General features: G+C 40.6%; 2 pseudogenes; one reads left to right on the forward strand and one right to left on the reverse strand.

The window, feature by feature from the left end:
- The first annotated feature begins 23,404 nt into the window (after positions 1–23,404).
- Positions 23,405–107,817, forward strand: LOC149261591 (uncharacterized; annotated as a pseudogene).
- Positions 107,818–138,690: 30,873 nt separating this feature from the next.
- Positions 138,691–139,536, reverse strand: LOC149261592 (BTB/POZ and MATH domain-containing protein 5 pseudogene; annotated as a pseudogene).
- Between the last annotated feature and the right edge of the window lie 4,643 nt (positions 139,537–144,179).

Raw genomic sequence — 144,179 nt, forward strand, 5'->3', positions numbered from 1 at the left:
GATCAGAGGAAGCTGGAACTGAAAGACAAGCTTCGGAAAATCAAGTGTGAAAAGGGCAACACGATCTCTACATATATGAACAATCTCACCACCTGCAGGGATGAGCTTGGAAGTGTAGGGATCACGACGCTGATGATGACATGGTGAGTCTTGCACTCCTCGGTCTTCCTAAGAGCCGGCCTAGCTACCAGGACTCGGTTAATGGGAGAGAAAAACTGCCAGATTGTGAACGCCTTTGGTCGGATCTGATGCAGGAGGAAATAAGAAGAAGCACCAGAGATGGATCCTCATCGAAGCAAGATGATGAGGAAAATCTAGCCTTAGCGAGTAAGGCGAGGAAAGGGAAAGGGAAGGCATCCCATCCCAAATCTGGTTCTTCCCATGGTGGGAAGAAGTTTGACAAATCGAAAGTGCGATGCTTTCATTGTCATGAAGTGGGCCATTATGCTACAAATTGTCCACAGAAGAAATCCAAGAAGGGTTCCTCGAAGGGATTTGATGGTGAGGCACTGGCCTCACAGTTTGAGCTGGATTTCTCGCTTATTGCATGCATGGTTTCATCCATGGTGGGATGTGTGTGGTACCTGGACAGTGGAGCTTCATTCCACATGTTAGGTGACAAGAATCTTTTCAGTACCTTGGAGGAGAAGGATCTCCAGATGCGGATCAAGATGGGCGATGATGGAAAGTACCGTGTTTTAGGTGAAGGTACATATGTGTTTTAGAGGGAACATGGAGCTCCCCTCATCCTGACTGATTTTAAGTATGTACCAGGTCTGAAGAAGAACCTTGTGTCTATTTCTATGCTAGAAGATAAAGGCTATGATGTAGTCTTTAGTAAAGGAAAGGTATTCCTGAGGCATATCAGTACTGGACAGACAAAGCGAATTGGGATTCAAGTAAAGAATCTCTACAAGCTGGAGGTAGACGACTATGCTGCATTGAGTTCCAAAGCTGAGATGGTGCATAGCCAAGATGTTGGCAAGCTATGGCATAGAAGTTTGGGCCACTTGCACCATGGAGCCCTGAAGATCATGCAATAGATTTCTACGGAATTACCAAAGGGAAAACTTGAGGAGATGAATACATGCAAAGGTTGTACCTTGGTTAAGTATGCGAAATATTCCTTTCTGGATTGAGACAGTAGAGCTGGAGCAATCCTGGAGTGAGTTTTCTCATATGTTTGTGGACCTTTCTCTACAGCCTCCACTGCTAAACAAAGGTACTATGTTATTTTTATTGATGATTTTTCTCGTAGATGCTAGATATACTTTATGCAAAAGAAGGATCAGACCTTCTTGAGGTTTTGTGAGTTTAAAGCCTTGGCAGAGAAAGAATCTGGAAAGAAAATAAAAGCCTTGCATAGAAACAATGGTGGAGAGTATGTCTCCCAACAGTTTAAGGACTTCTGCGCTGCAGAAGGAATTAAATGGGAGTTGACGGCACCCCATAACCCACAACAGAATGGGGTGGCCCAAAGGAAGAACATATAGATTGTGGGAGTAGCTCGAGCGATGTTGCATGACCAAAGCCTACCACTGCATTTGTGAGCTGAGGCACACAATACAACATTATACTTGCAGAACAAAAGCCCATATATTGGGGATGAAGACACCTATGGAGGCCTTTTCTGGGAAGCGACCTGATGTAAGTCACTTCCGAATCTTTGGATCATCAGTTTACTGTCATGTGACCAAAGATGCCAGGAAGAAGCTAGACCCAACAGCTGAGTTGGGAATACTTGTGGGGTACACAGATACACCCCACAACTATCGGGTGTACCTACCTACCACTCAGAGGATAGTGGTACATAGGGATTTGAAGTTCAACGAGCAGAAGGCCATGCGCTTATCACTTGAGAGGGAGATCAAGTTGCATGCAGAGGAGGAACTTTCAGTTCCTAAGGAGGAGGAGCCTTAGATTGATGCGGAGCAGACGCATGCAGAGGATCCGGGAGTGGATACATCCACTCATGCTGAGACTTCCAGAGATGGGTGAAAACACTCAAGGGAAGCTGACAGGTTGATGCTAGATGTGCGAGAGAATGTGGGACAGCCATCTTCTTAGCGTAGACAGAGGAGGTCACTCTAGCGGTACACTGGGTACATGGCCCTGGTTGGGGAGTGTGTAGATATTGAACCTTCTTCATTCGAGGAGGCATTGCAGCAACTAGTCGGGGTTGATGCAATGGTAGAAGAGTACAACTCTACCATTCAAAACAGTGTGTGGGATGTTGTCCCAAGACTTTAGGGTAAGTCAGTGGTGAGTTCCAGATGGCTTTACAAAGTAAAGTAGACAGTTGATGGCAGTGTTGAGAAACACAATGTAAGGTTTATTGTCTGAGGTTTCTCACAGGTTGAGGGGATCGACTACGATGAGAATTTTTCTCTCGTAGCAAGGTACTCATTGATTAGATCGATGTTGGAACTATCAGCTTAGATGGGGTGGAAGATCCACCAGATGGACATGAAGACAACATTCCTCAATGGGAAGATTGAGGAGGAGGTGTACATTGAGCAGCCAGAGGGTTTCGAGACCTTCGATCATGAGTTGCATGAGTGCAGACTCAAGAGGGATTTTTATGGGCTGAAGCAAGCACCCCATGCTTGGTACACCAGGATCGACAACTATTTCACCGTATTGGGCTTCACTAAACCATGGTATAAGGTAAACCATTGATCATTGTTTTTTATGTTAATGATCTGATTTTGATAGGTGATGATCAGCTGATACAGTCTTGCAAGGAGGAATGTTTGGTCTCTACTTACCAAGGTAAGTTAAGCTCTTAATTCTTTTATCAACCCGGGAAAGTACACTTAGAGGTGCTTACCTAAAGTATATATATCTAGAAGGATCTAAGATTCTAATGGCTACCTAGTGAACTAATTTAATAGTGCTTTCTACAAAAGATCTTTAATTGCCTTTTTAATCACTCAAACATTAATTTAAATGAAACAAATCCTATGAAATTCTAGTTTCATGAATAACAAAAACAGAGTGCTGATGATTGTTTAAAATCCTATATTCCCTTACAAGAATATTGCTTCAATAGAATTTTTTTTACAACCACAACAATCTATAATATTTTCAATTTAAATCACACAGTGAATAAGAAGAGTAGTTTTGTAAACCAATGTCAGATATCTTACAAGAATCATTTAACAAACTGAAAATTGAATTTCAAAACTAGAATCTTAAATCACTTTGGAAATAAAAATATAAATATCTTTCAAAACTGAAACTAACAAACAAATCTGGAAATTGTCTCACAACAACATATAAATATCAATTTCAAGATCAAGATTAGTTGATTCCTCTTACAAGGCTTCCTTCACAACGAATTCAATTTCTCTTAACTGATAACTCTGCTTAACATAATATTTAATTCTGAACATGAAATGACTAATTGCTAAATTCGAATTTGCAGCTAGTAAGAAAAACAGAGTAAAGATAAAGTGTACCGGCAAAGTGATGAGGGCCCTTTAGCACTCCACACACACACTATGAAATGATTCAGAAGAGTGTAGCTACTAAATCTTGAGACATAAAATTGTTGATGAAGTCTATATTAAGTCTGGAATAAAAAATACACAAACTGTCTTCTTTTTTCACAAAACCATTCTAAAACATAGTTTTCCCATATGGGTTATTTATCGTGAATTCTTTAACAAAAAGCAACTACTATTCCTCCATATTATCCTAACAATATTCTATTAATTACATCCCATGGAGGTCAAATTTAGGTTTGTTCCTCCATTTATGAAAAAATTCTAAAACTAGAAATTATCTTCTTCACAAAATTTGGAAAACTGGTTGAAGTGGCTGGGTTTGACCAGCGTTGACCGGACACTTGGTTTCTTTAAAACTGAAAATAGATAGGTGTTCCACCATCCTTGGACATTTTACTTTCTACCCATCGTCTCCAAATTCGGTCACCTGTTGTGCAACCTGTCAAACAATGGAGCATTCACAAGTTGTTACAACGTCCTGTGATTTTTCTGAAAAATGTCATTTTAATATAAAGATTTCAAATATTAATCCCAAGCTAAAAATAACAATGTATGATTTAGTTTCTAAGCATTATTGTTGGATAATAAAGGTTAAATGGCCAAGAATGATAGTTAAAAGATGAATTTGAAGTGGAATGGACAGTCAAATTTAGATACTAGCATTCCCCCAGACCTAAGATTTTGCATGCCCTCATGCAAATAAGTCCTAACCTGTCAAGTCTTGCCTTCTGTTGCTGCCTCTACCTTTGCTGCTTCAAGTAAAGCATTTATCTTCATTTGTGCTTCATATTCTGCTTTCAAGATTTGATACTTGGTCTTAATTGCTTTCTTTGGTTTGTAAAATTTGTAGGGCTTCCTACAAATTTGCATTTTATAGGTTGTGAGTTTCTTAACTTTCTTCTTCAATTTTTCATTCTCAGCTTGAAGCTTTTTGCCTTGTATTTTAAGTGTCTCATTTTCTGCTTTTATTACTCTTTCTAACATCTCTGATTCCTTAAGCTCTTGTTGTAGCTTCTCAACTTTTCTCTCCAATCTTCTTCTCTTTTTACCTAAGACCTTTTGTTCCTGTTGCTCCTTTTCCTTGTCTTTATCTTCCAGTCCCTGTATGTAGTCATATTGTGCTTGTTGTAGAACATCATCTTCCTCCAATATTTTCCTTTTCTGGCCAAACTTTGTTTTTTTGGATTTTCTTGTGTAAGTAGTAAAAATTTTGTCTTGTTTAGCTCTTTCAGCCTCTTCCCTTACCATCCTTCTTGTTCTAACACTACTGCTAGATGGAATAGAGTTGCTTTGTCTGAACTCTAAAAAATTTTCCTCTATGGCATCTACATCAATCACTGGTTCTGGACGTTGTTGCTCCTATAAATTCTGTTGTTCCTCCTGTGTATTGTGTGGCTCTATCTGCTCCTCATCTGTGACAAACTCATTAGCTATCAGGAACCTTTTACATGTTATACCTATCTTCTGTAGTTCAAATTCAATTAGAATATTTATCAAGCCAAAATGGTGTAAACTTGTATCCTTGTTCTTCCTCTTCTTTTGCATGGTCTTAGACATTTTAGTCAGACTTTGTAAAGAAAATAGGGCAGACTTATAGTACAATCCCCTCTTAGATGCATCAAAAACTTGATATGATAAAGGAATACAACACAGAATCTACCTTCACAAGTTATAAATTTTTGAATTATATATACCATCTCATCCCATGGATGGATTAACCAGCTCCTAGGAATCCCTGATTTCCAGTCAATTGATGTTGCTCTTGTCCTAGATATGAAAAGTGTCCATGATTTTTCTTTAAATTGCTTGGTCTTAAAGTATTTTTCTCCTTCTAGGCTTATACCAATTGCTTGAGCAATGGTGTCTTCTGAGACCCTAAAAGACAGGTTTCCTACAATGGCTCTTTCCCCATTAAATGAAGAAGCAAATTCTCTTGCTATTTGCTTATTATGCCCACTGTGTTTTTCTAAAAATGGCAGCTAGTGTTTTTCCCTAAAAATGTCTACACAGTCCTTATGATATCTGGAAGGGTCAAACTGTCGTGGTTCTGCTCGATTTTCCATGAGAGGAAAGGGAAAAATCTATGTTGTGCTACCCTGCGTGTAAGAAGAATTTACAGTTTGTAAAGAATTCTACCATAGTCTGTAAAAAAAATATTACTGCAGTCCTTTTTTTTGTGAAAGCAAAAAAACTTTTTTTTACCAGAGTTTATGGTAAGTCAACTACCTGGCCTTGATTTTTATGTGTAACTCTTGGAGGATGCTGCCAATAAAGTTGAAATCTCCCTCAATTTGATTCTGGTGGGTCTCTCCTGTGTCGTGCCCTCTTACTCGTATGTTGACAGTGTTATTGTCAACATATGCATAAAACACTATTTTCTTATAAAAACCAACTTATAACCTTCAGGACAAGCATTTTCTACAGGGAATGCACTTACTTCCTTCATTCATGATCTGTTTATGCACTAAACCTCAATTTTCTCCACGCAGCTTATATTTCACTGATACTCCTTTTTGATGCATTTCTCAAGGGTTTTTAATTATGCCTTCAAAATCTTGGCAGCAGTGAAATGACTTACACACAGGTGTTTATGATGTCTTCTTAGTCCTGGCTATGATGGCTATGGAGTCTTAGCAGCGTAAATGGATATGATGGCTCACACTCAAATGTTAATGATAGCCTTCAGTGTCCTGATATGCGGCCCATTATATAGCTTTTAGGTTATAAGAGTATTAGTTATGATGACTTGCTGATTGGACCGTTAACCTTTTCCTCATGATCACATATCCTTTGATTTTTTACTATGTTTTGTTTTCTCGATTTAGAACAAAATTTGTAGGTTGAAAACCATACAAATTTTTGTAAAATTCCGGCTTTCGTGACTTGAAGCAGCTTATAAATCCTCTGTTTTATGACCCAATTGCTACTTTAAAAAATCCTTTGTTTTCATAACTTAATCTCTTTGAAAATCCTTAAGTATGCAATTCAGTCTTAGTTTGGATAGGTTTGTTGGTATCCATGACTATAGGTCGATTAGAATTGTATATACAGGATTAAGGAATATATACAAGGTAAAAATAGGGATATATACAAGGTAGAATTGTATGTTCAGAAATAGGAAATGGTTATAGTTACAGGATATAGGTAGAAGGGTAGGACTATAGGATAAAAGAATGAATGATATAGGATAGGCTAGGTATTTAGAAACTAAAATCAATAATTATCATAATTCATCATCTAAAATTTGAAATTAATAAAAGAAATTGAAATACTTAAAATGACAATTCTTACAGCCCTTCAATATCTCTTTGTGTTGGAGCTGGCTGCTGTTGCTTGATATGTTTAGGCAGAATGTAATGGTGTCCATTTCTAAATGTAATGTCTGTCTTCTTAAGTTCCAGTCTTCAATCTTCTTCTTCTTTGCAATCTTCTTCTTCTTGAATGTAATCTTTCTTGTTGCTGATGTAGTTTTCCTTTGAACAGATCCCATTGTAAAAATGTGCTTAAAACAGATCCCTTACCTAAAAATGATAACAGGTCCCTTCTGAGAAGTTATGCTGAACAATGATAACAGGTCCCTTCTGAGAAGTAAAATGATAACAGGTCCCTTGCTGAGATATGTTCTGAGTAAACAAATCTTTTTGAATAATCATTTCTTAAGACCTATTAGAAAATGTGAAGACAAATATTTTCCTCTGTTGGAGATAGATAAAATTTTTAGGGAAATAGGAAAGCATGAACAAGTTCAGACTTTCTTCTCCCCAACTGATGATTTGACTTGTCCTCAAGTCATTATTGCTTCAGGTACCTTTGTGTTTTTCTTTATTTGCACACCAAACTTAAACAAAATGGGAATTCTTGCAAGCCAATTTCTTGGTTTTCTCACAAGAATTCGTGTTTAGATTATGCCATGTTTGGTTTTCATATCTAAACATTATTTTTGTATTTTTGTATTTTTTATGATTTTTTTTTTTTTTTAATTTCTATTTTTGTATTCTGAAATCAAAAACTAATTAAGGTTTGGATATTACAGCTGACTGTTGTAGTATCTGTACCTCCTTTTGCTGTGAGACAGTCCTCATAAAATCATCTCTGCTGACAAGCTTATGGTAGATTTTGAGCCTGTGTCCATTGACCAGATATGTCTGTCCTTCTTGGTCTATTGAAGTTATTTTGACTAATCCATTCTCGAAGATTTCAAGGAGTTCATAAGGGCCCATCCAGTGAGTAGTGAATTTAGCTTTATGATCCTTGAATTTGGAGTTGAAGAGTAATGCCCAGTTGCCAATTTGAAATTCTTTCTTCTTAATCATCTTGTCATGCCACTGTCTTCTTTGTTGTTGAATCAGTGTTGTCCTTTGCACGACCTCTTGTCTCATTTCATCTAGCTGGTTTAATTGCATGATCCTTTCTTGCTCAGCTTCTGAGAGGTCCATTCGTAGATATGCTGCCAATTGATAGGTATGTATTTGGAATTCTATTGGTAGCATGACCTTTTTACCATGCACTAGCTGGTAGGGTGTGAACCATGTTGTATTTTTCCAAGTAATTCTATATGCCCAGAGAGCTTCATTGAGCTTGTTTTCACAATCCTTCCTATTTGTGGCCACTATTTTTGTCATGATTCCTTCTAATGTTTTGTTTGTAGACTCTACTTGGCCATTGGCCTGTGGATGGTAGGGTGTGCTTCTTCTATGCTTGATTTGATACTTCTCTGTAACTTCTTGAACCAGTCTTGATGTGAATTGAGTCCCTTGGTCTGTTACTATCTCTCTAGGCACTCTGTATCTAACAAAAAATTATTCAAAAGGAAATTGACTACTGTTTGTTCAGTTGCCCTTACAAGTGCCTTTGCTTTACCCCATTTAGTTACATAGTCGGTACATACAAGAATGTACTTCTTACCTTTGGATGGTGGATTGATGGGTCCGATAAAATCAGAGCCCATTTTTCAAATGGATCTAGATGCACTTGCGACTGGAGTGGCATTTCATCAGAGGTAGTTGGTCGTCCCATGCGTTGGCAGCTGTCACAACTTCTTACATACTTCTTTGAGTATTTAAAAATTGATGGCCAATAATAGCCAAGGCTAAGAATTTTGTGCACTGTCCTTTTTGCTGCAAAATGGCCACCACAAGGCTAATCATGGCAAGATGTTAGTATGTCAATAACTTCATCTTCTCTGATGCATCTTCTAATAAGCATATCATAACCAGTGTAAAACAAATCGCCATTAATCCATGAGTATCTTGCGCTTTGTTTGATCAACCTTTTCTTCTCCTTTGAAGTAAATGATGGTGGTACCTTTCTTGTAGACAAGTAGTTAGCTAAATTAGCGTACCATGGAGTTAAAACTGAAATTGCAAACAAGTGTTCATCAGGAAATGAGTCTTCAACTTGGACAAATTCACCTGAATTTTGAAGTCTAGAAAAGTAGTCTGCTACCTGATTTTCTTTCCCGGATCTATCCAGTATGGTGATATTAAATTCTTGCATTAAGAGTAACCACCTGGTGATCCTGCCATTAGTAATAGGTTTGTTAATCAAGTATCTAATGGTGGAGTGATCCGTGTGAACAAGGACTTCATATCCAATTATGTAGTGGCGAAATTTGTTCACTGCATGTATAATTGCAAGCATTTCCTTTTCTGTTATTGTATAGTTGAGTTCAACATGAGTCAAGTTTTCACTAATAAAGTAAATGGCATAGGTTATAGTGTCTTATTTTTGTCCTAATGAAGCTCCTACTGTTGTGTCCCAAACATCAGTTGAAATGTGGAAAGGTAAAGTCCAATTGGGTCCTCTTAAAACTGGGGCAATACTTAATTTTTCCTTGAGTTTTTAGAATGCTTTTTGACAGACCTCATTCCAACTGAATGTTATATCTTTTGCAAGAAGTTTAAACAATGACAATGCTAGTCTACTAAAGTTTTCAATAAACCTCCTGTAATAACTTGCATAACCAAGAAAGCTTCTTACATCTTTTTGATTTTTTGGAATTGGCAATTCGATAATAATTTGTATTTTGTTTCGGCCTTCTTTGATTCCCTCAGGTGAAATATGATGTCCTAAGACTATTCCCTCATTCATCACCATATAACATTTTTAATTGCTTAATGACAAATTGGTTTCTATACATCGTCGTAAATTTTTTTCAAGATTTTGCAAAGAATTGTCAAAGGAATCACCATATACAGAAAAATCATCCATATATACTTCAACACATTCGTGGACCAGATCAGCAAAGATTGCTAATACTGCTCTTTGGAATTGGAGCATTGCACAAGCCAAATGGTAGTACGTTGTAAGCATAAATTCCCCAAGGACAGGTAAATGTTGTTTTATCTTGGTCTCCTGAGGCAATGCTTATCTGATTATAACTAATAAAGCCATCAAAAAATGAAAACGACATTTTTCCAGCTAATGTATCCAAAACTTGGTCTACAAATGGTAGTGGAAAATAGGCTTTGAGGGTGGCCTTATTTAATTCTCGATAGTCAACACAAACTCGCCATTTACCGTTTTTCTTTGGAACTATAACTAATGGAGATACTCATTGGTTATCAGAGATGGGATAAATGAATTTTACTTTTAGTAACTTTTGCAATTCATCTTTTACAACTTCTTTGAGCATAGGGTTCATTCGTCTCTGTGGTTGCCTCACTGGTTGAATGCTAGTGTCTGTATAGATATGGTGAGTACAAGTATCTGGGTGAATTCCCTGCATGTCAGTGTAGTCCCAAGAAAAAGCTTTTTGGTATTTGGTGAGTAGATCAAGTAGTTTCTTTTCTTGAGATGTTTCTAGAAAAGCCACTATGTTCAATGTTTTTCTTGGGCTGATTTCTATTGTTTTGCTTTGTGTGCTTGTAATAGTGTTGATTGGAAAGATTTCATCAAATATTGCTTTCAAAGAATACATTGTACATGTTTCTTGAAAGCGTTGTGCTAACATGTAATCTGCAGTATTGTATTGTTCATTTCTCAACTCTTCTAAAACCTCATGTTGGGAAATAAACATTTCCACTAAATATGCATTATTGTTTTCCTCAATATCATACATCTGGTTTATGCTTAGCACAGAGCATATTTCTTCCTGATCATTGCACTTGTCATCTAGCCATAAGTTTTGTGTTACAGTTGGGGCTTGTGCTGATGGGTACAAGGTAAGTTGTTTTCTTTCTGTGCCTCTAGAAATGATCATATTACCAGATCTACATCCAATAAATGCATCAGCAGTTGCCAACCATGGCCTGCCAAGTATAATTGGATGTCATCCTAAGTTTGATTTTGGTTGGAGTACCAAGAAATCAACTGGATACTCCTAAGAGTCTAGTGAGACAATTATATCTTCTAGTACCCCTTCAGGTATGACTTTAGAGCGATCAGCTAATTCCAAAACAATTGGGGTTGATTGTAAATTTGTCAGCTGCAAAATTTTCATTGTATCTAATGTCATAACATTTATTGCAGCTCCTAAATCAACAAAAGTGTTTGGAATTGAAATTTTGTTGATAATTGTTGTGACTCTAGGTATGCTTGGGTCGACATATTTTTCCATTGAAATGATATTATACATCAAGCTAGCTAAATTACCAATGACATGTATTGTTTTTGGATCAAATTTTCTCTTTGCGGGCTTCTTGAGACACAACTCTTTAATGGCTTTGACATAAATCGGAATATCCTTGATTGCTTGGAGTAATGGCATTTTGACATACACATTCCTCAATTCATCAAGAACATCAAATTGTGGCAATGGTGTGGGTGATCTTGCTTGAAGTGATCGTTCTGGAAATGGAGGTGGTTGTAGTGTTTTGATTTGTTGATTCTGTTCCAAAGTGTTTTGTGTTGGTTCACTTTGTTTGCTATGTTGTTGATTTTATTCTTCATCATTTTGTTTTTCTTGTTGTAACCGTATTTGAACAGGGGAAGGTTCTTTATGCAAAGTCCGACCTGACCTTAGTTCAATGTTTTGCAGTGGCAGAGTTGGGTATGATGGTCCCTCATCTACGCTATAAGTTGGTCTATCTATTCGGTTGTTTGGGTTAGCTATGGGTTGAGCTGGTAACTGTGTGGGTCGAGGTGGTTGGTTGGATGGTAGTTGTAGCTGAGGTGGATTTATTTGTGGAGCAGATAATGCTTGTTGAGGATTCTGTTGTTGATAAGGTACTGGTTGCGGAGGGTATTGTTGTGGGTATGGCTGAGAGTATTGTGACTGATAGTGTTGGGAATATGGTTGAGCAAATGGTTGTTGATATTGCTGAGGTTGTTGTTGAGAAAATTGTTGAGGAAAAGAATATCCTCTCCATCCTTGTTGTGGGTATGTTTATTGTTGTTGGTTAAACCAATTTTGCCAAGGCATAGGAACATTCCAAGAATTTTGAACAAGCATGTTATAATTTGTTGGATTTGGATTTTGATACATACCTGGAGGTCTTGGTTGCCATGGTCTTCTAGCTCCCATGAAATACATGTTCTCCATTTCTACATTAGCTTCCAAATTGTAATTCTGCAAAATTTTCATCTTTGTACAATCTTTAGTGTCATGGTTGTCTGTACAAAACCCACAAATTTGCATGTTATCTAAGGGACATTCTTTCAAAGCATGTTTCTTTCTGCATTTGGGACAATATATAGATAATTCTAACTCTTGTTCATCTTGTCTTTTCTTTGTTTTCAAGGCATCTATTTGGTTTCCCAAAGTACTCATAAGGTCTGTTTTGAAATCCTCAAATAAGTTGCCTAGTTCAGCTCTAGTTATATTTCCTATAGCAGATTTTGTGATCTTTGATGTCATGGCTCTTTTCCCATTTCTTGTCCTACTCCTAGAGTACTTTTGGCATAATTTGTCAATCTCCTCAAAAGGTAAGTTGGAAATGTCCCCTTTACCCATGAGATTAATATCATCTAAATACTCATCCTGGATGCCTTTAAGAAAGATTGTTCGAATAAGCTCAATTGACATAGTCCTATGTTTTGATTTTTGTAGATTATATGAGAATCTTTCTAAGTATTCCTCTAGGGTCTCGTCTTCTTGTTGAGTCATTGTAAAGATGTCATCTTTAGAATCTTTTGATCGACAATAAGGTTGATACTTTTTCAAAAAGAATTTTCTCATATCATCCCAATTAGTGACTGAATGTTCACCTAATCCCATGAACCACCTAAGTGCTGCTGCTTTTAAGGTAGCAGGAAAAAGTTGAAGTCTATGAGCATCATCGGTATATCCATAGGTTCGGCATACTATGTCAAATTCGAATAAAAATGAATCTGGATCTTCGGATGCCATCCCATAGAAGTTTGGCAATATAGATGGCGGTATGTTTTTCATTTTAATTTCCTCATCCATTTGCTCTCCTCTATCTTGAATTGGGAATTTAAATGTGGATTCCTCTGTTTCGGGTGGATTTTGATGTCCTCCAAACAGAGTATCATTTTGTTTTTTTTCTTCATTCTCCCTTTTTCTTCTCCTTTCTTCCATTTGTCTCTCATACTCTCTTAGTTGTTCAGGTGTAGGTCCTCTGGATCCTCCATCTTCAGCCATTGTAATTTGTGATTTATCTAAGGTTTCTGCCTCTTCTTCTTGTTTTAATTCTCGAGGAAAAATTTGTTCATAGATAGGCTATTGGGTTTTTGTGCTACTCCCTTTAGATTTCTCTACTGTAGAAGTTTCAGGTAGATTTCTTCTCTTTGCTTCGTGAGCTACTAGAATTTGTCTTTCAATGAGAGTGAGTCTTTGGCATGTTCTATTTTTCCTCATGTTTTTCTGCAGTAACCTTTCCTGTTGGAGTTGTGTATTCAATATTTTTTAATGGCTCTGCTCCTAATGATGGATTATTTGTTGGTTGGGGGGTTTTTATAAATCTGCCTTTCTCATCCCTAAACCTAGACATAAATAAACATGACTGAAATTTAAATTTAATTCTATGTTTTTGTTGTTTCGTTGATTTTAAATTTTTTAGTTTTTTTTTTTTTTAATCTTTCTAATTGCACCTCCCCGGCAACGGTGCCAAAATGTTTGGTCTCTACTTACCAAGGTAAGTTAATCTCTTAATTCTTTTATCAACCCAGGAAAATACACTTAGAGGTGCTTACCTAAAGTATATAGATCTAGATGGATTTAAGATTCTAATGGCTACCTAGTGAACTAATTTAACAGTGCTTTCTACAAAAGATCTTTAATTGGCTTTTTAATCACTCAAACATTAATTTAAATGAAACAAATCCTATGAAATTCTAGTTGCATGAATAACAAAAATAGAGTGCTGATGATTGTTTAAAATCCTATATTCCCTTACAAGAATATTGCTTCAATAGAATTTTTTTTACAACCAAAACAATCTAAAATCTTTTCAATTTAAATCACACAGTGAATAAGAAGAGCAGTGTTGCAAACCAATGTAAGTTAGATCTCTTACAAGAATCATTTACCAAACTGAAAATTGAATTTCAAAACTACAATCTTAAATCACTTTGGAAATAAAACTAGAACTATCTTTGAAAACTGAAGCTAACAAACAAATTTGGAAATTGTCTAACAACAACATATAAATATCAATTTCAAGATCAAGATTAGTTGATTCCTCTTACAAGGCTTCCTTCACAACGAATTCAAGTTCTCTTAACTGATAACTCTGCTAACATAATATTTAATTCTGAACATGAAATGACTAATTGCTAAATTCGAATTTGCAGCTAGTAAGAAAAATAGAGTAAAGACAAAGTGTACCAGCAAAGTGATGAGGGCCCTTCAGCACTCCACAAGCACACTATGAAATGATTCAGAAGAGTGTAGCTACTAAATATTGAGACATAAAATTGTTGATGAAGTCTGTATTAAGTCTGGAATAAAAAATACACAAACTCTCTTCTCATATGTTCACAAAACCATTCTAAAACATAGTTTTCCCATATGGGTTATTTATCATGAATTCTTTAACAAAAAGCAGCTACTGTTCCTCCATATTATCCTAAAAATATTATATTAATTACATCCCATGGAGGTCGAATTTAGGCCTGTTCCTCCATTTATGCAAAATTCTAAAACTAGAAATTATCTTCTTCACAAAATCTAGAAAACTGGTTGAAGTGGCTGGGTTTGACTAGCGTTGACCGGACACTTGGTTTCTTCAAAACTGAAAATAGATAGGTGTTCCACCATTCTTGGAAATTTTACTTTTTTCCCATAGTCTCCAAATTCACTCACCTGCTGTGCAACATGTCAAACAATGGAGCATTCACAAGTTGTTACAACTTGTGATTTCTCTGAAAAATGTCATTTTAATATAAAAATTTCAAATATTAATCCCAAGCTAAAAATAACGAAAATGAAAACATATGATTTATTTTCTAAGGATTATTGTTGGATAATAAAGGTTAAATGGCGAAGAATGATAGTTAAAAGATAAATTTGAAGTGGAATGGACAGTCAAATTTAGATACCAACAAGGACCTTGCAAGAGAGTTTGAAATGAAAGACATGGGTCTTATGCACTACTTTCTAAGCATGGAGGTGTGGAAGAAATATGGTGAAGTATTTGTGTCTCAAGGCAAGTATGCCAATGAGATACTAAGGAACTTTCACATGGAGAAGTGCAAGCTCATGCAGACTCCTCTAGCTGGGAACTGGAGGAAGGAGGATGCTACTTTAGGTGAGGTAGTAGCTGCTACTATTTATCGACAGCTGGTGGGTTCACTTATGTATCTGGTGAACACACGACTCGACTTATGTTTTGTGGTGAACCAGCTGAGTCAAGCTATGGGTCAGCCTACCAAACTGTTTTGGAAGGTAGCGAAGCATGTGCTGAGATACCTCAAAGGCACATCTCAGTTCGGATTGTGGTACAAACGGACAGAGGGAGTGAAGCTTCAGGGATTCATAGATGCGAATTGGGTAGGGAGTCCATCAGACTGAAAGAGCACTTCTGGAGGAATCTTCAACCTTGGTTCAGCTACAGTTTCCTGGTACAACAGGAAACAGAGGTCAGTTGTACTTAGCTCTGCAGAGGTTGAATACATGGTTGCTAGTCAGGCTGCATGTGAGGCCATTTGGATGCGGAAGATTCTAGTGGGATTATTTGTTCAGAGGATGGATCCGACCATGATCTACTGCAATAATTAGAGTTGTATCAAAATCTCTGAGAATCCAGTTTTTTATGACAGGTCCAAGCACATTGATATCCGGTATCACCATCTTCGAGACTGTGTGGTCAAGAGGATCATGTTGTTGTTGTATGTTTCGACCGAGGAACAAGATGCAGATATTTTGACTAAGGAATTGTCAAAATGCAAGTTCGAGTTCCACAGAGACAGGATTGGGGTTATTGATAATCCCTTTCTTGTTGAGAGGGAGTGTTGAAAATAGCAACAATAAATGCTAAATATAGAAGTGCTAAATTTAGTACTGCTATAAATAGCATTTCGGGATACCTTCCTATTTTAGTTAGTCCCTGAACTAAAATAGAGAAGTAAAATTTGAATTTGATATTAGCAGTTGTTTGTAAAATAATTAATTAATTCACCATGAGTTAATTAGTTGTATAAAATCAAACATAAAGTCTATGTGGGGACATGCAACAGTTTCTCCATTAATTGAGGAATTTATCCATTAGTTAAAGAGATAAGTATGAGTTGTAATTAGTTGGCCCAGTTAACTGAGTCAAGTCCAATTAGATTAATTCAAACAGTTTGTTGAATTAATTGTGAGTTCAGTTAGTTAATGTATGCATGCATGTAATTGCTGCACTTCAGATAACTGGATATTCTCTCATAAATAACTCATGCATGTCAGTTCATACAGAGACCCAGTTGAGATCAGATGGAGGGGAAGTGTACTATCAGTTTCTAGAATATTCCATTGTGAATATCTCTTGCATGCAAAAAGAATTCTTTCCTTGAGGATTGTGCAGTTACTTCTTCAATTTTTGTGAGTGTGATGAGGCCAATTCACACATGTGGCATCAGTGGACCCCAAGAAAAACTATGCAAGGAAATAGGAGGCTTTGAGGTCTCGAGGAGGACATATATTGTGTCTATTCAGTTTGTGAGCTGTATTGTTTGATTGCAGAGAGAGCAGGATAGCTTGAGAGCTGATTCTTTTTGTAACTTAAACATATTTCCACTTGTATGATAATACAGAGATTGGGGTTTTAGGCTGAGGCTTTCCCTGGGTTATTTCTTCTGTGTTATGTGTGATTGATTTCTCATTCTCAGTTATATGTGTTCTCATTGATCTAGCTCAATTTGATTAAGCTTCCACAAAGTCTGTTGTAGAAGTAGATCTTGTATTTTGCTTTAGTATATTGCATAATCTGTTGATCTACAGTGAGAATTTGTACAAAAGGTTCCAGCTCAGGGTATGGCCACCTAGGTGGCTGTTCAGCCTCTGAGTGACCTGCAGCCCTTGTAGGATGTTAGTATGTGGTGTGTTTTTAGCTCCACTTCCTTAATTGAATCTAGGAGGTCGAGTCATGTAATTGTAACTCTCCTCTCATGTTTACCCTGGAAGATCAGTAAAACTGGGTAAACGTGGGAGGGGTTGTTACATATTTCTATCAGAGCTCCTAGGTTCAAACACTTGGAATGGTTGGGCATAATGTGTTTTCCATGCATGCATGTTAGTTGTGTATGTGTTTTTTATGCATGCATTGTGATAGTCATTGTTGTAGTCTTGTTTCATCATGATGGTGTTGGTGTGTTGTGACATTGGTATGATGTTGATGTTGAAATGATTGATATGTCAATTTCATTATATATACATAAGTTGTGCTAATCTAGATTGATTTGTGCAGATGAGATAGCCTCCCGTGAACTTCACTAAGGTATGTTGATTATGTTTATATTTGGTTATCTGAAATGTTATGTTTGGAGGAAGTAGAAGATCAGAGATCACTAGAAAAATGGTGGACTATAGTTCACGTGATTCTCCCTACAGTTCAAATGAAAAACATGGTGATGAGTACTCCCCTAGCATAATAGATACATTAAGAAGTTTGAAAGTAGAGATCAAAAGTTGAAAGGCAGATAATGGTAGGATCATTTAGTCATAGGAAAGACGTGCTAGGGCACAAGAAAAGAAAGCAAAGATAATGCAGTCATCCTTCAGAGTCTATCATATTTGCAGAGATAGGGACCACTTAGGATCAATCATGGACAGGAGGAAAATACCAATGGGGTGTATGGAAACAAGTCTCATTCAAGATACATGTTTGACAGGGATGACAAAGTTAGAGATTGTAGGTTCTTGGATACACCTAATAGGAGGGATAATGACCGTGGGTTTTATTCTATTTTGGTTCAGAGAGACAACATTGTCATCACCATCAACATATGTATAGGAAGAGTGAGAAACAATACTTTCTAGAGGAATTAAAGAAAGAAAAGCCTCCTACATTTTATAGAGAAATGAAGAACTTGTCACAAGATGCACAAGCTTGGTTGCTTGGGATGAATAAGTTTTTCAGATTGCATGATTACTTAGAGAATTTGAAAGCCAAGATAACTACTTTTGGTCTTAAAAGAAAAGCAGACATTTGGTGGGAAGATGTGAAGAATTTAAGAAGCATTTGAGAAGAGGAGCTGACTTGGAGTGAGTTTGAGATACTTTTCCGGAAAAAGGATCTATCTAAAAGATACTATGATGACAAGGCAAAGGAGTTTTATGAGTTGAAGATGGGATCTATGATCGAGGAGAAGTATAATAATTGATTCTTGGAGTTTTTGAGATATGTGCCTTATCTTAAGGAGGATAAAGAAAAGATTTAGATATTCATTAGTGGGTTGTCAGTGTCATTCAAAGACAAGATTGAATTTGATGAGCCTAGATCACTAGACGAAGCCATCAGAAAGTTGATCACTATTATGAGCAATTGAAGTGCAAGACTGAGTCTAAGCAGGATTGGAAAGGGTAATGAGAAGAATAAAGGAAATTGGGCTAAGAAGAGAGGAAAGCCCGAGGATATAGATAACAAGGAGAATTAAATGTCGTACAAGAAGTTCAATGGAGCTGACAAAGGATAGAGATTTCAGTCCAAGGAGCAGAACAAGGGTGATGGCAGGAAGCCTTTGCAGTGTTGGAAATGTGGCAAGGATCATCACAGGAGAGATTTTCCACAACATCAAGGTGATAGATCGTAGATATACAATACTCAAGAGGCAAAAAAATTGGGCATGCTAGACAGAGTATTCCTTAGATTTATGCATCATTGAATAATAGGTCAGCTGATCATCAAGAACCTACTATCGATATGGAAGGTAAGATTTGTGATCAAGTTGTTTATATTTTTATTGACCCTGGATCTAACTATAGTTATGTTGTCGATGCGACAAACACCATCCAAATTTTTTCCTAAACTCAAATTTTGGAGCCTCCTTTGGATCTCGTGATTGGTTGTTCCATATTCACTTCTCAAGCAGTTGATGCTTTTGATCTCCCTTCTTGGATTGGAAGTGTTGAAGTCACTTGCTCACATATGCTCAATCGTAGCAAGTGCATGAGCACATTATTTTACACAATCTTGAACAAACATAGCATGGTTCATCAAGAATGTGCTTGTGTGATTTCAAATACATGTCGATAGTTAGTGTGCACTAAGATCGACAATTTCTTACTTCTAGTTGTGTTTGTACTTATATTTCGGTGAGTTTTGCAAACTATTGCTTCACACACCTTTATTTTCGCAAGTGTTGTTTTCATGTTTTCGACTATCACTTTCGCTTGATTTCCCTTTAATTAGCATAATTTTCATTTTATTTTCACCTCAACATGAGTCATTTTCACAATCGTTTGCATATTTCAAGTTTCATTCACACTTTCATTTTCATATAGCAAGTGTCATATTTTGGCATGGGAATTTCCGCTTATCGTGTAAAGTGGAGTTTTGGTTTGTTTCAAGGGGAATTCTTTGTGATAATGATTTTTTATTATCATGTAGACATGTTCCACACCCATTTCCAAAGTTTCACACAAGTGTCGTCATTGTCGTCGCAAAAATATATCTTTAGTGTCGCACTTGGAATGGGTTGTCGCAATGTTGTTGCAGTGAGGAAAGTATGTTGTTCATGTGTTCTGAGTTTTTCGTGTTATGTCGTCAAGAGAACTAAGTGTGTGATTATGTTCAAGTCTTCATTTTATTCAACTTCCTCTCACTGATCCAACACTTAGTCAAAATTGGAAAGATTCCTGATCGGGCCACTCAGCTTCATCCATTCCTCCTGAACTATGCATTGCGCAGTCTTAGTCCTCAAGCATCCAACCTTTTCTCTTGGTATTTCATAATGTGCAATATTTTCCTCCTAGAAATGCGCATTTCACAACCTCAGTGATCAATCCATGGGGACTTCACTTGGGGAGAAATACCATATCACATGGGTTCATATTAGGGGATATATATTGAAGAAAAAATGACATAATATATTGGGGGATATATAGGGGGTAAAGGGTTTTTATATTGACAGGTACAAAAAATTGAAGCGCAAAGTTAATGGAAAAATATAAAGGGGTATAAAAAATGTTAATGAAAAATGGATACCTACAATATCTAGTGAAATTAGGGGTTTTTTTAAAATGGGAAGGTGTATTGGGTTTGTATTGGTAGGGGGTTAAATAATGTGATTTTTAGAGGTATTTTACAATATGTAGTAAAATTAATGGTATTTTTTAATATGCCATGAATGCACGTGATATGTCAGAGGTTAATTGAGTGAAACCCTCGTGGATCAATCCCAACCCTTGAGTCCTAGAACTACACAATCTTTCTTTGCGGCCAAGCCAACACTGTGCATTACATAGTCTCAATCCTCAAGCCTTAGTATTGAGCTCCTGAAATGCACAATTTCAGAATCACTTGGCCTCATGTCCTTCCAGTACTACACATTTCACAATTTTAATGCTCAAGCCTGGGCCTTGGCCTCCAAAAATTTGCAATCATGCCCTCTAGCTAGGCCTGAACTGCGCATTGCGTAGTCTTAGACCTCAAGCCCATCCCTTGACCTCTTGAGCTATGCAAACGCATAGTCACCTGGCCTCATTTTCCTTCCAAAACTATGTAGTTGGCTGAAAAAGTCGAAAACCCCTTAGCTTGGCTCATTGTCTCCCAAAATTGCACAAACTACTTCCCCAACCTAGCCTGAACTGTGCTTTTCATAGTCTCAAGGCTCAAGATTTACCCCTAAATTCCTGAGTTGTGAAAATACGTTGTCACTGAGCCTCTCCCTTAGCCTGTCACTTGGTTCCAGCTTAGTCAGTGGATCACCATACAACATTTGAGACTAGGGGTTTATCAGACTAATTTCTTAAGTTCTGTGAATATTATGAAATTGATTGTGAAGATATGGCTTGTATTGTTTTCTACCTCACCCTTGAAGGTTGAGTTAGTTGATGGTGTCACACTCTACTACTTACATTCATTCTCTTAACCATCTCGTCGAGGAGCTTCATTTAGCATTTGATAAGTATGATTACCAAGATGTTTATAAAAGAATCAATAAACTTAGAATGGAGCCTGATGAATCAGTTGAGGATCTCTCTAATCGATTCCTTCACCTTTGTTATGAAGTTCCAAAAGATGGTATAGATTGGGGTTTCTTTAAGGTCAACTTTGAACACTTGGTTCATGTTTCTTTGCGCGGTGAACCTGAACCCCCTGATGTTTCTACCTCCCCAACTCTTGTGAATTATGAGACACCTCTAATTTTAGAGTAGTAAATTACTGCTCCTTTTGTTCCTTTTCCTCCTCCGCGCGATGATAACAAAGTAGGGAAATCTTTAGATCAAATTCCTAATCCATCTCTTCATTCTCCTTTTGCTTTTCATGATTCATTTCTAGTGGAAGAAACCTCGTAATGGCTCATGAAACCCATGGTGAATACTAACTCCTCAATTATGCAAGATGATGTTACTATTCATAACTATAGTCTCGAATCTGATCTGCGTTTGTGTTATCCTCTATCATCTACATGCCATGACTCTTTGTACCATGATCAAACCGATCAATCGACTCCACTAGCTAGTTTTCCACACTCTCTTTATTTTTGAGTTGCTGGTTCAAATTGCGATCAGATACAAGGTAGTCACATTACACAAATAGAGGAGCAGGAAGGTGAAGATGCTTTCAATCTTTCTTCTCATTTTCAAAATCCTCCATGTGAATATGATGCACTCCCATTCTTGGATGATTTTCAATCTGCTAATCTTAGTAGTGAATCAAATGAAATCATTTCTTTCAATCAATCTATATCCTTGGGCAACAATCATTCTCATGATGATGACTTCATTGATGTATGCAATAACAAATTCCCAGGTACATCATTTTATCTTTCAACTTCTCATGAAGACTTTATTTTAGATCTAGAATCTGGTTCAGTCAAAGAATACGTCCTTATCAAAACTTCCTCTTCATCTCAATATCCATTGTTCTCTACCATTTGTGATGCATCTACTTACAACATAGATACTCCATGCTCTTCAAGTTCTTCATCCAATGAGTTAACTTCTCAATTGACACAAGGTGGTGATATTATCCATGATGAAAATGAAAAAAATAAAATCATTGAGTACTTTTTCCATCCCTTACATGAAGGAAACTCTCCAAACCATCTTTCTCATGAAATTTCTTCGATTCATACATCTTCATATTTGCAGTCAGATGAATCTTTCAACTTGAGTAATTTGGTTGTTGAAGTTTAAAAATTCGTTCAAGTCAGTGACAAAGATGGTTGCCATCCGGTGAGAAATGGTATTATTAATTCTAGTGGTAGTACTTATATTTGGTTCAATCTTCACGATGCTATTTTAAAATCCTTGAAAATTTTGAGATTTATCAGGAAGTTGAGGCACTTCAAATTCTATTGATGGTTATGGCAGGATCTCGCAACTTTGGTAAGTGTTGGAAATTGTAATTAGGTTTGGTCTTCATTTGATATATTTAAGTCTCATGAAATGTATTTTTCAAAAGAATAAAGAAAATATTTTTTATTATTGTAACAATGACTTATTAAACCATGGGTTTCATGCTTGGGTCATCATTATATTAGTCAAATTCCCCATTGTGGACTCCTAGGATTAATATTGAGTTTATAGAGTCATTGTACATTCAAAGAGACCCTTCTTGGGCTTTTGAATCACATATAAAGGTTTATTATTGAGTCAAATACAATTTATTTATCCTCCACACTAAGTCAACTTAGAAGAGATCAAGTAATCCTAAGGTCACTTATTCGACCTCACATGGAGTCTATAAATACAAGCTAGTCAAAGTCATTTGGAGCATCACATCACACGCTAGTTAGATATCTCAAGAGTAGCTAGGGAAGTGTGAAGTCTATTGCTGGAATCCAAAGGAAGTGCGAATTTGGGGAATTCTAAGGAGAAGAAGAAAATCAAACTTTTGGTGCCTCTCTCTCTCTGTTTCATGCCCTATATTGGGAGATTGAAGTCTTCCAAGTTTCACTGTTGCAAAAAGTTTCCTGATGCTGGAAGTTGTTTCCTAGTCAACGTTGTTGGAAAGGGGTTGAAGATATGGGATGCTGACTTGGTGTGGAGGGAAGGTATGGTCTTTGTCTAGGGTGAAGAGTCTCAAAGAATACTATTTAAAGGAAGAATTCCCCTCAAGGGGGTTTTTCCCCCTCAAGGGGTTTTTTCCTAGGCATAGTGCCTACATCTCTTGTCTCTTGTTTTGTGATCTTCATACACACATAATATGGTAATTTTTTTATGAAAGAAAATATGATAAAGAAGTAAAATATGACAACAAACTCACAAGTAATTATCAAGAAATGAGAATCAAACCCTAATATAACTACTTTGATTTTCCAACATGTTATTAGAGCTAAGGTTAGGAAGAGTCGAAGATCACTTTGTTGGCATGGATTCTCCCTCTTTGATGAACTGCATAAGAATGGGTATCAACACTGATGGAATCTGGGTCAAGAAGGTTATTTATTACTTATTCAAGAAGGTCAAAAGTCAAGGATTATTGGCTGCTCTTACAAGTTATCTTAATGATGACAACGCATGGATAATTGGTAGTGGAGTATCGAGACACATGACACGAGAAAGTAAACAACGTCTTACATTATCAAAGGAGCCATCTTCTCATGCAGTGGAATTGGGTTACAACAAAAGATATTCTATTAGAGGCTTGGGATCAACATCGTTGAAGCTGGATAATGGATTGAAGTTGCACCTCAACAATATTTTATATGTTCCAGGTTTAAAAAATAATTTACTTTGTATTTCTTGTTTAGAAGATAAAGGGGAAAGAATTGTTGGAAAAATATTGGTTTGGGGAAAATACTCTAGCATTGATAAAGCTAGGGTTATTGGAGTTCGTGAAGGAAGTCTTTATAGGGTCATTACACCACCTCCTCCAAATTTGATTCAAATGGAAATAAGTCCCATTGAGTTATAGGAGGTATGGTCATCTACATTATAAGGTCATTCCTACTCTTAGTCAACTGGTTCATGGTATTCCTAATATGAAGTTGGCTCATGAAGGTGTGTGAAAGGGATGCTCTTTGGGAAAACATACAAGAAATCCATTTCATAATAGTGAAACTAGGTCTAAATAAATATTAGACCTCATCGATTCCGATGTGTGTGGGCCCATGTTTGACAAATCACTTGGAGTTCATATCTAATATGTGGCATTTGTTGATGACCATTCTAGAAATACATGGCTCTACCTTCTAAAAACAAAAGATGAAGTATTTGATAAGTTCAAGGAGTTTAGGGATGAAGTGGAGACCCTGACCGAAAGAAAGATAAAAACTTTGAGGTCTAACAATGGTGGGGAATCCACTTCTAAGGAATTGATTGCATATTGCAAGGAAGAAGGTATTAACAGGGAGCCCATTGTTCCCTATTATTCCAAAAAAATGGATTGGACGAAAGGAAGAATAGGTCAATTGAAGAGGGAATTCAAACTAAGCTCCTTGATCAAGATCTACAAAAGTTCTTATGGGGAGAAGTAGCGATGACAACGATATACATTCAAAATTGAAGTCCTCATAAGAGTATTGATAATACAACACTTGAAGAAGTATTCACAAGAAAGAAGCCGAGTGTGGATCACCTCCGAATCTTTGGAAGTACAACATATATCCATGTTTCGAAAGACGAGTAAAAAAAGTTGGACTCTACAAGTATCAAGGGAATATTTGTTGGATATAGTCTCTCTTCAAAATAATATAGAATCTACATCAAGGAAGGAATATATATTGAAGCAGGGATGTCATATTTGATGAGAATCAAGCATACAATAAATAAAGGGACATTCCTATTGATTTTGACAACGAAGAAGTTCCCATATTTGAAGAAGAAGAAGTTCATCATGAAAACTCTACTACAAATCTCGAAGAAGAAGGAACAAGTGAGCCTATTCAGTTAGTGGTCATCTCAGCCATAAGGAAGAGGCCAAATTGGTTGAAAGCTACATTTGAAGATTTTGAAGGAAATGAACTTGCGAAATGAACCTTCAGGGAAAGAAATAGGTTAAAGAGATATTCTGGATATGCTGCATATATGAAAAAATTGATTGAAGACGAACCATCTACATTCAAAGAAGTTGTGCATCAAGAGGTTTGGAAGAAAGAAATGCAGGAAGAATATCAATATTTCATGAAGAATGGGGTTTGGATAATCATTCCTAGACCTAGTGACAAATTGGTTGTCACGTCTAAATGGATCTATAAGATAAAACACATAGTTGATGGAAGTATAGACAAGTATAAAGAAATATTCGTTGCAAGGGGTTTCTATCAAAAGGAAGGCATTAATTATGAAGATAACTTTGCACCTACAACTAGGTATACTACCATTAGATCATTGGTTTCATTAACGATTACAATGGGGTGGAATATCCATCAAATGGATATGAAGACCACATTTCTGGATGGGACCATTGATGAGTAAGTGTACATCGAACAACCTAAAGGATTTGAAGTTAATAACAAGGACTCTCATGTTTACAAGACTTATATGGTTTGAAGCAAGAACCTAGGGTATGGTATGCAAGGATGGATGCATATCTACTTAGAATAGGGTTCATGAAGAGTTATGCTGATCCAAATCTCTACATCAAGGTTGTGAATGATAAGCTCGTCATTATTCTAATATATGTGGATGATCTATTCATAAGAAGTGTGGAGCGAAGAATTCAAGAATGCAAGAAGATGTTTACAACTGAATTTGAAATGAAGGATCTAGCACTGATGCACTATTACCTAGGTCTCGAAGTATGGCAAAGACCCGGGGAGATATATTTGGAGCTAGGAAAGTACATAATCAAGTTGTTGCAAAAATTTGGGATGATGGATTCCAAGCCTATGACTACTCCTATCATCACCTGTTATAGATCTAACCCAAGAATATTATAGATCTGATATGATAATATAAGAGAATACAAATAAATCCAGAAATAATATGAAATGATTCTTTATTGATATCAAAACCCTTAAGGTAGGGCAACACCATACATTCACTCCTTAAGGAAGGAGAACACTCCACAAGCCATATGCTTGTTCATACAATAATCCTTGACTCCCTCCATGTGGAGTCTCTAGCCTCTATATAGGCCTCATACATACAATACCATGGGTCATTACCATGGTTCCCTCATACCATCAACTAATACCATGGGCCCATTACATTATTATTAACTACTTGTGGTCCCTTACATGATATGGGTTAACCACCTTATTTATTAATATGGCCCATCCGATTATTACATTATTACCTTGAGTACCTCCCTTGGTACCTCATATTATCCCCCCTAGGTATATAACACTCCACCCCTCTTAGCATGTTTCGTCCCCGAAACATGGGAAGAACAAAAATAATAAGATCTACTCAAAAGAGTAGTCCATTGGTACAATGCACATGCATCTAGCCATCCAAGAGAAAGGTGAACCCTCGATCTCGCTGGTGCCTCGCTCGCTTGAGATGGAAGTTGACCATGGCAGCTCTTCTGTGTTGATGTGTAGTAGGTGGATCTTCGCTCCTCACTATCCGTCATACGGGGGTTGTTTTCCTTGTGGCTAATTGGTTTCCATCTTGTTGGTTGTTTTCTTGCGGGGTGATGTGGGTGATAATATGTTGAAGTTTTAACCCACGGTGTCTTTTTCTTTAATTCACCCTGCTGTGGTGCCTGTTGTGGTGTCTTCTTTTCCACTATTACTTCAACCACTGAGTCCTCATCTGATGTATCAGTACCTGTAACCTTTTCTGCTTCAGCCTCTGTTTGTGTTTGATTGTCAACCATCAAAGGCTCATCATCTGATGTGTAAGTGTCATTAGAGCTTTGTGCTACTGCCTCTGTATTCTCTGTTTGGGTCTTAATGGAAATATCCTGCAATGTAATTTTCTTCTTTTTATACCAAAGCTTCAGGAATTTCTTTTGCACATTAATATTGACAGTACCCACAGATTCCATCCAAGGATATCCCAAAACAACATCCATGTTATCCATATCTGTAGTATAAAAGTCACAATGCAACACATACTTATCCATAGAAAGCTTCAAATCTTTATAAACTTGAACATCCTCATTATCAACCTGTATGTTTTCAATGTGTTTTGTTGGAACTTGCAATTTTTTTGCCACATTAACATTGATGAAATTATGCTTGCAACTAGGATTTATAGAAACAATGATCTTCTCTTTCTGAATCAATCCATGAACCTGCAATAAGGAGATACCAGCAGAAAATAACCCTTTAGGTTCCTTGGTTTCCTTCTTTCCTGTAAAAATAAAATCTTTGCTAGGTTGTGTGTCTGTCTGTGTGAACTTATCCATAAGATTAGCTTTACGGTCAAAGTGGTCCATAAGAGCTTTTGTGAATTTGTCCCAAGTCAAGGGCCTTCGATAGCAACGTTGATGCCCTTTCCACCATTGCAATATTTCATAGTCCAAGTACATTGTTCCCACACTCAGCTAAGTCTCATCATCCATGATGTAATTCAGTCTAAAACATTTCTCCATTTTTGCTAGCCATTTGGCTGGATGAGAGCCATCAAATGGATACAAGTCCCTCAAATTCAGATCTAGGCGCGCCATCAAAAAAAATAAAATTGGCGAAAATTTAATATGGTCACAATTCCGTCAATATTGCTTAAAATCCCTATTATGACCTGTTTTTGGAAATGGAACAATCATTCTGCATCTACCCATGTGATAGAAATTTTGATCCAGGCACTTGGAATTTCAGATCTGTGCTGCAACTCTCCCGTCGTCACCAAAATTTCTGCAAAAAAGAGCTGATTTTAAATCAGCTATATCTCCCTCATCCGGACTTCGATTTGACCGATTTTTTTTTTTTGAAATCGGCTATAGAATCGAGATCTACAATTATATTTTACATATCTTGCACCAAGACGTCCAGATCATTGCCGCAAACTCGCTGCCCTGAAAAATTGTCTGCAACCCCACTGATTTTTAGATCAGCGATATTTCCTTCATCCAGACTCTGATTCAACCGATTTGTTTTTGAAATCGGTTATTTTTTCACGAAGAATATAGATCTGCAATTAGATTTTGCAGAGCTTGCACCAAAACATACAGATCTGATCTGCAAACTCGTCGCCCCCGAAATCCTACAAAAAATTAAAAGAAAAAAATTCTCCACTTTTGTACCCAAGAAAGTTCTCTAATACCACTTGTTATAGGTCTAACCCGGAAATATTTGAAAATATAAATAAACCCAAGAATAACAAGATCTGAATATAGATATGCATCACTTTATTGTTTCTGGGTTTATTTCTATCTTATTGTTTCTGGGTTTATTTCCATTATCATATATTTCTGGGTTAGATCTATAACAAGTGGTATCAAAGCTACAACAAGTGGTATCGGAGCTACAACAAGTGGTATCGGAGCACTTTCTTGGGCAAACAGTGGAGAATTTTTTTTTTTTTACAGGATTTCGGGGGCGGCGAGTTTGCAGATTAGATATTTATGTTTTGGTGAAATATCTACAAAATCTAATTGTAGATCTGTATTCTTTGTGAAAAAATAGCCGATTTAAAAAAAAAATCGGTTGAATCAAAGTCCGGATGAAGGAGATATCGCTGATCTAAAAATCAGTGGTGTTGTAGACAATTTTTCGGGGCAGTGAGTTTGTGGCGCAGATCTAGATGCCTAGTGAAAGATCTACAAAATTTAATTGTAGATCTGAATTGTTTGAGAAAAATTACCCAATTTAAAAAAAAAATAAGTCGAATGGGAGTCCGGATGAGGGAGATATCGCTGATTTAAAATCAGCTCTTTTTTGCAGAAATTTTGGTGACGGCGGGAGAGTTGCAACGCAAATTTGAAATTTCATTGCATGGATCAAAATTTTATCACATGGGCAGATGCAGAATGGTTGTTCCATTTCCAAAAACAGGTCATAATAGTGATTATGAGCAATATTGACTAAACTGTGACAATCTCAAATTTTCGCCAAGTAAGTGTTTTTTTCAAAACTCTCTTCATGGCTTCTAGCAAGGTTCTTTATTTTACAGGAAAAGATAGTGGTCCTACTATTGAAGAATACATAAAAAAACAAAAGTGGTTATGGAAAAATAATTGGAAATTGTGGGCAGTAGAGGATTTTAGAGATGAGGCGGTCACATGGTGGGGATTACTTAACCAAACGAAGTGTTACAACCTGCCTCCTAAAGAATTTGAAAAATTCCTTTTAGACCGATGGTCTCATACTAGAAAACAAGATAAGGAGAAACATATGGGGTTATTTCCTACTGATATATCTTTATTGCAGGTTCATGTATTGATTCAGAAGGAGAAAATCGTTGTGTCTATAAATCCTAGTTGCAAGCAAAATCTTATAAGTGTTAATTTGGCAAATAGATTGCAAGTTCCAGCAAAACACATTGAAACTGCACAGATTGATAATGAGGATGTTCAAGTGTATAAGGATTTGAAGATTTCTATGGATAAGTATGTGTTGCATGGTGATTTTTATGCTTCAGAGGCAGATAATATGGATGTTGTTTTGGGATACCCGTGGATGGAATCAATGGGTGCTATAAATATTAATGTGCAGAAGAAATTCTTGAAGCTCTGGTATAAAAAGAAGAAAATTATATTACACGATATTTCCATCAATAAACAGGTAGAGTCCACGGAGGTTGACGCAAAAGATGTTCCAAGGACTGACATATCAGATGATGAGCAGTTGATCGTTGACAATCAAACACAAACAGAGGCTGAGGCTGAAAAGGTAACAGGTGTTGACACATCTGATGAGGGTTCAGTGGTTGAAGTCATATTGGAAAAGAATACACCACAACAGGCACCACAGCAGGGTGAATTAAAGAAAAATACACCGTGGGTTAAAACTTCAACATATCATCACCCACATCACCCCGCAAGAAAACAACCAACAAGATGGCAACCAATTAGCCACAAGGACAACAACCCTCGTATGACGGATAGCGAGGAGCGACGATCCACCTACTACACACAGAAGAGCTGCCACGGTCAACTTCCACCTCAAGTGAGCGAGGCACCAGCTAGATCGAGGGTTCGCCTTTCTCTTGGATGGCTAGATGCACGTTCATGGTACCAGTTGACTACTTTTTTGAGTAGATCTTATTATTTGTGTTCTTCCCATGTTTCGAGGACGAAACATGCTAAGGGGGGTGGAATGTTATATAACTAGGGGGGATAATATGGGGTACCAAGGGAGGTACCCAAGGTAATAATGTAATAATGGGATGGGCCATAGTAATAAATAAGGTGGTTAATCCATATCATGTAAGGGACCACAAGTAGTTAGTAATAAGGTAATGGGCCCATGGTATTAGTTGATGGTATGAGGAAACCATGGTAATGACCCATGGTATTGTATGTATGAGGCCTATATAGAGGCTAGAGACTCCATGTCAAGATAGTGAAGGATTATTGTATGAACAGGCATATGGCTTGTGGAGTGTTCTCCTTCCTTAAGGAGTGAATGTATGGTGTTGCCCTACCTTAAGGGTTTTATCTATAAAGAATCATTTCATATTATTTTTGGGTTTATTTGCATTATTTTATATTTTCGTATCTGATCTATGATATTCTTGGGTTAGATCTACAACAAGTTATATATCTGATCCAAAATATAAGATAATGCAAATATACCCAGAAACAATAAGAGAGAAATAGATAGAAATGATTCACTTTATTGATCAAACCCTTAAGGTAGGACAACACCATAAATTCACTCCTTAAGGAAGGAGAACACTCCACAATCCATATGCATGTTCATACAATAATCCTTCACTCCCTCCATGTGGAGTCTCTAGCCTCTATATAGGCCTCATACATACAATACCATGGGTCATTACCATGGTTTCCTCATACCATCAACTAATACCATGGGCCCATTACATTATTATTAACTACTTGTGGTCCCTTACATGATATGGGTTAACCACCTTATTTATTAATATGGCCCATCCCATTATTACATTATTACCTTGGGTACCTCCCTTGGTACCCCATATTATCCCCCCTAGGTATATAACATCACCAATCTCAAGAAGTTGAGGGATTTTGACTCTAGTTTTATAGATCCTACATCCTATCGACAGTTGGTGGGTTCCGTAATGTATCTAGTAAATACTAGGCCATATATAGGTTGCTAAAAATACGAAACTGTGGTCAAATTCTTCTTTGGACTACTCATTTGATGGAGATTATGATGGAATCAGATTCCTCTTTTCAAGATGACCAAAATCAACCTAAATATCACCTCATTTGGACAAGTGGAAGTTGAGTTTGAATTATTTTATTCATACATATATTATGGGTCAGGTCGGCCCTATGCACATGTGCCAATGGACAGGTCAAGTGGTGTTATGAAACTAGCTCAAGAAAAGATAGGAAAGATAGATCAACGCCTTAGAATTCAGCCTCTTCGAGGGGGCAACCTCCTTTACATTACATAAATGAACAATTCTTTGATGATGCAAATGAAAAGACCTTTCTATATATAGGAGTCTAAGGGGTCATAACATAATCGGAGTCGACATAACGATAATAAAGTAAGGGCACAATAATAACCATAGTGGGCTTCTATCGGGCACAATAGTAACAATATGGGTACATCAATATAATAAGTGGGTTGTACTAATAACAATAAGGGGTTACACTAGTAGTATAGGGGCCTAACATGCCCCTCTCCTTCAAAAAGCGTTGTCCTCAATGCTTGAGTAGTTCTTGATGCTTCTGTATAAAATTCTTGTCCTCGCCATGTGGAATCTTCAGCGGGTAAGTTCTTCCTCTTGATGAGATACTCTGAAATTGATTGATTTCGTAGCTGTCGAGTTCTTGTTTCTGTGACTTCTCCAGGTTCCAATATGATTTTTCCTTCCTCTTCAATTTCTGGCAATATTGTTTGAATCGGGATCTTTTGCAACTTTTGAATAAGTGGCCATACTTCTTCGTCCTTCTTCCATTCATCCCTTGCTTTGTTTATCCAATCCGATTGGATAATAGAAATAGCACAAAACAATGCTTCCACATCCTCATCCTTGAAGAGTCTTCCCATTCGGTAAGGTCACCATTTTTTAAGTGCATGTAGTATTTCCAACATTTCCTTCTCATAAATAGCTTGCTTGAGATGTAGCAGTAAAAATACCCAATCACCTACATCAAAACATTTTTCACTACAATGTTGATCTACCTGTTGTTTCGTTTGATTTTGCACCGAAGTGGTGTTATTTTTTTAAAAGTTGGAGAACTTGTTGTTGATGCTCGATGTGATCTTTCATTGCTTGAACCTTTTTCTTCTTGATATGTCCTTCTATCTCTAGAGTTTGAGGAGTGGTAATTTCTTCCAATCCTTTACAAGATATGGTCAAATTCATTTCTTGATGCTCGATGTGATCTTTCACTTCTTGAACATTTTTCTTCTTGATATGTCCTTCTATCTTGATAGTTTGAGGAGTGGTAATTTCAACCAATGAATTACAAGATATGGTTGGATTCATTTCTTCTTTCTCGATGTGATGTTTCACTTCTTGCACCTTTTTCTTCTTGATATGTCCTTCTATCTTGAGAGTTTGAGGAGTGGTAATTCCTGCCAATGCTTTACAAGATATCATCTGATTCATTTCTTCTTTCTCTGGGGTGGGGTCCTGGCGTATATCTTCTTCCTTTGATGTTTCATGATCCTTTTCTTCCTCCTCTTCATATTCTATGTAAAATAATTTCTTTTCAGCACACTTATGACCTTTAGTGCATTTTCTATCACAATTGTAACAAAGCCCTTTTTCTCTTTTTTCTTCCAATTGTTGTGGTGTAACCCTTGTAGGCTGTGGAAGGCTAGGAGAAACAACACTTTCATATTTATAGTTGTGAGGGGTATGCTTCCTGGTTTCCATAATTTTGCTTTCCAATATGTCACAAAGTTCTTTTACTCTTTCCAATTGTTGTGGTGTTGCTCTAAAGAAGGTGTTGCTCTTTGTATCCTCATAATGTGCTATCATTTCCTTCGTGAAAATTGACCACGTAACAAGTTGTTTACGAGAAAAAAGCCCTTCATACCATAAAAATTGATCTGGTTCTAAATATGAAGATGCTATACATACCTTTTGTAATAGTTGTACACCATATAGATCAAAGTATTGCTCCATCTGAAGTATCCAATTTACCGGATCCTTGCCATCAAACTTCCTCATCTTGCTTTTTTTTGATTTTAGGAGTTTGATCTTGAAACAACTGTAACTCTGTACTTTCAGATCTTTAAGTTCTGAAATTGCGACTTATAGTAGCCCTCTATGTCATCTTTCCAATGCCACCAGTCTGATCCAATTTGGATTCTCCAAGGAAGAGTTATGCACAATCTCCCAAGATGACCTGATTATAGGCTAGTTCAGTAGAGCGAACTTGTATGACGTGCCCCGAGTCACTGTTTCAACCTTTGGATCTGAAAAAGATATACAAGAAACTAAAGTCCGTTCTCATTCTTTACCTTCTTACGAAATTTCAATCCAATTCTCAGAGAAAAAGTTATGATGATTTTACCCAGGTCACCTGTTTTGAATGTAATTCAGGAGTCTGAAAAAAGACCAACTTCCTCAGATCATATCTCCGCAAATATCGTGCAAAAAGCTCTAAAATTCAAACCCAAGGTTCAGCGTGATTTCTTCTCAAATGAGCTTTTTTTGCGACTTCTGAAACGTCATAGAAAAAAATTTATAGCGAAAATTCCACGATGACCTGTTTGGAGCAGAGAAACCCTAGAATCCAAAGCTCTGATACCAAATGTTATGAAACCAGCTCAAGAAAAGATAGATCAACACCTTAGAATTCAGCCTCTTAGAGGGGGCAACCTCCTTTACATTACATAAATGAACAATTATTTGATGATACAAATGAAAAAACCTTCTTTCTATATATAGGAGTCTAAGGGGTCATAACATAATCAGAGCCGACATAACAATAATAAAGTAAGGGCACAATAATAACCATAGTGGGCTTCTATCGGGCACAATAGTAACAATATGGGCACTACATGGGTACATCAATATAATAAGTGGGTTTTACTAATAACAATAAGGGGTTACACTAGTAGTATAGGGGCCTAACAAGTGGACCCTCATGGAAGCCTATAAATAGAAGAGACCTCAAGATCATTTGGACACATTGATCAAGATCTATTCTCTTCTTCTATTTTTTCTTGGCTCACACAGGTCTGATGGAGGAAGCTCGCACAAGGGTCCGAAGCTACATGGTGAAGCTCGTACTGAACTAGGGTTTTCTGATTCCTGGTCGCTAGCACAAAACTGAGTATTTTAGTCCCTGGATGATGGTACATAGGGTTATGAGAACGATCAGGGACCCTTGGATGATGGCATAGAGTTTTCATGAGAGAGACTATAAGTCTGGGTCAATTTGATCTCCGGTGTTTGCACAAAATGGTATGGGAGCGACCAAGCTGCCATAGTCGTTGTCACACAGTTCACAGAGAGAGACCATGCCTATCATAGTTGCTTGTATAACTCCTTATCCATGTGACGACACTTCAAGATGATATTTTAGTGTTCCAAAGATTTCACTTAGTGACATAAGTGTTAGATAGCAGGGTATAGGTAGTGATAGTACATTACAATTATTTGAATTAGAGTTTTGATGTTTAGATGCATTTCATGGATATTCTAGTTGTTGTGAAGATATGGATCATTGCACTCTCTTTTTCTAAATCATTTGATGAAAATCTATTAGAAGAAGATTTGCAAGGGTTTTCCCCATAGTGGGTTTTTCCCTAGTCTCCGACCAATCCTAGTGTCTCTATGTGTGCATGATTTTCTTCTATTGTTCCTTTATGTTCCACTGCATTGATGATGATATTATTGTTCTTTCTACATAGTTATATATGATGATGAATAATGACGTAAATACGAATAATGTTATGATGCTTGTTGGCCGGATAAATCGATCTTGCGAACAAGGCCGATCTCCCTAGTATCAAAATATATCTAGCAACAAGCAGACAAGCAAATCTATCTTTCTCTAAACATATTGCAATTCATTAATAAAAACTATAGAGGTGTTTAGACCCTACCTTAAGTCCAATGCTAGTTTGTAGCAGCCATCCTTCAACCGTCCGAAAGAGTTTCATTTTGAGAACCTGCAAACATAAACAAGCAAACATCAAATAACACCTGCATAGCTAATATCATAAATCATGTTCATTGTGGTGATCAAGGAATCCACAAAATAAACCATAAAACACAGCTTATTGAGAAAAACAAACTTATTTGTATTAACTTTGAAGTAGAAGAAACTTACAACCTTTTCAGCCTTGATGTTGAACAAGCTCTTCCCAGGGTCCGAAATAGGAATCTCCTTTACTTTGACAAGCCTTACACTCTTCCAAATGAGATCAAAGAGGTATGTAATCTCTCCTCATAAAAGCTCAATTAGGAAGACTAAGTTCTAGCAGCATTTCACCTCAAAAATATTCAGCTTTCAACCTCTCCAGTAACTAGCCCAATGCTTCATTTTATAGTGCAGAGGAAGGAGGTTACAGGTCCACCTATGAAGGGATAGAGTCCTCCTTCAAAGGGATAAGCTCCTCACATCAAGGGGTTAGCTCCTTAAGGTATGGGATGCATGAACCTTAAGGGAGTGAACTTGCCACCTCAAGATTCCTTCCAGAAGCTTCTAGAAATGACTCAAAGTGAGTTTTTAAGAATATACTTGCGCCTTTTTGACTTTTACAGGGGTCCGCACCCATAACATAGAGATAGAGCGGTCAGGTGCACAGGGGACATGACCTTTAGATGCGGGACCATAGGTAATGCTAAGAGAAAGTGTGGAACCAGAGTTTTAGAGACTTTTAAGGGCTTTCTCTTATTTTCAAGGCTTGATATGAGGAACTGAGGCATAAGACTTGCAAAGGAGGAAAGTATGAGTGGTAATGGACTCACACAGATTGCAGAATGTCAAGGTGACAATTTTTTGTGTAACATATTTCCACCTAAAGTGCGAAGTCTATAATGGATGAAGATAGAGTTTGTCATCTAAGAAGAGTGAAGTACTTTATCAGGATCATCCTGTGGACACCCCAGTCGGAACCTGTAAAAACATTCAATGCAATATATATATGTGAACATATCATCGTTGAGGTAGGCATTCCCATACTCAGATCAAAACTGACTAGAAAATTGACTAAACTGTTCTGATACAGGAATGATTTTGTAGTACATCACAAGTATAGACATATGTAGACATAGTATGGGCGCAACCATCTGTTTATGAATAGTCCACTATATAATGAATAAAAAAATTCCTCACAGCTTGGATGGTAGAAACTAGATCCAGGGTCTTAATTTATGCTTCCCGAACTAGTACGATTCTATCCATGTGAATGAATGTGTCGAAGTCGAACATGGTAGAAACCACTTGATTACTAGTCAATGATGTGAACTGTTAACAAGTGTGAGAGAAACCACCAGTAATGTCAATGGCTCTCAAAGTAATCAGTACAATCCATGAAATGTGAATAAATGAGCTGATGTCAAACATGTCACAGAATCTTTTGATCGAAGGTCAATGATGCAACCTATCATCGAAGGCTAGAAACCTGCCATTAGGGCATGTAGATTCCAAGGTATTGATGATTTCTAGATCATCTTTCTAGATAATGAGCTGAAGTCAATAGAAAGCGATCTGTTGTAGGCAAGCCCACAACACGAAATCATAGATCAAGTTTTGAAGAAATATATTTGGCAAGGACTAACTCAAGGATGGTCACAATGGATGACAAATATTTTGCAGATGAATGGTTTATTTGAACTGACCTCTTGAACACATAACGACACTGCAGATGGTTTGGTGACAATTGACCCAAAGATAATACCCAAAAACCGGCTGAAAACTTTCAATATGGTTTGATTAATTGTTAGGAAAAGGATTTCCCAACCCAGGTGAACAAAAAGTGTTGTGTTCAAGAGTGGTTAACTGCTTTTCTAAAATACAAAGTGTAACAAAAAAGTTCATTTTTCTCTCTTTTCCCCCACTATTTCTGGCAAGTACCTCTTTATTTTTGACAAGCTTGAGGAGGATAACATTTGCTTCTTTATAAGTTCATCCTTCGGATGAGTCCAACTTAGTTTAAAATCGAACCCTAAGAAGGAGTGGTTCGTTCCTGTTTAAAATTGAACAGGTCCTTTACTATTAAATTTTAACGAGTCCAGTATAGGAAAAACTCAGTGTTTTTCAAATTTAGGGAGTCATAAGAAAAACTTAAGAAAACTCCATGGGTGTCATTTTTTGTAAATTTGTCTCCCTCAAGCCCGAAAATGTATAAAATAATACTTGAGAGAACCACTTATTACGATCAAGGAGTAATTTTCATAATTAGTGGCCCTGATCTGAAAAAGTAAAAAAGTGATCAAAGACACGTCGTTTCATAACTAGTATCGAACTCGAAACGACAAAAGTCCGGTGATCTTTTCATGTTTATATGGTCAGAAAAGAGATGAAAGTGGACTGCCTTTTTAATTTGTTTAACGAGTCAAAAAGGGAAAACATCGGCAATATTTTCATATTTTACGAGTCAGAAAAGAGCTTAAAGAAGACTCGTCCTAGAGGAACGAGTGGTATAAATGGTAGCAACTAGTTCCGACAATGGTGGAACTGCTCAAAACATGTAATGGTTAAGAGGCTGGCTAACAAAACCACTCATAGTTGCGGTCCCTCAGGAAAGGAAAAACAACCAAGTGAAAGCATGTGGTCAGCCAAAGAGATGGTAACGATGAAATGAGAACAACCAAGGCTCATCTAATAGAATTTAGCGGATAAAAACGACAATCACGAGATGTAAATCGGGTATGGGTTCATTTTTACACAAGCTTAAACCATAGAGAACTCTACTTGGATTCGGTTTCATGTTTACACAAGCTTGAAATGAAAAACTATGCTTGTTATAAGTTCGCATTCCCCCAGCATAATGACTCAATTTGTTGGCCGGATAAATCGATCTTGCGGACAAGGCCGATCTCCCTAGTATCAAAATATATCTAGCAACAAGCAGAAAAGCAAATCTATCTTCCTCTAAACATATTGCAATTCATTAATAAAAACTATAGAGGTGTTTAGACCCTACCTTAATTCCAACGCTAGTTTGTAGCAACCACCCTTCAACCATCCGAAAGAGTTTCCATTTGAGAACCTGCAAACACAAACAAGAAAACATCAAATAACACCTGCATAGCTAATATCATAAATCATGTCCATTATGGTGATCAAGGAATCCGTAAAATAAACCATAAAGCACAACTTATTGAGAAAAACAAACTTATTTGTATTAACTTTGAAGTAGAAGAACCTTACAACCTTTGGTGGCTTGATGTTGAACAAGCTCTTCCCAGGGTCCGAAACACGAATCTCCTTTACTTTGACAAGCCTTACACTCTTCCAAATGAGATCAAAGAGGTATGTAATCTCTCATCATAAAAGCTCAATTAGGAAAACTAAGTTCCAGAAGCATTTCACCTCAAAAATATTCAGCTTTCAACCTCCCCAATAACCAGCCCAATGCTTCATTTTATAGTGCAGAGGGAGGAAGTTACAGGTCCACTTATGAAGGTATAGAGTCCTCCTTCAAAGGGATAAGGTCCTCACATCAAGGGGTTAGCTCCTTAAGGTAGGGATGCATGAACCTTAAAGAAGCAAACTTGCCACCTCAAGATTCCTTCCAGAAGCTTCTAGAAATTACTGAAGGTGAGTTTTTAAGAATATACTTACGCCCTTTTAACTTTTACAGGGGTCCGCACCCAGAACACAGAGACGGAGCGGTCAGGTGTGCAGGAGACATGACCTTCAGGTGCGGGACCGCAGGTAATGCTAAGAGAAAGTGCGGAACCATAGTTTTAGAGACTTTTGAGGACTTTCTCTTATTTTCAAGGCTTGATATGAAGAACTGAGGCTTAAGACTTGCAAAGGAGGAAAGTATGAGTGGTAATGGACTCACACAGATTGTAGAATGTCAAGGTGACGATTTTTAGTGCAACAGATTGCCCCCTAAAGTGCAAAGTCTGTAATAGATGAAGATGAAGTCTTTCATGTATGAAGAGTGAAGTACTTTATCATTTCAATGATCATCCTGCGGACACCCCAGTCGGAACCTGTAAAAACATTCAAACCAAAATATATATATGTGAACATATCATTGCTGAGGTAGGAATTCCCATACTCAGATCAAAACTGACTAGAAAACTGACTAAACTGTTCTGATAAAGGAATGATTTTGTAATACATCACGAGTATAGACATATGTAGACACAGGATGGGCGCAACCATCTGTTTATGAATAGTCCACTGTATAATGAATAACAAAATTCCTCACAGCCTGGATGGTAGAAACTAGATCCAAGGTCTTGATTTCAGCTTCCCGAACTAGTATTATTCTATCCATGTGAATGAATGTGTCAAAGTTGAACATGGTAGAAACCACTTGATCACCAGTCAATGATGTGAACTGTTAATAAGTGCGAGAGAAACCACCAGTAATGTCAATGGCTCTCAAAGTACTTAGTACAATCCATGAAATGTGAATAAATGAGCTGATGTCGAACATGTCACAAAATCCTTTGATCAAAGGTCAATGATGCAACCTATCGTCGAAGGCGAGAAACCTGCCATTAGGGCATGCAGATTCTAAGGTACTGATGATTTCTAGATCATCTTTCTAGATAATGAGCTGAAGTCGATAGAAAGCGATCTGTTGTAGGCAAACCCACAACACGAAATCATAGATCAAGTTTTGAAGAAATATATTTGGAAAGGACTAACTCAGGGATGGTCAAAATGGATGAAAAATATTTTGCAAATGAATGGTTTGTTTGAACTGACCTCTTGAACACATAATGACACTACAGATGGTTTGGTGACAATTGACCCAAAGCTAATAACCAAAAACTAGCTGAAGACTTTCAATATGGTTTGATTAACTATTAGGAAAAGGATTTCCCAACCTAGGTGAATAAAAAGTGTCGTGTTCAAGAGTGGTTAACTGCTTTTCTAAAACACAAAGTGTAACAAACAAGTTCATTTTCTCTCTTTCCCCCACCATTTCTGGCAGGTACCTCTTTATTTTTGACAAGCTTGAGGAGGATAACATTTGCTTGTTTATAATCTCATCCTTCGGATGAGTCCAACTTAGTTTAAAATTCGAACCCTAAGAAGGAGTGGTTCGTTCCTGTTTAAAATTGAACAAGTCCTTTACTGTTAAATTTTAACGAGTCCAGTATAGGAAAAACTCGGTGTTTTTCAATTTTAGGGAGTCAGAAGAAAAACTTAAGAAAACTCCATGGGTGTCCTTTTTCGTAAATTTGTGTCCCCCAAGCTCGAAAAAGTATAAAATAATACTTGAGAGAACCAACCATTATGATCAAGGATTGCTTTTCATAATTAGTGGCCCTGATCTGAAAAAGTAAAAAAGTGATCAAAGACACGTCGTTTCATAACCATTATCGAACTCGAAACGACAAAAGTTCGGCGATCTTTTCATCGTTATACGGTCAGAAAAGAGTTGAAAGTGGACCGCCTTTTTAATTTTTTTTAACGAGTCAAAAAGGGAAAAACTCATAAATCTTTTCATATTTTACGAGTCAGAAAAGAGCTTAAAGAAGACTCGTCCTAGAGGAACGAGTGGTATAAAGGGTAGCAACTAGTTCCGACAATGGTGGAACTGCTCAAAACATGTAATGGTTAAGAGGTTGGCTAACAAAACCACTCATTGCTGCGGTCCCTCAGGAAAGGAAAAACAACCAAGTGAAAGCATATGGTTAGCCAAAGAGATGGTGGCGATGGAATGAAAACAAGCAAGGCTCATCTAACAGAATTTAGCGGATAAAAACGACAATCACGAGATGTAAATCGAGTATGGGTTCATTTTTACACAAGCTTGAACCATAGAGAACTTTGCTTGGATTTGGTTTCATGTTTACACAATCTTGAAATGAAAAACTATGCTTGTTATAAGTTCGCATTCCCCCAGCATAATGACTCAAATCGAGGTACATGCCCCCCAAGCTTCATTGCATTCAACGAGGTGGATGGAATGAAGGTTCACTTTCGATATTTTGGAAAGACTCGACTTGGATTTTACGAGATCTTACTCAAAGACTCGATTTGGAAAGGGAGATGTTTCATTTTTTTATAAGGTTGAAACAGTAACAGAACTATCCTCATGACCCTTGTTTCATTTTTTTAACGAGCTTGACACAAGACAAGGAACTATGCTCACGACTCCTTGTTTCATTTTTTAATGAACTTGACACAAGGCAAAGAACTATGCTCCAGACATCCAGTTTCATTTTTTAATGGGGTTGACACGGGAAAAAACTATCCTCGCAACATCTAGTTTCATTTTTTAACGAGGTTGATACAGGAAGAAACTATCCTCGCGATTGGTCAGGAATCAGAAAACGACTGTACAGCCTGATATGCAATTTCAAAGGGACTCAAAGGCATCATGCCATGAAATGAATCCACCTCAGAATCGGAAGGTACAATCCAAGGATCATCAAAAGCAATAGTGTTCAATGAAATCATATGAATAGTTGCAATAGAAGGCGATACATTAGGAGGAGGGAAGGAAAAAGTTCCTAGTAAACTAGAGTATTTAATCAAACCTACCCCAACATCCTTGTAAGGTATAGTTGTTTTACGACATGCTGAATCTATCTGAAGAGGCTGGGTCGGATGAGAAATAAGTCAGCTAGTCTATCGTAATGATCTTTCCATTATGAGGAAACTTAATAAGTTGAAAGACCGATGAAACAATAGCAGTCATAGCATAAGACCAACTATGACCCAAGAGAAGGTTGTAATCTAGAGGGGCATCAACCACTTTCACATCTAGATTTACGGTTTTTCCTTCAACCCCTATAGGTAAGTCTTCCAAAATACCAAAAGGATGGAACCCTCGGCCATCAAAAGCCTTTAGAATTGTTGGAGACTGTTTGAGTGTGGGAGAACCAAGCGATTTCCAACACTGGATCGATATAATACACGTAGAAGCCCCTTTATCAATCACAGTCCGAAAGCAAGGTCTGTTTTTTACTAACACTATAATCTGGAAAGCCATTTGATGAGGGAGGCGGGGTGTACTATTCTATAAATCAAAGATTATTAGGTTCAGATCCTGAATATCGAAAGCTCCTATAGCAGACAATAGTAATTTACGTTGTGCTGGGCATGATTGCAGCACTTCCAAAGCTAACATTGTTGAAGGGGCAATGGCCAGGTCTTCAACAATGTTATAATTCTGATAAGCTCCCGCATGTGGATTGAAAAATGATTTCCGAAATATACCTTAAGCAGGTGGTCTGATTACTAAGTCAGGGTTGGGTTTCTCGATCTGTAGTAGATTGGAACCAGGGGGAGGTGAAGTTGATGTGTTTGAATTAGAAGATTCTGCTTCTTTACCATCAACAAGATTTTTACTACCGTAATTTGGTGATTGCGTCGCAATCCTGACATGAGACATCATCATAATGGGTTCTTCCAAGGTATTCGAGGAAGAAGCAACCACCTTACTATCTTGAATAGGAGAAGGATCCTTCAAGACAGTAGGCGTTTGAGAACCTTTAACAAATTTCGAAAACTCTCCTCGATATGGGCATTCTTTATTAAATGATCCTCGTTGCAAATGAAACAAGGATAGTGAGGTTTTCGTTTTTCGTCAATAGATTCATTTTTATTTTTTTTTATCTTTTGAATTTGGATTGTTTTTGTTCTTCCCCTTCTCTTTACTACCTGATTTGGTTGTAGATGAATCTACGACATGGACGTCGGCATAAACTTCAGCGGAAGAATCTCCTTTCGGCGAATCAGGTAAAGTTATGGTAGGAGAAGAATTCTTTGAAAATTTCTTCTTGCTTTTAATACTAACTGAAACAATCATACCATCAGTGGCATGAGACCCTGAAGGAGTTGTAGTTTTTGGAAGATTAGGGATTTTTTCATGTAAAGTACCTGAGTGCATATAAACAAGGTCAAGGTACTGAGCCTGAGAAATGACTTGCTCTTCAGTGACAACTCTTGCCTTAGCTACATCTTCAGTGATTTTAGGTAACAATGATTTAACGAACCATTCTGCTAAAATTTGATCCGGAATGAAAACTTTCACTAAACGCCTTCTATGTTGCCATTCATGAATATGATCAGAAATATATGTGGATGTGGATTGTTTTAGTGAAGTTAATAGTTCCGTGCCATTGTCGTATCTGACAGGCAACTAAAAATGAGTTAGGAAAGAAGTGGCTAACTGACTGAAATTATAAAAAGAGCCTCGTGGTAACTCAATGTACCATTTGGCGGCAAGAACAATAAGAGTTATTTGAAAAAGACATAAGTGAATTGAATCATCAATAATGGAATTAAATGCACACCAGAGGTGATAAGTCATCACATGATTTGACGGATCCTCCCCTGACTTACCCTCGAATTTCGGGATATCACTGGGCAACTTATTAGGCATTGGCGACCAATATGGAAGATAGTAAATTGGATCATTCATAAGGCACAACAAATCAGGTAAATCCAAAGTTGCAATAAATGGTAATTGACAGTTAGGTTCGCGAAAACCTTGTGTAATGAGACCAGCTCCAGGAGGAGGATATCTAGGATAACCTGGAATCAGATTTGCATTAGGAATGTTATAACCTCCTGGAAAACCAGGATTAACCGGACCAAACTGGGGTTGTTGAGGCTGTTGATAAGTATAGCCAGGGTACGGTTGATTCTGATAAACTAGGTTTTGTACAGTAGGACCGAATTGATACTGTCCCTGGTACGGTTGACTCGTGGCAATTATACTTGGACCAGCTTGTCTTGCAGGCACTTGGACCGAAGTCTGAATTGACTGGGGCACAGAGACTTGAGAAGTTTGCACTGATACAGGGATAGTAGAAACCAGAGCTACAGATACTCTAGAAACAGGTGTGGTAGGTTGAACAGAAGTTGCAGCAGTTCAAGGCAGAGTTTGAGGCGAGCTAGGCCCAGGCTGCTGAACTAAACTAGGTGGAAATGTTTGAACTGTAGGTTGGACAGGTTCTTGGGTTGGACCAGAAGCCAAAGGTTGACCACGTTGATTAGATAACTGCACATTAGGTTGCATAGTCTGTTGAGTTTGAGACGGATCCCACACCATATTCATTCCGGGACCCATAAAAGGTTGTACGTATGGAGGACCATAACCTGGTTGAACGTAGGGCTAATAATTAGGAGGTACATTTCCAGCTTCTTGTAAAAATGACTGACCAGAATGCGGTTGGAAACCTTGAGTTGGGTATTGACCTTGAGGTTGATAACCTTGAGGCACGTACTGAATCTGGGGTTGATAAGCATCCTGAGGAATATGGGGTTGACCTTGGGGTATGTACTGTCCTGAAGGTTGATAAGCATCCTGAGGAATATGGGGTTGACCTTGGGGTATGTATTGTCTTGAAGATTGAAAACCTTGAGGTAGCCCTCCGAGTGGAAACTGACTACCTTGGGGTTGCCCCCCAGGTGATAACTGACTACCTTGAGGTTGCCCCCAAGGTGGTAACTGACTACCTTGCCCCCCAGGTGGTAACTGACTACCTTGAGGTTGAGGCTTTGGAAAACTACCAGACATCATAAATATCTGCTCTGCATTCAACGTTTTAGTTCCATTACTACCAGGTGATAACTGATGTTCAGTCGGTTGAGGAGTTTCTCCTGAAAAAGTACCAGAAAGTGACTGGTACCCCAAAGGAATAGTAGGACCGCCATATAAAAATGTTTCCGGTGATTGGGAAAACATAGATGACTGTGTTGACATGATTGATCAAGGATAATAATCTCTGGGTGTAGGATGAAAATAATCACACGCAAACAAAGAAAATTTCAATAAAAGCACCTAAAGTCTCTAAAGAAACAAACAATTGAATCACACGCCTAAGAAATCTAAGAGTTCAAACCACACACAAACAGTAACTTCCTGTACTAAAAACACTAGTTGGTGATGAAATCCAACGTCGTAGAATTTTAATACAAAAAGAGTGGTTGGAACAGTTACCTCGACAACCTGCTTAATGAAACAGACTGGCACAAGTTTCTTCACAAAACCATCTCGAGTGAAGAGAACCCCTTAGAGGTTCCAAGTGAGTCTAGTCGACATTTTCTCCAGGTACAGTGAGACCTGTCTTTCACCGTCACCTTAGGAAATAATCTTAAGTTTATGGACACTAAGGTTACCAATAGCAACAAATACAACTGGGGGAAGAGTCTACAATCCGATCTAAGCACAAGGGCAGAGTAACAAAGCTCAATCCCCTTGAAGGCTCATTGACATGATCAATCTGAGGTTTACCAACAAGTGACCCCAGGCTCCTCAACAATGGTTAATACGAGGTTTACCGTTTTTAATACGTGCAAATCTTCTATCTTTCCCAATGAAACAAACTTGATTGTCCCAAAGGTTCAGACATGATCTCGTGATTGACTCCTTTAAGAGAAGCTTCCCAGATTATATCAATTACAATTGGATTTATTTTCTACCACAAGATATAGCTACTTGTTTGTTTTAACTATCTTGAAGAGTTAATTACTTCCTACTCCAAGATACTAGCCTAAGCTATATTGGTGATAAGAGCCCTAGAAAAAATAAAAAAGATTGTTAGATCAATTTTAATTAAGCGTTATTTTTATGGGTTTTTCTTTAAGTCAATAGGTATGGAAATGAAACTTTGATGGTGTGAAGACTCGACTCCAAAAACACTAGAAATATGCACCTAAAATGATAAACAATTCGTTTTTTCTTCAATGAATTTCTAGCTAAAAGAAAGAGTTCGAGAATGCAATTATTTAAGAAACAAATCCTTCTTTTAACATGGAAATGGAAAGAAAATCTTTTTGTATTTTTCAATAAGAACTCAAAACGAGACTACTACTTATGCTCACAATAAATCCCTTTCCTTTTTCAAAACTCAAAACTACAAAAAACAATTTCTTTCAAAAGAGATTCTACAATTTCTAGAAAACACTCAAAACTATAAAAACTAATCTTGAGATCTAAAAACTTTTAAAAATCTAATTGAATAAAAGCTTCAATTCTTTTTGAGGACGTTTTACTTAGTTGTTCAACAAACTAAGGATTCATTTGTTCAGAATAAAAAATCAATAAAAAAACAATCAAATATGTTTTCTTTTATAAAAATGAAATTCAAAACTTATAACCAAGTTCGTTCAAAGATTTGCAAGGAGAAAAGTAAATCTATTTCTCACAAAGGACATATTTCACAATTCAGTCAGACTCATCAAGAAGACAAAAATACACCAGGGTAATCTAAGGTTTCTCAAGCTTCTAATCTTTGAGTCACTACAAAGACCAAGTGAAAACCACTCGAGGCATGCAAAACTTCTAGAAAATCATCTAAAACAAAAATACCAATGGAACTTACTCACAAGAGATTTTTGACAGAAAGAATGCAAATCTGGGTAGACACTAAAAACCGTAAATAGAACCTAAACTTAACTGGAAGAAACCATTTTAGGTTTTTCAAAAATTTGACAAGGTTCGCAGGCTTCCAGAAGAACCAGATGCAGTACCACTCTGTGTACTAAAGGAAAATGTGGAGATGCCCGCACTGTCTGTGAAAATAAAGTGCGGTCCCCTGAAAACTTCGGAAAAAACAAAAAATAATCCAAATCCTAAAAACTACCCAATCCCACACACATGAAGCAAAAACTAGAAATGAGAACAAGTTTCTCAAGTCAAAGACAAAGGAAAACCAAAAACCAAATTCAGATCCCCAGTGGAGTTGCCAATTTGTTGGCTGGATAAATTGATCTTGCGGACAAGACCGATCTCCCTAGTATCAAAAGATATCTAGCAACAAATAGACAAGCAAATATATCTTTCTCTAAATATATTGCGATTTATTAATAAAAACTATAGAGATGTTTAGACCCTACCTTAAGTCCAATGCTAGTTTGTAGCAGCCATCCTTCAACTGTCCGAAAGAGTTTCCTTTTGAGAACCTGCAAACACAAACAAGCAAACATCAAATAACACCTGCATAGCTAATATCATAAATCATGTTCATTATGGTGATCAAGGAATCCATAAAATAAACCATAAAACACAGCTTATTGAGAAAAACAAACTTATTTGTATTAACTTTGAAGTAGAAGAACCTTACAACCTTTGGTGCCTTGATGTTGAACAAGCTCTTCCCAGGGTCCGAAACAGGAATCTCCTTTACTTTGACAAGCCTTACACTCTTCCAAATGAGATCAAAGAGGTATGTAATATCTCCTAATAAAAGCTCAATTAGGAAGACTATGTTCCAGCAACATTTCACCTCAAAAATATTCAGCTTTCAACCTCCCCAATAACCAGCCCAATGCTTCATTTTATAGTGCAGAGGGAGGAGGTTACATGTCCACCTATGAAGGAATAGAGTCCTCCTTCAAAGGGATAAGCTCCTCACATCAAGGGGTTAGCTCCTTAAGGTATGGGATGCATGAACCTTAAGGGAGCGAACTTGCCACCTCAAGATTCCTTCCAAAAGCTTCTAGAAATGACTCAAAGTGAGTTTTTAAGAATATACTTGCGCCTTTTTAACTTTAACAGGGGTCCACACCCAAAACACAGAGACGGAGCGGTTAGGTGCATAGGAGACATGACCTTCAGGTGTGGGGCCACAGGTAATGCTAAGAGAAAGTGCGGAACCAGAGTTTTAGAGACTTTTGAGGACTTTCTCTTATTTTCAAGGCTTGATATGAAGAACTGAGGCTTAAGACTTGCAAAAGAGGAATGTATGAGTGGTAATGGACTCACACAGATTGTAGAATGTCAAGGTGACGATTTTTAGTGCAACAATGCTATGGGGTGAACTTAATAAAGATATGTGATTATTAGAGCAAAGAACAATGTAGCCCTATGGAAAAATTAACATGTTATCCAAGTTGGGCTGAAGAAAAACCATGGGGATCACCCCCATGGGGACACTTTGAATGGAAGCAAGAAGAGGATGATGGAGACCTAAAAGAATCCTAGGGTATGAAGGAAACCCTTGGTAGTTAGTGCGTAAGGACTTGATGGTTAGGGTTATAGAGAAACCCTGGTTTATGGCAAAGACTTTAGATTTGATGTATGAAATTGTTGGGCATGGAATCCCCCCCAAGGCATGTTTTGGGGCTCAAAGCCCAAGTTTTGACCCAATATTGTTGTAAAGCTCCGTGAATTGAGGGCGCGGAGCGCGAAAGTATGGTAGAGTCACAGGGTTGTCCGCCCTAGTTTTGTAATGTAATGTCGGATGGCGAGGCTCTAAGTAGATAAAAGAAAGAAAAACAAAGAGTCTAAGTAACTAAGTGAAGTGTGTCTTGGGGTCATAGAGTAGGAGAAGGCTCTGCAGCTGAGTGCGCAAAGGCCTAGTAGTCCGCAGCTGAGTGCGTGGACCCCTGCAGCTGAGTGCACAGGGTGAAGTCGAGTCTATAACCGAGGAAGGAATTAATAAAGAGAAGTTTGTTATCATTTGTGTATCTGTTCTTGGGTTAATGAATGATTAATATAATTTGCAAATATACTGTTTATTTATTGTGCGCACCTGTATGAATGGTTTATGTTGTTAAATATAACTTAAAGCACACAAATAGGCTAAAATAATCGACTAACAATGGAATACCAGTAAGATCTTAGGGAATAACATAGAGCATGATGCTTAGCCCCTGGGAAGGGCTGCACAAAGGCAGTATATCAGGTTGCGAGGTACGGGAAAGTGCACGAAGCAACCTACGCACAGGGTTAAATCGTGGACCACTTGAACTCATCAGACATCTCTAGGGTATGAAAACCTAGTTCTAGCACCCTCCCATACTACTTCGGGTGAGACCTCAGTTCACGCTCCGCGGACTATTATCGAAAGGGCCAGTAGTATCGGGATTTGTTTGGCTAACTTAACTCTGAACCTCAATCAGACCCCTATAAGCCAACAAATGGTTTTGTTGCCGGGACCAGGATCTGCATAAGAGATGTTTGATGTCGTATCACTGGAATCTGACAAAGAAAGGAATTGAAGAGTGGTTGGACAGAAATATTGACAAGTTCGCGACGCAGGAGAACATGAATCCATGGTTATCAAAGGAAGAGTGGTTAGATTGTTACTTATATATGGAAATCCACGATTTGTTTTTTGGCATCCTTCCCCTCTGAGTTGTACGAGTGGATCGCGAAGCTAGCAAAGAGTTAAGGAAGGTGTAGGTTCGACAAACCTATTGTGTGGACTCCAAAGTTGGTGCGCAGATTGGAAGCATCAGAAGATAAGATCGCGTGCACTGTGGATCACTGGCTTGATCAAATTATAGGAGGGTTTATCACCAAGTTTGCTGTAGATACTTCTAGTATCTATAGCGAGGCAGAACGACGCTTCCTCAAAGAACCACGAGGTAAGTACGTTAAATATTTGAACACTTGGATTAAGATGCTACTGTGTGAAAAGTGGGTTATGCGAATAAATTGGTGTCTTGGGTTACACGGAGTGGGAGGATCTACAGAAATGAAGGTAGCGCAGAACTAGAGTATAGCCCCTGGATTTCACCTCTGTGGGAAAGCAAGGAAGAGCTCACAAAAGTGTCACCAAGAAATGCGATCAGTCTGATAAAGCAACAAATTCCACACATACCACCCCCACCTACACCACCACTAGTTTCACCATCTTCACCCCCGTCTTCGCCCACACCACCTCCGCCACCACCAGAGTTCAATATGGTGAGCGCGATAAAGTTGCTAGTGTTCAAAGGAGTATTGAACGAAGATCTGGACCAGTTTTGGTTCATGGTAAAGGCTGTATGGGAAGCACAGGGAGTCATGGATGACAATATAGAGAAAGAAATGCTGGTCAATGCCTTGCAGGATCACGCACTGACATGTTACATTAAGAATTCCAATGAAAATCCAAACGGAGGGATCACGGATATCCAAGTTGTGCTAAATAGGGAATTTAGTAGGCCAAAATCATAGACACAGTCGATTATTGAATTTACGGAAATCGCGATGCTTCCAGGTGAGACCCCCTAGGAGCTAGATCAGAAACTGAAGTGTATGATTCGTGAAGCCAATATGACCTTGACAGATGGGCAACACTACGCATGGTTTTTAGCATCGCTAACGCCGCATCTAAGAAACACACTGTCACAGCGGAAGCTATCCACTCAGGCCGAGGCCTTGAAGATTGCAATGAGACTGCATGAGACCTCGATACAAGATCCTAACCTGGGAGTCCAACCGATCCACGCACAGTTGAAAAACTTGTGCCTTGAGATGTAGAGTTTGAAAAAGATAGGACGACTCGCTTAGAAGTGCACGAGGAGGTATGGTGCGTAAAGTGCAAAGGCCAGGGACATGACAAGGACCATTGTCCAGTATTCATGAACTACTTGGCGGCAGGAGGACCAATGCCATTGAGACCAGAGGCACAAGTAGGACCGAGCACGGTGCCTGCATTATGGTGCATGATTTGTCAGATAGGAGGGAAGCATGCTACAGATAACTGCCATCTATTACAGAAGTATACGCAAAACTCTTAGCAGTTGTTCTGTAATTTCTGCAGGTCAGTAGGCCACGATGAGCATACCCGTAGAAGTTATGAACTGATGATGGATCGAACTCCTACCTACAGAGTTTAGACCAAAACACGGACCCTCAATCAAAATGTAGGGATGGCACGCATTAGATTTCAGGGGCGCGGATGAGGTCGAGGTGGAATGGGACCAGGAAGAGGGCAGACAACTGATCTGTTATGATTGCGGAGGCCCAAGGCATTATGCCTGTGATTGTACAAATTTGACGAAACCATCGTGATTATATTGTGCCCAGTTTGATCATGAGAAAGAGGATTGTCCCATGCTGATAGTGAGGCTGCGCGATAAAGGAACACTCCAACCTCCCCCGTCTCAAAACCTGCAAATGTGAGGTCTGAGCCACGTGAGGAAGACTTGAGTGTAAATATTGTGCTCCGAAGTGGTATTACGACAGGAGATGACAAAAGCAAGCAACCCAAAAAGAGTGTCTGGGTTCGCAAGGCTCTAACAAGGGAACCAGAATTTGATTTGGAGCGTGCTAAGGAGACATTCATGGAAGCTAATAAGAGCTTCGCGGAGGCCTCCACTTCATGTAGTAAAGATAAGCTGGAACCAGAAATGGACCCATCAATGCTCACCACCTTTTTGGAGACATGCATGAAACTACTACGCGACAGCAAGGTTGTGAAGGGGCTGCAAGAACTCATAACTAGATGTGCTGGGACCGTGCCAGGAGAACCGCGCGTAGTCCGGAAGCTCGAGAAGCACACAACACGAACAGGAAGAGAGATGAGATTGACCGCGCAAATTAGGGAATATGAAATGGATTAAGTGATTTTGGATCTAGGATTGGACGCGAACGTCCTACGAAATTAGACATGGGAATGCATGGGTAGGCCTACGCTGCAATGGTCTCCTATTCAATTACGAATGACGAACCAACAAAAGATCCTACCTATGGGAAGATTGTAGGGAATAACAGTAGGTATCGAAGGTGCGAGCGCACTTTGAGATTTCGAAGTGATAGAGATTGTTGACGACAACAATCCCTATCCCACTCTACTGGGAATAAATTGGGCCACTGACATGAATGGAGTGATAAATCTAAAGAAGCGCAAGATGATTTTTGAGAAAAAAATCATTGCGCGTAGTGGTACCTTTAGACCCTATGGAAGGATTGTGCTACACAGAGCCGGTGCATGACTACGAGAGCAATGATAATATAGATAGTATCTACAAGATAACTGCGCGGGAGCAGGACTGGGTGAATCCAATAGCGGATGGCAGGATTTCGTGGGAGCACGAAAGCTCTTGCACCTCAGATTCAGATGAGGAGATAGAACGATGGCAGAACTAGTTACATGAGGTAACCACACTCAACTGTAACATGATGACAAGGTCGCTACATTGCGTGGCAACAAAGGTAAGAGATCTGCCTATGTATGATGGGTTGTGCGAGGTGGATGATTTCATTAACAAATTTGAAAAAGAAGTGCTAGAACAACAGCGGTTCGATGCTCTAAAGTGGGCACTACGCACTACACCTGCAAGATGTGGGGTACACATCAAAGAATTTTTGAGGACTAGCATGAATGCAGAAGGATGATGCTCATGTGGTTTAGAAAGCCTCAGATGCGGATGAAAGCCGGGTATGACGGACGAAACAACTTGCACGCCCACCTCTCAAAATGGGTACAGACGTATGGTGCACAACCTACATGAACACACATCGTCCTCGTGATAGGAAACATGACCAACAAGTAGGAGCCAACAAGACGATGGCACGAATGACGACCAGAAAGTATGATGAGACCAAGCGCGCCGAAGATTATCCACGTGGAAGCCTTTGACAAAGTATGCGAAGCACTGAACGCGGTCCACCATGTGAAGCGAACTGACTAGGACCTGCACATACTAGTGGTTCTATGGGCTTATAGGACCATGCACAAAACCCTGACTGCGTGGGAACTCCCGAAGTTGAAGTATGAAGCAGATGCTGTAATCCCTATGGAGCATACAAAGCCTAGTCTGTGCAGAGTAGCACCCATAGATATGATGGTTCACGAAGCCTGGAAAGGAGGGATCACACAACCGCAAGAAACAGAACACATGGGACTTGAGGAAAAAATCCAACAGGGAAACCTTAGACTCCAAGAACTTGAAGAAGATAGGGTATGGTTAAGAAAGAAAAGCACATTGGTGGATGTGGAAGTCAAGAAGCTAGAGGATGAGATAAAGAAATATTTTCTCAGCAAAAAGACCAGAATGGTAAGATAGGAGGCGTGCGATCCCGATAACAGAGTTAAGGCCTATTGCCATGAATTGATCAGTCTGATGCCTTGGCTTGGACCACATATTGCTAAGCATAGTGACCAGGGTAGCATATTGCAAATGGTGAAGTGCGCGATGCCGACCGTAACAATACAAGGTGGGGATTCTCTAGGAGCCATGACAGAGGACCAGATGAAACTCTACACGGGTGGTGTGACCACCTGACTAGCCAAGGGAAGGACATTCTTAGCACTCCAAGTAATTGGAAGGGAGTGTGGGACTATAAAATATTCTGCTCGGGCGCTGCATGATGTTGGAGATGCCTGCAGAAGAAGAGAGTCACAAGGTCCGCGACCATGCACGGGGGGCTGTGCTGCCACACAAGTTGGCTAGGAAGTGACCGTTGAAGTCACTATTCATGATGGGATGCTCGACTTGAGGCCAAATGGAGTGGGAGGCAAGCATTTAAGACATGATTTATGGGCAAGATTTGGGAAAATCTGCCGCCAAGGGAGCATTAATGAACCAGATTTGGGGGGAACGGTCAAATTCGAATTCAAAAAGTGCTATAAAATACAAAGGGCTGCCCAGCAAACAACACTTGGTCATTTAAGAAATTAGGGATTGATCAGAGCCCTGAGTATTGTGAGCCAAGCATTGATTAAGCCCCTGAATTCGCGAGTGATAGATCGCTGCACAACTACAATGACAACAACTAAGGATGGTATGGGGCTAGAAGAGGTGACCGTTGGCGAGGCCGCGCAGGCCTTAACTGTGGGGGATGTTCCAGAAGATGTCGGGATTGTGGCAGAAATCCTGAAATCACCACGCACACCAAGACCCAAGAAGGATAAACAAGCAATGGCTCTCGTATGCATGTCCCCGCGGAGCTCGCTACACAGCAAACTGTCGATGGAGGAGAAAGGGAAAGCTGTCACTATAAAAACAGAAGAAGACGAAGAAGATCTGTAGGTCCTTATCATTGCAGAGGAGGAAGATGAAGGCATGGAGGTGAATATTCAACCTACGCACTCTGTGACAAAATTGCCCGCCTATATCCCCCCATGAAAAGGGAAGGCCAAAATGCCCAAGGACCTGGATGAGACCAAAAGTTTGCTCTAGACCCTGCTCCTCCCAGATGGCATTATGTTTGAAGGCATGCACTTGGGCCGTGTGCCGACCATGAAATTTGAAGATTGGGACCTTGTTGACCATGAGAAGTTCCCTCACCTTGAGACCAAAAATCTCATGAAGCAGAAAACTGAGGGGGTGGTGACAACATTAGAGCCATGAAAGTGGTTGCACGGTGTGGAAAAGGCCTGGCTATTGAACCTACTATGGGTTCCACATTTCCACTGTGCCCCAATAACCATTTTCATCATCAGACAACTACTTTGCCTGGTGCATGATGGGTATCTATGGCTGGAGGAGTCCATCCCCATCACGACAGACTTGATTCATCACGTCTCTCGGCTTCCATTCAAAGGAAAGGACCCCACGACCATATCAGATGGAAAGGGCAGTGATTTTGCCATCGCGGAGGCCATGAAGACGATGTACAAGTTGGAAAATAAGGAGAGGGGCTATGCCATCTCCAACATCAAGGACAAAGAAGTACGCGTAGCAACCCAAATCCTCACAGGCAAAGTTATGCGCAAGTGCCGCGCCGATGAGGTACCTGGGCTGGTGGTAGCACTGGACGAGCAGTGCGCGGAGGGGGTCCAGTTTAACTAGTCTGAGAGAATTGCCGTGAAGCCCAGGAGCAGGGTAAAACCTTCCACTATGCATGGCTATTTCTATCCATAGTGCTCGTAGCAGGGGAATTGCCGGAGGACAATCAGTTCCTCATAATTGGCAGATATTTACTGAAGGCCACAAAGTATGCTTCACTCTAGGCCATGAAGGATGCTACAAAGATACACGACAACAAAATATTCTGGGTGCTCATGGAGATGAACATCCAAATGTGGATCAAACGTAAGCCATGGTTGTCGCCCATAGTTTACAACAGTCTCCAGAGTTTTGCAGAAATTAAGGCAGACATGCACAACATATATATCAAGGTGCGAAATGATCCGATGAAGCAATGGACACTGACGATGCCATTTTCAATGTCTTGGAGGCATGGCCTCTGGAATGGTGCGCCCTAGACATTGTAGAACTTGAGAGGTCAGAAATGCAAAAGAAGAAAGACGATGCCAAGATATGCATCGCACAGTTGGCCAAGAAGAGGTGGAAGGAAATAACAGCAATTGAAGTGCGGGCAGCGCAGGAAGTGGCATAGAAAGCAACCGAGAAGGAAAAGGCCGCAGCAACAAAAGAAGCAACCGCGAAGGTGGCCGAGGGCCAAACAACGCCTTCGCAAGGGTAGACATTAGAGGAAGAAAAAGAAGAAGAAGGAGTTGCAGACCCATGAACTACATCCACACAGCTGAATCGGAAACACCCAGCAGAACGAGCAGGATCACAGAAGAAGGTCAAGGCTTCGAAAATGTCCATTAACCCGATCACCCTAACCGAGGTTGATCTACATGACATCGGCAAGATGGTGCGTGATGTCACAAATGAGGCTCTCTAGGATTTCATGCAGGAGCACCAAACTATGTTGGGGGCCCTTAGAGTGCAGTTGTAGGATTTACAGGTGTGCTCCCCTCAGGTTGGTACCCTTTCAACCTATTAGAGTCAGGTCTGGTTAGCCCTCTGTCAGAGATCAAAACTCTTTGTGCATTTCAATTTTAGGTTTCCCGCTCCATTCACTCAGCTACATTTCGCTAGGGACATGCCATGATCTGACGGAGAAAGTCATGCTAGTCATTTTCCCTCATGTCTGGCCCTTGCTGGGTCAGGTCTTGGTCCATAATCACTGAAATTCATGATAGTTAAGGTCAGGTCATATTACAGGACAAAGTCATCTTTTATATTTGGGTCTAGGAGATCATCAATGTGGTCTTTGAAAAACATGTCCAGAACAAGTCATGCAGGCCAGAGGGAGACCTTATACAGCTATGGTTCCAAAAGCTTCATCATCACCTGAAGAGACATCGACTCTTCTTCAAAACTCTGTTTTGAAGAAAAGTCAAACAAGGTCAACTATGAATTTTTTTTTTCCAAAAAACTCGCCAGTTAACTTTTTCAGATGTAGTCATGGTTTCCATGGCCAAATGTCTAGTCACATAGTCCCCGCAAAGAAATGCCAAAAATCCCATCATGAGAGCCAAAATTTCAAAGAAAAAATGAAAATCAGGGTGTTTTAAAGTCAATGAAAAAAGTGCAAAACACAAACATTAGAAAGTGGGTTTTCAAAGAAGAAAAAATCAAACCCATCTCTCCCAAGCCTATATATACTTGTTGTGGGCCAAAAAAAAGCCATTTGTGCTCTTGCAAACTTGGGAGAGACATTGCTAAGGTAAGAGAGCGAAGTGTGAGGAAGTTGAGTGAGTGAGAGCCGGTTCCAAGGAGCACGACGCATACACCAAGGAGCGTGGCGCATACACTAGGGAGCACAATGCACACAGAGGGCGCGGCGCACAAGCAGCCTACCCGCCATTCATCTTTTGCAAGGGTGCGACGTACACCCAGTGCGTGGCGCACTGGGCTTGGCGCGCGACGCACACGGCCAGGGGCATAAAAACCGTGCTAATCATTCCAAATCTCGGTGAAGGATAGAAAATAAAGAGGTAGGCCCTGTTGATACCTCTCCTCTCTCAAATTTTTCAATGATTTGCTGTGCATAAGAAATTTAAATGGTACCCCAAAAGCACAAGATCGACCATGAAAAAATAAACAAGAAAAACGAGAAATGGGGTTACAAAATGTGATGATAAGCACCAAGGTTCAGCTCCCCTCCCCTGGTCCCCTCACTCCTCATTGTTCCCGCCTCTATTCCACCATTTTTCCTAAAGAAACCACCCTAAAACCCTCTCCCCTATTTTTCAAGCAAGCTGGGCGACTTTTACAGTGCGCGGCGCACACACGAGGTGGCGCGACGCACTTAGGGCGCGCGGTGCACTGGGAGCTCGACCATAATGCAAAATCGCCACTAGTGCGGCGCATACCCGGCGCGCGGCGCACTGGGCAGAGCGCACGGCGCATAGACTTATAAGCCCAAAAATGCACTAAATTGCCCAAAATTTTTGTGAATAATCCTCAAGGTTGGAGAGGTAGCCCAACTACCTTCACCATTGGCATTTAAAACTTGAAGAGGAATATGATTTTGATGACCATGAATCAAATGTAAAATTTTTTAAAAAGTAAAGCAAATATGACACAAAGAAGGTCAAGAAGCTAGGGTTTTTGCTACAATGACAGTATTGCTAAAGTATGCTCCTACCCTACCTCTATCAGCTAATTCCCCTGTAGAAGTTTCCCCTAATAATCACCCTAGCTCCATTGTAATCATATCCATTCGTTCCCTTTATTCCTATGGCTCAAAATACCAAAACCCTACCCCATCAAACACCATACCCAAAATGCTCCCAAATCCCTAATAAACTTCTCCTTTTAAACCCCTATTCCCCTTTTCATCATCCCCCTCCGAACACTCCCTATTTTATTGTCCCCTTGGTGACAGATTTTCAGAGCATCTATCAGTTTCATTGGATTTAGAGGGAAACATAAAACTCAGGGTACAAACAGCAGTAATGGCATCAGAAAATTCATCATATTATGAGGAGGGGACCCACAGTGACACATCTTCAGGAGAGAGAGCCCATAGAAGACATCACCAGAGCGGCAGACATCTTAGAGATGAGCCAAGCACCCTCACTGAGCTGCAGGCATGCCCACTTGCCATGTCTTGTTTCCAGCACTTGGCATGTTATGAATTTTGTCAAAGGGTGGCAAATGTCAGAGTCCATCATGAGTTGGCCCGCCTTTTTGCACTTCATCTACAGGGAGGACAATCTGTCCTAGCTAGGGTCACTTTCACATTGACAACGGAAACCATATCAGTGGCAATAGGAATACCGAACATTGAGGAACAGTGGCATAATAAAAAGAAGGTGGAGAGGCATCATTATGAGCCTTACATCAAGAACAACTGCTTGAGCCAGCTCACCAGTTTTTCCATTCAGATTTTTGAGAGATGAGTATGCCCCACTCATGAGATTGATCATGAAGTATTTCAGTTGTGAGGGGAGGTTTTCACGCCTTTATGCATATCACATCAGGTTGCTCATGCACTTCACTCGGGTGCAGATGATGAGCCTCCCATTTTTCATTTGCAACAACATTGAGAAGATGAAAAACTTCATGCAGCGCAAGACCCCTCGACAGCAGCTAAACAGTGTCTATCATTTTGCTCTCATCTAGATTTTGGTGGACCATCAGTTGGGATTGCAGGGTATTGCTTGGGAGGACTTCATCTCCCGTGATTTCTTCAGCGCTCCACCGGTGGTATCAGAGGCAGAGCATGAGGTGGGGGGTCCTTCACATCAGTTTGAGTGCCATGAGACTGCCACCATGCCAGTATACATCACATACCAGAAGGGCAGTAGACCATTGTTCGCAGCAGCAAAGCGAGTGTTATCTCCACCCGGGGTGGAAGGGGCCTCACTTCCGACATCAGCACCACAGGAGCAGGGTAAGGGCAAGGAGCCAGTGCAGGAGGAAGGGCCATCAGGTGAGCAAGAGACCAAGTTTGTTCTCCTCCAGGATGATGAGACAGATGCAGAACCTACGAATGCTGAGCTGGGAGAGATCATTCAGGAGCAACAATCAGTGATTGAGAACCTATCCCTGGACTTGGAGAGGGCCAAGTGGAATGTGCAGTATCTGGAGCAGAGGAACAAGAAACTTGAGGATCGGCTAGCTGAGATAGAGTTGCAAATGATCAAGGAAAACCGGCGACACATCCTGGCAGCACAAGGCAGACCTATGGAGCAAAGAGACGAGGACCGGGAGTATGTGTTAGAAAAAGTGAACGTTCACTTGGAGCAGTGGTTGGATAAAGCTAACAGGGAGAAAGATATGCTGAGGTGCATGACTCACCACTACCAGGCCCAAAACATGAGCTCCAAAGCAAGAATCAGGAGCCTAAAGGCAAAATTGAGCAAAGCGACAAAAGAGGCGAAGGAGGCCAAGGAGGAAAAGGAGCAATATCGACTTTGAATCTTGGCGAGGCTTCCTTGGCACAACATAGCACTTCATAGGGAACCTCCAGCCCAAATTTTAAAAAAACTAGGCAAATTTTAGTCACAGGAAAATTTTTTGGACACAAAACAGGAAATTCCTCCTTGTGCGCCGTGCCACTGGTGCGACGCTAAAAATATAGGACTCTAATCGAGGAATGGCTTGCATATTTGGATTCAACATCGAAAAATACTACTACTATTTTCCGGGCAAGAAATTTTGACAAGATCTGGGTCTTCTAAAGGTCAAAAAACACCCAAAAATGGCCTCTCTGCCACTTTTTGGACACACAGAAAGTAGTCTTGGGAAAATGAAGATTTGGAGGGGCAAATGAGCATCAAATTGGGAAATTATAGTGGGGTTAGAAAGTAGAAAGGACAAGCTTTCCAACAAGACTGCCAATTTGCTCCTGTTTCATGAAATTTCGGGTTGTGACTTCTCCAAGTGGGCCCGGTCATCTACACTTCGATTTTTTGGCACCAAAGGCTGCATTTAAATAGTTTTCTCTCCAGATGGGCATCTATCCAAGTGGCAAAAGAATGCAAAGGGTCACCCCAGCCAAATGTCATGCTTGAGAGCGCTGCACCTATAGCTGATGGTTGGCTCTCCATCTCCTTTTCGTAATGATTTGAGTAACTTACCAACCCCTGTGCATTCTATCTCTTCCTCACACATTCTATATATTGTATGCAAGTTATATGCAAAGGGTTGGCTGGCTTGTAACTTCTGGGAGACTGTGGGAAAGAAACTTTGTTTCTGCATTGTGTATTTTTGACAGAGAATTAATGAAAGGCAGCGGCTCTGTTTCATGAGATTCTTGTGGTTGTGAGTGTAGCAAATGTGTTCTTATGTTCCATATGTATCTTGTTATGTTTCATAATTCATTTCACGTTTCATTTCAGTGAAATTTTCCAAGTGAGATTAGGTAGAATTCAATTTATATTGCTCTGCCTGTGGGAAAATTTCATGTGCAGTGTTATTCTTTTGTTGAAAAGGATTCATGTGACTATGCCCTTTTCACTTTCTTCAGAAATCTTTCCATTCCGCGTCACCTTAAACCGAAATTGCTGCTCTTTCCGCCTACCTTGCCTCACAGAATAATCTGTGCCTTCATATTCAATTCTCTATTTTTTGCTGAGCGCTAGTCCCATATACATCCCAGAAGCTCGGTCATTTTCAAAATTGTCTTCAAAATCCCTCTTCACTTACTAGCCTAAGGTAAATAGTGCATTGTAAGTCATCTCAATCCATTTTTGCTTATCCATTCACCGAGCATGACTCGGAGAGAGCCCTCTCTTGCTCTGGTAGGGCTAGCTACCAGACTGAGCGTGGTTTGTGGTTACCCTAATTTTTGCCTTCCTTCAGCCTAAGGCAGATTTAGGTGCTAACACAACCAACCTCGCAGTTGGATCCACGATAGTAGAGAAGATGTTGAGTGCGTGGATGATGAACACAATAGTGTTTCCGAAAGGGGCTCTATTGGCATCAAATGAGGCCGACAGATTTTCGGTTAGCACGATGAAAGGTCTCGGTGTTAATCTAGCTGCCCTTTCACACGAGACATTATATCTATTGGAGGATGGGATATCAGCAGAGTTGCACACTAGGGAGAGCCACGCGCTCCAAGTCTTCATCGAGCAGAAGATAAATATGGAACAACTCAGCTTGCAATGCGACGAATTGGTGTCACAAAATCAACAACTGGTGCAGGTGATAGGCGACGTTTGCCGAAGCGTCCTGGAGCTAGACATCCCAGCAGATCTATCAGTCTAGGGATGGATCCATAGGCTAGCAGTAGGAGTCTGCGAGGCCAGGGAAGAAATGACCAAGGTGGAGCTGAATCTTCAGATCGCTAAGATGCGATTAAAGGCGCAACCATCCACTCCCCCAGAAGTCAGAGAACGGCACGCTAGCGCTATCACAATGGGATTAGAGGAAATCGAAGGTGCAGTGTGAGACTGCACCAACATGTTGGAAGAATCACTTAAGGTACTCACAAATCTGCAGGAGGACCCCAACATCCAGCGCTTAGAGATAGAGGCATGATAACTCCAACAACAGTATGAAAGTGTCCGAGGAACTGCACAGACAGTGGTTCTCGCTTAGCGACTTGCGAGGATGCAAAAGGCTAAAGCACTGAAGGAGCAGGTGGATGTGGCACAGCATAAGAAAGCAGTTCTAAAAGTGCGTGTCCAGCCTTGGATCAATGATGCCTTCACCATCACGGTAGACATCAAATACAAGCTTGAGCACATATAGGGGATGCACACATTAATGTAGAGAAGCACTCTAGACACAGAGGTCTCAGAACAACGCATGTAAAAGATCCAACAAGCAGCAACTCAGTGTGCTGTTGACCTCTGCGCAGTTCGAGAATAGTTAGAGGGACTCTGCGCAAAGATCACTGCGTTGATAGAGTGACTCGAGGGCGAGTCATGATGTTTGTGTTGGGGACCTATTGGGCATGGAATCCTCCCCAAGGCATGTTTTGGGGCTCAAAGCCCAAATTTTGACCCAATTTTGTTGTAAAGCTCAGCGAATTGCGGGCGCGGAGCGTGAAAGTATGATAGAGTCACAGGGTTGTCCGCCCTAGTTTTGTAATGTAATGTGGGATGGCGAGACTCTAAGTAGATAAAAGAAAGAAAAATAAGAGTCTAAGTAACTAAGTGAAGTGTGTCTTGGGGTCATAGAGTAGGAGAAGGCTCTGCAGCTGAGTGCGTGGACCCCTGCAGCTAAGTGCACAGGGCAGAGTCGAGTTTGTAATCGAGGAAGGAATTAATAAAGAGAAGTTTGTTATCATTTTGTGTATCTGTTCTTGGGTTAATGAATTATTAATATAATTTGCAAATATATTGTTTATTTACTGCGTGCACCTGTATGAATGGTTTATGTTGTTAAATATAACTTAAAGCATGCAAGTAGGCTAAACTAATAGACTAATAGTGGAATACCAGTAAGATATTGGGGAATAATGTAGAGCAAAATGCTCAGCCCCTGGGTAGGGTTGTGTGAAGGCAGTATATTAGGATACAAGGTACAAGAAAGTGCGCGAAGCAACCTACGTGTAGGGTTAAACCGCAGACCACTTGAACTCATCAGATATCTCTAGGGTGTAGAAACCTGGTTCTAGCACCCTCCCATACTACTTTGGGTGAGACCTCAGTCCACGCTCCACGGAATATTGCCGAAAGGGCCAATAGTACCGGGATTTGTTTGGCTAAATTAACTCTGAACCTAGGTCAGGCCCCTATAAGCCAACAAAAACTCTAGCATGGTCTATGTGAAGATGCTCAGGGACTTGGGAAAGATTTGATGGAGCCCTAATGACCTGGATGTTGATAAAGTTGATTGGAGGAAACATTCTTATGTGGACTATGGATAGTGATGACTCTTGAAGGTTGGTTCAAGAGGGAGAGGATCAGCTCTCATTGAAGATAAGTACCTCTTGACTTATGATGTTTCTTTGTGTTTTTACTCTTGTTTAGACTTATGGATCTGATTATTGTGATTATTGTTTTGATCATTTCTTATGCTTCCTGCATGTATATTTGAGTATATGGATGTATCTATCCTCCTTGATGAGATGTGATAAGTAGATCCCTCTTGAAGATCATTTGAGATGCGGGAAAGAAAAGCTAGATCTGGAAAGAGGTAAAAAGGAACTTGATGAAAAGGTGACGAGCACTACAAGCTGCCTATAAGAAGGTGCACAGATATTTGAACACTACAAGGTATTAAAGGTATATTGTTTCAATGCTATGTTTCAGATATAACATTGGATGACTAGGTAAGCCTCATGGTATGTTTAGAATGTCTCCTTCGCACATGGCTCATGGTTGCATATGAAAATAATTTTGATTTATGTTTCCTATGATGAAATGATGCACTTGGTATTGAATATTTTGATCATGTTGATCTTCTTGATTCTATGATGTTACTTATTGTGGATCTTGGATATAGTGTCATAACTTGATGTTTGGCTAACATCTATTGTTCTTGGAGATCCTAATTCTATGAATAAGGCTAGTACCTTGACTCTAGTAAATGATACTCTTGACACTTGACATGCATAAGACATGATGGATCTCTTATAGAAGGTTACCTCCTTGATACTGTTAATGCTTGTGATAAAATTATGTTGACACTCTTGTTGTTTTGGTAAAGTTTTATCGAATGACCTAACTTGGTCCTATTGTAACCTTGATGATAGAACTATGAGTTTCATATTCTAGATCTCTTATTAACCGTGGTCATGTCTTTGATAGTAATTATGGCATATGGTAAAAATGAATGCCCTAACTTGATGGATTGACTTGATATTGTGTTCATGATCTTTGAAGTATGTTGTCCAAATGTCTACTGTCTCTATCATGTGAATCTAACCTTTGATTAAATATTGATTTAATGATGTAATGATGTAGTAGCTGACGTGAGGATGTTATGACCATGATGCGTATATGTTTGATTTTATGATCTAACAGATCTGTTGTTGCACGATTCTAGTAAACATAGGTTTATGAAATGAAATAAGATGAATGAAGTAGATTCCCAGTCCAAGGGACAATATCTTCTTAAGATTCTTACTCTTATTACTATTTGCATTATGTACAGTTGAAATATGATTTATGTGCATTTGACATTATTGATCTGCAACAAGGTCTCAGATCTGAAGCCTGTATAGAAATTAGGGTTTCTTCTCTAGACGCAGACATAGAACTGGGAGATCTTATCCCTGGATGCACGCATGCTAAGGCCCAGGTAGCATCCAGACAACTAAAGTCACTCCCATGCTAACGTGAAGGGAGCGTCCAGAGGTTTGACTACTTTTGACCATCATCTAAAGATTTATGAATTTGTCTAAACTTTGAATCAAGATGTTCACCTAGAGGATGTCAATTCCACAGACAAGTAGCAGATATCTGAAAGATTTGAAAATAGGGAAGTTTGAATGTTTGCAGGTGACCATGACATACATATAGATATGTCATTATGTTTGAAGTTTGTGCTATAAGAGTTTGACATGATTTGGCTAATTGATATATATGAGTTGTATGATGTTTGATGATGACCTATATCTCTAACTCAATGATTGAGATATGTTTTATGATAGAAAATTTGGATATTGATATGATGTCTAATGTTTTGACTTGACGACTGATGATTTGTCTTGATGACAATGATATATGAGAATAAGGACTTCCAATGACTTGTATTATGGGAATGACTTGATTGACATTGTGTAGTTGATGACAACCTATTGGCATGATAATAGATGATGTCATGACTTGATGAAATCCCTACTTGTTCAAAGTATTGACATTGATATATTGATGACTTTTGATATTAGTATTGATCTAGTTTCTAAAATTTATAGAGCTGATTTAGTTGATTTCATTGCATAATAAGGATTTATGAAGGGTTGATAGTTTGGTAAAGTGTTATGGTTGCAGTGAGCATTGCATGAAGCAAGCTACCCCGATCCAGATATGTCTGCATTGACAATTATCTGATGAAGTTGGATGATATGTTGATTCAAGCCTTTACCTTAGAAGTGTTCCAAGGTATGAATTTGATTTTGATTTCGGTTTTTATATAATGATGATCTACTATTGTTAGGTAAAGAGCCTTTGATGATATAAATGGGGATGGCTTATGAAGATCGTAATAATGTATCATGGCATCATGAATTAATTTTTGAAGTTGGGAAAAGGTAATCTATATTTTGAAGCTATTGAAGAAGCATTGAAAATTGGAAATGCAAATCCTTGGACACTCTGATTTGAAGTTAAAGATGTTGTTGAACTTGACATGGCATCTTATAGTTGATTGAAGCATTGATGTTTCGTTTAGAACACCCATCCATATATCTATATATATATATATATATATATATATATATACATATTGTGCATAGAACCTGAATAAGTTCATGATTGTGCTGCTTCATACACATTTCCGCGAAGAACCCTTCGAGATGTTTGTGCATTATGATTTATTCTTGGTTTGAGATATTCTTCCTATGATATATGACTGTATGGAGATGATGATGTTGATTATTGATGAGCACATATGACTGTTGCCTTAGTATGATATCTGCCATGATGAGAGGTCTGTGACACAACCGAGGTTGAGTACATTGTTGCCAGCATAACTAGGTATGAGCAGGTTGAAGAATATCCTTAGAGAGTTGTATGAACATGATATGGATATGACATGGATACATTGTGATAATAACGAGTGGGATCTGATTGAGAGAGAATCCCATATATATATTTGGGATTGAAATACTCTCATATATTGAGACAGTGCAGTTGTACGAGACAATCTTAGGCTTGTGGTTGACACCTCCTTGAGAGGGAGGATGATTATGGTATCCGTTTGTGATTTATATGATTATTTATTATCTAAAATGATATTTGATTTGATTCCTTGTATAAACAGGAGAAAATTGCTACTGATATATGATGATTACTTGATACAAGTACGATGATATGAGTATGATGAGAGTAGCGTTGATTGAGGACACTGAGCTATACTCTTCCCCCTTGTCTGAGCTCCCAGGGTGACAAATTAAGATAGAGGGCTCCTCGGGTTGAGGGAACTCTGGAAAATAGGGTGTTAAACCTATCTATTACCCATAGGGTTGGATTAGTAGCTCGCCTTATCTTGGTCATTGCAGAGTATACACTAGTTGGCATCATACCCACAAGCTGGGCTTGTTGGGATTATCCCTCTCCATCTGGCCAATGGTTGAGGAGGATTGGGGATGTGAGATCCTTACCTTTGGTAAGTCGAGTATCTTGCCCAAGATAGGATCATGATGAAGGTGTTCTACCATTTGAATATTTAGGGTCATTGATGGGAAGATTAGTAGGAAATAGGATGGGCTGAGTAGTATCTCCCCTATGTCACCTATTACTCGATATGGGGTCGTAGTAGAAGCTCCCCCATGAGATTATGGGTTGAGTAGAAGCTCCCCGAGGTGGTTCCAGGTTGAAATGTGATCCCTGATGATATTATATCACATGTTGATGTGGGTCATAGATTTGACTCCCCGCCGACATTTCCAGGTAGTAGCCCGATCGTATTTCTGGGTAGTAGCCCAATGGAATTTCCAGGTAGTTGCCTAATGACATATTTCCATGTAGTAGCTCGTTGACATATTTAGAGGTAGTAGCCCGTTGGAAGATATTCTGGGTAGTAGCCCGTTGGAAGATATTCTAGGTAGTAGCCTGTTGACAGATATTCCGAGTAGTAGCCCGCTGATAGAGATTCTAGGTTGTAGCCCAATGAATAGAGGGTGATAGCTTAAGCTCCCCTCAAGTAGAAAATTCTTCTTCTTCTAAATTTAAGAATATTCAACATATGAGCAAGAACATATAAGCAGGAATAATCTAGAGATTTACATTGATGATCTGAGATGATGAGATTCTTGAGAGGGGACGCATGTCATGTTGATTGATGGTTTGATATTGGTAGGTGGAATTCTCCCTAGTTGAGAGGGATTGTTAAAAATATGAAACTACGATCAAATTCCACTTTTGAATACTCATTTGATGTAGATTATTATGGCGTCAAATTTCTCTTTTAGAGAGGACCAAAATAGACCTAAAGATAACCTCATTTGGACAAGTGGAATTTGAGTTATGAATTATTTTATCCATACATATATTATGGATTAGGTCGGCCCTATGCACATGTACCAATGGGCAGGTCAAGTGGACCCTCATGGAAGCCTATAAATAGAAGATACCTCAAGCTCATTTGGACATATTTATCAAGCTCTCTTCTCCTCTTCTATTTTGTCTTGGCTCGCACAGGTCTGATGGAGGAAGCTCACACAAGAGTCTGAAGCTACAGGATGAAACTCACACTGAACTAGGGTGTTCTGATTCCTGGTCGTTGGCACAAAACTAAATATTTTAGTCCTTGGACTCTAGAACACATAATTATGAGAGTGAACATGGATCCTTGGACGCTAGCATAGAGTCTTCATGAGAGCGAATAGGAGTCTGGGTCAGTTTGATCCCTCTTGCCCACACAAAATGGTATGGGAGCGACCGAGCTACCTTAGTCATTGTCACAAAGTTCACAGAGAGTGATCATGTCTATCATATTCGCTCACATAACTTCTCCTCCTTGTGACTGGTACTCCAAGATGAGATTTTAGTGTTCCAAATATTTCTCTCAGTGACAGAAGTGTTCGATGATAGGTGTTGAAATGGGGTCCCCAGAGGTAGAATTGAGTTAAATTAGTCAATTTTTGTAAAGAATTTTGTAAAAGATGAAAAGTTTCTGTGAAATGTGGATGCAGAGCACGCAAATAGATAGGAGTCAAAGGGGTCTTAGCACCTTGTTTTGGCCGGTTTTTAAGACTCAGCCATAAGCCAGGGGCTATGGTATTGTATTAGAAAAGCTATAAATATTTGAGTCATAGCGAGTATTAGATAATTGGGGGATATATAAGATAGAAAGATGAATGGATGAATGATGTTGTAAGGGTTTGGTAGATGTGAAGGTATGTTCTTGTTAGGTAGCAAGGGAAAGGCTCTGCAGCTGAGTGTGCAGAGGCCTAGAGAGTCCACATCTGAGTGCGTGGACCCCTGCAGTTGAGTGCGCAGGGTAGTTGAAGTCTGTACTGAACTGATTCTGATTAATAAAGACTGATTTTGAGTTAGAAATATTAGCATCTGTGATTTATCTATTTATCTCTCTCTGAATACTATTTGTTTGAATTAATGTGTCCTACCTACGTGCATTGAGTTAATTGAATATATTTATGCTTAATAAGATGGTTGAATGATGTATGTGAAGTTCTAGATCTAAACTGAGTTGGTTAGGATAAGGAAGATAGGTCTGTGCGACGACATATCTAGATCAAGAAACCATAAAAGACCTATCTATGTGCGCGAAAGTAGCAGTTCTATGCTCTTAGGGTCTGAATAATGCAATTGACTAGTTTCATGAAGGATTGAAGGAACTTAGGGATGATTTCAGGGTTAAAGCTACGTCGGAAGGTTAGATCTACATGGAAGTAGATCTAAGACACTGGAAAACATCACACTAGTCTTTGGATCCAGAAACTTGGTTCTTGCATCCCCCAATACTACTTCGCGTGAGATTACAACCTGCGTCACACAGGTTGTTACCGAAAGGGCCAAGAGTGTAGGGTTTTGTTGGTTGGCACAACTAAATTTGAACCTAGGTCAGGATCCCCTAAGCCAACAAATAGTTCTGATACCGGGACTGGATCTTCTTAAGAGATTTGTGATATCACATCACTGGAATTTGATTAAGAAAGAGATTGAAAAGTGGTTAGATCGGAAGATTCACGAGTTTGCGGCTCAAGAAAATAGGAATCCATGCCTATCGAAGGAGGATTGGTTGAATAGATATATGTATATAGAGATACACAAAATTTTCTTTTGCACTTTTCCATGCGAACTATATGAGTGGTTAGCAAAATTGGCAGACGGTCAAGGGAGGTGGAAGCTCGATAGTCCTATAGTGTGGACTCCAGAATTGGTGCGACGACTAGAGGCATCTGAAAACAAGATCGTGTGGGCTGTCGATCATTGGCTTGATCGAATTTTGGGAGGATTTGTTACTAAATTTGCAGTAGACACATCAGTTAGCTATAACGAAGTGGAGCAAATATTCTTCAAAGGACCGCAAGGTAAGTACCTAAGGTCATTGGCTACTTGGATTAAAATGCTATTATGTGAAAAGCGAGCAATGCCACTACCTTAATGTTCGAAGCTACGCGAATGATCCAGATTTAAATAGGAATGCAACAAATTACATATATGACCATAAATACAGAAATGCAATAGAAATAATACTTCATTTCATTGATATAAAAGACTGAAATATGCTTACAAATAGAAATTGAAATAAACTAACTCGGGAGATGGTAGCTTATCTCTGAGAAGAGATGTGGTGGCTACATGCCTTTGAACTATCTTACAATGAGGCTTGAAGGCATATTTATTGTTGAGAAACAATGGAAAACCATAAACATCCAAAAACCTAACCCTAGGAGATGAAGCGCCAAACTATGGGCCCTGTTTTGGGTAAATTGGTGCATCAACTTCTCGAGGTCGTAACTTTTGCATACGATCTCTGTTTGACATGTACAATACCTTGTTAGAAAGATCTATCTAAGGACTACAACTATTGAGTGAGAAAAATCAATCCATGCACCCTTTTTTCTCCCATTTTTCTGAAGAAAAAAAAAAAGTCGTTTAGGGCCTCAAAACGGCTCCAGAAGTTCAGGACCCCAAAAACTGCCAAAAATAGTAAATTGTGCTACAAATAAGGAAACTGAAAAACTGAAAGAAAAAATAGTGGAGGTCCAAGTGGAATAGGTAAGTGGCCACCAATATCCACCTAGATCATTCCTCCGCCCTTAGGAAGCAATGGTCCCCATTGCGTTGAGTTCCTCCATGGGATGAGGAGACTTTTGCTGAACTTGGTCCCTGGTGAGCCACTTGCCTTGGTGAAGGAGTTGGCCTGGTTTGACAACTCGATATAGTTGGATCCTTTGCTATTGGGTGTTCTTGCTTTTCATTTCCATGATCTGATTAGTTGTGGCCTGTTCCATGCAATCTGGATTTGACTCTGTAGTTGTGAGTTGTTCTACAATGTCTGATGTGTCTAGCAATGGTGGGAAGCATGGTCGAAGGCGGTCCACATTGAACACTGGGTGCAAGCCAATGAATGGGGGAATTCTGAGCTCAAATGAATTGTCTCCCATAACCTTGGTAATTTTGTAAGGACCATATCAAAGTGGTCTAAGTTTTCGATAGGCTCTGGTAAGGCATTCCTTTTGCAAATGCAACAAAACTTTGTCACCCACTTGAAACTTGTGTGGCACCCGATGTTGATCATGTCGCTACTTGTAAATGGCATTTGATTTCTCCATAATGTCATGTACCTTCCAGTGGATATGTTGGATGTTATCAATGAAGTTGTTTGCCTTATAGGTTTCAGACTAGACATGTGCCGAATCTGCTTGAGTAGCTGCAAATGGCATGGCCACATTAATGGGACATAATGGTTGGAATCCCAAGCCCAACTGAAAGGGGTTGTGGCCAGTCGAGCTGTGGAGAGCCCAGTTATAGATGTGTTAGACATAGGGGAGGCTCTCATCCCATGTGCATGGATGCTTTGAGTTGTACATGTGTAGAATGTGTACGATGATCCTGTTGATGACCTCTATCTAGCCATCCGTTTGGGGATGGAAAGCTGTGGACATAGTGAGCTTGGTGTCCAGCATTGACCAGGGATTGGACCAAAATGCACTGAGGAACTTGTTGTCCCTATACGAGATGATAGATTGTGGGATCCCAAAGTGTACCCACACTCATTCAAAGAATAGTTTAGTAGTGGCTTCTGTTGTGATATTCTTCTTGCAGGTTGCCATAATGGCCATCCTCGAGAATCTATCGACGACCAAAAAAACACAGTCCTTACCATGCTTAGTAGAAGAAGGCCTGACATGTAATCCATGGAGATGGATTCCCAAGGTTGACTAGGGGTAGGTAGCAGAGTATAGAGGCCTTACTTCTTGATGGTTAGTTTGGCAATGATGCAGGCAGTGTAGGATCTGATGTACTTATCGACATCCTGTCGAAGATTCGGCCAATAGAAGTACTTCTGCAGTACTACCACTGTTTTCTCGACCCTAAAATACCCAACAACCCGACTATAGTGTGCTTCCAAAATCATCTTGGCACACTTGCTTTAAGGAACACAAAGGTGACCTAGATGGCATAACAGGGCATCCTGGAGGTGAAAATCTGGAACATGATGAACCTCCAAGAGCGTTTCGTATGTGTGGCCAAATTCTAGGTTGCTCTTGTAGAGAAGTGGCCAATCAGAAGTCTCGTGCCCACAAGAGTTGAGCATGGTGGTTAACGCCATGATCAGTGGTCGGCTGAGGCAATCTGGAACATTATTGGTGCTGCCTTTCCTATACTTGATATTCAAATGGAACTGTTGCAGGTATGTGAACCACTTCTGATGACGACTATTCTGCAACTTCCCTTGCATCTGTATGAACTGCAGGGGCTAGTGGTCTGTGTGGATGAATGTCTCCTTCCCCAAAATGTAATGCTTCCATTTTCGGTAGGACTGCACAATGGAATACATCTCTTTGTCATAAGTGGGATACTTCCGGACTGTGTCTGAAAGTGTCTCACTATGATATTCCATTGGATTTCCATGTTGAGTAAGGACTGCCCCAATAGCATAGTCAGAGGCATCTTTCTCGACCTTAAATGGTTGTTGCAAGTTTGGTAATGTGAGCATTGGTGCTGAGAAGAGGTGATCTTTCAACTCTGTGAATACCTTCTATTGAGATTCAGACCAAAATAATTTTTCTTTCGCTCCTCCCTTGGTGACTTGACCCAAGGGCCAAGTGATATGAGAGAATCCCAACACGAACTTGTAGTAGAAATTGGCAAGACCCAGAAAGTTGCAGATCTCTTTCAGAGTGGTTGGAGCTGATCAATCTCGAATGACTTGGATCTTGGTTGGATCCACATGCACTCCTCATTCATCAATAATGTGTCCTAGATACTAAACTTGGGTCATGCCAAAAGTGAATTTCTCCAAATTGGCACATAGCTTGTGTTGTTGCAGTGTTTGGAGAACTTGTCGGATGTGATGGAGGTGCTCTTCCCAACTCTGGCTGAAGATCAAGATGTCATCCAAGTATACCACTACAAATGAGTTGGTGAATGGCAGCAAGATTATTCAATTCTGTGAATTCCTTTTGTTGAGATTCAGATGAAAATAATTTTTCTTTCTCTCCTGCCTTAGTGACTTGACTCAAGGGCCAAGTGATATGAGAGAATCCCAACATGAACTTCCGGTAGAAATTGGCAAGACCTAGAAAGCTACGGAGCTTTTTCAGAGTGGTTGGAGCTGGCCAATCCCGAATGACTTGGATCTTGGTTGGATCCACATGTGGTGGGCTCCAGTATTGTAGCAATAATGCTACAACTCCTGGAGCTTCCTATCTCTATTTTTATCAACCCGGTAGTTCGTAACAAACTTGGAAGCGACGGTGCTGTATGCACAAGTACTAGCTCTTGTCGCAGCTGTCACTTGGTCAGTTGGCACAAGTCCGCTAGGGCTCAAGCCAACTTCTATATGTTCTCAGAAGAAGCTTTCTAAATGATGAATGAAGACTATCTCAAAGGAAATTAACCTACTTTGCAAGAATGAACTCAAAGCCAACCAAACATGGAAACCCTAGTAAACCCTAATCTGACTAGCTTAATCCTTACAATGCAACGATGGGAATGTAACTCCTAAAAATGATGCCATTACTTCTAGTGATATGAGATGCATGAATTTAAACTACTTCCATTGAAAAGAACATTGTTTTTATATTTTTGCTTAAGTGGTTGGAGTTATTATGACTTTGTTTCTTATTAGGTTTTGACTGTGCAGGGGTAGTTCGAAGGGAAGGAAGGCTTGGAAAAGGTCAGGAGGGCTAGGAGAGGTTCCAGGGGATCCCTAACATCATTCCACAGGAGTCCACAATGCTCAGGTGCTTGGCAACCGAGTTTGCAGGCTTCTACAGGATGTATGCAGGGGATCCTACAGGAAGCTCGAGATTTCTACAGGAAGTCTGCTAACTTCTACAGGATGTTCTGCGGTTGGAGTTTTTGGTGATGGAGGAGTGAAGGAGCGGTATGGGTGGATAGGTAGGATGAAAAGGGAGCTAGTGATGGCTCAGGGATAGAGAGATGGGATGGAGAGAGAGTGCATGCAGTTGGTTGGTGGATAGAAGGGTGGAAGCAATGAAAAGTCAAAAAGATGGAGCTACGTGAACAGTAGAAGGGTTGGAAGGAAAACGAGCTGAACAGAGGTTAAGCAGGTGGCTTAGGTGCGGTTGAGAAGAAGAAGAAGATAATAGAACAGTGCTGCGTAGTGTAAATGGAACAAATCTTGTATGTCTTGCACAAAACCGATAATTCCATCAACTTATTTTAACTGTGTTATTAAACCAACGAACAGCAATGTAAACTTCAGAGAGAAATCGTGCATGGTGTTGGAACGAAGAAGTACTGCGCAAGATCAGTATGCATGGACGGTTCTATGACTGAAATGATTGTGTTGCAGCTTGCATGAACGTATAAGACTACGTTTTTTTGTGGTTGGTACGGTCTACACCCCCAATCTCTAAACAGAGATGGCAGTGAGTGCACTGTCAACCTTTTCTTGGAGCTCTAATGAATGCTAATCCTCCTACTCTAATCTAAGCTACTGAAAGCACTTTAACCATAAACTAATCCTACTCAATCACATTAAAGAAATTAAATCAGTAGACTGTGTTTTCCAAATGCATGTCAAAACAAAGAAATGAAGTGCTGAAAGGAAAGACAAGTAACAATACAAGGAAAAGGAGGTCTATTGCTCTCAGGTTTGGCTTACAAAAAGCAAAAACCGAGCTGTAGCTCGTGCTTAGAAATTGCAACAGTAGTTCAAAAGTTCAAAAAGCTTCTATCAAAGGCTACGGCCTCAATATTTATACATGATGAGGATCAAGCTGGCTTCCTCAATTAGTGGAGCTCGGCTGTCCAACTAAAAGTAAACTACTGTTCCTGTAGAATCTGTTGGCTGCCTTCTAACTCAGTGGGGATAGCTGTTGGAGCTCGGAGTTGGGGTGGAGATCACGAGGGAGGTCATTCAAGACTGTGGAAAACCTCCTTATAAACCTGCAATGCCACCTTTGCTGTCTCCTTGTCTCCATTTGCGTGGTCTTTGCTCAATTTAATGTCAAAAACCCTGAAATCACCATGTATTAGTCACATAGGAATAATGCCTGCCCTTCTCCCTACAAATAACACGAATATACTAAGAAATGATGCATAAGTGATAAAATATGAAGGGTTGAGCAAGGTAAGTAGGCCAAATGAGCCCAAATTGTTACCAAAAATTGGGGCTCATCATCACCCCCCAGCTGAAATATTTTCTCATCCTTGAGCAACTTAGTCCAACTCTTCATCCTTCATTGCTTTTACTGCTACCCTTATATCCCAAGCCTCTATGGTAGTGTCCTCTTTGCTGATATGAAACCCAGCTTTCCTGTTCACCTCTTCCCATTGTTCACTGTCATCCTCCTCTGTGCTGCCTTCAATCAATCCTAGCAGCAGTGGTGGGCTAAGTTTAAGGCCAATCCAGCTGGCCTAGAGGTTTTGCATGGATTTCTTGTAAAGGGCTACCCTTACCAGAGCTTCCCTCATCCGAGTTGGGGTATGGTACTCTCGGATTTTCAAACTGTGTGCCAATGTATTCCATCTGTGTGTGCATGCTTGGACAAAATTTTCTCCTAACAGTCTCTCCATGTCTTCAAAATGAGCTATGGCTTGGGCCTGTTGATCCATATATCTTAGTGAAGCTGTAGGATCAGCAGACAAGTGTTGGTGTGTTGAGATGAGTGCAACTGGATCCTATGGTTCTGCCCGAATGAGCAATGGCTCGTTCAATTCTCGGTTCATGACCGATTTTGCTTCTGCTGCTCTTTGATCCTCATGGTTCAACCATGAAGCGAACGCCATTAATTGCATATCTCCCAAGGCAATATTGGGATCCCAGGAAACTACATTAGGGAAGGCCAAATTATGGAGGTAAAACTCCGCTAATTTGGCTTTATCCTCTGACGAACTAGTACTGCACAACTCAGAAAATTGCTGTGGGTCCTGGATCTGAGAAATACCTCTTTGTGCCAAGGTATTTATTTGGAACTGCAGCCATTGGTCTTTCAAGTACAAACCATAGGACTTGGCAGGTTGTCTGCACTGTATTGCCTCCATGGCCCAACTGGCCATGCAGGCCAATTGTGCCTCCTTTTGCTGCAGCTATTCTTTTAGAGCTTGCACTTCAATTTGTGCTTGCTGTTCTGCTTCCTGTAGAAGTATCATTGGCTCCCCAAGACCAGCGGTCAGTTCCTTTTTGCCTTGCTGTTCTTCTGTGGTGTCCTTGGAGGATGTACCTGTCCCTGCCCTCAGCTCCTGTAGCTGCAATCTTAGCTTTTGGTTTTATTCCTGTAGGTACACTCTTTGACAATTGGCCACATGTTTAGCCATGGCTAATTCACTCCTGGCCTCCTTAAGTTGCTCTTGTAAAGGACCTATGTCCGCCACACCCTTTGACTTTGCTATCGTCATCCATTTGTGTGTACGGACTCTCTCTTCCTCCAATGCAAAAAACAGTGGCACAGTAAATTTTTGAGGTATAATTTTGCCCGCCTCTAAAAAGGTGTAGTATGAACTCAGACTAGGCTGAGGGCTGGGCTATGGTATATGTTCTTTTTCAGCCTCTTTAGGTGGCTCTACCTCACCCTCCCTTGGTGGTGATGAGGGTCCTTCTCCTTCCATCTTCTCTGTTTCCTGTAGCCGGGCCAGAGTTTCCTGTAGAACATTTTCATCCTCCTGTAGCCGAGCTTTTTCAGTCAACAGGTCTAACTTTTCTTGCCACGTAGTTTTCTTTGGGCTCCCCCTCTCATAGGTGACTAATATCCTCGAGGGGGACGTTTCCTTGGGCGATGTAGGGGCATCTTCAATAATAATCGGGCTGCTAGACGGAGGCTGTGGCTTGCCTGTCTTTATCCTAACACTTCTTCGAGCTTTAAAGTATAGAGGGGTCTCCCTCTTTCTCTTCTCTTTTGGCTTAGGTGGCGTGCTGAGGGCGGACAACACAGCTGCTGCCTCCCTTTCATGAATATCAGCTTTCTTCTCCTTGGGTTTCACTTTTTCAGGGCTTCCTGTAGAAGACCCTGTTTTAGTCAATTTCGGGCTTCCTGTAGAAGACCCTGTTTTAGTAATTTTCGGGCTTCCTGTAGAAGACCCTTTTTCAATAATCTTCGGGCTTCCTGTAGAAGCCTGTTTCTGCTTTCCTGTAGACACAGGTGTCACCACCTTGGCTTGCTTTGCTGCATGAGTTTTGATTTTTGGTTTGGTTGCGGGTGCTGATGAGGTACTTTTGCTGATGTGGACCTTCTCAGCCTTGTCCACTCTGCCTTGCAACCTTTTCTCTCTTGCTGTCAAGATGGGTGTGTCATCTTTTTCTTTGTCATCCTTTTTCTCATGCTTCTTCTTTTGCTCTTTCTTCTGCACTGTGGTCGGGGTCTTCTGGCCTGTTTCTTTCTTTCCCACGGCCACTGATTCTTTTTCCTCACTGCTGGAGGAACCACTTTCTTCGGTCAACATCCTTATGTCTCCATCTCTTGTCAAATTTCTGAATTCCCATGAGAGGGGAGCCTTGTATGAATGAAGCGCATCCTCCACGAGAAGTTTGATCAATCCATGGTGGGCTACCTGGTCTGGTATGCCTTCTTTTAACTTTGTGGCACACTCAATTAGAGACTGTAGCAGCAAATAAGGGATGCTCAGTTTGTTTTCTACAGGAAGATCAATCTGGTGTCTCAATTCAGTGAGCAACCTAAAGTGATACCCATACATAATGCTAAAGGGACCTTCACAGGTTATATACTTCATGATCTGCAGGCTAACTTCATTCCATGGTGGCAGCAAACTAGTTCTACGCACCCCATTCTTGTCTTCCGAGAATTCCTCCTCTGGGGGAAAGAATTCTTTCTTGGCCTGTTGGCTCAACTTCCTTTCTTCCTTATCCCATGGCAAACCCATTGGAAGTTTAGTAATTCGACTGATATATTGCGGGGTGAGCTTGAGGCTTAGGCCCCTGAAGTTCACGGTGGCCAATGTTTTGGATTTCGGCCTCAGAGCCTGCAAAAACTCTTCTGCCACTTCGTCGTCATAACCCTGCAATTTGTCACAGAAGGATATCCATTGTGCTCGTGTGAAGAGCTCCACCACCTCCTGGTTTTCTCTTAACTTTGTTGAATCAGTGGGTTCTCTTCTAATGAACCCACCCGGCATGATAAAAACTGTTGCTTTAGCTAGAGGTGGCGACGCGGAAGAAATTTGGTCTACTGAGACAGAGCGTAGAATTACGCTTCTGTCATGCACATAATCCACGAAGCTTATCTCTGAGGGCCTTAACACAGCTTAACTACACTGACATCCTATAGAACAACAGTTTATGCACAGCAGACAACAATTGCAACAATTTTCTACGACCCGACTGTAGACGACGATTCTGCCACCTTCAAAAGCCAATTGCATGGAGAGTTTAGGTTTACCTTTTTAATCCACCACCTTTTGACGTGAGGAACCCGCCTTCCTGTAGAAACAGCGTTCCTGTAGGAGCAGCGCGTGATTTCTAGGAAAGACTGCAGTTGGTCTGCGCTCTTGGTGTTGCTTCACAGGCGTTCTGATAGCCAAAGGCTCGGCGTATCGAAATGCAGAGGGATCCGGATGATCACTCGAGTTTCAAACAGTGAATGATAAATGCATGAGGTGCAATCTAGCCGATTAGATTTGAATCGGCGGAATCCGTGGCGCGGGGGTGAGCTGTCCCCGCCGGACCATTGGATGACGTCGTCCCATCATTTGCCTGCGAGTTCACTTACTGCCGCATCATCCCCCCGCAGATCCGCCGCCGTCTCTTCTGCTAAATACGTTTTTCCCGACGGGTTTGTCTCACGTGTGTGCTGCCCATTCCTTTTTCCATGGCCGCCACCCAAACATCCGACTAGACCATTAACTGGTCGACGTGGCCGGTCAAATGGCTATACAACCACTCAACCCATTCACCTCACACTTTGCAAACAATTTCAAAGTAAAATTCATGCAATCTGACGGAAGAAAGGGTCGAGACACTTACCTGTGCGGCTGCAACACGATTTTTCGGCTTTTGGACGATGATGAGTGGATTCGTTTGCCGCTGATGAATTTGCACAGGCCCGGAGGTTCATGTTTACAGGCTGCCGACGATGGATCTGATGCTTGGCTGCATGCGCCCGCGTTTTCATTGCATATGGCCAGCACTGTGAACGGTGTACACTCTAGCGGGCTTAACTGTTACAGGACTCCCGCAGGATGTCTTGTAACAGTTCTTCCTCCTCGGGTGCATGCTGCACGACGAAGGATTTGGCCTCACGATCACGCTCCTTGAGCTCATGGATGGCTGGGATGGATATGGTATGACATCTCAGCATTTTTTTATCTTAAAAAATACTTTCTCTTTGATAACTCAATGATCTGCTTTGCTGGTGCAGGTAACTTCATTGCATGTCGACAAGGATGGTAGAACGAGGTGACAACAGTGTGCAAGGGTGACAACAGTAGCTTGCATGCGTCCAAACCGATCCTTAGTCATTAGATCTCCTCATAAAATGGATTCTGGGCCGTCCCGAACTTCTATAGGAAGTTTCCTGTAGAAATACAGAGCTTCCTGTAGAAAGTTTGCGTTTCCTGTAGAAAGTCTGCATCTTCCTGTAGAAAATCTGCATCTTCCTGTAGAAAATCTGCATCTTCCTGTAGAAGACTCAAGCCGTGATGAAATTGTGCACATACCTTGGAGAAAAGGAGTATTCTTGGAGGAGGTGCTGGTGAGGTCTCTTGACAGCCTGATAAGGATCCTTGGCTCTGAGTTGAGAGGCTTCCTCTCCTCCATAGAACACCTGCAACCTGCATGCAATTTTACATTATGAACTTGTTGTCCTTGTCTTTTTTTTTGCTTATTGTTTTTTTTCTTTTTTTTTTGAAAGATAACAGGGGCGCCTCAATGAGGTTTTCACCCTTGCCATCTGCCCCGAGCGCCTCAAAGAGGTTTTCACTCACGGATCTTTTTCAAATCTCTTTTTTTTTTTTTGAAAGACAATAGGGGCGCCTCAATGAGGTTTTCACCCCTACCACTTGCCTTGGGCGCCTCAGAGAGGTTTTCACCCAAGGATCTTTATTATTATTATTATTATTATTATTATTATTTTTTTTAACTTTCAGGGTATGCCCAAAGCAGAGGCAGAACCCTTCTCTATGACCATCACTGGTTTCTCCATAGATTTGATGAACTCTTATCTTGAGAGAGGCTTCCTGTAGATCTTCAAGCGATGCCCATTGACAAGCATGGGGATGGCTTCCTCATCAATGGTTCGAATAAGAACAGATCCATTGTCATGGCATTTTTCCACTGCATATGGTCCTAGCCATCTGGTTCTCAGCTTCCCCTTGAAATCTTTGTATCTGGAGTCATACAACAAGGCCCAATCTCCCGGATGGAATTGCTTGTCATGGAGATGTTGGTCATGACACACCTTTCTCTGCAGTTGAACCACTTCTGAGTGAAGGAGGGCCTGCATTCGGTGCTCGTCCAGTCCATTCAGCTGCAACAACCTTTCTTGCTGTGCATGGCTGAGATCTAGATCTAGCTGAGCTGCCATCCTCAAAGTGTTGTACTCAAATTCAATGGACAACAAAGCTTTCTTCCCATAGACCAGCTCATAAGGTGTGAAGCCGGTGGTGGTCTTCCAGGTGGTGTTGTAAGCCCATGTGGCCTCAACCAGGCAATCTGCCCAGTCCTTTCTGCTGCTGCTCACCACCCCAGTCAAGATCCCTTCTAATGCTCTATTGGTGACTTCCACTTGCCCATTTGCTTGAGGGTGATAGGGGGTGGAAGTCCTATGCTTGATCTTGTGATGAGCTAGCAGGTCTTCAACTAGGTTGGATGTGAACTGGCTCCCTTGATCGGTGACCAGCTCTCTTGGGTAGCCAAACCTGTAGAAGATGTTTTCTCTTAAGAACTTGGCCACCTTCTCTTCTATTGCTGCCTTGATTGCTTTAGTCTCTGCCCACTTTTTTAGGTAGTCAGTGCACACAATGATGTAAGACCTTTGCCTCGAAGGAGGGTTGATTGGACCCACAAAATCCATACCCCACTTCTCAAATGGCTCAAGAGTCACTTGAGGTTGGAGAGGCATCTCATCCCTTGGAGTTGGTTTCCCCATTCTTTGGCATCGGTCACATTGGCTTATATATCTTCTGACATCTTGATGAAGTGTGGGCCAATAGTAGCCTGCCTGCAGGATTTTGAAGGCAGTCCTCTTTGCTGAAAAATGTCCTCCACAAGGCCCATCATGACAGGTGAGGAGGATATCAAAGACTTCCTCCTCCCTTACACAACGCCTTAAGATCTGATCGGGGCCAAGCTTGAACAGATTGCCCCCGATCCAAGTAAATGAGACACTTTTTCTGATGATTCTGCTCTTCTCTCTTGAAGATAGGTGCGGAGGGAATTGTGCTGAAACAAGGTAGTTTGCTATATCAGCAAACCATGGAGAGAGTGCTGAGATAGCAAACAGATGTTCATCGGGCATCTGGTCATCCACTGTCCCATCCTCATCTGCAGACAAATCCAATCTAGATAAAAAGTCAGCAACAACATTTTCTTTACCTGGTTTGTCAACAATGGTCAAATCAAACTGTTGCAACAAAAGTAACCATCTGATAATACGAGCATTCACATCTGGTTTATTCATTAAATATCTAATTGCAGCATGGTTTGTATGTACAAATGTTTGGTAGCCAGTGATGTAATGTCGGAACTTGTTCAGTGCATGGACCACAGCCAAAAACTCTTTCTCAGTTACAGTGTAATTCAGTTCAGCTTTGGACAAGTTTTTGCTAACAAAGTAAATGGCATATGGAAGTTTTTGTTCAACTTGTCCTAAAGTTGCACCTATGGCTTTGTTCGAGGCATCAGTGTGGATGTGGAAAGGCAGGGCCCAGTTTGGACCTCTCAAGATTGGGGCTGACACCAACTTGTCCTTTAATTCATTCAAAGCCCCCTGACAATCGTCAGTCCATTTAAACTCCACATCTTTTGCCAACAGGCCAAACAATGGCGAGGCTAGCTTGCTGAAGTCTTTAATGAATCTCCTGTAATACCCTGCTAATCCTAAGAAACTCCGAACATCCCTTACCTTTTGAGGAGGTGGAACCTTCTTGATAAGAGCAATTTTGTTAGGATCCACCTGTAACCCTTGGCAAGAAATGGTATGGCCTAGCACGGTCCCTTCAGTCATCAAGAATTCACATTTTTCAGGACTAAGGGACAGGTTCATCTCAATGAATTTGGTTAGGAACTTTCCCAGATTGGACAATGATTCCTGGAAGTTGGACCCGTAAGGATTGAAGTCATCCATATAGATTTCCACCGCATCATGGACCAACTCTGAGAAGATGCTCAAGACAGCTCTTTGGAAGGTAGCAGGAGCATTGCATAGCCCAAAGGGAAGAACTCGGGAGGCAAAGGTACCCCAAGGACAAGTGAAGGTGGTCTTATCTTGGTCTTCTGGGCTGATTTGGATCTGGTTGTACCCGCTAAACCCGTCCAGGAAAGAGAAGAACTTCTTTCCTGCCAGTCCATCCAACACTTGATCTATGAAAGGTAGAGGGAAATGGTCTTTCTTGGTAGCTTTGTTCAGTTCTCGATAGTCCACACAGATTCTCCACTTCCCATTTTTCTTGGGAACCAACACCAGAGGGGACACCCATTCACTATCTGAGATGGGGTAAATGAATCTGGCATCCAGTAGTTTTTGCAATTCTTCCTTGACAATGTCCTTAAGGGCTGGGTTCATTCTCCTCTGAGGTTGCCTAACCGGTTTACAATCCTCCTTGATGTATATGTGATGGGTACAGACCGAGGGATGGACTCCTTTCATCTCCTTATAGCTCCAAGCAAAAGCATCTAGGTGACTGGCCAACAGGCTACACAGCTCCTTTTCCTGGGAAGGAGATAGGGAGGAGCTGATCTTTAACATTCTCTCGGGGCCGAACTCTACATTCTTGACTCTGGGAGTGACAGGGTTGGTTGTACAAAGATCCACTAAGGTGCTGGCTTGGGCGTCCTCCACCAATTTCTCTAAGGATAGTGCACTGGAAGGTGGATTCTGGATCAAGGTCTCAATCAAGTCATCCTCGGTTGGGGGGTCTCTTCTAGTGGTATCTAGGGTGCACAAAGGTGCTGAGTACACTTCATCCTCTTCTCCTTCCTCCAACCAAAGTGGTAAGTCATGCTCTAAGGAAGGTTGGGCAGGAGGGTATAGGACTAGTTGCTTGGACATAGGACCGTTTTTGATGGTCATGTTTCCTGCACGGCAACTGATGTAAGCATCTGCAGTGGCTAACCAAGGCCTTCCCAAAATGAGAGGATATCCAGTAAGCTTTGCCTTAGGTTGCAGAACCAAGAAATCTATAGGGTATTCCCAAGAGTCGACAGAGACCAAGACATCCTCCACAATCCCTTCGGGAGTCACAGTGGAGCGATCTGCTAGTTGCAGTACTGTCGAGGTCTTCCTCAAGGAACCCTTAAGATTGAGTTTGAGCATGGTATCCCTGGTCGTCACATTAATGGCAGCCCCCAAATCAATCAAGGTGTGAGGTATGATGGTGCCATTGATGTGGACATCTACTACAGGACTCCCAGGATCTAGATACTTTGGGCAGATGACTTGTCCTAACATAAGGTCAGACAGTTGTCCTAAGACATTGATGGTTGAAGCATCTCTCTTTCGCCTGCCTGGGTGTTTGAAACACTTTTCCTTAACCAGTTTGTTGTATATAGGCACATCCTTGATTGCTTCGAGAAGTGGTATTTTCACACACAACTGCTTGAGCTCTCCCAAAAGCTCATCCTCTTCTGGGTTGGGTTGTGTGGTGGCTGTTAGTCTCTCAGGAAAGGGTGGAATAGCCTTTGGTTCACTTTCCTATTTATCTTCCTCATCCTTTGGGGGAGGAGGTTTGCGATTCGGAAGAGTCTTTCCAGATCGAAGATTGATCTCCTGGATCTCCACAGCATAAGTAGGGCATGATGTTTCCCCAGTGTATACCTGCTGGGCCTATCTATTGTTGGGTTTCGGGTTCGGTTGAGCAGGTATTTGAGGTTGCCTTGGAGGAGCAGGAGGTAATGGCTGAGGTTGAACTGGTGGTGGAGGCAAAATTGCGGGAGGAGTGTTGTACTGGGGCCTCCACCCCGACTGAGGTGCATTCCACTGAGGCTGTGGCTGGGCATGCGAATGATAATATTGAGTAGTGGGTTGAGTAGGGTACTGAGGTGGATAAGACCATGGAGGAGGCATAGCCCAGGAAGGATGAGTAGGGGGACCCCAGGAAGGCATAGGAGTCGATTGGTTGGGGCTGTAATAAGCTTGAGGTGCCCCTTGCATCCCCTGCTAGTAAGGTCTAGGTCCTTGTGGCCTCCTTTGGTTGAGGTAATAGAGAGGTTCAGTGGGAGATTCTGTCCCTTGGTACATAGCTTTAAACCCAGGTAAGGTTGGACACTGATTTGTGGGATGGTCCTCCTCACAAACGAAGCACACTTCAACTGAATGCAATGGGCATTCGTTCTTAGGGTGTCTCCTTGTACATCTAGGGCAGAAGATAGCCAAGGCCCTCTCAACTTCTTCCTTCTTCTGCTGGATCCTGAATGTGTCCAGTTGCATGGCAATGGTCTGTCTCACCTCACTCTTAAGGTCTTCTAATTGATTTGCAAACTCATGCTTGGAGAAAGGAATAATAGCTGAGAGAGGGTTTCCTCTACCTCATTTCCGGGCTACCCTAGAGTGGTTTCTGAACACATTCTTGATGTCCTCATAAGGCAGCTGGTAAATATCTCCCCCAGCTAACATGTGAAGGGTATCTAAAAGGTCTTCAGGGACTCCTCGGAGCAGGACCAACTTGAGGGATTCAGGGTCAAGTGTGCACCTGGCCCGCTTATAGCTAAGTTGGAACCTCTCCTCATAATCCTCTAAGTACTCATCATTTCCCATGGTCATCCGAAAGATTTCTCCCTTGGTTTCCTTGGACCTACAGTAGTCCCGGTACTTGGTATTGAAAGCTTGCTGCATCTGAGCCCAAGTGGTGATACTATTCCCAGGTAAGCCCATGAACCAGCGTAATGCTGCATCCTTAAGAGTGGAAGGGAAGAGTTTCAGCTTCTGCTCATCTTCAGTATAATCATAGGTTCTACAAAGGACAGCAAACTCAAATAGGAAGGTATCAGGATCTTCAGTAGTCAGTCCATGGAAGTGAGGCAAAGCGGAGGGGCTAATGTTTTTCATTTTCATTTCTCCATTGGTCTCTCGGATGGGAAAGGCACCTTCTATTCTCTCATCTTCTCTTCTATTGTCAGCCATAGCTTCAGATGGGATGGTCTCTAATTCTTCTTCTGCTATAGGATCTTCGTATATCTCAGGAGGTTCACCTATAGGTTCTTCTGGATCACTGTCACCGAAGAAGAGAGAAGGGTGACTCAGTGATGTGGTGGGGGTGTTGGGTAGGAATTTGCCTGTTTTATCTCGGTTCCTACGAGGCATGAAATGGAAAGACTTTTTTGATTGCTTTTGTTTTTCTTTGGTACCTGCAAAACTGAAACAGATTGATCTACAACTAACTATCTTACTGAAATAAAGATGCAGAATTAAATTGAAAGCAGGAAAGAACTAATCTACTTTGCTCAAATGAAATTGCAGGAATGGAAATGCTAGTCTACGCTTGCAGAATTGAAAGGCTAATCTACGCTTGCAGAAATGAAATTGCAGAATTGAAATGCTAATCTATGAAAGCGAGAAATGCTAATCTATGAAAGCAGGAAATGTCTATGCTACTTTTGCAGAATGGAAATGAAATAAACTACTTGGCAGAAGGCAAGAGTAAGAAAATAGAAGAAAAGCAACAATTACTAATACTCTGACGCTTCCTCGGCAACGGCGCCAAAAAGATGGTGGACTCCAGTATTGTAGCAATAATGCTACAACTCCTGGAGCTTCCTATCTCTAATTTTATCAACCCGGTAGTTCGTAACAAACTTGGAAGCGACGGTGATGTATGCACAAGTACTAGCTCTTGTCGCAGCTGTCACTTGGTCAGCTGGCACAAGTCCGCTAGGGCTCAAGCCAACTTCTATATGTTCTCAGAAGAAGCTTTCTAAATGATGAACGAAGACTATCTCAAAGGAAATTAACCTACTTTGCAAGAATGAACTGAAAGCCAACCAAACATGGAAACCCTAGTAAACCCTAATCTGACTAGCTTAATCCTTACAATGCAACGATGGGAATGTAACTCCTAAAAATGATGCCATTACTTCTAGTGATATGAGATGCATGAATTTAAACTACTTCCATTGAAAAGAACATTGTTTTTATATTTTTGCTTAAGTGGTTGGAGTTATTATGACTTTGTTTCTTATTAGGTTTTGACTGTGCAGGGGTAGTTCGAAGGGAAGGAAGGCTTGGAAAAGGTCAGGAGGGCTAGGAGAGGTTCCAGGGGATCCCTAACATCATTCCACAGGAGTCCACAATGCTCAGGTGCTTGGCAACCGAGTTTGCAGGCTTCTATAGGATGTCTGCAGGGGATCCTACAGGAAGCTCGGGATTTCTACAGGAAGTCTCCTAACTTCTACAGGATGTTCTGCGGTTGGAGTTTTTGGTGATGGAGGAGTGAAGGAGCGGTATGGGTGGATAGGTAGGATGAAAAGGGAGCTAGTGATGGCTCAGGGACAGAGAGATGGGATGGAGAGAGAGTGCATGCAGTTGGTTGGTGGATAGAAGGGTGGAAGCAATGAAAAGTAAAAAAGATGAAGCTACGTGAACAGTAGAAGGGTTGGAAGGCAAACGAGCTGAACAGAGGTTAAGCAGGTGGCTTAGGCACGGTTGAGAAGAAGAAGAAGATAATAGAACAGTGCTGCGCAGTGTAAATGGAACAAATCCTCTATGTCTTGCACAAAACCGAGAATTCCATCAACCTATTTTAACTGTGTTATTAAACCAACGAACAGCAATGTAAACTTCAGAGAGAAATCGTGCATGGTGTTGGAACGAAGAAGTACTGCTCAAGATCGGAATGCATGGATGGTTCTATGACTGAAATGATTGTGTTGCAGCTTGCATGAACATATAAGACTGCGTTTTTTTGTGGTTGGTACGGTCTACACCCCCAATCTCTAAACAGAGATGGCAGTGAGTGCACTGTCAACCTTTTCTTGGAGCTCTAATGAATGCTAATCCTCCTACTCTAATATAAGCTACTGAAAGCACTTTAACCATAAACTAATCCTACTCAATCACATTAAAGAAATTAAATCAGCAGACTGTGTTTTCCAAATGCATGTCAAAACAAAGAATTGAAGTGCTGAAAGGAAAGACAAGTAACAATACAAGGAAAAGGAGGTCTATTGCTCTCAGGTTGGGCCCTAACCTGAGAGCTATAGCTCCCTTAAGAACTAAGAATTGAATCCAAAGCTGCTTGCCTTTATTAAATAATCATGAGTCTAACAACATGCCAAAACTGGCTTACAAAAAGCAAAAACCGAGTTGTAGCTCGTGCTTAGAAATTGCAACAGTAGTTCAAAAGTTCAAAAAGCTTCTATCAAAGGATACGGCCTCAATATTTATACATGATGAGGATCAAGCTGGCTTCCTCAATTAGTGGAGCTCGGCTGTCCAACTAAAAGTAAACTGCTGTTCCTGTTGAATCCGTTGGCTGCCTTCTAGCTCGGTGGGGATAGCTGTTGGAGCTCGGAGTTGGGGTGGAGATCACGAGGGAGGTCATTCAAGACTGTGGACAACCTCCCTATAAACCTGCAATGCCACCTTTCCTGTCTCCTTGTCTCCATTTGCGTGGTCTTTGCTCCATTTAATGTCAAAAAACCTGAAATCATCATGTATTAGTCACATAGGAATAATGCCTGCTCTTCTTCCTACAAATAACACGAATATACTAAGAAATGATGCATAAGTGATAAAAGATGAAGGGTTGAGCAAGGTAAGTAGGCCAAATGAGCCCAAATTGTTACCAAAAATTGGGGCTCATCAACATGCACTCCCTGTTCATCAATAATGTATCCCAGATACTAAACTTGGGTCATGCCAAAAGTGCATTTCTCTAAATTGGCACATAGCTTGTGTTGCCACAGTGTTTGGAGAACCTGTCAGATGTGATGGAGGTGCTCTACCCAACTTTGGCTGATGATCAGGATTTCATCCAAGTATACTACTACAAATGAGTTGGTGAATGGCAACAAGATGTCATCCATTAGCCTCATGAAGGTTTCAGGAGCATTCGTCAACCCGAAAGGCATAACCAACCATTCAAAAAGGCCCTCCTTGGCTTTGAAGACATTTTTCCACACATCAGAGGGTTCGATTGGTACTTGGTGATATCCTGACTTTAAGTTGATCTTGTTGAAATATTTTTCCCCCTTCAGTTGGTCTAGAAGGTCATCAATTCGTGGGATCAGGTACATGTTCCAGACAATGATCTTGTTCAGCGCCCGATAGTCAATACAGAGTCTCCAAGTCCCATCCTTCTTCTATACCAACATGACTAGGCTCCCACATGGTGATGAACTCGGTCGAATGTGACCTTTTTGCAGTAGTTCCTGAATCTGCCTCTTGATTTCATTGTTCTCCAGAATGGAGCACCGATATATTGGTCCATTGGGCAGTGGTGCACCTGGGGTCATATCGATGGAATGCTTGATCTGGTAGTGTAGAGGCACTCCTACGGGGGAGGTGAAGATGTCCTCGTACTCCTCCATGACCTTGTTCATTTGTTGTTGTCATGCAGAGGGGCCCTATTTGGAGGTCGTGGCCACTGTCTTCTTCTTTCCTTGAGGGCGTATCATCAGGAAAACAAATTTCCTGATTTTGGAAATGAGCTTATTGCATTGTTTTACAATAACCAAAGAGATGGCGGTAGACGGTGTTGCCTCCGGTATCTTGTACAACTTATTTCCCAAAGTAACATGAGGCCTTGACTCATACACAACATGTCACTTCCACAAGTATGGTTGGCCTAATAATACATCACAAACATCAAGGGGAGCAATGTCACACAATACCTCATCCGTGAAGGGTTTGATGTTGTATGGATGGCGACACTGCTGGCTCACGCAAAGATCCTGTCCTTGGTGAAGCCACACGATGGTGTACAATTGTCAATGTGTTATGGTTGGTAAGCGCAACCAATTCATGACCTATGCTGAAATGAGGTTCTTTTGGCTCCCACTGTCGAAAATGAACTATAGCGAGGAACCCTTTACCCACATCTGGGAGTGAAAAATGCACTCCTCCTCCTCTGGATCTTCGGGTTTCTCCTTCTAGATCTTTGTGGTGGCAACAATGGCGTTGGGCTATGCATCGATAATCTACTTCCTTTTGTCATTCCCCTTATCGGGTTCTGACTCAGAGTCAGAACATGCATCTGATTCCAAATACTTGAGCTCGGCCACCAGTGACTTCTTAGCCCGACACTCACTTGTGTTGTGAGTGGAGCTCTTATGGAATTCACACCACTTTCCCATGTCCTTCTTCATCTTTGTGGTGTTGTTATTTGCTTGTGGCTTTGGTGGGTTTTCCTGGGCCACCCACCCTTGGCTTTTTCCTTTGTTCAGTGGTTTGGGGGCACATTTCCCTTGCTTAAGATTTGTAGATCCAAAGTCTCACTTCCTTTGTTTAAACTTCTGCTTGATCTTGATAGCGTATCGGTATGCTGTGCTGAGTGAGCAGATGTCTAGGAACTCCATCTCATCTTGCATGTACCTGTGTAGGCAGTCGTGGTATTTGAGTACCAAATGTAGCTCAAAATCCTTGATACCTAGCTTTGTGTGAAGGGTATGAAAAATATTGGTAAACTCCGGCACGTCTTGGTCCCTTTCCTGCCGCAGCGTGGTCTACTTTATGTATTTATCCTCATAGCTTTTGACAGGGTAGTAATGCTCCTTTATGGCATTCCTGAATGAATTCCAAGTGGGTGCGACTGAAAACAGTAAGGTCGTACTTTCATCCTTCTACTCGCAGTAGGTTTCCCACTAGTCCTTGACGTGGGGGGCGGCTTTAAGAAAAGAAAAAGTAATATTTTCCCTATCGGAAAACCCATGAATAAAAAAATACCATTCTAGCATATTTAACCATTTATCTATAGCGTGTGCATCTATCTGACCCTCAAATATGGGAATTTCAAAGTTAACTTGTAACTTAAACGGTGTGGCGCTTCTAGAGTAGCTACTGGAAGTAGATGTGTCACCCCTGGGTATTCGCTGAAGGATTTGGGCAAATTTGTCCATCATTGCGTTCCTTTGTCACTCGAGGGCCTCTTTGAGCAAGATTTTGATAGGATCTCCTACCCCCCATCTTTCTTTTCATCTGCCATGGGAGGCCGTCGGGATTTGTGAGGTTGGTCTTGCAAAGGTTCGACCAGTTCAAGCCCTAACTCCTTATATCTTGACCTCATTAGGGACATGCAAAGAAAAATAGAGAAAGAGCAGACCACTCTGATACCACTAATCTAGATTTAAATAGGAATGCAACAAATTATAGATATGATCATAAATATAGAGATGCAAACAGAAATTGAAATAAACTAACTCGGGCAACGGTAGCGTATCTTTGAGAAGAGATGTGGCGGCTACATGCCTCTGAATTGTCTTACAATGAGGCTCGAAGGCCTATTTATTGTTGAGAAACAATGGAAAATCCTAAACATCCCAAAACCTAACCCTAGGAGATGAAGTGCCAAACTATGGGCCCCGTTTTAGGTAAATTGGTACATCAACTTCCTAGGGTCGTAACTTTCGCATACGATCTCCGTTTGACGTGCACAATACCTTGTTAGAAAGATATATCTGAGGAATACAACTTTTGAGTGAGAAAATGTAGTCCATGGACCCATGTTTCTCCCATTTTTTTTTTCCAAAAAAACGTCATTAAGGACCTTAAAACGGCTCCAAAAGTTTAGGACCCGAAAAACTGCCAAAAATAGTAATTTGTGATACAAATAAGGAAACTGAAAATCTGAAAGAAACAATGGTGGAGGTCCAAGTGGAATAGGCCAGCAGCCACCAATATCCACCTGGATCAGCGAAGTGGTAGATTCTTCAGAGGTAACGGATCAGGTCCAGAGTATAGTCCATTGATTGAACCTCCTTCAAGCGACGACGAAGGGGTGGTGCTAACTACACCGTGAAGCGCTGTTCAGTTAATAACTTAAGGTATTCAGGGGATACCTCATCCATCCACTCCACCTCCACCTCCACCTCCACCTTATATACCTTCACCTACACCTCCGACTCCACCTCCACTATTCATCATGGCCAACACAATGAAGATGCCAATCTTCAAAGGAATAGGAAGAAAAGAGTCACCTAGAACAATTCTGGTTTGTTGCGATTACTCTATGGACAACAAAATAAATCACCAATGATAATATAAATAAGGTTCATTTGGTTATCACCTTGCAGGATCACACGCTAACCTGGTACATTAAGTATTGCACTGATAATCCTCATGCATCGTTAGCAGAGACTCAGATAGCTCTGAATAAAGAATTTACTAAGACTAAATCGGAATCACAGTCAGTAATTGAATTTAAGGAGATTCGAATGAGGGTCAATGAGACACCTTAGGATTTTGATCAAAGGTTGAAGTGTCAAATCAGGCAGGCTAACATGCAAATTTCAGATACCCAACATTGTGACTAGTTTATAGCATCACTTTTTCCGCACTTAAGAATACCTCTGTCACAGCAGAAGATAGCAACGAAAGAAGAAGCCTTGGAGATCACGATGAGGTTGCACTCATCACCTATTCATTATACGAACCTGGGGGTACAAAAGGTCCACTCGCAGTTAGAAAGCCTACACCTAGAATTATAGAGTCTAAAGAAAGAAAGGGAGGCTAAGCTAGAAGTGCACACAGAGGTTTGGTGCTTGAAGTGCAAGGGTCATGGGCATGATAAAGATCACTGTCCAGTATACGTGAATTATATTATAGGGGGGCCCAGTCTCCTTGAAGCCAGAAGCCCTAGCTGGGCCAAGAATGAGAGCTTCTTTATGGTGCACCATTTGTCTAGTCACTGGGAAAAATGCGACAAATAACTGTCACTTACTTCAGAAGTTCGTTCAGACACCCCAACAACTGTTTTGCAATTTATGTAAATCTGTGGGCCATGATGAGCACCATTGTTGAAGTTATGAGCTGATGATGTAAAGAACTCCTACGTATCATATGAAAGCAGAAACTTGGCCTCCAGATCAAGGCGCAGGAGGAGCATGCGAGGGTTTTCAAGGCCGAGGACGAGTAGGAGGACTTGGTAGAGGTCGTGGTTAGTTTATCTGCTACAACTGTGGAAAGTCGGGGTACTTCACGTGAGATTGCAAAAATCCTACACACCCTTCGTTCTAATATTGTAGACAATTTGATCATGCCATAGAATGTTATCGAGTGTTGATAGCTAAAATGAAAGAAAAGAAAACACAACCTCAACAGCCTACGCAAAATTTACAAATGATGAGGGGTGAGCTCCACAAGGAAGATTAGAGAATTAATATTATTTTAAGGAGTGGTATGATGACTAGCATAGATAAAGGTAAGCAGCCTGAGGAAGACATATGGGTCCGCAAAGCTCCTGAGAAAGAATCTACCTTTGACCTTAATCACACTAAGGAAACATTCATGGAAACAATGAAGAGCTTCACTGAGGCCTCCACCTCAGGAAGCTAGGAAAATACACCAGAGACCAGTGTGACAAAAGAGGTTGATCCTTCTGTACTCACTACTTTTTTCGAGACCTGCATGAAGTTACTGTGTGACAGAAAAGTTGTGGAAGGATTGCAAGACTTAATAGACAGATGCACCAATAACGAAAAGACTCTTACGAAGAAGCGTATAGTTAGAAATATTGGTAAGCATAAGGCACGAACATGATGCTAGATGTGGCTAACAACGCAGATAGGCGATTATGAAATGGGCCATGTAATTTTGGATATGGGGTTTGATGCGAATGTTCTGCCGAAACAGACATGGAAGAGGATGGGGAGACCTACGCTGCATTGGTCTCTAATTCAACTTCGAATGGTGAATCAACAGAAAATCATCCCCATGGGACAATTGTATGGTGTGATGGTCGATATTTAAGGTGCGAGTGCATTAGTAGACTTCAAAGTTATATAAATCGTCGATGACAGTAATCCCTACATCGTGCTCCTAGGAATCGACTAGGCTATTCATATTAACGGGGTCATTAACTTGAAGAAGAGGAAAATGACCTTTGAAAAGAAATCTCTTAGAGTCGTAGCGCCACTAGATCCTATGGAAGGAGCTCGCTATACCGAACTTGTCCACGATTATGTAGAAAGTGACAATGAGCGGGATCAAATATACAAAATAACAGCACGAGATCAGGATTAGATCAATCCAACAACGAATGGATGGATTGCATGAGATGGGGGGAGTTCATGTACTTCTGACTCAGACGAGGAATTAGAACATTGGCAGAACCACTTACATGAAGTATCTACATTGCAATGCAATATGATCACGAATTTACTGCGCTGTGTTTCATCGGAGGTAAGAAAACTACATTATTATGATGGTTTAATCGACGTAGATATATTTTTGGATGAATTTGAGCGTGAATTATTGGAAAAACATCATTTCCAGGCACTGGACTTTGCGCTACATGCTACACCTGCCCGTTTGTGGGGTATGCATAAAGAAAGTTTTGCTGGATGGAGGGATTATAGGCGAATGATGATGTTACAATTTGGGTATGATAATACAAGAATGATTGAGAAGTATAGTGGGAAGGATGATCTGCGTGATCACCTGATGAAGTGGACTAAGGCATGGGGGATGAAACCGCAACCAAAATGGGTACATATATTTTGTCATACCCTAGATAAAATCCCCATGAACTGGTATCTTGAAATAGAGCTCCACCATGGTACTGCATAATGGGATGTATTGAGAGAAGGGTTCTTATTGAATTTTAGCTTCGAGGACAAGTTTGAAAGTATTGATGAAGCACTTCAAGAGATTAAAGCAGTTATCTTCAGGATGTTGAAGGAACCTATGGAATGGACCCAATCGGATTGGAGCACCTAGCTGCGCCACACATTGGAATGCTATAATGTGATCGCTGAAGAGGAGGAAGGAGACCTGAGGAATATCAATATTCCAGAAACAGAAGGAGATCACATAATAGAAGGACCACAAGTAGAGAACCCAGACACCTCCACACCTTTGAAAACTAGGCAGGTAAACATTGGCATTGAAGAGGAATCAAAATTCATGAAGATTGGATATTATTGGGATGATGCTACAGTAGAAAAAGTTGTTGAATTACTTTGTGAATACCAGGATCTCTTCCCCACTAAGTTTTTAGATTTAAAGGGCATACTTGGCAATTTGGGTGTTATGTGGATCACACTGAATCTGAATGCGAAGCCTCTCAAATAGAGGCCTTATTGCCTTAATCCCAAGTATAAGGAGAAGGTTCACCAAGAGCTGGAAAAAATGATGGATGCCGACATTATAGAACCTGCTAAAGAGTCTGATTGGGTGAGTTTGATGGTAGTCCAAGAGAAGAAACAAAAGGGAAAAATAAGTATCTACGTAGATCTACGAAAGTTAGATGTTGCGTGTGTTCATGATCCATTTCCAACGTCATTTACAGATGAAGTGTTAGACAATGTTGGAGGGCAGGAGGCCTATTCCTTTACTGATGGGTTTTCTAGTTATCATCAAATTAAGATTGTGCCAGAGGATAGAAGCAAAACTACCTTCGCGACAAAGTGGGGTTGCTTTAAGTACACTTCTATGCATTTTGGATTAAAGAACATGCCTTCCATATTTTCCCGCGTAGCCATAGCAGCATTTAAATAATTCATTCATAAGTTTCTGGAAGCATACTTTGATGACTAGACTGCGTTTGGATTGGTAAAGCGCCATGTAACAAGTTTACGCCTTATTTTGGATACATGTCACAGATACCAGATAGCGCTGAATTTGAAAAAATGTATATTCTGCCTTCCTTTTGGGATCTTGCTAGGTCATGTCATCTATAAGCAAGGATTGATGGTGGACCATGCAAATATCATGGTGATTGTAAACTTGGAGGCCCCTAGGAACATTAAGCAGATGCGCGTGATGCTGGGACACATTGGATACTATAGAAAATTCATTAAAGCCTATGCTCAAATCACCGCACCCATGGAAACACTATTGAAGAAGGATGTGACATTCTGTTGGGATGAGGAAAGTAAGCATAGATTAGATGTGTTGAAAGAAAAAATGGTGTCTGCACCAATCATGGTATTTCCTGATTGGAAGAAGGAGTTTCATGTTCATGTGGATGTTTCTTGCATTGTGTTGGGTCCAATATTAACACAAGCAGGAAAAGGTGAACTTGAACATCCTATAGCCTTCACAAGTAGGAAATTATCGAAGGCTGAAAAGAATTATTCAACGACAGAGTGTGAAGGGTTGGCCATGGTCTACATGCTGTAGAAATTTAGGCACTATCTGTTAGGGGGGCATTTCAAGATGTATATAGATTATTCTGCCTTAAAGTGCCTGGTCAACAAATGCATGTTGGGGGCAAAGATTTGCAGATGGTTGTTATTATTTTAGGAATATGATTTTGAAGTTATTGTGAGCCTGGTCTATTGAACGTCAATCCAGACCATCTGTTGAGGATTGAATCAGGTAAACAACCCTGTGATTTGGAGGAAGGTTTGTCGGATGCGCATCTCTTTATGGTACATGTAGCGGATGACCATTTTTCTGACATTATTCAATTCTTAACTATAGGGATGGTGCTTGAAGGATATACAACTCAGCAGAAGAGAGAACTTGTAGTCCGCGCAACATATTTTTTTGGTCATTGCTAGACATATGTACAAAATTGGGGCAAACGAAATATTGCGGAGATGTGTCAGAATTTGAGTGCGATAGTATTCTCGCTAAATCTCATGGGGGAGCTGCATGAGGCCATTATTTAGGAAAAGCAACTGTGCAAAAGATTTTTCCTGTAGCATTATGGTGGCCAACATTGCACAAGGATTCAAAAGCATATTGTAAGGCATGTGATGCATGCCAAAGGAATGGTAGACTATTGGGAAGGGATGAAATACCACTACATCCTCAAGTGTCTTTGCAGACATTTGAGAAATGGGCGATTGATTTTATTGGGCGAATTCATCCCCCTGGAAAGAAAATAGGCACGCGCTACATTATCACTGCCACAAAATATTTAACCAAATGGGAGGAAGCACAGCTAGTGAAGGATTGCACAATGACCACTACAATGAAGTTCTTATTTGAATATGTCTTAACGCGGTTTGGATTCCCAAAAGTATTAATAAGCGATAGGGGAACGCACTTTCTGAATAAAATGATTAGCACGATGATAGATGAATTTCAGGTCAATCATCAGAAGAGCACACCATATCACCCGCATGCAAATGGGACTGTCGAAGCTTTTAACAAAATTTCGGAGAACACATTGACAAAGGTCTGTAATGCGCAGCGGAATGACTGGGATGTGCATGTACCTACAGTACAATGGGCCTATAGGACAACCTGTAATAAGTTCGTAGGGAAAACACCGTTTAGATTGGTCTATTATGTTGAAGCGGTGATGCCTATGGAGTACATTGTACCTAGTTTGCGCATAGTAACTTTGACAAATATAGAGGATCACGAGGCCTTGGAGGAATGATTCACGTAGCTAATGGAGTTAGAGGAGGATCGATTTCTAGCAGGATTCCACCAACAAGTACAGAAGGAACGTGAAAAATCATGGCATGATCCCCGTATCAAGGTTCACACTTTCAAGATCTATGATCTTGTGTCGCTATACGATAGCAAGTTCACCAAATTTTCAGGTAAATTCCATATGCTTGGGTAAGGACCATATATTGTCAAGGAAATTACAGAGGGTGGCATAGTTTAGCTCACAAAACTGAATGGTGAACCTTTTTTGGGAAAAGTGAATGGGAGCCGACTGAAGCTCTATACGGGGGACTCTGGCCCTGTCCAATGACTATATGACTGTAGGATAGTCTTAGTGCTCTAGGTAGTTCCAAGGGAGCGTGGGACTATAAACTACACTACCCAACTAGGAGGATAGGGCAACAAACAGGATACACGAAGATTGACGAGGGTGTTGCGCTTAGGATGTTGCGCAATGGAGGATGGTGCCACGCAGCCCATGCCAAAAATAGTCATTGGTGTCACTGTAGCTGACTGGACTGCGAAAATCTAATTAGGAGGAGTGGGTAGGTGGAAATTAAGGTGAAAATATTTGAAAATATTTCGCGAAAGTTGCAGTTATAACAAATTTATGGAGGGAATGGTTGGATTTGAATCCAAAAATTGATATAAATATGTCATGTTGGTCTGCAAAGAAACACTTTATTTCCTAACAATTTCTTGCATGTATCGAGAAGATTGGGAGGTTTTGATCAAGCAGCCAGGGCTAGCTCGTCATTTTGATACATTGTTCCAAATTTCTGTGAAGAGGATATTTTAACTTATGAATTTTGAGGCCGCGGTGTCTGAAGCCCTAGTTTCGAAAGCTGCAGGCATTGAAACTACACTAGCAGTACCTACAGTGCCAAGGTCGCCTAGGCTAAAGAAGTTTTCTTCTAAGGAGAAGAAAAAGAAACCGATCATCAAACCAATGCGTCAATCACCTAGAAAGCATCCGCAGGAGTTGCGAAACAAGGGAAAAATGGACAAGCAAAAGCAACCTTTTGTCCCCTTAGATATAGATGAAGAGTAACTCCACTAGGGGATTGTGGAGTTGGATGCCGAGGACGCGAAGCCATTCACTATTCTTCTAGCATATGTTCCTCTGCAAAGAGGACAAAAGAAGGTGAGAAAAGACTCTGATTCCAAGAAACTTTCATTTGCTACACGACTACTCCTAACGGAAGTTACCTTTGAGGGCACACTCTTAATGCACATACCAACGTTAAAGATGGAAGATTGGGACCCCGCTAACTAGGAAAAATTCCCACATGTTGGCTTGTTGGTGCCTGACCCAGGTTCGAAGTTAATTAGCCAAACAAATCCCTGTACTACTGGCCCTTTTAGTAACAGTCCGCGAAGCGCGAATTGAGGTCTCACCCGAAGTAGTATGGGAGGGTGCTAGAACTAGGTTTCCGCACACTTGAGATGTCAAAGAGGTACGACTCATCTTCAGTTTGTTCTTGCGCACAGGTCACTTGCGCACTTTCTGTTCCTCACGACCTGATACACTACCTTCGTGCAGCCCTAACTATGGGTTGTGCCGCGCTCTACGCTATTACCCAAGATCTTACTTATCTTCCAGTGTTAATTAATTACCTTTGCCTACTTGAATGTCTTAAGTTATAATTAGCAATACAAAACATTCATACACGATCGCACGGTAAATAAACAGTATACTTGCAAATTATATCCAATCATGCATTAAACTAGGAAAAAATACAAAGAATTATAACAAAACTTATCTTTATTGATTCTCCCAATTGTTACAGACTGAACCTGCCCTGCGTACTCAGCTGTAGGGGTCTACGCACTCAGTTGCAGACTACTAGGCCTCCGCGCACTCAGCTACAGATCCTTCTCCTACTCTATGATCCATAGACACACTTTACACTTCGACTCAATCACTTAGACTTCTTATTCTTTTCTCCTACTCCTTATTCCTTAGTTCTCTTTTTCACTTAGAGCCTCACTCTATTTATACAATCCCATGGTCCGCAGACCATGGGTAGGTCTATCGAGCTGACATTACATTTCAAAAATTAGGGTGGACAACCCTGTGACTCTATTATACTTTCGCGCCCTGCACTCGCAATTCACAAAGCTCTTATAAAAAGATTCGGTCAAAACTTGGGCTTTAAGCCCCAAAACATGCCTTAGGGGGATTCCATGCCCAACAATCCCCCAACACAAACATCGTGACTCACCCTCGAATCACTTTTTTGGTGAAGAGAGCTTTGTGTAGAGTCCCTCTAACTGTTCTCGAATTGCGGCTAGGTCAGCAGCGCACTGAGTTGTTGCCTGCTGGATCTGCTACAAGCGTTGTTCCAAGACCGCTGCGTCGGAAGTGCTTCTCTGCATCTATGCTTGTATCCCTTGCCTGTGTTTATAGTCTCGCGACTTATTCTAGATCCTTGGAGTGTGAATACTGTGCTTCTGTCGGCTAGTGAGATATTCGGGCCACTCGTGTAGTGCTTTAATCAGCTGCCATTCACTTTCCCTAGGAAAGGCTCCCCATTTAGTTTGACTAGTTGTACCATGCTTCTGTCTGTGACCTCCTTAACAACGTATGGTCCCAGCCAATGCATTCTGAACTTTCCCGGGAATTTATCAAACTTATTGTCATACAATAACACTAAATCATTTACCTTGAAGGTGTGCAACTTAATATGGCAATCGTGCCAGGCCTTCTCACACTGCTTTTGCACCTGCTAATGAAAGCCAGCCAGGAACCATTCCTCCTCAAGTTATTCCAACTGCACGAGCCTCTCTTCGAGGGCTTTGCGGTCTGTCATACCTGTGAGCACTGCTATGCGTAGAATAGGTACAATATACTCCATTGGCATGATAGCTTCCACGCCATAAACCAATTGGAAAGGTGTCTATCTCGTCAGTTTCTTGCACGTTTTCCTATAAACTCATAGTACTGCAGGTATGCGCGGGTCCCAATCGATCTGTTGCGAATTGCATACTTTGGTAGTGTAGTCTCTAGTATTTTGTTGAATGCTTCTACTGTCCCATTGGCTTGTGGTTGATACAGTGTAATTTTCTGATGATACACCTGGAACTCTTCTATTAGCGCGCTGATGGTTTTGTTCAGAAAATGTGTACCATAATCACTCATTAATATTTTCAGACATCCAAATCGAGTCAACACGTGTTGAAACAAAAACTTCGCAGCCATGGTGGCCATGCAGTCTTTGACCGACTGCGCTTTTGCCCAACGAGTCAGGTACTCTGTCATGGTGATAATGTATCGCGCGCCCGTTTTTCCTTGAGATTTGATAGGTCCTACAAAGTCAATTGCCTACTTTTCAAAGGGCTACAACATTATTTGTGGATTCAAATGCATCTCGTTCCTCCGTGATGGTTTACCTATCCTTTGACATATATCACAGGCCTTACAATGTGCTTTTGAATCCTCATGAAGGGTTGGCCACCACAACCCTACGTGGAGTATCTTTTGCGTGGTCGCTTGTCCTGGATAATGTCCTCCAACACTGCCCCCATGCACTTCTGTGAGAATCTAACTTCATTCAAATTCAATTACATGCCTTCGCAGTATCTCATCATTGCCCATTTTGTATAGGTGCCTTGCGATGACAGAAAAATCAGCCGCACGCACTACCAGTTCCTTCTTCTGTTGGACAGAGTATTCCTTCGGCGCAGTCCTCATTGTTAGAAAGTGGATTATATCCTCAAAGTTCCTGTCCGCAACGCACACAACAAAGAGTTGTGTGTCAAGTAATCCTTCCTCCAAACTAGAAGGTTCCTCTCCCGTCTCAATACGCGACAAGTGATCCGGTCCCGTGTTCAAGCATCCAGGCTTCACCACAACCTCAAAGTCATATTCTTGGAACAATAAGAGCCACCTGCATATGCACCCCCCCAAGACAGACTTATTGACCAACTATTTTAGCATGGAATGGTCTGTATACATCTTGAAATGTCCTCCTAGCAAATAGTGCCGGTATTTTTGGAGCACGTACACCATAGCCAACCCCTCGCGTTCGGTTGTAGAGTAGTTCTTTTTCGATTTGGACAACCTGCGACTTGCGAACGCAATAGAGTGATCCAAGCCCTCTCCACCCTCTTGTGTGAGCACCACTCCCAACGCTATACATGATGTGTCAAAATGGACATGAAACTCCACATCCTATTTTGGGAAGACCAGGATTGGGGCGGAGGCCAATTTCTCTTTTATTACATCTAGGCTCTTCATGCAATCATCATTCCAGTATAACGTGACATCCTTTTTCAACAGTTTCTCCATTGGCGCAGTGATCTGGGCATAGCTTTTAATGAACTTCCTGTAGTACCCTGTATGTCCCAAGGTAGCACAGAATTGTTTAACACTTCGTAGTGCTTCCAAATTCAGAATTACTACAATCTTCGTAGGGTCTACCATTAGTCTCTATTTACAGATCACATGTCCCAATAGGTTCCCAAAAGGAATGAGGAACGTACACTTTTTTAGGTTCAGCGCGATTTGGTGTCGTCGGAAACTATCTAGAATCAAGCGTAAGCTCACTACATGATGCTCAACCAATCCAAATACAGTCCAGTCATCCAAATAGACCTCCAGGAATTTGTGGATATATTCTTTGAATGCTGTAACAACTATGCGCGAAAAGAAGGCCGAAACATTATTTAACCCAATTGGCATAACAGTGTATTGAAAGCAGCCCCAGTTAGTTGTAAAGGTGGTCTTGCTCCTGTCTTTCGATGCGATTTTGATCTGGTGGTACCCTGAGAACCCATCAGTAAAAGAATATGCTTCTTGCCCGCTGACATTTTCCAATACTTCATCTGTGAACAGAGTCGGGAATGGGTCGTGCACATAGGCATCATTCAATTTCCTGAGGTCCATGCATATTCTTATCTTGCCCTTCTGCTTCTTCTCCTGCACTACCATAGGGCTTACCCAGTCGGATTCTTCCACTGGCTCAATGATTCCAGTTGTGAGCATTTTGTCTAGTTCTACACGGACCTTTTCCTTGTACTTCAGATTCAAGTGGTAAGGCCTTTGCTTAACCACCTTCATTTTGGGTTTTAGGGTGATCTTCATCATCCCTAAATCACCAAAGATCCCCTTTAATTCTGTGATCTTGGTCGGGAATAAGTCTTGGTACTCGCGGAGTAACTTAGTGACCTTATCCACCGTGGCATCATCCTAGTAGTCATCGAGCATTGCATACTTAGGTTCGGCCTTCGTACCAATATTTACCTGCTTTGTCTTTATTGACGTGGTAATGTCAGGGTCTTCAATCAATGGCCTTTGAACCTCACAATAGCCTTCAGTTTCTGGAATGTTAACTTTTCGCGGATCTTCATCGTCTTCTTCAATGTTTATGTTGTAACACTCCAGCACGCAGCTCAGCTGGGTCGCCTATTTAGGCTGAAGCACTTCCATTGGCTCTTGGGGTATTTTAAAGATAGCCACTTTTACTACTTGTAGCGCATCATGAACAGTATCCCACCAATGATCCTCAAACGTGAAGGTTAACAGGAATCCTTCGCGCAAGATATCCCATTCGTTCGTGCCATGGTGGAGCTCCATTTCTATATACCAATTCATGGGTATAATTTGCAGGGTATGATAGAGCAAGTGCACCCACTCAGGTTGTGGCTCTTCCCCATATACCTTTGTCCATTTTGCGAGGTGTGAACATGGATCATCCCGTCCGTCATACTTGTCTTTTAACTGCATCTGAGGCTTCCCAAACTGCATGTGCATCATCCTTCGGAAGTCACGCCAGTCCTAAAATATTCTTTGGTGCATACCCCACCATCTTGCGGGCGTAGCACACAGTACCCATTTCAGAGCATCCAAGTGTTTCTGTTCTGACACTTATTTTTCAAATTTGTTCAGGAAGTCATCCACCTTGCTTAACCCATCAATTGTAGGAAAATCTCTTACCTTTGTTGCTACACAACACAATGACCTCATCATCATGTTACAATTGAGCGTGGTTACCTCGTGTAACTGTTTCAGCCATCGCTTTATCTCTTCATCAGAATTCGAGGTGCAGGAGCTTTCGCGCTCCCATGAGATTTGACCATCCGCAGTTGGATTTACCCAATCTTGTTCTCGCGTGGTTATTTTGTAGATGCAGTCCAAGTCATCATCTTTTTCGTAGTTGCGCACTGGCTCCTTGTAGCGTGATCCTTTTGTAGGGTCTAAAGATACCATTACACGCAGTGACTTTTTCTCAAATATCATATTGCACTTCTTTATATTTATCACTCCATTCATGTCAGTGGCCCAATCGATTCCCAATAATGTGGGGTAGGGATTTCTGTCATCAACAATCTCTATCACTTCGAAATCTGCTAGCGCACTTGCTCCTTCGATATCTACTGTGATTCCCTGCAATATCCCCATAGGTAGGATCTTTTGCTAGTTCGCCATCCGTAGTTGGATAGGAGACCACTGCAATGCAATCCTGCCCATGCACTCCCATGTTTGCTTTGGCAGGATGTTTGCGTCCGATCCTAGATCCAGAATCACATGGTCCATCTCATATTCCCCAATTTGCACGGTCAATATCATCTCCCTTCCTATTCGCGTTGTGTGCTTCCCGAGCTTCTAGACAACTCACGGTTCTCCTGGCGCGATCTTAGCGCATCTAGTTATGAGTTCTTGTAGCCCCTTTACAGCCTTGCTGTCGCGCATTAGCTTCATGCATGTCTCCAAGAACATAGTGAGCATTGATGGGTCCATTTCCAGCTCCAGTCTGTCTTTACTTCTTGAAGTGGAGGCATCGACGATGCTCCTTTTAGCTTCCATGAAGGTCTCCTTAGTGCGCTCCAAATCAAATTCTGGTTCCTACGTTGGAGCCTTGTGAACCTAGGTACTTTCTTCAGGTTGCTTGCCTTTGTCATTCCCTGTCATAATACCACTCCAGAGCATGATATTTACGTTAGGGTCTTCCTCTCGTGGCTCAAACCTCATCATTTGCAGGTTCTGAGTCGACGGAGGTTGGAGTGCTCCTTTATCACACGACCTCACTATCAATGTGGGACAATCCTCCATCTCATGATCAAACAATGTACAATACAAGCATGATGGTCACGTTGGATTCATACAATCGCGAGCATAATGCCTTGGCCCACCACAATTGTAACATATCAGTTGTCTGCGACCTCTTCTTGCCCCCGTCCACCTCAGCCTCATCCGCGCCCCTAAAATCTGGTGCGCGCCATTCTTGCATTTTGATCGAGGGGTCATGTTTCAGCCTGAACTCTGTAGGTAGGAGTTCGATCCATCATCAACTCATAACTTCTACAGGTGCACTCATCATGTCCTACTGACCTGCAAAAATTACAGAACAACTGCTGTGAATTCTACGTATACTTCTGTAATAGATGGCAGTTATATGTAGTATGCTTTCCTCTTATCTGGCAAATCGTGCACCATAACCGCGCTTGGTCTTGTTTGTGCCTCTGGTCTTACTGGAATTGGCCCTCCTCCTGGAAGGTAATTCACGAACACTGAGCAGTGATCCTTGTCGTGCCTCTGGCCCTTGCATTTTACGCACCATACCTCATCGCACATCTCTGGGTGGGTTGTCCTGTCTTGTTTCAAACTCTGCATCTCTAGGCACAAGTTTTTCAACTGCGCGTGAATCTACTGAACTCCCAGGTTGGGATCTTGTATCGGGGTCTTGTGCAATCTCATTGCGACCTCCAAGGCCTCGGCTTGAGTTCTTAGCCTCTGTTGCACTAGCGCATTTCATAGATGCGGCATTAACGATGCCACAAACCATTCACGGTGTTGCCCATCTATTAATGTCATGTTCACTTCGCGAATTGTGCACTTCAGTCTTTGATCCAACTCCCATGAGGTTTCTCCTAGTAGCATTGTGATTTCCTTGAATCCAATGATCAACTGCGCCTTTGACTTTGGCCTGCTAAATTCATTTTTTAGCCCAAACTTGGATATCCGCGATCCCCACATTTGGATTGTCATTGGAATTCTTAATGTACCAGGTTAGTGCATGATCTTGCAGAGAACTAACCAACCTTGCCTTCTTTATATTGTCATCCATGACACCCTATGCTTCCCATACAACTTTTATTACAAACCAAAACTGGTCTAGATCTTCATTCCCTACTCCCTTGAACACTGGTAGCTTTATCGCGCTTGCCATATTGCTTCGCGGTGGTAGCGGAGGTGGTATGGGAGAAGATGGGGGTGAAAATGGTGAAACTCGTGGTGGTGTGGGTGGGGGTGGTATGCACGGAATTCTCTGTATTATTAGATTGATCGCACTTCTTGGCGAGACCTTCACAAGCTCTTCTTCACCCCCTCGCAGAGGTGAAATCAAGGGGCTAGTTTCTAGTTTTGTGCTACCTTCATTTCTATATATTCTCCCACTTTGCGTAGCCCCAAACATCAGTTTATTCTCATAACCCACTTTTCACACAATATCATTTTAATCCAAGTGTTCAAAGATTTAACATACTTACCTCGCTGTCCCTTGAGGAAGCGTTGTTCTACCTCACTATAGTTGACTGAAATATCCACCGTGAATTCGGTGATGAATCCTCCTATGATTCGATCGAGACAATGATCGACAGCTCACGTGATCTTATCTTTCGATGCTTCTAGTCTGCGCACCAATTTTGGAGTCGACTCAATAGGTTTGTCGAGTTTACACCTTCCTTGGCTATCTGCTAGCTTCACGATCCACTTGTACAACTCAGTGGGGAGGGATGCAAAGAAAAATTCATGGATCTCCGTATACTAGTAGAAATCTAACCAGTCTTCCTTTGATAGTCTTGGATTCCTGTTTTCCTGCACTACGAACTCGTGAATCTGTCTATCCAACCAATCTTCAATTCCTTTCTTTGTCGGATTCCAATGATATGACATCAGACATCTCTATGTAGATCTCGGTCCCGACAATGGAACCTTTTATTGGCTTGTTGGGGCCTGACCTAGGTTTGGAGTTAATTAGCCAAACAAATCCCTATACTACTGGCCCTTTTGGTAACAGTCCACGGAGCACGGACTGAGGTCTCACCCGAAGTAGTATGGGAGGGTGCTAGAACTAGGTTTCTGCACCCTTGAGATGTTTGAGAGGTACGACTGGTCTTCGGTTTGTTCCTGCGTGCAGGTCGCTTTGCACACTTTCCGTTCCTCGCGGCCTGATACACTACCTTCGTGTAGCCCTAACCAGGGGTTGTGCCACACTCTGCACTCTTACCCAAGATCTTACTTATCTTCCAGTGTTAGTTAATTACCTTCGCCTACTTGAATGTCTTAAGTTATAATTAGCAATACAAAATATTCATACATGATCACCCAGTAAATAATCAGTATACATGCAAATTATATCTAATCATGAATTAAACCAGGAAAATATACACAAAATTATAGCAAAACTTCTTTTTTATTGATTCTCCCAATAGTGACAGACTTAACCTGCCCTGCGCACTCAGCTGTGGGGGTCAGTTCACTTAGCTGCGGACTACTAGGCGTCTGTGCACTTAGATGAAGAGCCTTCTCCTACTCTACGACCCACAAACACACTTTACACTTCGGCTCAATCACTTAGACTTCTTATCCTTTTCTCCTATTTCTTATTCCTTAGTTCTCTTTTTCACTTAGAGCCTTACTCTATATATACAATCCCATGGTCCACGAACCATGGGTAGGTCTATCCAGTCGACATTACATTACGAAAACTAGGGTGGACAACCCTGTGACTCTACTATACTTTCGTGCCCCGTGCCCGCAATTCGCGGAGCTCTTACAAAAAGATTCGGTCAAAACTTGGGCTTTAAGCCCCAAAACATGCCTTGGGGGGATTCCATGCCCAACACCATACTTAGTGACAAATCAGTATATGTCCCACATATACTATAAAGATACAAGGGTTATGAAGTTGGAACCAATGAAATGGGTTCACGGAGTTCAACTGGCAAAGCTTTTACGCATGCTATTCATACCGCATTTTCACCACTCCAATATTAATACGACGCGTGTGCACCAGATGCTGACTTTAGTACATGATGGGCTTTTATGGCTAGGTGAACCTATCCCCATCACAGATATGTTAATCCACAGGATTACTAAGCTTCCATATAAAGGAGCGGACCTAGCAAAGGAGTTTTTGGGAAAATCCCTAGAAAAACAACTTGCAGACCGCATAAAGACCGAGTATGGGGTGGTAAAGGGAAAGCACAGATATTCTATCCACTCCATAACAAACCAGACAATACAATTTTCCGCATAGATCCTCATAGGCAAGATGATGAAAAAGTGTCAGGTGGATGAGGTGCTCGTGCTGGTCATTTCACTAGCAGCACAGTGTGCAAATGGGGTCCATTATAATTGGGCCGAATATCTACGTAAGGAATTTTTAGCTAACTATCATGAGGCGCAAGAGAAGAGCCAGCTGTTCCACTATGCTTGGCTCTTATTTCTAAGAGTTTTGGTGGCTTAAAGGCTTCCGAAGGACAACCAGTTCCCTTCATTTAATGAGACCCTCCCAGAAGCAGCGAAGTTCGCTTTGCTGTGGCAGACAAAAGATGCGGCACGAAGTACATAATCCAAGGTGTTCTGGGTATTCATGGAGATGGTCATCCACATGGCTGTAAACTAGAGGCCAAGGTTTTCTCCCACCTTATTTGAGAAGCTGAGAGCCTTCACAGAATTTAAGGCAGACTTTCACAATGTCTGGATCCGCACGAGGAAGGACACTTAAGATGTATGGTACAAGTTGCCTTACTTAGTGGCCAACATAGATGTACAAGAGGTCGTGGGTGGATGGCCAGCAAAGTGGTGCGAGCCTACTCAGCTGGATGTCAGAACCAATAAAGCAGGAGAAAGCTCCTCCACGCAGACCTCCGCTGTGAAAAAAAAGAAAGAACAAGAACAGGAAATCACGTGGGAGAAGGTTTCCCAACATAAGAAAAAAGAAGATGCTACTAAGGCAGCTATGGAGAAAGAGCATGATGTGAAGGAGCACGCTGCTAAGGAGCAGGCTGAGAAGGAAACACAAGACACTGAAGTAAGAAAAAAATCAACTTTGTAGCACACTGATGAACAGGAGCTATTTGCACAGGGCGACGATGGGGGTTGTTGATGGTGATGGACCCGCCAACATGGAATGGGATCTCCCTGGTAAGAAGTCCCAATTAGACCTCAGACCATTTGGTGTAGGAATCCCAGCAGTGGGCCGTACAGTAATGCCTTGACCATGACTTTGCACAAAGGAAAGTAAGATGTCTCTGTTGGTAGCAAGGGTATGATAGCTATAACAAGCTAAGGAAGGTGCATGAGAGGTTCTAACACACAGGGGTTAAGATGAGTGCGCTCTGTTGGGTCTCCGTTTTGTCTTATTTTTATTTATTTCTCTAATGTTGTCGATTATCTAAATGATTATTTTCAAAGAGTATTTTTTACTTCTTTGTTTTAATATGATTAAAATAGCATTAATGAGAGTTTAATTAAGGCTTGTATGTTTTAGGATTAAAACTGGTTTGATTATACTTTGGGACGTGCCTGCACCATTGCATTTACGTGTCTGCACCATTGCATTTACCTGCCTGCACCATTTTATGGCTTCCTGCACTCTGAAGAGTTTCTGGACTACACTCATTTTCAGTTCTCATCGGCATCATATTGGTTTTTGTGTTACATGTGGTTGGAGTTTATTGGAAGTATAGAAGGGATGATCTACTGTATCCACTTGTTATGCTTCCTCCAAAAACAATACCCTTTTGGCATGCACTGTTCATCATTGTGGTCAATGATACAATGGTGCGGAAACATGCAATGGTTTTCAAATATGGTATTTTGATATATTATAAGAATATCCAAGACCATAATTATCGAAAGCAAGGCCAGATGTTGACTTTGGTTGAATACAATCTGTTACTATATCATGTATTGCTTCCTACACCTATTTGGTATCATTTCTTCTTGAACAAAGAATATGGTAGCCTATTTTCATCTCTCACAACAGGGTTGTACCTTACCTTTAAGCTGACATCAATTGTGGAGAAGGTGCAATCATTATTTGCAACATTGAAGGCACTATCCCGCAAAGAAGTCTAGTATGGGTCATATGCTACTACAGAGGACGTTCATGCTACCGGAGACTTATGCGCAATCTACCAAGAGAAAATGCACGCTCCCATATTATTACGTTATAAACACATATTCTATGATGAATGTGTCTCGGAATGGTTTGAAAGGGAGAGGACATGCCCACTTTGTCATGCTTTGGTAAATCCATCTGATTTGAAGTGGTCAGAGACTCCATCAAATCAGGAAAATGATTTACAACAAAGAAATATAACTCGGCGTAGACACTACACAACATTGGTGGTTTTATTGGATACCATTGCTCTTCGTGTGGGACAATGTTAACTTGCTTCACAACTGAAGTACGCTTGGCTCCCAGAAAGCGCAATCACATGATGGATGCCACGACAAGGGGAATAAGCTCCAGGTCAGTGCAGTGCCATGAAAGAGGGAAGGGATCGAATTTGTTATTGGACTCCAGCTCGACCACAACGCCAGATTATCTGATATGATGCATTGTCGCATGAGAAAGAAACATGGAATTTGAGGAAGTAGTTGGTCCACCCATAGATACTCCAGGAAAAGAGGAACGATTCACCAGAATAATTCCCTCTTTCGACACTCAGTTTGAAGCTAATTCTTATTTTGGAAATTTTTTAAAACTAATAATCTTCTATATTTTAATTGGCTGAATTAAAAGGCCCAGTATGTAATTCGATGTCTATATAAGAAATTGACTAGAGAAAACATAAATTAGTCAATTAATTAGATAATTAGACAGTAAGGAAGGAAATTGATCGAGCCAGGGACAATGCGCACGAGAGGAAGGCGCAGAAGGGAAGAGGAGTTGTCCCAATGTAGCCTCACACAGTTCATAACTGGTGGATCGCTCCTCTTGTCTTGCTGGAGCTGAGCATTGTCTGCTTGATGTAAAGATTGTTTTTCAGGAATTAATTGAAGAAATTTTCATCTATGTTCTGTCTATTTATTTATTGCATCTAATGATTTTGACTATTGTGTGAACCAGGTTAATCGAGGGTGTGAGCTAGCTGGGTTGGCCGCCAGACCAGCTCACCACCACTCTTCATTTCTTAAATTAATTAGCATTTAAATTGTCATTTACTATGTGAAGTTTATTTAATAATTTATAGTCTCTTTCCTTCTCCAGATTGATGTTATTTAATTTTCTGCAATGTTTTCCTTTCAGCTCTAAACTTCATTGATTTTCCGCATTAAGAAATTGTTCCTGTACTTGAGATTTGTGCTTACACTTGGGATATTTCTTCATATCAAATTGTGTCCCTCCATTTGTTCTTATTTACAAGATCGGCTTATGCGTTGATGAGCTGTAATTGATTTATATTCCAGAACATGAAAACAATGTGAGTGATTATGGTTTTGAGGTACTAACATATTCATTCAATCTATGTTTACAAAAACCATATATTACTTGTATGCCGCGGAGCCGATATTAATGAAAGCAAATTGCGTCATGTTGAAAAAAATAATATTTACTTTCCATTAAACTTCTGGACAGTTCTCCATGATTTATTTTCAGGGACAAGGAAGGTGAGATTCATATTAATTTAATTTCTTTCATAAGTTATTTATGTAGTAGATTTACTTGCTGATGCTTTCAAGTTAATTTCACACAGAATTAGTACAGGTAGAATGATTTTGAATTTCTTTTGAATTCCTTCCAGCATTTACAGTCTCTCGATATTGTATCGACACTGTTTGGTTTCCAGTTATGATTTCCTTTCTAAATTTCCTTTCGCATTGTTAATTTAATTTTACTTCCCTCATGATTTAATTGTTTTGGTGTTTCTTGAATTCTCCTTTAGTGCAGGATTTCATTTATTGATGATATTAATAAGCAAGATAGACTAGCATTTGTTTTGTAGGTTTCCAGGGGCTTTCTCTAGAATTTCTAGTGTTGCGTCTCGAAGTTCACGAACTATCCGAATTGACAAATTAAATGTTGGTACATTTATAGGCCCTATACTACACCTAACACACCCCTTGGAAACCTGTGGTAGCACAGAGTTAAGAAGGGAACACACGAGCAAAGATGCATCACAACATGGAAGGCAAGTTAGCTAGAAATCCAAAGTGATGATTAAACCAACAACATGTTTCAGAAAGGTTCATACATACTTTTACAGAATAGTCCATACATGCATGCATAAGCAAACAAATACATATATCATTTAGAGTAAACCAGATAGCATAGAATAAAACACAACATATGCATGAAACATTTTGGCTCTATTATATTAAGAAATGTAAGTTGCAGTCATACAATACATCCATGTCTAACCACTAGTTCCGACAGCGGAACGTTACAACCACAACCGCCTGCTCCTCCAAAGAGATATACTAGCTCTGTGTAGTGGACAAGCCAAGGCTCGTTACAATACTATCCAAGCTCTCTCTAAGATAGTCCTATCGGAAGCTTGGCTGAACAAAAGCCTTTATAATGAGTTATGAGGCTCTATTTATAGCAAAGGGTGGGGTGACCCTTGACATTCCCCTTTGTGAAAGTTCATCTACCCTCATGACTCTTCATCTACTCTACGAATATTACATCCAACTATCTACACTTGAACTTCCACTTGACAAGACGTTACATTACAATGCACATTTGCTTGTGTGAGACAACATGGCTTGAGAAAGTCATGCAAGACATCACTGACACTCGGTTTGTTGTGGTGAGACAAATTATTTGACATGCTTGTGATGGTGAAGGTGGTGAGCTTATGCCAAGTTTGGTTGTCCATTATGGTGTGCATGTGCTCCATGGTGACATCTTGCTGAAGATAACTCTTGCCTCTGTTGCATCTCGGTGCATTGGTATGGCTCCTCGATCTAACTCATCTTCTAACATGCGCATGGTCTTCTTGCGTGCGGCTAAACCAGTAACACACTGATGCATGCGCATGAACTGTCAACTGCATGTTCAACTTCAGTCAAACTTGCTTCTTGTCTTTGCCTCGGTGAGTGTGACAAATGGGTTAGATCGCATGCGTGCACACAATGGCATGCATGCTGCTGAATTCCCTTGCATGTGATCAACAACACTTCTCACCATGTTTTCTCTGTGGCAGCTACTGGGATGGATCTATAACCTGTACGGGCGTAGTTTCATCCATGAGTGCATGTTGCACCCGCTGTTGTACATGTTCTTGATGCAACTCATTCTCTCATCTATGCAGCTCATGTTCTTCCTTGAGTTGTTGCTTCAGCACATGCAACTCCTTCTCTGTTCCATTCTCTGTCTTCGCGGGACCTTCAGGTCGCGCCATCACCTCATAGCACGAATCTCCAAAGTTGTTTTCATCATAAGTGGATCTGCTCAAGCTTGCAACTTTGTTTTGCCTCTGTGTTGTCAACATTTTTCCTCTTGCGTTCGTTGCGTTCAGGAGTGCTGCCTTCTGCTGCTCCTAATGGTGCTGCTTGCTGTGATGTTGCTATCATATTACCTTGATGTCCTTGTCCACGAACAAATTGATGTCTTCATAGGTAGGTAAGCTCATAGACACTTGCTTGGCTGCAACCCACGTTGTGCTCTGAAACATATCCTTTGAATATGCTCTCCTGAAGGCCATTGTAATTGTGCTACTGAGAGACAGACGAACACCTACGATGCATGTATACATAGAAACACTCATGGCAAGCAATTTTTTCAGTCGAAAATCAAAACAAACTTGAGAACTGACTTGCAGCCTACCTTTTTCCGAAATGACTTGCAACCTACCTATGTGACTAATCATGAAGGTTGCGCAATTTCTGCCGAGAGGTTGGGAGACTGACTGCCAAAAATGGGCAAGGCACATTCTGGGCTGTTGGGAGGCTGACTGACTTCTGGAACTGCTCAATACATAGTCCAACCTGGCTTGCTAAGGTATGCAATTGTACAATGCGTAATTTTGGTCAGTAGTGACATGCAACCAGCAAACTGCATTGTGTAGTTTCTGGGGCCAACAGGACACTGCCTCCAAGAATTACGTATTTCAAGCCTGAAGGTCAGTGTCTGGCTAGGTTTTTGCAATTTCTGGAGGGAAGGAAGAGCCTTCGCTTCTAAAAATGTGCAGTGATATCCGGGAAAGGCACGGTCTGGGCCAAGGCAACCCAGTGTGGCCGAAGGGCGACTGGAAACATGAGAAGTTTGAATGCATGGTGATATGACTACAAACAAGAGTGAATGATCATTCATGCAAATAACAAGTGTAGGATTCAGGAAATAGGAAGGCATGCATGTGTGTGAAGCGAGTCATCGTAACAACGACCGTCCATGCAAAAATAGTTTCATGCATGTGACAGCAATGAGATGTTAACGAAAAATGAAACGGTGCTAGTACAAGATAATATGTATCAAAACATCAACAAATGCTCATTGAAATCAAGTAGACAACATTCATATGAAGCGAAACACAAGAAGCGCCAGAAACACAATCCGAAACATGAAAAGCGGGCTTTCCCCAAAACAGTTGAGCTGAATGTGCTGACGACTCCTAGATGCAATGTGGGATGTGAAAGATGAAAGATATATTTTAGGAATGATCTTTGTAGCGTATGGTTGATGAGTTTTGATAAAATGAAGGTTGCAACGCGTGTGCCACAAATCTAGGGAAAGAAACACTTGGTGGGAGGTTTTTGAAATGATCTTTACATGTAACCTCCAGCTACTAAGTATAGATCCCTGAAACAAAGGGTTCCTTTACATGCTGCCTTGGGAGGAGCAGGCCATGCATGAAAATCATTTTTTATCAGTCCCGAAGGGAATCGTCAACTCAACTGCACATGCAACAGTCTGCTCAGCTGGGAGGAAAAAATGTGCATTTTTGGGAGGGAGCTGTGCCAGATTCCTTGACGGATTGCACAATTTCTAGGCCGATCAACTGACTCTTGCCTACAATTGTATAATTTCTGGGTTGAGTAGCCCTGCTGGGAGGAATTGCGCAATTTTCTAGGTGAAGCTTGGCTAACAGATTTGCACAATTCTGGAGCCCAACAGGCTGCCAGACATAATTACACAATTTATGGAGGGAAGGATGGTTTCCCTCCAGAATTGCACAATTTCTTGAGGGAGATGCTCAACCTACAGATGGACCAAGTCCGAAAGAACAACCTATGACGAGAATGCAACAAACTCTAATGGAGAGGATGTCATTCTACAAGAAAAAAATGAAGCTTGTGTAATTGATGAAGCAAGACATGCTGCTACGAAAGGTTCGTAGGGAGGCTCCAAAATGAACCTAAGGAAACATTTTGGAGGGTTGTTGTAGCTGTTACATCACTTGGTGACACACTGGTACAACTCCAACTCTTTGAATGGACCTTCTTCATGAAAAGAAAGTCTAACACCTCCGGAAGTATTGTTCAGTTGTCATTTCGTCTTGGTTTCCACACTAGCTTGATAGTAAGATGTAGCATCTACGAAGCTCTTGGTCGATTAACACACATTCCAAGCCAAGCACACAATTGTTTCGATTGGGGTTGATGGGTATATTGATGCACAAGAAGTATAGTCGTCAAAGTCTTAGTTTCATCTCTGGTGTTGCTCCGCTACCAGCAGGCCTGGACAGTACCCTGGTGTAGTCACATAGGGACACAAGCATGGCTTTGTTGCCAGCGAGCCTAGTCAGTACCCTGGTGGAGTTACTTGCATCACCTCTTTGTGCAGGAAGCCTTTCTCTTCCTTATTCATTTTTCATTTTTTGAAAATTTTCATTTTTTCATTTTTTCATAACTGTGCAGAGCACTTATTCATTTCAGAGGCGGAAGAGGGATCTCGACTTATTGAGAGAAGAAGAGGTCATTCCTACAGAGAAGTAGTTTATTATACCTCTGACGTGCCTGTTAAGGTTTTCCTCCTCACCTTACTCTACTTGACTGAGCTGACAAGGGTCAACCCAAAAACAACCGACTAGAGTAGGTGACACTAGTTAACACACAAGAGTTATGTTTTCACCAAGGTTCACTTTGAATAGTACATATTTTCCATCCACGTATCATGGAATAAAAGTAAAAATTTCTTCATACAGAGGTAGGATGGCAGATAAACAAGTAGTGATAACTGCACAAGGCCTCTTGTACTTTACCCAGCGTGCTTCAAGAGTCATGCATGATGTCATGCGAAACTAACCTATGAACGAAAACAAGCAAACAAACAAAAAAGAAAAGCAGAAGAAGAAGTAAATGAAAAATCAAAGTGAGTAATCAAACACACAAGAAGACAAACAAACATGCAAAGAAAGAAGGCAAACAAGCATGTACGCAAGAAAACTGAAAGAAAACGCTACTCCTACTCCTAAGCTAACAGTGCATGGGCCTGATCACATGAAGTGATACTTCCAATGCAGCCACCGACACATTGGTTGACCCATGTTGGTGAAGGCATGGTCCATGCGCAACACGGTCATGCAAACCAATAGCTGTGAAAGATACAACAATGAAGACAGACACACACCGAGCTTACAAGTGTCCATAGGAAAAAAATTAGTGAAAGTGCATGACATGCAATCTGTTGACATACCATGATATTGTGTGAAAATACATGCAAATGTTAAGCATACACACACTCTTAACTGTGATATGCAAGCATATGTGAGGAAGGTAGACCACTTATGTTGCGCAAGTGTGCTTGCTGAGCAAGATTCCTCCAATGCATGAGCGATGGGATCGTGTAGTTTGAGTGGAGGAAGTGAAATCTGAGTGTTAGATTGATGTTCAATGCATACAGATGAGTGATGAGGAGCCTTGCATGTTTGAACAATTTCCTGATTAGAAGTGAAACCAACCCCAGGATAGCGAGGGCCTGAAATAACCATCAGCTTAGGTTGAAGTGCCTCGACAATCTGGGGGATTACGTCTTCATTGAAAGATGGATCATCGTAGACCAGTGTCTTAGATGAATTAACAAAGAGTGGATCAACATTGTGATCAGATGATGGGGTGAAGATATCACGACAACTAAGATTAGAAAATGCATGATGTTGGTCGACATCCTCATGATTCAATGAATCACACAGAGGGGTAGATGAGAAGCAATAATGTTCATCCTCCGTGTTTTCAGAAAAGATAGATGAAAAATCAAGTGATTGTTCAAATAATGATCGGTCCTCTCCATTGTCAGATGATGGAATGACATCCAATGTGTCGTACGAATGATCAACAATGGGTGCTTCTGTGGATGGAGATACACATGAAAAATCAGGGATGGTAGGATCACCAAGGAGGTTAGGAAAAAACGGAGGAGGTATGGAAATATAGGGATGGTCCTCTACTGTCGGTGGATGTTTAAGATCCCAGTCATGCTATTCATGAATGTTAGTGCATTTTGGTTGTGCAACACCAACTCCGTAGATAGATTGATCCTCGTTCAAAATAGGTGTATAGTCCTGAACGGAAGAACACAAGACAATGTCATCTGGAGGATTATCCCAGTTTGAAGACGGAGGTTGAGGTACAAAATACATGCGATGAGGTATGGGACTCACAACCAAGTTTGCGCAAAAATCGAAAGGAGCGATGTCGAGAGGATGTGATGGTTGAATAGATGTGTGTGCATGCTCTCCCACATCACTCTGTGATGGTGGAGTTGTTTGATGAGGCGACGGTGGATAGTCACATGTGACAGCAACCGTGTTCTTTTGTGATTGCGTAGCTCCATCACCGAAGAATGTTGAGTGGGGTTTAAGCCTGAACTTCTTCTTGGGATTGATAGATTGGACAAGGTAGTATTTGATTCTATCCATGAGATACTAAACTTTCATCCAACTTTTCGAGGCTTCAAACATGAATAGATGGAAGAGCTTCGAAAACTCCATAGGTGATTCATGCGGGGCCTTCCATTGTTTTAACAAATTTTTTATCAAACACTTCAGGATCAAAATGGTGGAAAACATATCCGATCAGATCTCTGAACTGCTTGAATGAGTGCACGGAGTTATGAGGTAGTGTGCCACACCATTGTGATTGGTTGTCACGAAGTGTGTGTGCGAGCAACGAACAAACTCTATTTCATTAAAATCTTCCATGCCCTGCATGAGCGCATGGAAGTAATCGAAGTGCTCAGGCGAGGCCACTTTGTCTTCACCATCATACATGAGTTGTGACAAGTGATCCTAGAACTCCCTCTCGACGTGAAAGATATGTCTGTTGGATAGAAATTTCGGAGGGCGAACTATAACAAACTCCATGATATATGTGTGAAGATTCAAAACAGATGATGAGGGCTCAGCTTGTCATCTAAGCCTCCTTATAGCGCCAGAATATTGACGGTGCTGGACCCGCCAACATGTAAGGGGATCTCCCTGGTAAGAAGTCCCAATTAGACCTCAGACTGTTTGGTGTAGGAGTCCCAATAGTGCGTCATACGGTAATGCCTTGACCGCTATTTTTGACAGAGGCAAGTAATATGTCTTTGTTGGTAGCAAGGGTGTGACAGCTGCAACAAGCCAAGGAAGGTGCATGAAAGGTTCTAACACACTGGGGTTGAGATGAGTGTGGCCCTTGGAAACCTATGATAGCACAGAGTTAAGAAGGGAACACACGAGTAAAGATGCATCACAACATGGAAGGAAAGTTAACTAGCAATCCAAAGGGATGGTTAAACCAACAACACATTTGAGAAAGGTTCATACATACTTATACAAAATAGTCCATACATGCATGCATAAGAAAACAAATACATATATCATTTAGAGTAAACCAGATAGCATAGAATACAATACAACATATGCATGAAATGTGTTGGCTCTGTTATATTAAGAAGCGTAAGTTCGAGTCATACAATACATCCATGTCTCACCACTAGTTCGGACAATAGAACTTTACAACCACAACCGCTTGCTCCTCCGAAGAGATATACTAGCTCTGCGTAGTGGAGAAGCCAAGGCTCGTTACAATACTGTCCAAGCTCTCTCTAAGATAGTCCTATCGGAAGCTTGGCTGACCAAAATCCTTTACAATGAGTTATGAGGCTCTATTTATAGCAAAGGGTGGGGTGACCCTTAACATTCCCTTTTGTGACAATTCATCTACCCTCATGACTCTTCATCTACTCTATGACTATTACATCCAACTATCGACACTTGAACTTCCACTTGACAAGACATTACATTACAATGCACATGTGCCCATGTGAGACAATATGGCTTGAACAAGCCATGCAAGACGTCACTGACACTTGGTCCATTGTGGTGAGACCAACTCTTCAACATGCTTGTGATGGTGAAGGTGGTGAGTTGATGCCAAGCTTGGTCATCTATGATGGTGTGCATGCGCTCCATGGTGACATCTTGTTGAAGAAAACTCTTGCATCCATTGAATCTCGGTGCATTGGTATGGCTCCTCCATCCAACTCATCTACTAACATGCGCATGGTCTTCTTGGGTGTGGCTAAATTGAAAACACACTGATGCATGGTACCCGTGTTGATCTTTTAATATGTGTTGATGATCATGCGAATCAACTGTCAACTGCATGTTCAGCTTCAGTCGGACTTGATTCTTGTCTTTGCCTCAGTGAATGTGCCAAATGGGTTAGATCACATGCGTGCACACCATGACATGCATGCTGCTGAATTCCCTTGCATGCGATCAACAAAACTACCATGTCTACTTCGTGCCAGTTGATGGGATGGATCTAAAACCTATACAGACGCAGTTTCATCCATGAGTGCATGTTGCACCTACTGTTGTACATGTTCCTGATGCAGCTCATTCTCTCGTCTATGAATCTCCCGTTCTTCCTTGAGTTGCTGCTTCAGCACATGCAACTCCTTCTATATTCCATTCTCTTTCTTCATGAAATCTTCATGTCGTGCCATTACCTCATAGCCTGAATCTCCAAAGTTTCTTTCATCACAATTGGATCTTCTCGAGCTTGCAATTTTATTCCACCTTTGTGTTGTCAACATCCTTCCTCATACATTCGTTGCATGCAGGTGTGTTGCATTCTGCTACTCCTGATGGTGATGCTCACTATGATGTTGTTGCCATCTTATCTTGATGTCCTTGTCCACGAACAACTTAATGTCTTCATAGGTAGGTAAGCTCAGAGACACTTGCTTGGTTGCAACCCGCATTGTATTCTCAACGGTGTCCTTTGACTCTTCTCTACTGAAGGCCATTGTAATTGTGCTTTTGAGAGATAGAAGAATACCTGTGATGCCTGTATACATAGCAACACTCATGGAAAGCAATCTGTTAGTCGAAAATTGAAACAAACTTGAGAACTGACTTGCAACATACCTGTGTGACTGATCATGAATGTTGCACAATTTTTGTCGAGAGGTAGGGAGACTGATTGCCAAAACTATGCAAGGCATAGTCTGGACTGTTGGGAGGCTGACTGACTGCTGGAACTGCACAATGCACAGTCCAACCTAGCCTACTAAGGACTGAAACTGTGCAATGCGTTATTTCAGTTAGCAGTGACATGCAATCAGCAAGCTGCATTACGCAGTTTCTAGGGCCAACGGGACACTGCCTCCAAGAATTGCACAATGCAAGCCTAGAGGTCAGTGCCTAGATAGGCTTGCGCAATTTTTGGAGGGAAGGAAAATCCTTCACTTCCGAAAATGTGCAGTGCTAGCAGGAAAAGGCACGGTCTGGGCCAAGGTAGCCTAATCGGTCGACAGGAGAATGGAAACATGAGAAGCCTGAATGCATGGTGAGTTGAGTGCAAAGAAGAGTGAATGAACATTCATGCAAACAACAAGTCCAATATTCAGGAAATGGGAAGGCATGCATGTGTGTGAAGCGAGTCGCCGCAACAAAGACTATCCGTGCAAAAATAGTTTCATGCATGTGACAACAGTGAGATGTTAACGAAAACTGAAAAGGTGCTAAATGATAGCAAGCGCTCACTGAAATCAAGTAGACAACATTCATATGAAGTGAAACAAAAGAAGCGCTAGAATTGTAGCGCAAAACATGAAAAGTGGGCTTTCCCCAAAACAACTGAGTTGAATGTGCCAACCAATCCTAGAAGCAATGTGGGATGTGAGAGATGCAAGATCGATGTGAGGAATGAGCTCTGCAATGTCCGGTTGATGAGTTTTGATAAAATCGAGGTTGCGATGCACATGCCACAAATCTATGGAAGGTGACACTTGGTGGGAGGTTTTTGAAATGATATTTGCATGTAACCTCTAATTGCTAAAAATAGAATCCTGAAACAATGGATGCCTTTGCATGTTACCTTGGGAGGAGCAGGCCATGCATGCAAATCAGTTTTTCATGGTCTTGGAGGGTACCAGTGAACTCAACTGCACATGCAACAGTCTAATCAGCTGGGAGGAAAAAATGCACATTTCTGGGAGGGAGCTGGGCTGGCTTCCCAGAGGGATTGCGTGATTTCTAGGTGGAGCAGCTGACTATTGCCCAAAATTTCACAATGGTTGGGTTGAGCAGCCCTACAGGGAGGAATTGCACAATTTTCTAGGTGAAGGTTGGCTGGTAGATTTGCTCAATTCTGGAGCCCAGCAGGCTGCCAGACAAAATTGTGCAATTTTTGGAGGGAAGGCTGGTTTCTCTCCAGAATTGCGCAATTTCTTGAGGGATTTGCTTAGCCTACAACTGAACCAATTCCGAAAGAACAACCTATGAGGGGAATGCAACATGCTCTGAAGGACAGGCTGTCATTCTGTAAGAAAAACACTGAAGCTTGTGTAATTGATGAAGAAAGAAGGGAGGCTAAAAAATGAAGCTAAGGAAAATTTTTTGAGGGTGGTTGTAGTCGCTACAACAGGGGCGAAGAGGTGTCCACCCCCTTTAAATTCTAGAAGCGCACAAAGTATCCAGCAATAGGCCCATGAAAGAAGCGGAAGTTAGATAAGAAATCACAAGCGGACCCTCTTATGCTAATAGAGGGTGATCTAGATGAGATCAGCAACAAGGTTCGTAATACCACATTTAAGCTCTGGTCTCACTTTGAGCAACAATACATGTAGACATAGGGAAGTGTCCAAAAGGATCTATGTGAGTTGGAGATCCAAACAGGTGGAATCCAGGCAAGTGTTGGGCAAGCGAGCGTGGTGCAAGCGAGCCTGATTCAAGTGAGTGTGAGTGTTCTAGAAGTGGAACAGACAACCGATCTAAGGATCATTCCTTTGCTAGAAGGATTCTTGCGCACAGATAACTAGGAAGACCACAACACATTAGAAAAGATGAAGGATATTGGGATCAATGTGGCTATGTTGCCACTCTAGGCCCTCCACGCTTTGCATAAGGGGGTCTCAGATGAGTTGCAAATCAGGGAGTAGCGCACCCTTGTGGTCCTCATCGAATGTAAAGTGAACAATGCACAGATGTATGAGGATAAGACACATGCACTAAAGGAAAGAGAGGAAATACAAGCACGAAGTACAAACCTCAAATCAGTAATTGAACAAGCTTGTCAAACCGTTCCAGAATTGAATATCCCAGATGATGCATAGGCCGGAACAAAAGTCAGGGAATTAGCTGTTGCAGTGCGTGACACCAAAGATGTGGTTGGGCGAGTCATTTTTGAGTTCCAGATGAAGATAGCAGAACTCCAGCTCAAGCTTCAACTAACTACACCCCCAGAAGTCCGGGAACAAGGAGGTACAACTATAAAAGAGTCCATGGGTCAACTAGATGTTGCAGTTCAGGGTTGCGGCCAACTATTCAATCAGGTAATGGGCATATGGGATATATTGCAGGAGGACCCTAAGCTGTAACAATTGAACATAGAGATCAGGGAAGCATAACAGTAATATCATGAAATTAGTACAATGATGTGGACATTGGTGCCAGTTCAGCACTTCACATGCCTACAGGAAGGCAAGGTGATTCAGATGAAGATCCAGGAGTTGCAGAAAAAGTAGTCCCTGCTAATAGACCAACTTTAGCCTTGGACAGAGGAAGCTAGCCAACTATCACAGAATATTCATGACAATATGAGGGCCATGGATCAGTCCCAACAGACTACGCAACTCACAGTAGAGGTGCCAACCATAGAAAAATTGGTCCAGGGAGTATAGTAAGCAGCAGAACAGAGTACGGTGGAGCTTCAAACATTGACTAAGGCATTTAGTGGACTCCACCAGAAAGTGGAACAACCAGCTTAGTGACTCAAAGGCGAGTGACGATATTTGTGTTGGGGGCCTATTGGGATGGGGTCACCAAGGGTAGAATCGAGTTAAGTTAGTCAATTTTTGTAAAGAATTTTGTAAAATATGTAACATCTCTGTGAAATGTGGATGCAAAGTGCACAGATAGATAGGAGTAAAAGAGGTCTTAACCCCTTGTTTTGGTCATTTTTGAAGACTCACCCATGAGCCAGGGGCCATGGTATTGTATTAGAAAATCTATAAATAGTTGAGTCATAGTGAGCCTTAGATAACTAGGGGATAGATAAGATAGAAAGATGAATAGATGAATGATGTTGTAAGGGTTTGGTAGATGAGAAGGTCTATTCCTATTAGGTAGCGAGGGAAATGCTCAACATCTGAGTGTGCAGAGGCCTAGAGAGTCCACAACTGAGTGTGTGGACCCTTGCAGATGAGTGCGCAAGGTAGTTGAAGTCTGTACTGAACTGATTCTGATTAATAAATACTGATTTTGAGTTGGAAATATTTTCATCTGTGATTTATCTATTTATCTAGCTCTGAATACTATTTTCTTGAATTAATGTGTCTTACCTGGGTGCATTGAGTTAATTGAATATGTTTATGCTTAATAAGATGATTGAATGATGTACAAAAAGTTCTAGATCTAAACTGAGTTAGTTAGGACAAGGAGGATAGGTCTGCATGATGGTAGATATAGATCCATAAACCCTAAAAGTGTTGTCTATGAGTGCAAAAGTAGTACTTCTCTGCTCTTAGGGTCTGAATAATGTAATTGACTGGTTTTGCGAAGGATTGAAGGAACTTAGGGCTAAGTTTAGGGTTTAAGCTTTGTCGGAAGGTTAGATCTACACAGAAGCAGATCTAAGACACTAGAAAACATCACACTAGTCTTTAGATGCAGAAACTTGGTTCTTGCATCCCCCAATAATGCTTCGGGTGAGACTGCAACCTACGCCATGCAAGTTTTTGGCGAAAGGGCCATCCGTGTAGGGTTTTTTTGGTTTGTGCAAATAACACTACAAGAAAAAAGGTCAGTGGTGAGGGTCATGCTTGTGATGTACCTTTAAGGTCCATCACCAATGTCACATATGGTGACAGTCTTTAAAAAAGCGTTGTTGTAAGTGTATATTGTGATGGTCCTTTAAGGTTTGTCACCAAAGACATTTTCAATGACAATTTTGGTGAGGGTCGTTAAAGGCCCGTCACTAATTCTCTCTTTGGTGACACTTTTGGTGAGGGTCGTTAAAGGCCCATCACTAATTCTCTCTTTGGTGACACTTCTAGTGACGATCTTTTATTGACTGTCACCAATGATATTTTTGGTTACTTTTGGTGGCAGTCAATAAATGTTCGTCATCATTGATCATTCCAATGGATTTTTGATGACGCTTCATGTGTGTGACGGACCTTGAAGGTTCGTCACCAATGTCACATATGGTGATAGTCTTTAAAAAATCGTTGTTATAAGTGTACATAGTGATGGTCCTTTAAGGTTTGTCACCAAATCCATTTTCAATGACACTTTTGGTGAGGGTCGTTGAAGGCCCGTCACTAATTCTCTCTTTAGTGACACTTTTGGTGAGGGTCGTTAAAAGCCCATCACTAAATCTCTCTTTGGTGACACTTCTAGTGATGATCTTTTATTGACCCTCACCAATTCTATTTGTGGTTGCTTTTGGTGACGGTCAAAAAAATTTCGTCATTGTTGATCATTCCAATGAGTTTTTGATGACACTATGTACCTGTTACTATATTTTTTGTCAAAAGATAATGATTTAAGACCATTGTTGTGGAGTATTTTTCATTATGTGTCCAAGGTCATAGTGGTTATAATAGTTAGTCAATTTGTTAAGAAGTAATTAGTGTGTATAATTTCCCTCAAGTCATAAGAATATAGTTTTCATATGAGTCAACACATGATTCATCTCTATTAGGTTTATTATCTAGCAAATTTCCTTTAAATAAAGTTCCACTAGTGTGTGTAGGAACTATATTATTTAATACATAACCAAGCTCTGTCAATTCTATTAATGAGAGAGACCTAGCACTCCTCAACACTCATGGAACACCTTAACATGCTTTGGAATAGTACACTAACATTCCTTGGCACCTCGCATGTCTTGGAATATCTTTGTACCTAGAACATATTTCCATGAGTAGGACGCACAAGCACATGTTGGCATGCCCTAGCATAACATAACACTCCCTTATCATGTGTTGGCATGCCCTGTAGTCCCTAGCATGCCTTGGAACACCTTGGCATAATATTTCATTGATAAACATTAGAACTTGGCACACATTGGTACTTGGCATGTATTGGAACATATTATTAGTGTGCCTAGCATGCCCCTTTTGAAAAAGATAAAGTCTCGACTTATTAACCCTCTTATGTGCTCATTTCCTTGCATTTTAGCTTGGTTATTCCTTTTTTTGCCTTGAAACTCCTTGACGTATATTGGCATACTCTGGCACCCTGCACATCCTAGCATGTCTTAGCACTTGACATGCCTTGGCACTATTTGGCACATGTTAGCACACCCCGGAACTACCTAGCACACTCTAGCACTTCTTGACATTCCTTGATATTCCTTGGCATGCCTTACCCATGCTTAGCATACCTTGTCACTCCCTCCTTGGCATGACAGCTAGCACTCATTGACACTCCCTGACACACCCTCATATTCATTCACTTCCATGCATTTTGACTTAGTGCTCCCTTGTGTTGTCCTAGTACTCCCTAATTCTCCTCAACATGCATTGGCACTCTCTAGCACACCTTAGCACTCTTCGATATGCTCTGCCACTTCATAGCATGCATCACACTCTCTGACGCATATTGACACTTGGCACGTGTTGGCACTTGGCAAGTCTTAGCATGTTTGGCATGCGTTGAGATGACTTGGTATATTGCTTTGGCATGGTTTAATATTAAATCTATTTGAGATCAATTATTGGAAACTAGATGAGAAGAAACAGAGGAAGATTTGGCACTTAGAATGCGTTGACACTTGGCACTTGGCACCTATTGGCACCTAGTGTTGGTGTGCCTAGCATGCCACTCATGGAAAAGGTAAATTGATGACTTATTAACCCTATTATGTGTTCATTTCCTTGTAGTTTAACTTGTTCCTCCATTTTTTTTCCTTGACAGTCCTTGGCATGCATTGTCACATCCTTGTACATCTTGGCATGCCTTAGCACTTGGCACATCTTAGCTTGTTTGACATGTCTTCGTACTATCTGGCACATGTTAGCATGCACTAGCATTCCCTAACACACCTTGGCAGTCATGACCTCACAACTGGCATTACATTTTTCCATGACTTGGGAACCTTACATTCACTAGAACACCTTGGCACTCCTTAGTTGTCAAGCCCTCTGTTATCCTCCACAATGTTTGAGGCTGATGAGGAGATCAACGGAGGTAACCACAAACCAAGATTTTAGTTTAGTAGATAGCCTTACCAAACCAGAGAGGGATCTATCTATGAAATCACAGCCAAGAGATGACTGGAATTTAAATAATTTTAGGCTAGATAGTTAGGATCAGGTGGGTTTTGAAAAATTTAGGGTTTTGTTGCTGGATAAGGGAGAAAAATCAAGTAGCTAGGTTAGAGGATCGAGGGGTTACAACAACAAAAATATAAAGGAGAAAGGTAGAATTACTTTTGTGATGGATCTTATATTTTTTCGGTGTAGTGTAGTGTTTAGAAGAAGCAAAATGTCTTAATGAGCATGAAACATGAATTCATTAAGCAAGAAAGAAAGTAACACATAATGATTTTTCCATCAAAACAAAGCTTTATGCAAAGAATTTTGTTTATAAACTGTAAGGAAAACCATTGAAGAATTTATGATTGGAAATAGAAGATGAATATCTTTCATATAAAGCTATAAAAAAGAAAAAATAACATCACAAACTTACAGCACATGAATTCCTAGATAATAGTTGCAAACTGTGTCCTTTGATTTCCAGAAAAATGTCCAAGTACAAGCTACAATAGTTCTCTCCTCTGAAATCCAACCTGTTCTATCACTGAGAAACTGATACATAAAGACCAAAAAAACATCTCCCCACTCTTAGGGGTTGAATCCATGACTCTAGGAACTATTCTGTGAGGTGTTCTAACCAAACCCTAATGTTTAGGGAAGTTAAAAACAACTTCTACAATTAACTTTGACTCCAACCTCTCTCATAAATGAGGTCAAATTTACATCAAAATAGCTTACAAAGACTAACCACCCATTATTTACATTTACTTTTACCCCTAACATTCATCTACTTCACCCTTTTGACTTTTACCAAAGTCAAACTAGGAATTACAAAAAATTACAGAGTGAAAATTTTACAAAAATCTCAAAAATTTCTAGGTCTGCAGCAAGCTGTTGGAGGCCATTTTTGAGTGCCTTTCTGATGTCCAAATCCAAATTTGAAGCCTTTTTTGGAAATATGGGAGACGTTAGATGTATTTAGAGTACTTTTGCACTCAAAATGACCCATTTTAGGCTGAGATATGGCCATTCTCCCAAGGTGTCTCCAGGTGCGTAGAGAAATGGAAAAAGAGGGGCAGAAAAGTGATTTTTGGCCTCTTTTTTGAAAATTTCTCAAAAAATGAGCCCCATACCAGGAAAATGGGTAAATGGGTTTTCAGAGGGGGTCATAATATTTCCAAAAATGTTGAGTTTCCATCATTTGGATCCTTGAGGAAGAATCGCAACGTGAGCTCATTGCGCTCCTAGACAAAAAATTGCCAAAAAATTGCAAGTTTGCACCAAAACACAAAAATTTCTCCAAATCCTCCCAAAATTTGTCCAGAGATGCCCGATGAGGTATGTTATGCAATCATGGATTCATCAGAAAGAAAATTTAACTTACCCTTCTCCTCTTGGCTGATTAGGGTTTCCTTGAGTTTTTCCTTCAACTACTTGATTTTGACCCTGACAACCTGATTCCTTGTGTAATAATGGATGGCCATTTTCTTTTGAAACTTATTATCCCTGTTGGCCTTATCAAGGAGCTTCTCATGGTGGAAATTTACTTTTCCAAGCCAAAACTCCCTGTCCTCATTTATTTCCATGGCAAAACTCTCTTCAAAGGTCAATTCTTCCATTGGTGGCTTTTGTTCTCTTTCCCTTTGAAGTGCCTTCCTAAGACCCATTTTCCTTGGTCTCTTCCTTGCCACATGTCCTTCATGTTTCTAAGTGTCCTCATGGTCCACCACTCCCTTTCCTTTCATCTCTTGTTTCTTGGCTTTGAATTTCTCTTTCTCCATGACTAGTTGTTTTGCCTTAAGTTGTCTGTTTTCTTGCTCAAGTAATGAAATGATGAATTTGGCCCTTTCCAAATTGTCCTTGAGCTCCATGATCTGAGAATCCTTCTCTTTGATGAATTATTGTAGGGTTTGATTCTCATCATGTGCCTCCAAGTCAACTATGTCAAATTCATGCTCAATGGGCTCCTCATCATGCAAAGAAGCTCATGATGTGATGGTGATCCCTGTTCTGTTGATGTAGTAGGCTTGGCCCCTTCCTCAATTTGAGGAGAAAACATAAGGCTTCTACCTATTTGATATGTCTTGGTCACCTCAGGCCTAGGTTCCTTGGAAATCTCATCATGTTTTCTTGATGACCCCACCTCCATGGGTTGTACTGACATGATTTGGTGCTGGCTTGGTGAAGTGGTTATATGCGTTTTCAAGGCTGCCTCAATGAAGGTGTCCCATGTCATGTTCTTCTCTTTCCACTGATGGAGAATTATAATCTTTATCAGGATATGGTGAAAGACGTTGGGATAATGCACTTTTCCTTTCAATTGCACCCTTTCAGACATTTTGGTTAGGCTTCTATATAAGTAGCTGGACAAATTTAGAGACTTGGCAGCTATAAAGTGCATGAGCAGTCTTATGTGGTATTGATATAGCTTAGAAAATCTGCCCTCACATTTGAAGAACTTCATGACAACCTTCATCAATGGTGCATATCTCTCCAACAAGTATCTGAATGGGAAAACATGTGAGTGAGCTCCTTCGTATTGTGATTTCAAGTAGCTTTTGTACTCTTCTAGGTCTAGGTTCATGCATTTGAACCAATTTTCACCATGGTTTGGTATGCTTGTAGCTTAAGAGATGGAATCCACTGAAAACATGAAATCAGTTCCTGTAATGGTGATCTTCTCTTCCTTCAAGGTGAGGGAAAATATACCTGTGAGATGCTCATGGTAACCTACTTCCTGCACTCTTTGAAAAAACCCTAAACAATTGACATCTTCAAAGAATTTCATGACAAATGGGGAGGAGGTGATTTCATTACAATTAGAGGACTCAAACCTCAATATCTTTCCCCCCTTGTTGTACTTCCTCTTCTCTGATGGTGATGAGTCAGGCTCCATACTTCAAACCCTAGGTGAAAGGCAAGCAAAAATAATGAAATTTGCTGTTGTGAGGGAATGAGGTGGTATGATGGACTTAGGAGTTGCCTAAATTTGTAAGGAAATTTAGGAGGGTAGGGGATGATGTCAGTGAGTAGGGGAAAAAGGAATTTTGGGAAATGAGTGAGGGGAGGGGGTGGAAAAGGCCAAAACACTCGCCTATCCTAAAAAGAGATAGGGTAGATTAGGGTTTAGAGGAAAATGATAGAAAATGAGGGGATAAGGCTTTGTGATGGATGGAAATGATGTATTAGTTGCAAAAAAAGGTGTAGGGACAAGGAATCTAGGGTTTAGGGCAACAACTCATCATTTGAGGATCAAAACCATGAAAATCATGTAAACCCTAGAAGAAGAAGTATTTGATCATTTTCTTGACATATGAGGCAAAGGAGGGCATGAAAATGATTAAACTTACTTGTTATAGAGCCTGGAGGATGAAACCACTGAAGAGGAGCTTTGAAAAATGAATTTTGGTGGTCAAACAATAATTTTGGACAACTCTTCCTTGTGCATAGCGAAGGCTTCCTGTGCACAACATGCTGTCCAGGTGCGCAACAAGAGTCAATTTTTTCCAGTGAGGGATATGGAATCACACTTTTTTGCAAAGGAGAGGGAGGAGTGATCCAGGTGGATATTGGTGGCCACCTGCCAAGTCCACTTGGACCCCCACCATTGTTCCTCTCAACATTTTCAGTTTCCTTAATTATAGTGTAGTTTACTATTTTTAGCAGTTTTTCGGGTCCTAAACTTTTGGAGCTGTTTTGAGGCCCTAAACGACGTTTTTTTGGGAAATCTACCTCCATGAATTTTTAGGTAACAAATCATCTTTTTCATTGTAGTCCTCAGAGAGATCTTTCCAACGGGCTATCATGCGCATCAAACAGAGATTGTAGGCCAAAGTTACGACCCCGGGAAGTTGATGTACCAATTTACCCAAACGGGGCCCATAGTTTGGCGTTTCATCTTCTAGGGTTAGGTTTTGGAATGTTAAGGGTTTTCCATTGTTTCTCAACAATAAATAGGCCTTCGAGCCTCATTGTAAGACAGTTCAGAGGCATGTAGCCACCACATCTCTTCTCAGAGATAAGCTACCATCGCCCTAGCTGGTTTATTTCCATTACTGTTTGTAAGCATATTTCAGTATTTTATATTAATGAAGTGAAGTATTATTTCCTCTGAATATTTGTGTTTATGGTTATCTCTATTTTTTATTGTGTTCCTGTTTAAATCCAGATCACTGGTATCAGAGAGGTCTGCTTTTTCTCTGTTTTTCTTTGCATGTCCCCAACGAGGTCGGAATATAAGGAGTTAGGGCTTGAACTGGTCGAACCGTTGCAAGACCAACCTCGGAAATCCCGACGGCCTCCCATGGCAGATGAGAAGAAAGACGAGGGGGCAGGAGATCCTATCAAAATCTTGCTCGAAGAAGCTCTTGAGCGACAACGGAACGCGATGATGGACAACTTTGCCCAGATCCTTCAGCGGCTACCCAGAAGCGACGCATCGGCTTCCAGCAGCTTCTCTGGAAATGCCACGCCATTTAAGGTACAAGTTAATTTTGAAATCCCCATATTCGAGGGTCATATAGATGTCGGTGCCGTAGATAAATGGTTAAATCTGCTAGAGGGTTATTTTTCTGTTCATGAATTTTCGAGTCGGGAGAAGATTGTTTTCGCTCTTCTCAAAGCAGCCCCCCACGTCAAGGACTGGTGGGAAACCTACTGCGAGCAGAAGGATGAAAATACTGACCCACTATTTTCAGCTGCACCCACTTGGAATTCATTCCGGGATGCCATCAAGGAGCAATACTACCCTGTCGGAACCTATGAGGATGAATACATAAAGTGGACCACGCTACGGCAAGGAAGGGACCAAGATGTGTCGGAGTTCACCAATATTTTCCATACCCTTCGCAAAAAGTTGGGTATCAAGGATACAGAGTAGCATTTGATACTCAAATACCACGGCTGCCTGCACAAGTACATCCAAGAAGAAATAGAATTCCTGAACATCTCCTCGCTTGGCACAGCATACCGATATGCTGTCAAGATCAAGCAGAAGTTTAAACAAAAGAAGCGCGACTTTGGATCTGCGAATCTGAAGCAACAGAAAGGTGCCCCTAAACCACAAAAAAAAGGACGAAGCCAATGCGGGATAGCCTAAGACAACCCACCAAAGCTGCAAGCAAAGAACAACGCCGCAAAGCCAAAAAAGGACACAGGAAAATGGTGTGAGTTCCATAAGAGCTCCACTCACAACACAAGTGAGTGTCGAGCCAAGCAGTCACTGGTGGCTGAGCTAAAGGTTTCAGAATCAGATGCATGTTCCGACTCTGAGTCAGAACCCGACAAAGGGAATGACAAAGGGAAGCAGATCATTGATGTGGATCCCAATGCGACTGTTGCTACTGCCAAGATCCAGAAAAATGAACCTGAAGATCCAGAGGAGGAGGAGCGTCTCTTCCACTCCTAGATGCGGGTAAAAGGCTCCCCGCTATAGTTCATTGTCGATAGCGGGAGCCAAAAGAACCTCATTTCGGCAGAGGTCGTGAAGCAGTTGGGTTTACCGACCACAACACATCCACAACCATACAGCATCAGGTGGCTTCACCAAGGACGGGATCTTCGCGTGAGCCAGCAGTGTCGCCTTCCATACAACATCAAGCCCTTCATGGATGAGGTATTGTGTGACATTGCTCCCCTTGAATTTTGTGATGTATTATTAGGGCAACCATACTTGTGGAAGTGACATGCTGTGTATGAATCAAGGCCCCGTGTTGTTATCATTACATTGGGAAATAAGTTGTACAGGATACGAGAGGTAGCACCACCTACCGCCATCTCTTTGATCACTGTAAAACAATGCAGTAAGCTCATTTTCAAAACTGGGAAATTTGTTTTCCTGATGATATGCCCTCAAGGAAAGAAGAAGACGGTGGCCACGACCTCCAGACAAGGCCCCTCTACACGATAGCTACAGATGGACAAGGTCGTGGCATCCCCAGGTGCACCGCTACCCAATGGACCAATTTATCGGCGCTCCGTTCTAGAGAATGATGAAATCAAGAGGCAGATTCAGGAGCTGCTGCAGAAAGGTCACATCCGTCTGAGTTCATCGCCTTGTGGGAGCCCAATCATGTTGGTACAGAAGAAGGATGGGACTTGGAGACTCTGTATTGACTATCGGGCGCTGAACAAGATCACTGTCCGTAATAGGTACCCGATCCCGCGGATTCATGACCTCCTGGACCAACTAAAGGGGGCAAAATATTTCAGAAAGATTGATCTGAAGTCAGGATATCACCAAGTGCCAATCGAACCCTCTGATGTGTGGAAGACTACCTTCAAAGCCAAGGAGAACCTTTTTGAATGGTTGGTGATGCCTTTCAGATTGACGAATGCTCCTGCAACCTTCATGAGGCTAATGGATGACATCTTGCATCCATTCACCAACTCATTTGTAGTGGTATACTTGGATGACATTCTGATCTTCAGCCAGAGTTGGGAAGAGCACCTCCACCACATCTGACAGGTACTCCAAACACTGCGGCAACACAAGTTATGTGCCAATTTGGAGAAATGCACTTTTGGCATGACTGAGGTTCAATATCTGGGATACATTATTGATGAACAGGGGGTGCATGTGGATCCAGCCAAGATCCAAGTCATTTGGGATTGGCCATCTCCAACCACTCTGACAGAGCTCCACAGCTTCCTAGGTCTTGCCAACTTTTACCGTAGGTTCGTGTTGGGGTTTTCTCATATCACTTGACCCTTGAGTCAAGTCACCAAGGGAGGAGCGAAAGCGAATTTTTTTTGGTCTGAATCCCAACAAAAGGCATTCATAGAGTTGAAAGATCGACTCTACATAGCACCCGTGCTCGCGTTACCAGATTTACAACAACCATTTGAGGTCGAGACAGATGCCTCTGACTATGCTATTGGGGCAGTCCTTACTCAACACGGGCATCCAGTGGCATATCACAGTGAAACACTTTCAGACACAGTCCGGAAGTATCCCACGTATGATAAAGAGATGTATTCCATTGTGCAGGCTTTTCGACAATGGAAGCATTACATTTTGGGGAAGGAAATGGTCATCCACATAGACCACCGACTCCTGCAGTTCATACAGACCCAAGGGAAATTGCAGAATGATCACCATCAGAAGTGGTCTACATACCTGCAACAGTTCCATTTGAATATCAAGTATAAGAAGGGAAGCACCAATAATGTTGCAAATTGCCTCAGTCGACCACCGATCATGGCATTAACCACTGTGCTCAACTCTTGTGGGCATGAGACTTTTGATTGGTCACGTCTCTACAAAAGTGATCCAGAATTCGGCCACACATAATAGACACTCTTGGAGGGTCGGCATGTTCCAGATTTTCACCTCCAGGATGCCTTGTTATGCCATCTGGGTCACCTTTGTGTTCCTTCAAGCGAGCGTGCCAAGGTGATTTGGGAAGCACACTATAGTCGAGCTGTTGTTCATTTCGGGGTCGAGAAAACAGTGGAAGTGCTGCAAAAGTATTTCTATTGGCCGAATCTTCGATAGGATGTTGGGAAGTACATCAGATCATGTACTACCTGTGCCATTGCCAAACCGACCATCAAGAAGCAAGGCCTCTATACCCCACTGCTTACCCCTAGCCAACCTTGGGAATCCATCTCCATGGATTACATGTCTGGCCTTCCTTCCACTGAGCATGGAAATGACTGTGTTTTTGTAGTCGTCGACAGGTTCTCGAAGATGGCCATCATGGCGGCCTGCAAGAAGAACATCACAGCAGAAGCCACTGCTAAACTCTTCTTTGAACGAGTGTGGGTGCACTTTGGGATCCCACAGTCTATCATCTCATATCGGGACAGTCGGTTCCTCAGTACATTTTGGTCCAGTCTCTGGTCAATGCTGGACACCAAACTCACTAAGTCCACCGCCTTCCATCCTCAAACTGATGGCCAAACAGAGGTTGTCAATAGGATGATTGTACAAATTCTGCTCATGTACAACTCAAAGCATCCATGCACATGGGATGAGAGCCTCCCCTATGTTCAGCACAACTAGAACCGAGCTCTTCACAGCTCCATTGGCCACAGCCCTTTTCAGGTGGGCTTGGGATTCCAGGCATTATGCCCCATTGATGTGGCCATACCATTTGTAGCTACTCACACAGATTCGGCTCATGTCCAGTTCAAAACAAACAAGGCGACCAGCTTCATTGAGCACATCCAACATATTTTCCAGCAGGTCCATGACATTCTGGAGAAATCAAATGCCAAGTTCAAGTAGCGACATGATCAACATCGAGTGCCACACAAGTTCCAGGTGGGTGACAAAGTCTGGTTGCATTTACAAAAGGAATGCCTTACTGGAGCCTATCAGAAACTGAGACCACTCCGATATGGTCCCTACACCATTACTAAGGTTGTGGGAGACAATGCATTTGAACTCAGCATTCCCCCATTCCTTGGCCTGCACCCAGTGTTCAATGTGGACCGCCTTTGGCCATACTTTCCACCATTGCTAGATACATCCGACATTGCAGAACAGCTCACATCCACAGAATTAAATCCAGATTGCATGGAACAAGCTGCAACTGATCGAATCATGGACACACAGATCAAGAATACTCGCCAACAGAATATTCAACTGTATCGAGTTGTCAAAGCAGGCCAACTCCTTCACAATGGCAAGTGGCTCACTAGGGACCAAGTTCAGCAAAAGTTTCCCCATCTCATGGAGGAACTCAACGCAATGGGGACCATTGCTTCCTAAGGGGGGAGGAATGATCCAGGTGGATATTGGTTGCCACCTGCCAAGTCCACCTGGACCCCGACCATTGTTCCTCTCAACATTTTCAGTTTCCTTAATTATAGCGCAGTTTATTATTTTTAGCAGTTTTTCGGGTCCTAAACTTCCGGAGCCGTTTTGAGGCCCTAAACGACGTTTTTTGGGAAATCTACCTTTGAGATTTTTTAGGTAAAAAAATTTCTTTGTTGTCGTAGTCCTCAGAGAGATCTTTCCAACGGGCTATCATGCACATCAAACAGAGATCGTATGCCAAAGTTACGACCCCGGGAAGTTGATGTACCAATTTACCCAAACGGGGCCCATAGTTTGGCGTTTCATCTTCTAGGGTTAGGTTTTGGAATGTTAAGGGTTTTCCATTGTTTCTCAACAATAAATAGGCCTTTGAGCCTCATTGTAAGACAGTTCAGAGGCATGTAGCCACCACATCTCTTCTCAGAGATACGCTACCATCGCCCTAGCTGGTTTATTTCCATTACTGTTTGTAAGCATATTTCAGTATTTTACATTAATGAAGTGAAGTATTATTTCCTCTGCATATTTGTGTTTATGGTTATCTTTGTGTTTTATTGCGTTCCTATCTAAATATGGATCAAGGAGCTTGATCCTAGGATGGTAGACAAGTGAAAATGAGTGTGAATGAGCTCCTCCATGTGCTTTTATAATTTGCTTTTGGTGTCTAAGTGATTAATGAGGTAGGATGGCCCACCTCACCAATTCACTTTATTTTTTAGTTTTGTAGCCTTAGGACCTCTTCTTGTAACTTTAGAACCTTAGGAACATTATTACATCTAAAAACATAAATTACATTTGAAATCAAGTGTTATTGAACAAATTTACCTATTGCTACTCCTCATTTGCCAGATTTATACATGAAATGACTGATTCATTATTTGTTCCCAATAATATATCTATCTGACACCCTATGGTATAAATTTATAGCAAGCCTAGGCAGAAGCTCTAATAACAAAGATGGATTGTTAGCTTTAAAACTAGTTTTAAAGATGGCAGCAATTGAGGGTGTTCAAAAATTCAAAGAATTAGTGATTCTTTGTTAGTCATAGAATGGATGAAGGGGGAAAGGAAATTAGAAAACTTTACTCTAAGCCCCATCTTTGAGGAGATCTTGAATATTAAAAATGCAGTTATTGATGTTTTTTAATGCATGTTTACAAAGAAAGAATCAGGAAAGCAAACTTATTATAAAAGAGGTACTGCAGATGGCTCCTGGATATTAGCACAGGTGAGAAACACAAGAAGACAGTCTTGTTGAATATGATCCAAGTCCCTTTATGTGAATTCCTATCACTAGAAATCCTAAGAAGTTAGTTTGGAAAAAAATGTTTATTTGTAGGGAGATTCTAACATAGTTGCTCCAATCAAAACTACCAGAACCTTAACAGTGATAACAATATTTGGTGGTACCGATGTACAACCTGTTTTATGTGGTTGTTCATGCCTATTGACCATTATAACATATGATATTTCAATAACAGATCATTTCATTGTCCCCATCTTTATGTGTTCTTTGCGAGTTGACTCCAAAACCTTTGATCATTTCCTTCTATAGTGCACCTTTCCCAAGAAGGCATCCCAAAATGTGACAACTGACCTAAGCATGAATCCTGGAAAATTTTGGCAAATAGAGTCACACAACTTGATTTTAAGTTAGAGTAGATTGCATCTTGACAAGTGAAGGATGGGTACACACTACTCACATTTGTATACTTTTAAAGCTTTCTAGCAATATTCTTTTTAAAAACTATAAATTTGAAAGGAAAAACACTCATTTTTAACAATGAAATTCCTAGTATGTAAAGAAACTACTTGAGATTTAGCACTTTGTTGACAAAGTTGTTGTAATTGTCCCCAAAAAAAGACATAACATGTAATATATGTTACAACTTGCAATATTCCAGATGTTCTCTTTCTTGGGTATGCCATTCCATTTCGGATGTAAACCAGAAATTGCCCGACTGAAATCTAGTGCTTCTCACCAGTGTTGACATCATTCTACCAAATTTTGTTAAAATTCATTTTTATTGTGCTAACAATCCATCTTTGTTATTAGAGCTTCTCCCTAGGCTTGCTGTAAATTTATACCATAGGGTGTCAGATAGATATATTATTCACCTTAACATATTGTAACATATAAAAATATTATTATATATAGCTTAACCCACACGTGAGAAGATACACTTTACAAACGCACTAAGTGCACACTGGTATAAAAGGCTATAACTCGAGGATAACAACCAATAATGACCATCCCCACTGTATTTGAGGATAGCAAGCAATGATAACTATCCCCGCTACATTTGAGGATATCAACCAATAATGACTACCCCCATTGCATTTGAGGATAACAACAGTATCCCCACTGCTGCTTTGATAACTGAGTTATAATAGATTTTCCCATTGTATAAAAAATATATTTTGATATACCATAACATTGAACCCAACTTTTAAAATATCAATATAATGTAACACATAAAAATACTATTATATATAACTTGCCCATATATGAGAAGATACACCCTATAAACATACTAAGTACAAAATGGTATAAAAGCCTATAGCTTGACTGGCTTTTGGTGCCATATTTTCCCTAGAGTTCTTCTCCCATAGGAATTTTCTAAAGTTTTAAGATTTTTAATTTTTTAATTTTTCTTTTATCATGGTGAATTGGTAATTTGTTGGAGTAATATAAGCAAGATTAAACCTATCCATCGTCACCATAACACCAACATTATATCCAATAACCCATTAACTTGATATACCACTAATTTATGACTTAGCTAGAGCCGAAACTCTCCGGGTCTATTCCTTGAGCCTTATCACAATGAGCCAAATTCTTTTCTAATTCCACATAGAAAAAACTAAACAAAGTTGATTCCAATTTGCCTTATGTCTTTGGTTAAAATTAAAAATGAAATTTGATTTGTGAAGGTAGGATGAAGAACATAATGCAAAAGTTTTAAGATTTTTGTTGATTCCAATTCACCTTATGTCTTGGTTAGAATTAAAAATGAAATTTGGTTTGTGAATGTATAATGAAAGAACATAATGCAAAAGCTTTAAGATTCTTTTTGAGTTATCCTGAACAGGCCTAGGATCAAATCCCACTGGTTGCCACTACCACTATAAACCTAGGCTAGGTGCAACAATTATGTAACACACTACCACTATAAACCTATCCATTGTCACCATAACACCAACATTATATCCAATAACCGAATAACTTGATATACCACTAATTTATGACTTAGCTAGAGCCGAAACTTTCCCTGTCTATTCCTTATCACAATGAGCCAAATTCTTTTCTAATTCCACATAGAAAAAACTAAACAAAGTTGATTCCAATTTGCCTTATGTCTTTGGTTAAAATTAAAAAAGAAATTTGATTTGTGAAGGTAGGATGAAGAACATAATGCAAAAGTTTTAAGATTTTTGTTGATTCCAATTCACCTTATGTCTTGGTTAGAATTAAAAATGAAATTTGGTTTGTGAATGTATAATGAAAGAACATAATGCAAAAGTTTTAAGATTTTCTTTGAGTTATCCTGAATAGGCCTAGGATCAAATCCAACTGGCTGCCACTATAAACCTTCCAATTTGCCTTATATCTTTGGTTAAAATTAAAAATGAAATTTGATTTGCGAAGGTAGGATGAAGAATATAATGCAAAATTTCTAAGATTTTTGTTGATTCCAATTCACCTTATGTCTTGGTTAGAATTAAAAATGAATTTGGTTTGTGAATGTATAATGAAAGAACATAATGCAAAAGTTTTAAGATTCATTTTGAGTTATCCTGAAGAGGCCTAGGATCAAATCCAACTCATTGCCACTACCACTATAAACCTAGGCTAGGTGCAAAAATTATGCTTCAACAAGTGCCGAGACGTCCGCTCCGGGGTCACCTACTCTTCTAACCAAGACACAACAGTCCATATACTCAATGAGATTTGAACCTCCATCTCTTAGGTTTCACCCAGCGAAACTTACCGTTAAACCCCATATCACTCTGTCAAAAGTTTTAAGATTTTACAAGATAACACACTTGGATTTTTAAGGTTCATATGGAACGCTTACTCTACCGCTGTTCTTTCCTTTCACTCCGAAGGCCAAGCTTGGGTTAGGTCATCGCTCCTCAAACCCTAGTGTTCCCTCTCTATATATTTTTATAGATAGACCAGGAGCTTCTCTTTTGGATCATTTTTTAGGGCGGCGGTGTATTTCTACTGCGCCGGTGCATTTCTACTGTGGATTTGCTGAAACAGCTTCGATTAGTAGGCGAAAATGGTGTCGTTAAAGTTACAGAAATGGCTAGCAGCGAGAGTCCTCAAGTGTGGTAAAGGAAAAGTTTGGCTCAATCCTAATGAAGTTAGTGAGATTTCCATGGCTAACTCAAGTAAGTAACCCTAGACATCTCTTAATTTCGACTCCCTCACCTAAAAGAGTTTGATTAATGTGTTGGGTATCATAAAATCCTCAGAAATGGGCTTTGGCTTTGGCCTTTTGGCTATTTTACAGGAGTTTTTGGATCTTCTAACCCCTCAAAATTTGGCTGTGGATTTGGGGTATTGGTTTTTACTATTTTGAGAAAGAGGAGAGAATGACTTTGCTACCCAGAGAAAACTTTGGGCCTTATACCCACTATGGGCTTCAGATGGGATTTAGGGTTTAAGGTTTGGATCTTCAAATGGGCATTGTTCAGTTTTTCCACAATTTCGATGAGGCATTCCAATCGATCGCCTCTTTTTCCTATCTTTCTCTTGCAGCATTGCCCTGCAAGGAAAAGTTACAACCGGATGAATGGAGAATAAAGCAGCCGCAAAACTTTATAAATCAAAGTATTTAACCGAGAACACAATAATCTGATTCTCCAACCGACATACACTCAAAAATGAAAGAATTTTAGAGTTACAACTATGCTTATGCTATTCAGAGTTGAGTTTTTTTTCTTTTTTAATCGCACCGAGAGAAGCGAGGTGCATTTCATAACTTGGCTTGGTTGGGGGTAGGGTGATCTATCAGCTCTTGGTGCTTGTCGTTGTGTTTGTGAAGGTGCCCATTTAAAATCGGGTCTAATATGCATCTCACGGTTGCATACATCTGAGAAATCATTATTTCATATTGTCAGCGGTTTATGTAACTCGAGATATCCATCCAGGTTCTTTGCAACCTCATGGATCTGCAAATGACAATATAAAATATTTTTTCCTAATCTAATAAAATGATACATCTGCAATAAAAAAACACAGACGGCCAGAATCATAATTCTAAGCTACCTCTCTCTCTGCAAAGATAAAGTTCATAATACATGGAATCATAAATAATATGCAAAAAGGACAAAAAAACATATAATCAAGAGAACTAAAGATAAACATATGCAATTAAGGTCCATCTGTAACAGAAAAATAGGAATCGTAAGTTACGGGAATTCAATTGTTCATCATCATCCATGGAAGAAATGAGTTGCAACAGTCATATCCCAAAAAAGTAATCACACTAATGCAAGCAGTAGTTATATGTGAGAAAATAGCAAAGCAAGTACCAGGATGGTACATGTAGAACAGATCTGTGTAACTTCAAAAATCAACAAAATAGTAATTAAAAATTCTCCATTTAAAATACCTGGAACATACCCAGGTGAGAAATTCACTCTTACTAGCTTCTTAAGCAAGCACAATTAAATAAATTACAGCCACAAAACAGTCAATTACAATGTCCCATCCTGCTAAAGCCACCAAATTTTAGACATTGTTGAACCAGAAAAGGGCCCAAGTTTTGTTGACAATTCAATATAGAAACCAACGAAAGTGTCCCCAGAATTAATAAGCATCCTTTTCATAGGAAAGGAGGTAATATCACCCATCGCCTTGGATATTTGGGTCTGCCATCTTTGCCATCAAAACAACTGTAAGCCAGGTTAATCCAGAAGTTAGAATACAGAAGTTGTAAGAATATGTAAGAGCATTATTTGTTGTTACACCTATCTTAAGCAATTGATTGCAGATTGAAGTATTAAAAAAGAAGAGACTCACCTTCTTCAAATGGTGGTGCTTGGCAAGAGCCGAGTTAGTCATAATAAAAGTTGCTACAGCTAGAAAGGTGTAGCCAGCAACTGTCCGTGTTGCGATATTGAATCCCAACCATTGATAGATCTCAGCTAAAACGAGTTTATGGGCATGAAATTTCTCCCCACCCACATCAAAAATTACATTTGAGGTTTCTTGATTTTCTAAAACTGCACCAAAGTGTAAACCTAACTCTGATTCAGGCACAGCTAGTGAGTTCAACCTACTGTATTAGGTGGCAGACTCCACAACACCTACTTTGTAACTTAATATCAAGCAATCATCCTTGAGGTAATTGGATTTTTCAAGTGCAGCCTATTTGCGGAACCGTCTGTAACCCCACATGCTTCCTCGATGCTTAAGAGTGTAATGCCCTCTCTCCAGTCCCAGGCCCGAATGAGTGTGGAACGTATTGTGCTCGCCCTTCCCGCTTTGATCCACCAACGTTAATTCGAAGACAACACAAACCTTCGTGCCCTCACTGGCCAGCGCGATGAAAGCCAAAACATAAAGCGAATTGTGTTGTGCACTCTTGCCGTCAGGGTAGAAATAAATAGCCCACTGATAACCTCCCATGGCGAAAGTCTCGCTGGTAATGTACCTGCCAATGCCCATGCCCTTGGCCAGAAATTTCATGCCCATAAATATGTAAGAGAATTATTTGTTGTTACACTTATCTTAAGCAATTGATTGCAGATTGAAGTATTAACAAAGAAGAGACTCACCTTCTTCAAATGGCGGTGCTTGGCAAGAGCCCAGTTAGTCATAATAAAAGTTGCTACAGCCAGAAAGGTGTAGCCAGCAACTGTCTGTGTTGCGATATTGAATCCCAACCATTGATAGATCTCAGTGGTGTAGTTAGCACATGTGACTATATTAAACAAGAATCCACTTGGAATTTGATATCCTCCTTTACCTTCAGGGCTCTTGAGATTTCTCAACAAAATATGGCAGTGAAAGTTTGCTAACTGACATACAATCCCCAGCCCAAACCCAATCTTATGCCATTTGCCACCTTTACTAATTTCACCTTGGCTATTTGCATTTGTGACTCAACTGGCTAGGTATTACCGTATTATATGTGAGAACCCTCCACAACCTTTTATTTTCCCAGTAACATATCTTGGGGAAAACCAAACTTTCTAAGGTTGGCACCTTGGGTAAACCCTAGATTTTTTAGGTTGCAAATCCCCGTCAATAACAGGGCTTGAAGCAGTTACAACAATATATTTGTTAAGATTTCTCCATGTCACTTGTGGGAATGAGCTTTGGGTGGGGAAGATAACTCCATAGTTTTAAAATTGGTCAAACCAGTCAAGTTGATTGGCCACTGAGCCAACTTGGCCTTCAACTAGGCTGGGTGGGCCAGTTTGGGCCAGTTTGGTAACAATATGGCCTGAACAATCTGAGTTGAATACTGAGTCATTTAATTCGACTTGATCTGAGTTGAAAACCAAGTCATAGAATTCAAGTTGATTCGAGTTTGAGTTGAAACTTGTAACCTGAGTTGATAAGTGATCAAGTTAAAGTCTGAAGCCGAGTTTTAAAACTATGGATAACAATAATTTTCTCAACCACTTGAGCCAGACCTAGTTGACTTTTAATTTGAGGGACATGAGGGTGGGTTTTGATCAACTTATGTGAGCATGGGTAATGAGACTATGTAATCTTTTTGTGTGCAAACACACATACGATCACTACCTCAAGGTGCCCCCATGGCTCCAAGAAAAGGCTGAAATGGATGGATTTGAACCTAGCCCACTAGAGAAAAGCTTCTTGCTTTTCACTGTTGGATCCAAACTCTTTCAGCTAGTGTCCACAACCTTATTGGTGTTAATAAATTAAGCAATAATTTATCACATCGATTTGGCACTATCTCCACTGCTATAAGCTGTTTGGAGCGGAAGCCATTAACTTTTGTAGTAAGAGTGTCTTTATTCACTAGTTTTTCTTGCAAAATTTCTTCAGAACTAGTGATATAAGTAGCCAACAACTTGCAGGCTAGTTTGGTGCATATAAGTAGAGCGAGGATGAAGTATTATGGACGTAAAAGTACGAGGACATAATAAATCTAGTAGAAGTAAAATTTGAAATACACAAGTTGACTTTATCTCAAAATGTTATGATTATAGAAAACACCATTATAAATCTAGTAGTTTGCAGTCACAATATCCGTAAAAATGATTTAAATATTAAAAACATACAAAATGAAAACTTTAGAATGAGATGAAGAAAATTCAATTAAAGAAAGAGGCAAAGAAAATTCAGATAGATAACGTTGGTAAGTTTACTTTGGTTCCATCAGTTTGAATTGCAAACTTAAAACTTTGTAAGTTTCCGAGTGATTGTTGCCTAAAAGGAGAGGAAGTTGTGAGTTCCTGTGTTGGAGTGCTTGTGTTATGTTTGCTTCATTCTACACTTCTATAGAATTCAAATATTTATAATCATTGTACTATATATAAATCATGGGATCTATGTACGATATGGTAGATATATGAATCTAATATTGTGCAATAAATTAAATTAAATATTATAAAACAGACTACAAAATATGTATTGCGAGAGTTAAAGTTATTTTTTCTTTTAAAATTAATAAATCAAAATGGAAATCATATTAAAAATGTACAAATATTCAAAGAGACCAAATTTGGGCCTATAACTTGACCAAAACAGTGTTACAACACTCAATGATGTATCCTTATAGAACTTGAATCAAGATTATCATCCACTCTAGAGGATTTGTTCAATATATATAAATAGATACTTTACAATAATCACAAAATGTATATGCGATCTCACTTAAATACCCAATGTATTAAATCCATTGTAAAATAAGTGTGGCAAAGCAATGGACATAATCATTTGATTCATTATCCACTCATTTGGCCACAAACAGGCACTCAATTTTCATTCATATTTTATTTCTTATCCTGATATGTAAACATACCTGTCGTTGACATGTTGCTCAACAACATGTCCTTGGATCAAGGGCATTAATCTTAACTTCATTCCTTGTCTTCTATAGAAGGGAATGTACATAAAATTTCTTTATGAGTGAAATGGCCAACGCTCTGGTTATTCATAGAAGCACAATAAAAATGAATTTTAACAAAATTTGGTAGAATGATGTCAATACTGGTGAGAAGCACTAGATTTCAGCCGGGCAATTTTTGGTTTACATCCAAAAGGGAATGGCATACCCAAGAAAGAGAACATCTGGAATATTGCAAGTTGTAACATATATTACAGGTTATGTCTTTTTTGGGGGGAAATTACAACAACGTTGTCAACAAAGTGCTAAATCTCAAGTAGTTTCTTTACATACTAGGAATTTCATTGTTAAAAATCAATGTTTTTCCTTTCAAATGTATAGTTTTTAAAAAGAATATTGCTAGAAAACTTTAAAAGTATACAAATGTGAGTAGTGTGTACCCATCCTTCACATCTCAAGATGCAATCTACTCTAATTTAAAATCAAGTTGTGTGACTCTATTTGCCAAAATTTTCCAGGATTCATGCTTAGGTCCACTGTCACATTTTGGGATGCCTCCCTGGGAAAGGTGCACTATAGAAGGAAATGATCAAAGGTTTTGGAGTCAGCTCGCAAAGAACACATAAAGATGGGGACAATGAAATAAGTTGTACGTCTATACCACCAAATATAGTTATCACTGTTAAGGTTCTGGTAGTTGTGATTGGAGCAACTATGTTAGAATCTCTCGACAAATAAACATTTTTTTCCAAACTAACTTCTGAGGATTTCTAGTGATAGGAATTCACATAAAGGGACTTGGATCATATTCAACAAGATTGTCTTCTTGCTTTTCTCAGCTGTGCTAATATCCAGGAGCCATATGTAGTACCTCTTTTGATAATAAGTTTACTTTCCTGATCCTTTCTTTGTAAACATGCATTAAAAAACATCAGCTACTACATTTTTAATATTCAAGATCTCCTCAAAGATGGGGCTTAGAGTAAAGTTTTCTAATTTCCTTTCCCCCTTCATCCATTCTATGACTAACAGAGAATCACTAATTCTTTGAATTTTTGAACACCCTCATTTACTGCCATCCCTAAAACTAGTTTTAAAGCTAACAATCCATCTTTGTTATTAGAGCTTCTGCCTAGGCTTGTTGTAAATTTATACCATAGGGTGTCAGATAGATATATTATTGTAAGCTTCTGCCTAGACTTGCTATAAATTTATACCATAGGGTGTCAGATATATTTGTTCATTATTTGTTCCCATCAAACATAAAATGCGACGTATTCTTTAAATTAATATTTCTTTATTTTTGTGGTAAATTTTGTAGTGACCTAGGGTGATTTTTGTTCCTTCCTAGGGCTTTAATTCTAGGGGTTTCAATAGAAATTCAATAGATCTTTACACAACAACAGATATCACTTTACAAACACAAAATATTCTAGTCAACGGTAATATGATCTCTCGATGGCACAATACACATAATTGACTTATTCAACAACCAGTAGTTGTTCCACCAATATTTCACAACATTTTTTGTCAAATAGTTTAAATTTTTTTAAATTACTAGTCGAATTGTACTCTTCTACAACCTGCATAACCTGAAATGATCTACGTGAAACTCTGTGGAAAGAGCAACTATAGTTCAGGATCACTTTGTAGATGTATTCTTGCTTCACTGAAACCTCAAGAAAGCTTTCACCAAATCTCAGCAATACATAATTTGCCTCAGGGAATGTGGCAGAGTTCCACATAAACTGATAAAGTGCCTTGAATGTGCCTTCAGGGTATGAACAACCTTGTCTCAAAGATCTATCCAACCATAACTCAGAAAATGACTGAATAACCTCATAATGGGAACAGAAAAACCTCAGAGTAGGTTTACTAACTAGGGTGGAATCTTTCACCGGGTCTACCAAGTGTCCTTAACCAAAGTTCTACCAAGTGGTTCCATGAGAATAGTGAAAATGAGTAGGGAGAGAGGGAAACCTTGCCGAGGTCCTCTAGAGGCCTTGAAGAAATCAGAGGGACCCTCATTGATGAGAAGAACAAAGGAGGCAAAAGAAAAGAAATGTTACTCCCATTTGACCTATTGGGCTGAGAAACTAGTTTAGGTAGAATTTCATGAAGAATGTCCCATCTAATCTTATTGTAGGCTTTAGCTAGATCAATCTTGAGAACATCGCATCCTCCTAGTATTTAGAGAGTGGGTGACTTCTTGGACTATCACAAGGAAATTGAAGATTTGGTGTCCTGGCAAATCTCCTTGTTCATCTGAAATCAATACTCGTCTTAA

The sequence above is a fragment of the Pinus tabuliformis genome, chromosome 6 (genome assembly GCF_031772625.1).
Source record: "Pinus tabuliformis cultivar Carrire ecotype Pingquan chromosome 6, CPIR1, whole genome shotgun sequence".
NCBI classification, from domain to species: domain Eukaryota; kingdom Viridiplantae; phylum Streptophyta; class Pinopsida; order Pinales; family Pinaceae; genus Pinus; species Pinus tabuliformis.